We start from the raw sequence: 144179 nt of genomic DNA, 5'->3' as shown, positions 1-144179 counted from the left end.
CTGGGTGTCTCGTTTGAGATGTCAAGGTCATCACCTGCTAGTCTAGGACCAGAATCCATGCCATGCTTGTTTTTTTTTTTTTTTTTTTTTTTTGGTTCAATGTCTGTCTCCAGCAGAAACAACTTTATCTGGTATGGTACTTTTTTTTTTTTTTTTTTTAAATACTCCATGCTGCTTCTCTGGTTTCTTGTCATGATGTCTGTTTTTCTTTCTGCATGGAACCTTAGTTAGAAGTTACAAGTCATCAGCATAGGTTGGCTCCCTTTTCCTTCATAGATTTGCTATGTCTGGAAAATTACATGCACAAATTACCTATTGTTTCTTTGTTTCATGGGATTGGATATTCAAGAAACACTTCCCAAAGTTATAAATGGAGCCATTTCTACAAGGCTAATGTGTGCAAGAGCGTTCAAGCCACATGATATTTGAGCTGGAAGGGAGCTCTCTGAGAGAATTGGCTTGCTTGTTTCATAAACGAGTAACTGGAGATCATGTAACTTGTCCAAGACTCTGCAGGGAAGTTGAGGTGGCATGGTATGCAGAGACCAGTTCTGCTGACTTCTGGCTATGGAGAACAATCGTCACAGCCCTCTGGGTTTAGATACTCCATGCTGGCAAGAAATGGGTCACAATAAATGAAAATTCCAACTGGGAAGAGGAAGTTTCAAAATGATGAGGCTGAATTGAGCTTATATTCCTAGGATTTTGTTGTTTTCAGAGTCTCGCTCTATAGCCCAGGCTGGCTTAGAGTTCAAGGTTGGCCTTGAACTCACAGTGATGTCCTGCCTCACTCCCAAGTGTCGTTATTCTATGTCTCACCTATCATACCTGACTCCAATATTTTTATATATCCATATATTTTAATCATATTCACCCCTCATTACTCTGTGTTGTCTGATCCCATTGCACCTGGATCCCTTCTTCTATTCAGTGATTCCCCACCTATTTTTTTTTTCTTTTTTTATAACCCAATAAGTTTAGTTAGGGTTGCTTGCATACACATGGGTGGGGCTTTTTGTTTGTTTGTTTGTTTTTGTTTGTTTTCCCTGGAGCACGGAAAACTTAATAGTGGCTACACCATTGAGGACAATTTACTCCCTCTGGCTCAGCAGCCATTGGGACCTCATAAATAGTACCCCCATCCATGCTGAAACACTGACAGGCTAAATCTACAGCTGTGAATGTATAGTTACAATTGTGCCATGCCCGTAGCACATGTTACACTGCCCACTCTGTTCCATCCTCTCTCTGAAGTGTTTACCGAGCTCTCTGGGGTGAGATGTGATATAGATAGCCTCTTTAGATCCAGGAACTCAGTAGTCACTTTCAGCACTTTGATTTGGAACCTGTCCTGGAACTCACTCTATAGAGCAGGGTGGCCTTAAACTCATAGAGATCCATCTGCCTCTGCCTCCCAAGTTCTGGGACTAAAGGCTTGAGGCACCAATGCCCAGCTGATTTGACTCTTTATCAGCATGCTGCCCATTGCAAAAAAGAAGTCTTTCTGACCAAGTTGAAAGCTGCAGCAATCTTACTGGTATAAACACATGTGTATTTAGAGGGCAATTTGGCAACATGTTCAGTAGTGGGTGCTCCCTTCCTGCCAGTGTCTATGACTTAGCCATGAGTTTTTGTATTTATTGTTCTTGTGTTTTTGTTTTTAATCAGTTTAATCAGGCATGTATTGCTTTCTGTGGATAAGACCTCTAATCACATAAGAAATCATTGATTGCTCCCATAACAGTCATGCCACTATTGCTCCAGTGGGCAGGTCAGTATTGTAGCACACAGGGTCATTGATGGGTAGGACTAAATGACTTTTCTTCTGCAACCTGCATAGTGCTGTCTGGCACTATGAACACTAACTTGCCAACAAGAAGGAAATTTCCTGATTGTGCACAGCTTAATTTCTCTGTGTTCTGGTCCTACAACAGCATTTTGGGTGGTCTGGGCATCAAGGTGTCTTTTAAGCTCCTTGGGTCATTCTTCCACGCAGGCGAGATTGCAACACACAAGACTGCCTTGTGCATAGGAGGTTCTCAAAGGTGGTGACACATGACATGGAAGGTAGACGGGTTTGTATGGAATGTGCATGCTGAGAAGTTGTACATGCCTGGCTTCTTTATTTCCACAAGACTGGCCGTCTTATGCTGTGGTTTGGAGTAGATATAAAACCTAATACATTCAGCTCACAGTCATAGCCTTCATAGCCATAGCCTCCATAACCATCCACCAAGTTTTGAGCTGAAACTGACACCCAAGAGCCTCCTAGTTGCTGCTCCATTGTCTCCACCGTGGTGGGTGTGTCACACCTGCCTGTCACACTTCTGATGTATCTACTGTTCTTCAGAGACAGTGGCCAGAAACTGGCATCTGTGAAAAAGCAGCATGCTCACACTGACTTAGCCTTTGGTGAGCTCTGTCCAGGTCAGTAAGTTTCTGCCCAGGTCCTTCCAGCCTCTCAGGATTCAGAGATCCCAGTGGCCAGAGCACCTAAGCTGCCTGGTTTTCCTTTTGCTTCCAGGTGATTCTTGCTAAGTCCAGGGGGAAGGGAAGGGGTGTATCCAATTCTGACCTCTTAGGGGGTAGTGAAGATACATTCTTTCAGCTTGTTACAGGGACCTCTTGGCTAAGTCTTAGTGATACCATCTCTTCTCATGGTTTCTAAAGGCCAGGAGGCAGTAGCTCTCTAACTCAGTCATCTAGAAGGTTTGTTAAATTACAGTGCTGGGGGATCCCCAGGGCATCTGATTAAGTAGGTGTGGGTGGGGCCCAAGAATTTGCATCTCTAACACCTTCTCAGCAGATGCTCATGATGCTATTCAGGGTCTGGCCCTGCTATAAGAGGGAGGAAGGTCCAGTGTGGTTTAGGAAATGCTCAAAAGATGCTGAGATGGGAATTGGAAACAACCTCTCAGCCAAGAAAACTGATTATTGATTTTTTTTTTGTTACAAAAGACCTGCTAGCTGTTGTACAAGTCATGCTACTGTATGTACCATTGCTATGTGAAGCAGCTGGTTTGGTGTGGGTATGTATGGATGATTGACCAATAAAGAAATAGCCACAGTGCTGTTCCGTGGTGGTCTGTAGGGGAGCACATTTGGAGCTTTCATGGGATATGCATTTTTCATGGGCAGAGGGGATGGTCTTAGGTGGCTTTTGGGAGAAATTGAAGATGCTAGGGGGTCATTGGGCAGTATCCCAGGGGCAGCACAAAAGAGAGAAGCAAGTGTGGCATGAGGGGAAAACCAGGGCTCAGTGCTGTGGGGAACTTAATCTGGACAAGCAGAGGTTGCTATCAAAAGCCTGTCCTTGTGGCAAAGAACTTGGGCCATTCTGAAGTCAAGGGAGGTTGGTACTTGTTGAAGCAGGCGAGGAAGCAGTTGGATTTGTCAGCTCACTGTCTGCAGTTTGGAAAATAGACTAGAAAGAGCATGCACCTGCAAGCTACACAGGAAACAGTCACAGGAGGCCCTGTGAGAGTGGTGAGGCCACCAGGGACATGACCTCCACATCATCTTGTCCTTGCATCACTCCCTCTGCCTCTGCTCCATAGTTCAGACTTTTCAAGACTGTGACCACGCTGGTCCTCTTAATACAGATACTGTTTTTCAAGGAAAATGAAGTGACTGTATGTTAAGGAAACCTTGGAGCAGTTGAATCACAAAAATGCATCCATGTGAGGGGTGTTTAAAAAGGACTAGACTATCTTACATCTTTAGCCTAGCTGAAGCTGGGCAGGACCACTCTTAGTCCATTGTGTATTTGTAGAGAACTCTTAAGATTTCCTGGCATCAGTTAAGGTCACATTCCCCCTTTCAATGACCTTGAGACAGATGTAAAACCCTAAGTGGCCACATTTCCTTACCTCCCAGCCCATTCCCTTTCAGTTTTGGTTTTAGTCATGGCAGTCTCCCACGTTCATAGTACCCCATTAGTGGCACCAGTGCAGGGCAAGGAAGATCCACTGGCAACACCATAGCTGCAGACCAGATGTGCACCATGGACACTGAGGTGTGGGTTGCAATGAGGCTAATAGTTGGATAGAGATAGATGCACAGACCTGAGCTAGGGATGAGTTCTCATGGATTGCATTTGAACAGACATCAACAGCGGTGGATTTCGTGTGTGGTGCTTCTTCAGTCAGGTAATGAAAATTTGATTTGTGGTTTCTCTCAGGGCTCTTCATCTCACAGTAATTGATACATCTCTAACAAATGGTTCTTGAGAAAATCAGTTCTGACAGGCCTCATCAGCACCCAGATTGTCTAACAAGGATCCCTGCAGGTGCCACCTCCTCTGTGGCACCCTTTTCTTGCTCACACCATGGAATTCCCCTAGAAGCTCTGGGAAGGCTTCCGGAGGAGGGCATGGTGGTGGCAGGAGTCACATGGCATAGTGTGGTGGTTTGAAAGAAAATGGCCCCCAAAGGGAGTGACACTCTTAGGAGGTGTGGCCTGTTGAAGTGAGTATGGCCTTGTTGGAGGAAGTGTGTCACTGTGGGGGCGGGCTTTGGAATCTCCTTTGCTCAAGATACCACCCAGTGTGTTAGACTACTTCCTCTTATGTGCAAGCCAATATGTAGGACATCTGGCTACTTCTCTAGCACCATGCCTACCCACACTTCATCTTGTTGCACCATGATGATAATGGACTGAACTTCTGAAAATGTAAACCATCCCAACTAATTTTCCTTTATAAGAGTTGCCATGGTCATGGTGTCTCTGCACAGCAATAGAAACCCTAACTAAGACACATACACTGGTGTTCCCTGTGAGCATCAGTGTCAAGATCTTTGGATCACCTTTGTCAAGGTGGCTTTGCTGCTTCAGGTCAACAAAGTGGTGGTTTGTAGGAGGAGAGCTGGAGTATATCCCAGGGTAGAAGGGCGGAAGGTAATGGGCATGACACCTTTCCGACCCAAATGCTAGGGGCTGGGTCCTGATGGTTTGCTAATAACAATTTGTGACTCTTTGGGGGAACATGTTGCTGAAACAGTTTGGTCAATGTCTTCTGAAGACTTCACTTTTGCTGGCAAAGGCAATGTATCTTTTGATTCCATTTGATGCTTGGCTCCAAGTGAAGGTCATCATACAGTACTGTCACAGGAGTCTGTCTTGGGGCATTCAGTTCTCCCTCTTTCTCTGCTGTCAGCCTGGCTCTGTGAAACAACATTAGAGTGTCCATTGTCTTCTCCAATAGTGTCAGTGGCAGGAATCTTGTCTCCTTGGGAGCTTTATTAGGACAGGAAGAAATTTAGCCTGTTGTGGAACTCCCTCCACTGTCTCCCCCCCCACCCCCCCCACCCCCCGCTTCCTATAATAGCTGCCATGTAACTGAATGGACACATCCCTCTCAGCTTTAATGTGGTTCAATATCTGAATACACTTACTTCCTAATTCTCACCTGGTACTGCTCGTGGCCTTCCAACTTAGAGTCACCCAGCAGGACTGATCTATCTAGTTGCTATTGATTGGAAATTTGACAGCACCCAAGCTGGGTAGTTCTGGGTTGGATCTCTCATGAGATTGCTCTTACACATTAACTATGGCTGCAGATGTCTGAAAGGTGTCTTGGGCTTGGGATCTATCTGCTTCTAAGATCACTCAAATGTGTGTTGAGGGAGACCTCTTCATGCCTGCATAGGTCTTTCTATAGGGTCTGACTAGAGCAAGAGAGAGCAAGGAAGCTATAGAGTCGTTTATGGCCCAGGCTGAACATTGTCATTTCTTCTTTCTGTGCACAAGAAATGAGTCTCAGTCTGTTCACATTCAAACGGAAGGGGAATTTTGTTGAAAGTTCTGAACAGGTGCTTGGGCTAGAAAGATGGCTTGCCACCAAGCCCAACCACCTGAGTGTGGTACCTAGGATTCATTTGGTGAAAGGAGAGAACCAAGTCTTGCATGTTGTCATCTGACAGCCATATATCCACCATGATAGTACCATACAAAGTAAGACATAAAATTCTTAATTGTGAAAACATTGGTTTAAAAATACTTATTCCTATTTTGTGTGCATGAATGTTTGGTTGCATATATGTATGTGTGCCATGTGTGTGTCCAGTGTCTACAGAGGCTGGAAGAAAGCCTCTGATCTTTCAGAACAGAAGTTACAGTCATGAGATGCCATGTGGGTCCTCTTCAAGAAGCAACAGCTGATCTTAGCCACTGAGCCTTCCTTCTAGCCCCTTCTATACATTTTAAACCATTACAGAAAGTGTGGTTCCTGGGCCAGCCTAAATGAGCAAGCAGAATAGTTGAGTCCTTCCTTGCTAAGGGCTCATTTTTTATGTGGGAGCCTCACAGACTCTGTGCTTGTGGGTTAAAGGTGGGAAATGGTCAGGACATAGTCTGACAACAGTTACTGACTAGAGTGTATTTGTCTTTTGGGAGTTTAGGGACCTAGGAACGTTCCATGTTCCTTTGCAGGTTCTTTGCCTTTGCAGGTCTCACAGACCAATGATACCCTTTACATGAACCACATAATTTCCACCATCCTTTTGAAGGCATTGTCTGTTGACAGCATTTCTACTCTGGGCAGAAATGGGAGGAGAGTTGGTTTTAACTGTTGAATGATTTATAGCTCTTCCTTGCTACTGGGCCTTAGGTGAATTCCCTCTTTGAGTAATGGGTAACCAGGCTAGTCATTCTCAGCCTGTGTGGCCACTCCTGGGGATTTTTAAGTAGTGTTAACCACCCCCAATTTCCCCTCCCCACAATGAGTCTGAATCTATAAGCTAATCCCTGTAGTGGGTCCTGACGAAAGTTTAAGGAGCCTGGACCTAGTGGACTTCTCAAGTCCCTACCTGCCCCAAGCTTTCCTCTCCATAGTGGTGAATTTAGGAACATAAATGTCTGTCTTACAAATCTCAGAGAGCATATTGCTGAAGGAGTGGCTTTGTGTTCATCACAGCGGCTACAATTTCTGCCAAAGGACTGATGCTGGGGGTTCAGTGGGGAGAGATTCCAAGAGAAAACCCAAACAGTTTACCACATCTAAGCATCTGTGTACTGCTTGCTACTTTACAACATGTCTTAGCTTTTGCTTGCTACAACAGTCCAGGGAATCTGTCCAAATTCTTGCGCCTTTCTTTTCTTCTCTTTTAAATAATAACATGCACCTGCAGTATTGTTTTGGGAATATGTCAGATACTGAACCATTTCTCATCCACTTAATGTATCCCTGGAAGCTACAGGATATGAAGCAGTTGAAGAAACAAGTCTCTGTGGCATGGCTCATAACTAAACACACACACACACACACACACACACACACACACACACACTGGCGCGCGCGCGCGTGCGCCTTTTTATGCAGATTCCTTGATCTGGTGAGAGTAAGATCCTGGGTGTTAGAACTAGGTTTAGGCTGTTGATTTCATATTGTCCTCTGCCCACAAACCGTGTCCTCGACTTTTGATAGTCACCTTGTGGCACCTATAGCACACCCAGCTGGAAACCATCATTCATTGAGGAATCATCTGTGTTCCCTTTGCTTCCCACACCAGAAAACCTTGATTGCACTAGGCAGTCGGAGCTACCCAGTCCTATATTTATCTTTAATGATCACTGATGGAGTTTATTTAACTCAAGAGCTTACACGGATAACAAAAGGATTGGATGGCAATGACTTACCTGATGCTTATAGAGCAACATGTTGGTGAAATACTAAGCAGTAGACTTAAAGCACAGTCATTGGTCACACAGGCAATATGAATCAATAGCATCACTCCATACTCTCCTCTCCAAGGAACTGTTGGTACCCACAGCCTTGTACGGTGGAAGAGAATGTCTTTCTTAGAAAAATCTTTCTGTTTTGATCTTGTATTTGAGTGGCCAGAGAAAGGGATAGGGGAGAAGAAGGGCAGGAGGAGAAGGAAGAGGAGAAGGAGATATTATGTCCTAATCTCAAATTATACTTTATATCTGTTCAGTGTATTTAGATCCGTGTTCTCAGAGGAACCTTTAAAATAATATAGCTGCTTGGCACCAGCCCCAAGGGTTCTGACCTGACTGGTCAGCAATGTATTTCACAGGTCAAACTAGACTGGTGTTTTAAAAAAGTTCCCTGTTGATTTTGGTTACGGTTTGGGCTATGAACATCTAACTGGGGTAGAGTTACATCAGTCACATTTCCCTGGTCCTTGATACTATTGCCCCTATTTTCTAATATACAGATTCCTTCAAAGCTGGTTCTCAAAGAAGTGCCCTACCTTCCAGGCAGTATTCTACTGGCATGAGTAGGGGTTCTAACCCTCTCATGTCTTCTTTTTTGTCCTTTCTCTTAGCTCTCTGTGATAGCAGGGTGAGTTGTGTTTTGACATATGGGAATCTTGTCATCCAGCAAGTTAAACACTACCTGGCAGCTGTCCATGGTGTATAGAAATCTTACTTTCCTCTTGTGTTTTCTCCTCAGACACTACCTTGGGTCCCATTTTGTATTAGTGTCCATTTGCATACAGGCTGCATTTTCTCAGCAAGGGGCTCAGTGAATCAAGTGTAACCATCTTAGAAGTGGCCCATACCATGAATGGGAAACAGATGTTGAGGATCCCTCTACAGCAACAGGAAGCCCATACCCAGATATTCATAAAGGACTTTGCAGAGTCCTTTATAGTATTTGTGTTCCAAGAGCTTTTTGAAATTCTAATTCCTGGCTGTAAAAAATAGGTTAGAAAACAATTCTGAGCCACTTTCGGATCAATATTGATTTGTCGAGGCAGCCAGGTTTGAGTTGATCAGCTTAGCTAAAAGATTACCAACGGGAATTACAAATGATCATACTTGAAGTAAATTACCTCCAGGTAGCAGTCCTATAAGAAATGTAAGAGGTGGTGTTACTAGAAAATGAAAACGGAAGTCATGCCCTTCTATCTGAGGAGATCAGAATCACCTGGAAGTTCTTGGCGCAGTGGAGGTGAGAACTGTTTAGGGTTCACCATCACCTGGCTGAGGATTTCATGCCAGATAGATAATTTGAACTTCAGGCTCTTCCTCTGTAAATATGGGGCAGTAATTATTTGTACTGAAGATGAAGTAAGATGGTCCTTATAAAACATGTGTACCATGGAAAGCTTGGTGGTGGTCAGCAGGTTTTGAAGACTTTTATTTCCTTTCTGCTTACGTTATCTACATAAAGGAGGGAAGTAGGTTTCTCTCCAACAGATCTAGGGGAAATGCTCAAAATGTTCTGACTCCATGCAAGAACCTCCACATATTCCCAATATATTTATTATTAGGATTATGTATTTAGTGTTAGAATGTGGGAGATTCTGATTTGCATGCCATTGCCATCTGGTGGTGATACCCTCAAATTGCAGGGTGTTTCCCAGGACAACTTTTTTTTTTTTTTTTTAATTTCCATATGAAAAAATAATGTAATGACATCTGATGAAAGTAGAGCATTATATTTTTCAAAGCGTGCTTATGTCTTCTGTCAGATCCACTGCCATGAGAAGCCTATAGATAGATTGAATGCAAATGAGAAAGAGGTAGACAAGGCTGCTGTGTCATTGTGTCCCTCGTGATTCCTGTGGTCATAGCTGCATGTGGTGGCCCACGGCATTGCTTCTAGCACTCAGAAGGTAGAGACAGGCAGTGCTCTGAATCTGAGACCACCATAATCTCTGTAGAGAGTTATAGGCCAGCCAAAATTTGAAAAAGAGCAAGCAGGGGCATATGGGAAGGTTTGGAGGAAGGAAAGGGAAGGGAAAATGATATAATTATATTATAATCACAAAAGAGTTCTATGTTGAAATCTGTTCCCCAGTAGGAGAGCATATTCCCTTTGTAAGGGAAGTCATTGCCTTCAGCAATGTGATCAACACCTTTACAAAGAGTTCTGAAGGGGCTTTGTACCTTTTCTGCCATGATGGTGACAGAGTTAATAGAGGCCACATCTTCCAACACCTTGATCTCCTCCCGCCTCCATTTAGTATGAAGTATTTTATTCCTTTGTCTGCAGTGCTGGGGTCAGACGTGGGGCCTTGAGCATGCCGGCAAGCTCTCTACCACAGGTGAGGTACTTCATTACTGGACTATAACAGCAGCCAGGTGCACTCTTGGCCCCCTTCCATCACGGCACAACTGTGCAAGCAAATTAACTTCTGGGCAGGAAAGGGTTAATTTGGTCAGCCTTGCTAAGAGACCCTTCCATAGTGAAGCTATTTGAATCATTCACTGATCTTTCCTGTGACTTCCATTTTAATTTTCTAGTAACACTTTCTAGAAGCTTGAGCATCTTCAGTTTGGGGCATTTCAATCCACCATCAACTGATCCCGTTGTTTTGGTCCCATGCCAGGACAGCAAGCACTTCAAGGTGAACATTGGCCCCTGATGCCAGGGAGAAAAGGAAGGAAGGGGCTTGGGATCCTATTGTCTTGTTTGAGGTATGCTTCCCATGACTGGGAGACATCCCAGCAGGCCCCACTTCTGTAGCACCAGACTGGAAATTCAATCTTCAACACATAGGCCTTTGCAGGGCATTTGAGAGGCAAACTATAGCAAGTGCCTAGTTCAAAGTTTGGAAGGGAGAGTCAGAGCTGGGCGTGGCCTACCAGGTCTCTCCCATCAGGTGAAACCCTTGATGAAGGTTGGTAGAGGGTCATCAAGGGAAGCAGAAGGTAGAAGCATGTAGCCCATTTAAATCCCCAAAGCTGTACGTGGGTAATTTTAGCTATGTAATACACAGAAGGGATTGGAATTCTCTGTCTAGATGATGCCATTCACATCAGTCTTCCTAAGTGAAATGAAGCCAGCCGTGTCAGTAATTTACTACTGTGTATCTTAAAATACCAATGATTTACTGTTTCTCATACTTTTGCAATTTGGACAATGCATGGTCGGGCGCTTCTCTCTGAACTATCATGTAAGGTTATATTTGGCTGCTCTTAGCCACTGGCTGGTAGCCACTGCAACCATCACAGGCATGCAAGCACATTTTTGTGATCAGTCTATGTCTAACTTGAGCTTTTTCAGCAAGTGGTCTCAAGGTAGCTGAGTATCCTACATAGAGGTCAGCCAGCCTCTGGGGAAGAAAGCTGAGGTCATTCATTCTCTTAAGGAGCCTGAACTCAAGGTCTCAGAGCAAGCATTATTTCTACTGGAAGGAGAATAAACCCCTCTCGAGGTGGGAGGGGCAGCATGCTCATACAGTGATGGGAGGTTCCATGGCAGCCTTGTAAGGAGTCTGCCTACCACAGTAGCAGCCCTTGTCTGCTCACTAAGACAAACACATTTACTACTTTGTACCATCCTCAGACACAAAGCAGACTGTTACACCCACCAAGTATGCAGGAGATCATAAAAACACCAGTAACAGCAGGCATGGTTCAAATATCATAAGAATGACCCTGGAACACAGCTCTGGCTGTTGCCTGTCTAAGTTCCCACCTGGGCCCCTTTTTGGGGGCCACTCTTATCTCCAGGGATCATCTCATCTTCGGGGACCATGGTCTTGGGAGTAAAGCTTTCTTACTGTATTTAACCCAAACTCAATTCAAAAAGAAAAAAAAAATGGAGAAACAATCAACAAACACACAAAATAGCCTGTCAAATGAAAACAAACAAACCACAACAAAATCAAAACTATCAATTCAACTTGCACAATAAAGATGTGTTTAGGGGGAATGGTGCTGTTGATAAAGTGCCTTCCTTGCAAGCAATCCTCAGAACCCGTGTTTTGTTTTGTTTGTAAGCTGAGTGTGGTGGCACACAATCATAAATTTCAGAGCTGTGGAGGAGAGGACAGATCTCTGGGGCTCACTGGCCAGCCAGAGGAGCCTACTTGGTAAGCTCTATGCCAGTGAGAGGCCCTATCTTAACACAAAATAAAACCAAAACCCCAAAAGGTGGATACACACACACACACACACACACACACACACACACACACACACACACACACACACACCAAAAGGTGTGTTAGAGCCCTTGGTCATATATACACTTCTCCAATTGCTGAGGCTACTGCATGGTTCTTTCATTCAGTTTCCACTGATCCATTCAACCACAGCCTCACTCCCTTCAAAGACATTCTTGTTAGCTCCCATTTGCCTTAAGAGAATTGGGTACAAGAGCTCCAGTTGCAATTAACAGAGCTCACAGCTGGAGCGTCTTGTTCTGCATGGCTGTCTGCTCACCTGCAGAATCATAAGACACTTCATTTACAGTGTAGCTGGTTCTTTGAAATCCTTACAGATGTGTTGTTATCGTTTTCCCACCACACCCGACTCAGATGTATTATCTCATTTTATTTTATCTCAGTTCCATAAATGCCTTACTGGTATTTCTGCTATTGTATTCCTGCTGTTTCTGGTATTTTTAATGCCTCTGCTTTGTGTGTGTGGATGGTACATGGTAGTAATGCATTTGTCTTGTTGAGCAGGCATGGGTTGTAGGTAGACTTCTAACCAGTTCTGTTCAGTATGGTTGCTATCTTGTGGAAAGCTCTAAGTTCAGGGATGCTAAGAACTCAGTCAAGGAGTGGAAAGACCAGACCTTGGTCCTCCATTCCCCTGTGCTCTTCCATGCTTCTAGTTTGTGTTTTGTCTATGCCAATGTTGAGGGTCAAAGTGTGCAGCTGTGACCAGGAAAAGGCAATTAATTGGTGCAGCCCCCATGCTTAGCTAAACAGTGTCCTCCTTCATGAGGTTGAGATGCAATTTCAGTTAGTGGTATAAACTTTGTTTCGTTACCAGTTGAAGGAGTATGAGATATGTCCTTATCCGATCCTGGTAGTGACTTGTTTCTTGGAGAATTTAAGGCCTTAGAGGGTGGACCTGCCTTAGTTATTCTTCTCTTGCTGTGACAAAACACCATAACCAAGGCAAATCATAGAAGAAAGAGTTCATTGTGGTAGATTCAGAGGGTGAGTCCATGACCATCACAGCGGGGAGCATGGCAGCAGGCAGGCAGGCACAGTGCCAGAGCAGTAGCTGAGAGCTCACATCTGATTCACAAGCTTGAGGCAGAGAACAATCTCACTGGGCATGGCTGTTTGAAACCTCAGAGCCCACCTCCAGTAACACCTCCCACAAGGCCACACCTTCCAAACAGGCTCACCAACTGGGACCAAGCATTCAAATGCATGAGCCTACAGGGTCATTCTCATTCAAACCACCACAGTCACACAGGAAAATAATGGGGACTTGCTCAGTGACAGAAGCACTTCCTTACCTGTCCCTTTGGATCAGAGCTGGGCAGGAATGGATGATGGTTCCAGACCAACCCCATTAATAGCCTCATGGACTTGTTAGTCCAGGGCAGAACACCTCACACAATTTAATGAGGAAACTTTCTCAGCAGCAACTAATGGGCCTTCCTGCTGGGATGAAATTAGAACTGAAAGGTAAACACAGATACATCATCCAAGTAGAGTAACAGTGTTACACCATGTGGGAAGAGCTGAACATGGATTAATGATTCTTTTGCCAACGAAGCTCTACCATGGACTGTGCAGAGGGAGATGGGGGGGATAATGTATCCTGCCTGCCAGGGACTTATTCATGGCCCTTTGGATCTGAGTTACAGGGGTGTCCAGAGGACAGTGCTTAGCATGTCATTGGCAGTCAGGATAGGTAAGTGCAGGGGAAGCCGGTACTAATTCAGGGCAGTAACTGCACGAGCACTGCATTTTATGCTTGAGTGAGCCTCTGCTTCTGGACTCTAGAGGTCGAAATCAAAGCTCTTCCTTGATTAAGCACCTGTTTTAAAATGTGATAATGCTTATTGAAATCCACATTAGTACAGTTGTTGGCTGACCTTGCATTCCCTTGAACATTAGGAAAAGGTGCTTTGTGGGGCGGTATCTGCTGTATTAGTGACACAACTTATTTCTTTTATGCATGGCTTTATTTCTTCTAACAGAAAACCTATTCAGTGGGGACATCCCAGGAACCAGAGACACTGACAGACTTAGCAGTGAGACTAGAATCCCACAACAGACAAAGACAATCATTGAGACTGGACCTGGACCTCTTGCCTTTTGATGCCACACCTTTCCCATAACTCTACCTCATGGAGACACTTCCAGCCGCAATAGTTGGCATCAGTCATACTGACTTAAAATGTTTCTTTGAGCATCTAGTAAAAACTGGGACCTGATAAAATTACAGAGCGGGGTTACTTTGGAGCATACCCTGTTGTTAGTTTATATGTCCTGCGCAGCCAGGGGGCAGCTGCAGGGATCAAGCCTTGTGTTTGTTTCATGTATTCCTGGATTACAGAGCATTGTGTACACAGTTGTCTGCTGGCACCATTTGTTTGATGTGTCCAAAGTTGATGAACATCACCACCATTCCATTACCACTTTCTCTTTCAGAGGAAGGAGGAGGCTCAGGGAGATGAAGCCAACTGCCCTGGTCACATACATGTAACAAAGGCATGTGGCTCAAGGGTAGTGCTTTTGGTCTCTGGTCCTCTGTGAGCTTCTTACTCCTGGCCTCATGGGGCTTTTCCCCTATGTGAAAGGATAGCAGGGCTCATAGTAAGAACACCTCTTGATGCTCACGCTCCTCCTCTGTGAGGGAGGACAAGTGTGGGCTCTGACTGCTGCAACCACTACAATTAACAGCCACCTTGTTTGTAGCATGCATAATTTTAATGCCCAGAAAGTCTAAGAAGGCCTGAGGAGTTAAGCAGCACATTTTCAAGTGGACTCATGTAGTAGGAGGTAGTTAGAGGAGTAGAAAACAGGGATTCCAGAAATAGCTCCTAATGTACAGGGGAAAGACAGAAACAGCGTGTTTGGAAGGCTTGCAGCCTCAGCCTGACATGAGTATGAAATGAGCCTGAAGGAACTCTAGAAGACAACACAACCCTGAAGATGGAGGTTTCTGTCCTACCTGGCCCTGCAGCTTCTTAGCCCCAAATAAACACACAAACCATTATATTAATTTATAAACTGTTTGGCCAATGACTAGGGCTTCTTACTGGCTAGCTCTTTCTTAATTATTAACCCATTTCTATTAATCTAAATATTTCCATGTGTTCTTGGCTTACCCAGTAATACCCCTGCATGTTACTCCTTCTGCCTGTACATGGCATCTCCTTGGGCATTCTCTTCCCCATCCTTCTGGTCTGGGAACCCTGCCTATGCTTCCTGCCTGGCTACTGGCCAGTGTTTTATTCTTCAACAAATGGACATACCCCATCACAACCCAGTGCAGGGTTCAAGCATATGCCAAGTAACTTTTGGGGATTTGTGTCTGCTTCCTACTTGGTAAGTAGTACTTGAGGGGCATGGCAGATCTGACAAATGGAAACTGGTGACATGGAGATCAAGAGAAGAAATACCGGTGTGGGGATGAGAGCAACAATAACTGCTCTCTTTGAGGCAGGATGGGGACATCCTACTCTCTGTGTTCTTTGATAGGTTTCCATATGAGAATCTGAGACCCTGGCCTTCAGACAGCAAAAGCAGCTAACTCGAAGCCCTCCGCTTGGTGTTTCTTTCTGTCAAGTGTGTGACTGAAGGCACACACTGATTTAGGTCTCTTCGCTTCATCATTCCGTAGGCTAGTGGTCCTTAGTTCTCCCAGCTATCTCTCTTCTGGTGTCAATGCCATCCCTGCTGGGTCTGTGCTAGCTTCAAGGCCCTCTTGAAAAGCACTGAGATTGATGTCAATGTTCATCCCCCCTCCCACACCTGATAAAAATTCTTTCCTATTGAATTGGCTTCATGTCTTCATCAAAAATCAATTGCATATGTAAGGGGCTATTTCTAGACTCTCCACTCTATTCATTGATCTGTTTGTGTCTTTATTCAAGCATCACACTATCTTTACTCCTGTAGATTCCTGGTAAATCTTGATATAGATTGTGTGGGTACTGTGATTTTGTTCTTTTTTTAAATAGTGTCTTGCAATTTTTAAAAGATCCTTTGCATTTTCAGGGATATTTTAGACTCTCCTAATCAATTTCTTCCAATTAGCCTGCCAGGCCTCTAAAAGGTTCAATGGGTGTCCTGATCCATTGGGGGGAAATGGACAAGGCTCTCTCTGCTTATACTAAGGGCAACAATTGCTGACCTCTGTCACGGCTTGTGCTCAGCCTGGCCCTTTGCTTATCTTTACAATGACCCAGTTTCATTCCACAAATGGAGGACAGACACCCAGTTCAGAAAATCTGAACAGAAGCTGTTCAAGTGCAAGTAATAATTATGGAAGCTATGTGTTTGGGAATGGAACTATCTATCCCATGCCATTATATGTTGGAAGTATGTGATGTTTTTTAATTTTGAATTTATAGGAGATTATAGTTAAGAGATTACGTGAATCTCAGAAGAGACTTTGAACTTTTAGACATTGTTGAGGCTGTGATAGATAATGGAGATTTTTAAAGTTGGCCTAGATTCATTTTGCATCATATTGTTATAAGTTTATGGGAGACGGAATGGAATGTGATAGTTTGGCCCCCATGATCTCATAGGGAGTGGCACTATTAGGAGGTGTGGCTTTGTTGGAGTGGGAATGTCTTTGTTGGAGGAAGTGTGTTACTGTGGGGGCAAGCTTTGAGGTATCATATGTGCTCAAGATACCACTCAGTGAGACACACCACTTCCTGTTGCCTATAAAATGTAGGACTCTCAGCTCCTTCTCCACCACCATGTCTGCCTGCACCCTTCCATGATGATAATGGACTGAATCTCTGAACTGTAAGTGAGCTGCAATTAAATGTTTTCTTTGTTAAGAATTTTCATGATCCTGGTGTGTCTTCACAGCCAGGACCCTAACTAAGACACTCATTATGTAGCCCAGGCTGACCCTGAACCTGTGGCAGTCCTCTTCCCTCTACCTTCTGAGTGAAATTATGGGTGTATACCATCACAGCTGGCAAACATTTTATTTCTTCATTTGTGATGGATGGAGCATTCAAAACCTATTAAATAAGAACTGTGTAAATTCTACCTAAATGTTAATGACAATAACACTTGAATTGAAGATACTATGAATCTGAACAACTGGCACCAAGGGTTGTTAGTCTCACAGTATGATCCTTTAAAGTGGTCTGCAATTGTTTTCAGCATCTTCATCATGTGCTTGCTGTTTACTGAAGTTGTGGCTGATGATATAGCTGAGTGTCTCTTCTCAGCTGTGAGTTGCTTCAAAGCAGTGCTCCTTTAGGAAACACCTGTTTATTTAGAAGAGCTGTGTGTAGCTCTGGAAGGATTTGATGGGACTTGGATAAACAAGTGGTGTTTCAGAAAGGAAAAGAACAGCTCCCAATCAAATAGGACTAAGTGCCAGAACCTTTTTTTTTTTTAACCTCTTACAACACCTCCATGAGCTTGGGTATGTCTGTCAACCCCCTGAGCTGACCGTGAGGTCCAGTGAGTTAAGTGACTTGTTCAAGAGTTGTATCTGATACTCCCAATGGTCTTAGGTGACCCTGTGAATGGGTTGTTTGTCAACCCTCCTCCCCCCAAGATGGAATGAGCAAGACCCACAAAGTTGAGAACTGCTGAAAGAAACTCTATCCAGTCTGCTTTCTCAATGGCTTTTACCAATGTGGCCATGCTGACTACCTTTTAGTTGCTTGAAGTAAGACAGAAAGAAGATGTGAGATCATGGTCATGATGATCATGGACGAAGAGGCACTGGTAGGACATAGCCTACTGTTGGATATGAGGAGATGGCTGATCTGTACTGGAGATAACTTAAACCACTCACTTCTAGCTAAGGCCTTCTAAGATATGTTAGAAGATATGTTAAAAGACTAAAGATATGTCAAACATTTCAGTCTCTTAAATGGAGTTAATACTTACGTAATGTCAAACATCTTCATGTCATGCTGGGAAGTTATAAATGTAAGGAAGGAGTAGTTTCTGCCTGCCAGGAATTTATAACTTCATCTTGTCACTCAGAAGAGTGGCAACTGCCAGATTGTGGCTTTCTGTTTTCCTCACTGCCACACTGCTGCTCTTTGGTGGTTGACCTTGGACAATCTCAGTCTCTGCTTTTACACATATTAAGTAATTCATTCCTGAGTCTCCTGTCTACAGTGAGCCTTGCCTACCCCCCACCAAAAGAAATCCTTTCCCACATGTCATTCTCTTTCTTAGGCTGACATTAAACTCTCCCATTTTGGCTTTCACCACCATTGAAGTCCTCCCCCTGTTTCTAGAGCCAGTCTAGTTAGTGTTCAGCATCTTTCTCACTGGGTCTTAGGGTCCATTGAGAACTGTGATGATTTCTCATCTTCTCTTGCTTCCTTAGGAGACTGAGAAGTCTTAACTCTTGGCCAGATGGCTCCAAATCTTGCAACTAGACTATTATTAGTGGGCTTGTAAGACCTCCACAAAAGTGGCTTCTTGTTGTGTCATATATCCGGGTCATGATGTCTACGTGACTGGTGATGTTGACCCTGATCCCTTGATTAGTCATCCAGCCTCCCTCCCCAAACTCTCCCCATTGACTATTTTTACCCTTCTCTTTTCTTTGGAAGTGTGTCTCCAAGTCTAACACACCCCAAACATAACTTCCTGGAGTAGAGCGTATTATTTGGATGAACACATTTTGAGCAAAATCAATAATCAGCCTATCCACAAGACAGTCCAGTCTCACACTGTACTTAACTTCTGCTTTATTCTTTGAAAGTATTATCAAATTAATCCTGATTAGAAAATATTCAGAATCTTAATAATTCCCACTTCACTGATCTGTAAAGAGAATGGATTTCAAAAGAAATCATCAGTCTTTACTTGTCCTTTAAACTGAGATTTATAGAGCTAAATGTGACAGTATACACTTAGCCAATGAGTCCCTGTCTCTGATTGTATTTCTACTGATCATATCAGCAGAGCCTCAGGACAAGTGACTTCACCCAAACATATTTTACCTTGTGTTTTCTGCTTGCCTGTGAAGCATTATCCTAAGTCATTTAGAGAGATGTTTGTGAAAGTAGCCTTGGATTTTAATCCGTTTATTGTATTAAACCCTCTAAATGGAGCACTCTCCTCTAAGGGGTGCCAAGCCAATTATGATATATAATTAAGTAATGTCTGTTTTTTCGAAATCCGGAGTCTCCTTAGGAATTGAGTTGGTTTAGAGGCTGTCATGGATTCTGAAGGAGAACACTGTATTTGGTACGATTTGTGGATTATGCCTGTTCCCCTCAGCTATGGTTTGAGAATAGTCTGTAGTTTGTGTGTCTGTGTCCCATGGAAGTTAGCTGCATTTACAGCAGCAGAATGTCTACCTACACAGGTGCCTTGCCCCTCCTCAGCATGACATTTTAGGGGTCCCCACCACTGGTCCCCACCACAACATGAGCTCAGAGATCCAGTTAGTTAAGAGCTGATGATGACCTGAGAAAGGCACACATGACCCAGAAGAGGCCATGCAAGGGGCTTGCTTGGGCCCTGTGGGAAAGGTTTTCCTCATCCTAAGAAGACACTATCGAGCCAAAGTGGTTCCTCTGACCATGATATCTTCATGCCTGCTTCATGATTCTGTATGTGCATGAGCATGCTAATAAATACTAACCTACTGGTTATTTAGATTTCAACTAAGTCCTGCTGTACTCTCTATCTCATACTTTCTCAGCTAAGCTAGGGCTGTGGAGTATTACAAAACACCCTGGCAGGCTGATTGGGCTGGCAGCAGACAGGTCTGTCCTGTTCCTGGTTCTGTTCTCAGTGGGTCTGATGGGACAGGGAATTATTGACCTCACAGAACTCAGCCTGCTCCACTTCAGCTGGTTTCCATTTCCCTGGTAAGCCATCTGCTCCACAGAGTAAAAGCTACACCAGGGATGCTGAGCCATCAAGGCACAATGCTAAGGAACACCCACCTCTCCTTTCTTCCTGCTGCTACCTCAAAGAGGGGACTCTGAGCCAATTTCTTACCTATACTCTATCTTCCCCCTACTTCTCCTTGTATGTCTCACACACATAACATTCTTATGGTTCCTGCAGGAACCATGCCTGTTTCCAAATGGGTACACTGTCTCTACAGCCTGATTTTCCATGCCAGATCCATCTGGTCAACCTTGACTTCTCTGTGCCTCAGTGTGTATCAGCAACATGATTATAATCGAATCTCTTTGTGGCCTCTCACAAGCTAATTTGTAAGAAAACTAGTTTGTATATACAAAGTGCAGACCACTGCCTGGCATCTTGTAATATTAGTAATTAGTACTAGTAAACATTCATTCCTTTTATCCTCCTGTAACAGCCTTCTGTTATCCAAGTCAGACATCACAAGACCTTGTATTAATGTTCCCTTCTACTCTGTGGGGTCCTTCTACCAAGAGCTTATTTTCTTTCTGTGTGCATGGATTTCTAATGAGATTAATTTGCCTCCTGAGTTCTCAGCTTAGTGCATTAGTTACTTTCCTTCCTACTGTGACAAAATGGCTGACAGATGCAACTGTAAGGGAGAGATGATTTATATTGGCTCATTGTTTCAGGGGGTTCATCCATCATGGTTGAGAAGGAATTGTGCAACAGCTTAGTTCATTGCAGCAGGAGCATGAGGCTGAGGCTGCTCATATTTTGGAAGACCAAAAAGCAGAGGGGAAACACTATAGCTTTTGGCTTCTTCCCTTTTATTCTGTTCAACCCCCAGCTCATGGGAAGGTGCCTCCTACATTCAGTGTGGGTTTCCCCCCTCCAGTTAACAGTCTAAAAACACCCTCACAGATAGATCCAAAAATGTGCTTTGGTATCCTAGGTGATTCTTAACCTAGACAAATTGATAAAAGATCAATCATTACACTCAAAGAGAGCCAATTAGAAGGAATTTGAGCCAGATATACCCAGAAATGGGAAGTAGACTTACAATAGTGAAGGAAAATTACAAAAGCTCTAAGAGTCAGATAGAAGAACTTAACAAATTCTGGGATCATCCAATTAGAGACAAAATGTCACCATAGCTTGATAACTCAAATAATGTCATTGTCTTAACACCCAGGGTAATGGTTGATGGTTATAATGTGGTGGTCCTGAGCTGGGAAGGTGATGAAATGATTTCTAGTATGCTTTGTTTAACGAGGCAAGAAGGCATGTGGTATGCCTTACCATTCCCAATGAAGTGGTGAATGTTAATGTTTTGATGCTGGAAGTAATTAATCATAGTCCTGTTAGTTGTTAAAGCAATTTATTTAACATACCCACAGTTCCCAGATCCAAGTGGATAAATGAGGCATTGCTACACATGGATAGGGCAGTTAATTGTGAAACATCCACAAATCTATGAGTGCAAACCTTGCTCTATTAGATTAACAGCTCCCGAGTCTCCTCTTGTTAAATCCCAGGGAGTCCCTTGACACATGAGGATACACAGAGCCTGTTGGATGATGGATCTGAGGCAGAGACTGACACTGGTTGCTAAAGCAGCTCTTGGCTGAGCTCTATTTTTAGCTTCTTTTTCTCTTACCCCAGAGGCCCTATCCATGATTGTTTTGTTAAGTTTGGAGCAGACATATTTTGTACCAGGGGAAAGGCCTGTGGACTATTTTGCTTTGGGCTGGACTGTGGCAGGTCTGTGTTGTATTCATTGCTGATCAGGAGTGACTAACCTTAAGGAGAGTGACCCAGGGAAGAAGCTCTGTGCCTGGGATGTGATTCCCATCTCCATCTCTGTCCTGACTTGGGACATCTGAATGTATGTATGTATGTATGTATGTATGTATGTATGTGTGTGTGTGTTTGAAGGCCTGCAAAGAAAATGCTAAGTGAGAGACAGAGACAGGTCCTTTGGTTACTGGTCATCTTTCCATTAGGATGGGGAGAAGGGCAGGAGGATGCTGATCTCAGACTGACATGACCACTGTAATTGTTGCCTCTTTCTGACCCCTCACTCTGGACTACACACTGTGTGCATAGAGACAGATGCCATCAGCCCCACAAAGGTGGGAGGAAGTTGAGACTCAGAGATTGTGAATAGTGAAGTGGAGAGGGGGCTAAGATGGAAACCAAGTTCAGTCTTGGTCTTCATATGGAAAGCCATGAGAGGGATTCCAGGAGTATGTAGTACTGCTCTAAAGAAAAAAGTACCATGGACCCAATCACCTGGTCTTTGTAAAACCCTGGTTTGACTACTTTCCTGGAGGTAGCTCTTTGCCCTAGGAGCTAGAGCAATGCTGGCAGAAGGACTGGCACCTGAGACACCACTGTCCTTTTCATGTGGCCAATGTGTTCTTCACTAGGGCTATTTTTCTCTGAACGGTTGACCTTTGACAGCCTTGGGAATCAGTTTAAGCTGGAGTTCTCCTCATTTGGGATCATTAGAATTAGAGTTGTGTTTTTCCCAGGCCATACCAACAAGAGGCAGAGACAAGGACAGAGGCCTATCCTGAACTCCAGGATGCCTCTGTTCCATGTTCCTTTTTCCTAGAAATATGTTTATCCCTGCTCTTCCTGGGTCTTAGACAAGAAGCAGTTAGAGGGAAAGATGAGAGACAGGGGCCATGAGCTCCAAGGAAAAAAAGTTGTCAAACTTTCTTGAAGGACTCTGTGACAAGAGCTCAGCTTGTCTTCAGAAGAGTAGAAGCAGATATAGATGCAAACAGGGTAGGCATAGCCATGCCCCAGATATTTGATTTGGCAGCTAGTCTATGCATTCTTTTGCTGGCCACAGGTCCCAAGCATGTGAGGGGAGGTGACAGACACATTTGGACAGAATGTTTGAGAGTCCGATATGCTGCTCCTGCTGGCTCATGTAGAAATGAAGCCTACTCAACCTGTGACCCTAAGTGATCGTATGAACCAAGTCCCTGCCAATGTCTGGTATACATGTTGTGTGAAGGAGAACTCTGCCTGGCATGTTCAGCCATGGAGGCTCTGGGATTGTCTCTCCCTGTAGCACAGTCTTTCCCTGATGAATATGGTGCATTTTATAGATAGTTGTCACCATCGTGTTATCACCTCTTGTGTCTGGACCCTTGAAGCTAACACCTTCGTTCTGAACACTTGCTATGTGTCTTGCTCTGCCTGTGGAACTCTACTGACAAGGTTCTAGTAATTCCCTCTGGTAGACATAGGATGAACTTGTGGCTTGTATATAAATGTTCTCCAGATCCTGGTGCATTCATAGCTGAATTCTCCAGTGTTCAACTGAGCAATGTTCAAAGGTGGGATCTTTATAGGTGGTTGGATCATGAGTAAGTTAGTTCAGCGATGAACTCATCAGTTAATGCAACAGCTAAGCTGACTGTTTGGGCATGGGCCCTAGCTAGTACAAGTAGGTAAGTGGCAGATTGAAAGGTAGGTCTTTCCCTGCCTCTTTCCTCATCCTTTGCTTCCTGGGTTCCACAAGGTGGGCAGTTCCCTTTGCCACATGCTCCAGCCATCATGCCATTTTGCCTCATTTCAGGCTTAAAGCAATGGAGTCAACTAACCTTGGACTGAAACCATGAACAAAGATAATCCTAGTCCCTAAATTGTTCTTCTCCAGTAGTGCAAAACTGATACATTGTATAGTGACATATCATTTCCCAGAAAAACAAAATGATCTTACAAATGGTTAAGGTGTTGAACCAAGACTTGGGTTTTCTAAGTCTCTCTCCTAACTTGGCCTTCTGTGGATCCTGACTTGGGTCTGGACCTATGGGTTGTTTGTTCTTTTAAGATGGGGTATTGTGTAGTCCAGGCTGGCTTTGAACTAGTTGTAGAGCTTAGAAAGACCTTAAACTCCCAATCATCCCACTTCTACCTTCCATGTACTGAGATTCCGGGCAGGCACAGCACACCCTGCTTGGAGTTTTCATTGCTGTCATTGGCTGTATGTACTGTTTTAATACCATCCAGTGTATTGTTGCAGAGTGAGAATGAGGGATCTTGACTGTGGAAGAATGCTGGTCTGGTCAGTGGGGCAGTGGATGGAAATGCCAGAAGGATGGATAGAGCTGGCAGTTCTAACATGCACAGTTAAATATGCCATCATTTTGGAACTGCCAGGCCAGGCCTTTGGAAATGCTCTGTTGGGTCTCTTCCAGTCATCTCCAAGACTTGTTAACTTCTCATTCTCAGCCATGTTCTTGTCTTTCTTTGACTGTGTGAGGAGTGGGGCGAGGGAAGCAGGGAGAGGTCAGGGGGAGTCCTTTCTGAAACTATCTTGAGGAAATTGTGTTATTTCCTGTTTGGATGGGTCACTGGCTAAGCTGTGACTATCCTCTTCCATGGGGATGCTGGTGATTTAGCGATCTCAGGCTGCAACAGCCTAACCCTGTTGGGTTTATTGCTATTAATAATAATGTATGCAGTAAGAATCCACACAATGAGTTCTTATAATTCAAGACACTGCCCAGCATGCTCTTCAGCATTCCTTATTTAAAGTCCCCTTTAATTACTTTCTGATGCAATATCATGGATTTTTTTCCTTTCAATAAAATAATACTTTTCCTTAATCAAAAAGGATAATTACATAAGTGATTTTATTTCCCTCTTTGACATGCTTCCTGGGAAACAAGATTTATTTGGTATTTGGGAATAATAACTGTTGCCACTCAGGATCAGAGTACCTTTGCTCACTCTTCTCCTCCCCTTCACCACACACAGGTTCACTTCTTTGTTTTTGATGTAAAGATTTAAATTGTACAACATTACATTGCAGATTATTGGAAGTCATTTGTGGAAGTTGACTGTAAGTACAACTTGACTTGGCCCCGAGGTAGTGAGTCCATGGGTGGCACTGACTGAATATTTGGAGCTCTGCTTCCCTCAGTTTGGCTGGAAGTTCTCATATGTCATCTGAGAGTGTGATCCGTGGCTGTTTTGTAACAAGCCTTTTTCTGTCCCCCCAGCCACAAGACACAGAGACTTCTGATTAATTATGAAAGCTCAGCCTATAACTTAGGCTTGTTCCTAACCAACTCTTATAACTTAAATTAACCCATTTATATTCATCTACGTTCTATCATGTGCCATCACCTCTCTTCCATCTTGCAACTCTTGTCTTCTCTTCATGTTTTCTGTCTTCTCCCAGATGCCTAGATTCCTCTTCCTCTTCTCCCCAGAAATCCTGCATATATCTCCTGCCTAGCTGGCCATGCAGCTTTTTATCACACCAGTCACAGCAATATATCTTCACACAGTGTACAAATATCCCACAATACTGTTTGGAATGCCTTGAAAATGCAGAGCCGTTGCCTTCTCACAGAGATCATTTGAGGCAATCTTTCTCCAAACTCACTGTACACAGGTCCCAAGGATGTCAGAAGGTTTTGCCTCATCTGATCTAGGAAGATGAATAACAATAGCAAATACCTTGTACTGAGCATTTTATGTCAGGCACTACACTAGCAAATTTGTGTGCTTTATCATGTTTAGTCCTCTACCCAGCAGGATGTCTTATGGTCTGGGGAGTGGGCCGAGGCTCAGGTAAGTGAGGTTCATACGTTTCAACTCCCACAGTGAGTAAGGGGTAGAAATGAGGTTGACATGGATGATGGTGGCTAGAACTCACCTCTCAACTATGCTGTGTTGCTTCTTGCTGGTAATGACGATGCTAAGGACAGTGATGCCAGGTATAGTTGGAAATACCTGTGGTTGTATAAGGGTGATATAGCTCCCGTGGTCTCCAAGTTGGAAACGACCTCTATTACAAAAGGCAAATAAATATTAATTAACATATAGACCTCCTATGTACGTGTGTGCATGAATGTTCCTCAAAGAGATCCATGGAATCCCATTTATGCAGTATATTCAGCAAAAACCAGGAAAGTGACAATCCAAAGGAAAATACTTTAAGAAATTGGGCAAAGACAGGTAATTACTGACAGTGGTGTGGAGCTAGGAAAGCTTGCTCAAAGACAGGTAATTACTGACAGTGGTGTGGAGCTAGGAAAGCTTGCTTATCTGGGTTCCCAGGGTGTCACCTTCAAGACAAGAAGAGTCCAAAGTTATCTCCCTGGTGCAGAGGTGTGTGTGTGTGTGTGTGTGTGTGTGTGTGTGTGTGTACTTTGTGATTGTATATCCTCCCTCTAGGTGGGTGCATGATGGTCTCTTGCATCTGGTTCTTTTTGTCTACAGCTTCATTATCCTTCTGGTTTGGGAGTGTTGTATTTTCATATACCACATAAGTTCTGTTCCCAGTGATATTTTACAAATGGGGAAATTGAGGCAGAGTGATTTTTTTTAAGTGACTCATCTTAGATAACATAGCTGATAAATGATGAAGTCAAGGTTTGGATCTTGACAGCTGTCTTTAAACACCTCTGGGTCAGTGTATTCTGACAGTAGATGTGTTGGTTGTAGTGAACAGAAAAATTGGGGTTTGGGATCATGAAGGCTGGATCCTGGCTGAGATCAGCATCAGTGGTCAGAGAGAGAAAGCAGGGTACTCATCTTCTGTACCAGTCAGGATCGTGGTTAGAACACCATCATACTGGTTATCTGAACAGTAAGTTTAAGGCAGGTAGGACATGAAAGGCAAGAGAGGATCTGGCATGACACAGACATGCAGATACATGAAGCAGCCACTACCCTCAAAGCTGAAGGAACAAAGAGAGAAAGCAGGGGAAAGGGACTTCATCAGCGCTGTCCAGTCACTGGTTAACAAAGAAGGGCCAGCAGAGAGTCAGCGACTCTTCCCAGAGGCTGACACTGGCAAAGGAGTTCAATGAAGCTGATGCTGGAGGTGAGGAATGGAAAATGGGAGCTAGGACCAAGTCCATTGCCAAGGTGAGGAGTATTAACAGAGTCTATCAGATGAGCCCATCTCCTACCAGGCAGTCCCCCATGGTGTCCCCTATTGGCAGAAACCAGTAGGGACCCAGCTGTCACAGGAGCTGTGGTTTGCAGTATGGCAGATTTCTAGTGTTAGTATCCACAAACAGAATAGAAGGGATGGTTCATAGCTGGGAGTCAAATGGATGCTTCCTGCTGCCATTTCTTTGTTTGCAGAGTGATGAGTTTCGACAGATGGTGTTCAGGGGCTGTGTGCTCTGGCTTCTCTCACAAACACTGCCAACTCCAGCCACCCTTTCTCCTCCTATTTGGTGGTAAGCATTTTGAGGAATAATAGTCTCTTCCCCTCACTTGTTTGGTGCTGTGGATAGCTCTCCATGCATTGCATGAGATCACTATAGGCTTGGATTTTATGATGACCCAATTTTGATAACATATATGTCACTGGGTATTCAGTGGCCGCAGATGATGCAGCCAGCCCTGGCTCAGGGACTATATATAAGGATGAGGAATGACCTGGCTGTGAACCACCTAACTTTTTTATACAGATGGCATGAACCCAACAAGCAGAGAACAGTTGTGTACCTGAGAAACAGGTTCAGATGGAGTTTTAGTTCAAGCAAGGAGGGGTTTCACATCACTTCAGAGGGAGATCACTTTTTAGCAGTCTCCAATGAGTTGACTTGGAGATACAGCCACTCCTGTGGGAGCAAGCCTGGGGGGTATCCTCACCTCTAGTGAATAAGAGAGCAGCATGGATCTTTTGCTAGCAGGATGCTACTTAGTTCCTTACCCAGACCTAGGCCAGAGTGACCTTGCAGAAATCACCTCAGAGAGCTGTCATCCCTCTCTGGCTGCTGCAACATTTGTCCCTGGCTTCAAAGAAGCCCCTGGGAGTCATTTAATGACACAGCACTGATCTTGAAATTCTACAGAGCAAGATAAAGTGGCCCAGAGGAAATGGCAGTATTGCTCTAGAGGCACCTGCCCACGTCATCAAGACATGGGGACATCAGGTCAAACAGCTGAGGAAGATTCTGATGCTGAATTCGTTCAATATGGTCACACTGTTGAAATTCACTTGCCCTGATAAGAATACTGGTTTCTTATAAAAATGAAAAACCTACTGTAAAATGATCAGAACATTGTGCTTTCTGAAACTGTGGCTCTCAACCAATCCCAAGTTGATGGGGAGGGGGCACAAATTCTTTCAAATGTCTGTTTATCCCAGACCCCAGACTCTGGCTAATCTTAAATTGATTTTTCATTTTTACACACACACACACACACACACACACACACAGTACATTTCTCATAAAATTTACTCATTGGTCGATAGAAAATATAAAGCCACTGTTCCTATTTGAATAAATGATGGTGTCTTTGAATGGGGGGAAAAAAAAGGAATACTGGTTTCTATCACCAGGAGTCAGAGCCTTCTCCTTATCCTAAATTGAAGAATCAGTTATATGAATAAAAGTCCACAAACCTTATATGTACAGCTTGATGACTTATTTTTTGTTTGTTTTTCAAGACAGAATTTCTCTATGTGGCCTTGGCTGTCCTGGAAGCTGTTCTGTAGACCAAGCTGGCCTCAAACTCACAGAGATCCACTTGCCTCTTGAGTGCTGGGGTTAAAGGTGTGCATGACTTTTACAGCTGTAAATACTATGTGCCACATTAACACTGCAAGTTCTACCCTAATATAGAAGACTTCATGGCCCCTCCTAAATTCTCTTTGCCTTACCTTTCTGACTATGGATTTTTGTCTGATTTTGAGCTTGATACAAAACATTAAAAATAATGAGATGTTGTTACTATTATGCATGTTAGACATTCTGCTGATGGACAATGGTTAGATGGAGTGGTAGACTATAAAGGACATATATTCCATAAGATTATTATCTTGCCTTCATTTCAGAGCAATCACTAATTACTTTGTTCAGTGTAATTTATATTCAAGTGGTAAGTAGGACTGAAAGGGTTAAAACTTAAATATATGCCAAATTTAAATATATTGTGATAGAAATAAAAATTTGAAGTTATGAAAGGTATTTTAAATGGATGTTTTCAAGTGTTATCCTAAAATATTCTAAATGTATTAAAATTAAAAGTCAGTTATAAAACATCACATTGTAAATAAAATATCAAATTTAAATTAAAATTCTTTAAATAAGGCTAAATCACTTAATTACTTGACTATATCATTGATTTCTTTAAAAGACTTTTCATTTAAAATTTAATTTAAAATTCATACACACGTACTGTCTTTACACGATTTTGTCCCCTCTGTCTCCTTGCTCTTACTCTTCTGCCTTTTAAACATGTTTTTTATAAAAGTATGTAGAGTTCTAAAGTCCTTTTTGCCATTGTTAAGAGTCATATCACCTCAAACATGCCCAGAGCTCTCTGTCCTGTGGATTGTGATTGTGTAAGGTTGCATTCTCTGTCCTGTGGTTGTGATTGTGTAAGGTTGCATTTTTGGTCCTGTGGGTTGTGATCATGTAAGGTTGTGTTCTTTCTCCTGTGGGTTGTGATCATGTAAGGTTGTGTTCTCTCTCCTGTGGGTTGTGGTCATGTAAGGTTGCATTCTCTGTCCTGTGGATTGTGATTGTGTAAGGTTACATTCTCAGTCCTATCAGTTGTGATTGTGTAAGGTTGAATTCTCAGTCCTGTGGTTGTGATTGTGTAAGGTTGCATTTTTGGTCCTGTGGTTGTGATCATGTAAAGTTGTGTTCTCAGTCCTGTGGGTTGTGATTGTGTAAGGTTGCATATAGCTGCCCAGTTGTCCACTTCTTCTGTTCCTTCTATGAACCAGCATGATGTCAGTGGTGTTGGAAGAACCAAAAATTACAGAAGGGACAGTGCCAGAGAGTAAATATGCCACCTTTCTGGGAAACCAGAGTTTTCATTCTGCAGGAAGCTGTGGCCTTGGTGGCATCTGGGAGGAAAGACTTGATAGTCATTTCCCACCAGCAGCCTGCTTGCTGAAGCTGTGCTTGTCCTTAATGTTAACTATGCAGTCCCAAATCTTGGGACACAGTGATGTTTTGTTTTGAGCAAGAGACACAGACATGTGTTTGCCTGGAGCCTGAACCAGGTTAGCCACCCACATGAACACCCAGGTTATTGTGTGTGCTGTCCATTGTGTCTGGGGTGACTGGGTGCTCATGTGTTGCTCACTGAAGCACCCTTCAGTGGGTGTGTGACTTCGCAGGCTACTGGTTTGCAAACTGGGTGCCATTGAGCTCTAGGATTCCTCAGTGTCACACCAAGCACTAGTGGCTGTTGCCCACAGCAACTCCATCTTGATTAGTTTTATATCTTCAGTTCTATGTCTTCTTAGTGGAAAGGGGGGCTGTGAGATAGATGGCTTGGCAGGCAAAAACACTTCCTGCATGAGTCTGAGTTTGATCCCTGGGACCCACAAAAAGGTGAAGGGAGAGAACTGAGTCCACAAAGTTGTCCTCTGACCTCCCCATACATGCTGTGGCAAGGATGCATCCACACACAGGCACTCATGCATGCAGGAACACACACACACACACACTCACACACATCACATGCACACACATGCCAATAAATGAATAAATATTTTTTTTTAAAGAAAAAGAAGGAGATCTGGAATGGGCGTGGGGGCACTTACTGCTAAAAGAGAGTTTAAAGAAACCAGGATGATGTGATGCCTGGGGGAGACAGCATGGTGTGGAGTCACATGGTCTAGATTTACTCCCTTCTTTGTCACCAACACTCTGTGACACTTCAGGCTCAGGTAATTGAGCCTTGACTCTAAACTTTATCTGTAATATACTGTCATTCTTATCTACCTCTCAGGATTGAACTAAGGCTCAAGTGAGATAATATAGGATATTCTATATTATATCTAAGAAGGCTTAGCAGAGCCTAGTGTGCAGGATGTGTTTAGTGAATGGTGGTGATGGGCAATGTCCCACCATCCCTCCATGCTGTGGTTTCATCCTTGAGGCCTTCTATATGAATAACCACCAGTGGGGTTTCTCTCTGTGTTGGGATCTCTGAATTTTCTCATGTGGCATGCTAGAGTTAGGCCACCATGGCCAAACCAGTTTGAACAACAGTGAAATGGGAGGTTCTGTCATTTCAAAGGCATTGTTGCAAGAACTTGTTTTTAACTGAGAAGAAAGTTCTTATGTTTTAGTATGGTTTTAAGGAGGAAAATGATTCCATTCTCCTGCTGCACACAGCAGGAAAATGAGGTACAGACTTGGAGCACTTTGGTGAGTTAGAGAGGACACAGGAAAACCCGTAGCTTTGCGTTTTGTCACCCGTGAGTTTCTGCAGATTAACCTTGGCGTTAGGCCCTTTCTGGCTCATTCCAGTTTGTTAAGCCCTTGGTAGGTTCTAGCCCATCGTACTGGCCATCCCTCACCAGCAAGTCACATTGGTGTATCCTTTACAGAGTGCACAAAGCTGGGGGGCCAACTGTGTGAGCCTTTCATGCACCAGTCCCATGTCACCAGAAGCAAGAGGAAGTGGGGTGACAGGTCTTCCGGCCTCCCATCTTCAGATGACCTAAAGTTCTCGCTAAATTGTTCCAGTTACACCTTTGCTCTGGCTTGTAACACCCTTGTCCTTCTTGTATCTCTTCCTGGGGGCTGTTCTCCTTCACAGAATCTTAAAATCTTAGCCCCAAATTGAGCATCTCCAATGCCAGACCTTCTCCATGTCATCCTGGATAGATCATCCCTGCTCCTTCTCAAACACATCCCATGACCGCTCTGTGAGATCAGTCAGCCACTCCTTTGGAGGGAAGCACGAACTTTTTTGAAAACTTTTTTCTTTTGCACCTAAACTGTTTTTTAATTTTGATATGTGTATTGGTTAGTTTTGTGTGTCAACTTGTCATAAGTTAGAGTCATCAGAGAGGAAGGAGCCTCAGTTAAGGAAAATACACCATGAGATTCAGCTGTATGGCATACTCTCAATTAGTAATCAATGGGGAAGGCCCAGCCAATGGTGGGTGGTGCCATCCCTGGGCTGCAGGTCCTGAATTTTATAAGAAAGCAGGATGAACAAGCCATAGGAAGCAAGCCAGTAAGCAAGCAGCACCTCTATGTCAGTTACTGCCTCCAGGATCTTGCCCTGGAGTGATGAACAGCAATCTGAAAGTGTAAGCCAAATAAACCCTCTCCTCTCCAACTTGCCTTTTGGTCATGGCATTTCATCACAGCAGTAGAAACCCTAGCTAAGACAATAGGAAAGTCAGACATGTATGTGTATACTGAAGAGCCTTTTTTCTACTCTGTCCAGCAAGCCTCCACTGACTGGATCCCTCTTCCATAGGCTACCCAGAAAATGGTGACAACAGACCGACCTCTGTCTCCAGGGTTACCATGCTGAGCTTTCTCTTCATTTCTGGTATCTCCCGGTGACCTTCACCTGCCTGGGGAGTAATCTGTGGAGCTTGCTCAGGGAGCTGGTACATAACTGCATATAGTCACATTATACATTATCTTAGTATGTTGTAGCTCTAATCTTTCCCAGTGACCATTCCCATAGTACAGATCAAACTGGTGATACAATGCATTTTCAAGTTGTATCTGTGGAATTTTTCTTAACACAGAAGATATTTGTGTTTTTAAATTAAGGCTGCACTGTGTTGAGGTAATGTCTGGCTGGACCCACGTCTATCTTTGGAAAAGTGAATGGAATGAGCAAGTAATGGCTCCCTGAGCAAGAGCAGATCCTCTGGATGGAATGGCACAGGTGTGGCACGCTGAGGCCACTAAGATCATTCTAAATCCAAAGAGAATGCAAGGCTGTCCTGAGGGAACACTGTCTGCCAGTCAGTGTGGTACACACTCAGCCCCACAGAATTCATGCACCTGGCCAGGGTCTCTGTCCTTCTGGAGCATGTTTCTCTGTGATCCAAGCTTATTAAGGTCATCACATATAACTTATGCAAGGAAGTGGGTGGAGAAATGGCAAATGTATCATTTTATTTAGGTCATGTCCCTTGCAAAAAGAAAGAACAATTTGATCTCTTGTGAAGAAGATTCAAGTTTCTATAAACCTGAATTAATATGGCCCAGCCATGTTAATGGTACACATAACCTGATGTTATAGATATCCTCTCTCTCTCTCTCTCTCTCTCTGTCTCACACACACACACACACACACACACACACACACACACACACGTCTATATATCATATATATGTTAGCTAGTCTGCAATCATGAGACCCTTTTTGAGAAAAAAAAAATGAAGTGATCAGCCATGATTTGTTTTGCTGTGAGTCATTGTGATGTTTACCCAGCACTCAGAATTCAGTTTAAAAATCCTTGAATCCTTGAATCCTTGACTCACCCGATGAGGCAAGCATCTCTCAGCGATCACTGCTGCCAACTGCCCTTTTCTTCCTGTCTCTCAGTAACCCTTCCTGTCCCAATATGGAAAGTGCACACACACCCTCTGTGGAGACCACCTCATGCTAGATCTCTATTGTGGGTTATTTTAAACCATATCATCCCTTTATCAAAGCTAAGCCTAATTGCCTGGTGTTTCTCCCTATCCTCCATGCAGTTCATTCCATCTGTGGCCCCAGTGGAGAAGTAGGCACAACCTCACACAACTTAAGGCTCGAAGGTTGGAGGGATGCTGGACTGTGTCATGGACGAGACATGAAACAGAAATTGGATGCTAGCCTCCCATGGAAATGCAGGCTGTGCAACTTTGTTATTTGTGTTGGCAACAGTAGGCATGCATTTCACTCTGCAGAGGCACAATTGCTTGCTGAATATTTATTTGTTCCTAAGATTATTTAGCTCTCCTCAGGAATCCAGGAGCTCCAGCCAGCTTTTGTTCTTTGGTACAGCTGCCCCATGGGAGACATGACTGACCCCTTCTCCCTTACCGATCAGTTGAAGCTATAGCAGAAAATTAAAATAGCACCCAAGAGGACATGTGGCTAAGACAGCAGCAAGCCAAGGCTAGGACTTAGATCTTCTGATTCCAAACCCTGTTCTTTCCAACAGAAGGATTTTGCAGATTTGGGACATTTCGTTACCTGAGGAACCTATTTCCTAACATGTAGATCCTTAGGTCTCCAAATTAGAACTTTGGACCCCCACATCATGTGCTTGCAATGTGAGGTCATGGTCCAGCATGAACTTACCTGGCCTCACTGAAGACCAAATTTCTCAGTAGGGGAGGGAGGTGGTGATGTCTAATTAGTTGTGAAGGATGTCACATGCTTGTTTTCTATTTGTTTAAAAATTATGCCACATGCCTAGAGTTCTACATCCAGACTGTCAGTCAGCAGGAAGATAGAGACAGACTCTGGGCCTGGGCTTGAGCTTCTGAAACCTCAAAGCCCACCCCTGGTGACACACTTCCTCCAGCAAGGCCACATTGCCTAATAGTGCCACTCCCTGACCAAGCATTCAAACCTATGAGCCCATGTGAGCCATTCTTATTTAAATCACCACACTGAGCAAAACTAACCCGGGGAGAAAAGGGTTTAGTTAGCTTACAAGTTACAGTCCATTGTTGAGGGAAACCAAGTCAGGAACTCAAGACAGGAACCTAGAGGCAAGAACTCTGAACCACAGATCAGAGGAATGGCATTGACTGGCTTACTCACTCTGGATTATTCTGCCAGCTTTCTTATACAACAAGATCACCTGCCCAGAGGTGTGGCATTGCCCACAGTGGCTTGGGCCTTTCTATATCAATTAACAATTAAGACAGTGTTTCACACATATGCCACAGGACAATCTGATGGAGAAAATGCCTTATTTGAGGTTCACCCTGCCCAGGTGACTGATGTGTGTCATGTTGACAATAAAAGCTTACCAGGATGGGTGTTTACTGCATTCATTTTGTCAGAGGAGGAGGGAAACCTCACAGGGTGAGGAAGCCAGGGGAGACTCAGGCTCAGCTGGAGAGTGAAATTCCAAGGCTGAACAGGTGCCAGCTGGGGCTCAGGGTTTGAAGTGTAAGGATTCTGGAACTCCACAGCGCCTTATACCCCAGTTAGCAGCACAAACTTTTCTACAAACTAAGACTCATCCCAGCTGAGCTTGTCCCTAAATGTCCTCATCCCTGTTTTTACAGCAGTTTCAGCAGCAAAGTTCTGCACACACTGTCCCTGACATTTAAGCCTGAATTACCATAGACACCACCCTGGGTACCTTAGTGGCCTCCTGATTGGTCTTGTGTTCACTCTTGCTTCGTCTAGGACATTTGTCAACTCCCAGGGACTATTCAAAGGGAATTTGAAAACCTACAAATCAGGTCACATTGCTCTTTTGATTGGGCTGGTTCATAGAGCTTGAGATTGAGTTTGAATTCCTCCTGGTGACACACTTAAATCTGTCTATTTTACCTCATCCCAACCTGAATGCTGGCTTCATATCCACTTGTTTATTTCCTGAATATTCCAAACACTGTCCTCCCTCAGGGCTTTTGCTTTTGTGGAGGCTTTTCCTCTTAGCTTTCTTCACTCCTGCGAATGGTGGCTTATTCTCACCTCTCAGATTTTAGTCAAGTTGTATCTTCTCAAATAAGCCTAAAGTACTCTCTCAGCCAAGATAAGGCCTAGCTTGCTCCTGTCTGTCACCTCTTGACCCTTAGTGTGGCCTGTCTTATCTGCAGTTACTCAGCACTGACTGCATTCCTGTTAGAGTGTATGTAAGTTCCAGCACAGCAGAGACCTATTTGCTTGGCTTACTGCTCTGGCTCACTGTGATGAGGGAGGCTTTTTGTTATTATAATGAGATGCTGGAGACAAGAGGTTTGTAAGAGTCAGTGGCATGACACACAGGCCCTGATGGAGGCTCAACCTCCCAACATCACCACGTTGTACCAGACTGCCAATACTTAGAACACCGGGCACAAATTCAAGTGTTTCCCATTGCACAGCTGCATGCAATTGTCGTTTAGTGAATGGACAAGCACTGGGCTGCTTGTATAAATGGAAGCTCAGCACAAATGTGCCTGTCAAATTAACACTTTATATGGTAAATTATACCTTGCACATCGTTTAAGGTTCTATGAGAGCATGCTATTTAAAGAAAGTCAACACCTGAGAGAGTTGGGGTGCCGGCCGTGCCGACTCTGGGCTTCTCATTTGGTGGAGCAGGTTCCATGCTCACAGATTTTTTTTTTTTTTTAATTTTGCAGTATGGTGTGTACTGAAGGATCCTGTTTTCTTTTTGTTTTTTTAAACCTGTTATCATATATGTAAAAAATGTTGAGAATTTTAAGATTTTTCTGCTCTGTTTTTATAATTTATTTAACTATTTTTATGTGTATTGGTGTGAAGGTATGAGACCCTTTGGAACTGGAGTTACAGACAATTGTGAGCCACCATGTGGGAGCTGGGAATTGAACCTGGATCCTCTGGAAGAGCACCCAGTGTTCTTAACAACTGAGCCCCTATTTTCTGAAATTTTAACAATAAATTTGTAAACTCAAAAAGTAACAATTAGGGTAGGGAAGATAGATGTCCAATTAGTAAATAAAGTACCTGCTTTACAAGTGTGAGGACTGGAATTCAGGTCCCCAGCACCTATATAAAAGCCAGCTGAGCAGCCCTCTGTGACCCCGGGGTGGAAACCTAGAGCTCCTTGGCCAGCTGCCCAGTCCAGTTAGTGAGCTCTAGGTTCTCAAAGAGACAGGGGTCTCAAAAGATAAGGTAGAGAGCAATAGGAGACATCCAACATCAACCTCTGGTTTCTATGTGTACACAAATGTCATGCACTCGCACACACGTGCATATAATCACACTACACACACACAACATACACAAAACAACAGCTACAATAGTTCTTTATAAAATAACAATAAAAGAACAATAGTTCTTTATAAAATAACATATCCTTTCCTGACATTAAGGGATGATCACCATGTCTATCGTCTGACTGCATACGAATGCCCTGGCCTGTGACTTGGACAAATAACCAGGAGTTAGGTGTTTGGTGGGGGCAGCGCTGCAGGTGTGAGTTCAGGCTTTTGTCCGAGAGTGCAGGTGCCCTTGTTGTAGAGCCTCACCAGCTCTGTCACCTGGGAACCAGGGCTGCCTGGGGTCTTCAGAGAACATTTGTTCTGAGATGGACCCCTGACAGTACACGCTCAGAATGCTGACTCAGCTGTTAGCTTTGTCAACACCCAGAGCCTCTTAGCCTGGGGCACTGAATTTTATGCTAATTCACACTCTTGGGTGCCCAAAAGATGAAAAACACACGGAGATGAACTCATGCTCTGGCTGAAGTGTTTGTGCCCCAGCAGGCCAGAGTGGAGAGACTCCAGCACACCAGCATGGAGAGACTGGGATGGTTGGGGATTCGGTTCTTCTGTGTTAACCCTAAGCCATCTCAGCACAGGCCACCGTTGGTGCTGGAGAGGAGTCAAGTCACAAGACACTGTTTGTCATAGAAAATGCCATCGGGGAAGCTGGCCTCTGTAAAGTGCTGGAGACCAAGGCCAGTGACCAGAATCCTGGGATGGTGATGGTTAGCAAGTGCTGAATGTGAGCCTGGGCAAGCCTGTCTCCTTGCTCACGTCTCCCTTGTGTTCATCCCATCCATCTCCTAGCCTGGCCCTTAGCTTCTTCAAGAGCTTCTTCCTAACCTCCCCCCTTAAAGACTCCAGGAGCCAAGATGGAACAAATCCTTAGGACATGGGAAGGCCAGGGGCACAGGCCACAGCAGGGGCAGGGAGCAGATTCACAACCTGCCTGGCTTCATTGAGCTTCCAGCTGAATTCAAGATTGGATGCTCTTATGAGCAAGGCCAACCATCCAAAACTTTGGCTTCTAAAATTTTCACTTGGGGTTCCCCCCCCCCAAAAAAAGGCACTACAAATAAGGGAAGGAAATAAAATCTGAGGGAAAAAGGAACTGACTCACAATCACTCCTCTGCATGTTCTTTTATTCTCCTGTTCTCTTTCTCTCTGGATGTTCTGTTTCTGGTTTTCTTTTTGTTGTTGTTGTTGTTTTGTTTTGTTTTGTTTGCCTCTCTGTTTCTTTGTCTCCGGTTCTTGGGGGGTACAGGTACATTTGCAACAGTAATTCTTTTTACAATACAATGTGTGGCTTAAGTTTCTGGGGGTCAGCAAGGCAGATAAGATTTACACACAGAGCAATTAACTAAAACTGCTTGGAGGAACTTTTAGCATCAGTTGCTTAGGGCTATAGGTCAAAGAGGGGGTCCAAGTTTAATTTACACAAGAAACAAAACCTGGCGCCTTCTAGTGCTCTGGCCTCATTGGCAGCACAGGCCTTCAGGAAAGTTTACTTTTCCCTGAGGATGGGCAAATGGCCTGATAAAGACCTTTGTCTTTATCTTCTCTGGGAAAACAGGAGGGAGCAGTAAATCTCTGATCTAAAATCTTGAGTTAATACTACAAGAAATTTGAGAATGTTTTAGTGTGGGGTTAGTTTAGGTTATCACTTCTCTGTCTGCCAGTGAGGTGAAACCAGGGCATGGTTATTTTTTCTATCCATCTAGATAGTTATGAATCAACAACTTTGGATGTGTAGTAATTCTATGTCCTTGGATATCTGGGAATGTCTTAGATGAGATGCTTTTGCCTGGGCCCTAAACATTGATCAAATGTCTGTCAATAAAGTTAATTACAGGAAGGCAGATCTCTGCAATTGTAATGGAGAGGGACCACTAGTGGGAAACAGGTCTCATACATAACTAAAGAATGTAATCAGTAAACTAGGACCCGTTAATGGAGAACAGGTATTTACACATAGCTAGGAAGTATAATCAGTAAACTCCAAATGCATGGAATATTTTTATTTCCAGTAACTGATCAGATAGTGCTAAACTGTGGGAAGTAATTCCCAAGTTTGTTGCAGAAAGGAATAAGTTACCAGAAGAATCTACAGCAATTAACAGCCAGTTCATTTACAAGATTATAATGCTAAGTACAGCTTTTGTACTAGTTTCATCCTCCAGGAGAATCTCTAATTCTTCTGAGTTATCTAATGATAGATGGTTATACAATTACTGTGTGATCTTGCAGCTTGTAGCAGCCAACTATGAGGCTCCCTCTCAGGACTCTGGAAGGAGAGCTTGCAAGTAAGGAGCTGCCAGCTTGGGCTTTCATTAGCTCCTGGTGTATTAGTCAGTGTTCTGTAGAGAAACAGACTGTGTGTGTGTGTGAATGTGTGTGTGTGTATGTGAATGTGTGTGTGTGTATGCATACACGTGTGCACATGTATATTGACATTGGTTGTAAGGATTCAGCATACATGATTATGGTGGCTGGTGTGTCTAAAACATGCACACCAAGCAAAGAGCTAGAGATGCAGGAAGAGCTGATAACTGTAGTTGAAGTCTGACTGTGTCTAGCAGAAATCACTCCTGGTTAGTGGAAATCATTCTTTGGTTCAGCCCAGGTCTTTCAGCTGATTGGGTGAGGCAGGCCTACCCATATTAGTGAATGTAGGAAGTAATCTATTTTACTCCTGACCCACTAATTTTTCTTATAAATATTCAAAATACCCTCAGAGAAACATCCAAAATAACCAAGCCAGTGGACACTTCAAATTGTTCTTACACTTCATAAAGCCACCCCTGGATGCAGAAAGAAGGGCTTAGTGTTCCAGACAAAATGATTAGAGGATGCTTTATAGGTGGAGTTTTCCTGTGTCAGCAGCCTCTCCCAAAAAACCACTCAGAATCTTAATATAAATTGTAAGCACTTGGCCAATAGCTCAGGCTTGTTACTAGCTAACTTTTACATTTAAATTAACCCATATTTCTTACCTATGCTCTGCCATGTGGCTAGCTTCCTTTTCTCAGTATGGCGTACTCATCTTGCTTCTCTTTAGACTCTGCCCTTCTTCCTCCCAGCATTCTCAGTTTGGCTCTCCTGCCTAACCTTATCCTATTCAGCTTTTGGCCAGTCAGTTTCTTTATTAAACCAATCACAGAGACATATATTTGCACAGTGTAAAGGAATAGTCCACATTTTCTGCAAAGTTTCTTCCATTGAAGAGAGGTGGCCTGGATGGATGGTGTGTTCTTCCAGGCCCCTTGTGTAGGATTACAAGATGGAGTAGGGAATGTCATCACGGTATAGGACCCCACTTTTCCCTCATTGTGCCCCCCTTTCCTCCATTCTATCTTTAATCTTCTGTCTTGGGAGGCAGAAACCAGGCAAGGTTCATAGGTGCTGTCTGAGGAGCTCCAGCTTCACTCTAAGTCCTCAGAATAAACCACCGCCTCCATTGTGCATCCAGATCCCCATATGTTCAGAAGGACTGGACCTGTGGGCTCTTTGATAACTTGGTAAAAGTGCATTCATCATGTAGGTGTGAGTTACCAAGATCCTGCTGCACAGGGAAACCAGCCTCCTGGCTATCCACAGGCTCCCATCAATCTGCAAGACAAATGGCTGTTTTCATTTGACTTGTAGCTAAAGGAGGGGCAGTTATGCTTGCAGCTCTGTGTTCACCCTCTCCTCCTCCCCTTCCCCCTGGCCTCTGCATTCTGTTGACTTCTTCAGCTGCATTCTGTTGAAACCTTTTCTGAAGGCAGGGTCCAGAAAGAAGCTGACTATCCAGGGATATTCCATTGGCCAGTGAGACCACAGGTGCTCCCTTACTGCTCACCATCAATTTCAGAGTTGACCTGGGCTCTGGAGATCTCAGCCATTTCTCCCACTTCCTGCCAACACCCAGCCCTGAGACCCTTCTCATTTGAAAGCAGAGTCTAACTCTAACACCAAGTTATCGCCAAATTGGTTGCAATTGTCCTCTGCCTGTGACCAACACCTTACAGTATTTCAGCACTCCACAGTGTTCAATACTCAGCAGTGTAGCCCGGCAAAGTCATATCACATCCCATGTTAGATGGGTAGAAAAAGACCTGGGACTCAGTGTTCACTCTTAGTCAACACCAGGACTTGAAACAGACCCCATGTGTGGGATATCCTGTGTGGGAGAACACACAATTACAAAGTCTTCTATTTGGATGTTACTTACAGGGGACAGTGGAGATCCAGCCCTATAGGGTCTTCTCCTGATTTATACAGGCTGAATGGGAGAAAGTTTATGGAGTTGGTTAAGTCTGGCATGAACCCACAGGACCCAGATTGTCTGGATGTTGATGTTAGACAGGCTAGGAGGAATTGGGGAACCTTGTCTTAAAGCAGAAGAAGCAGAGGGAACAAGTTCCTACTAGCTCCCCTCCCCATCTGTTAGCAGTGGTAACTTCTGTCACACTCTCTGGGATAAGATTCCCAGACAGTAGGGCTAGGGAAGAAGGAGACTTACTTCCACTGTCACTTTCCCCAGATGCCCAGTTGCCGCTAGCTCAGCTAATTGGCCAGAGAGGGAATGAAAAAAAAATAGTGCAAATCTGCAAATTAATAAAACAGCCTTCAAGCAACTGCCAAAATGTGTATAAATGATGAAGTAATTAGAAGTGTGAAGAATTCTATAGTGCTCATTGCTTCCAGGATCAGCATCTGATCGCTTTAGGGGGCCAAGGGCTGGCAGGCCCTGGGGAGTGGAAATTCTTTCCATTGCATTTTGATCTCACCTCCCTAGGAGCCTGGGTTCTCTTGAAATCTTTTCAGGGTCCTGGCAGTTCTCAAAGGACAGCTAAACTCAAGCACGACAGTCTACAGCCTGTGAGCCTACACAACACATTCGATAATCTTGGAAGTCTGTGAGACCCATGGTCTTATTGAATCTTAGTCTCGGAAAATATTTTTGGAAAATATTTGTCTGAGGGAGAAACTGAGGCTCAGAGAGCAAGAGGATGTAATGTAGCTCCAGGCAGTAAACAGTAACAGCAGCTGGGCTTGAACCAAGGTCTTCTGCCAGCCTTTCCTCTCATCCATGCCTTTCCCATGTGGCCTTTGCTGTATCTTTTAGCAGCGCTAGACATTTCCATATCCCAGTTTTCCTGACTAACAGTCAATTTCAGATCTGTTTGGCCATTAGATAAGTAGTTCAAACACAGTTGTTTGTTTAATAAACTGAAGCTTTGGCACCTGTACTTATTTGTTGGTTTTTCCATCTCACTTTTATACCCAGATTGGTCTGGGGAGAAGAAATGTGGGAAACAGTCTAGAAAAGGATTTCGAGGACGCAAGCCTTATCATATACCTGGAGGGGCTGGGTAGAAACACAGTGAGCTTACAGTGTCATTGTTTGGGCTTTCTCAAGGGTAAATGCTCAAGTTCACTGACACACTAGAGGGCTTTGCTTAGGGCTGAAATGCAGCATACCAAGGGCTGGAGATTTGGAGAGCAGAACCCAGAGAGAATCATATAACGAGCTTGACGTGTGTGGCTAATTCCCAGCCGGCAGCAGAAAGCTCCTGGGAGGATGGAGTTTACACCGTTTGCAGCCAGATTGAGCAAACAACAGTGTGATTAAGTTACACACACTGGCTAGCTCCATAACCAGAACAGAAATGTACATGTTCATTTAGGGTGGAAAGTTTTCAGCATGGGCTTGCCCCTGGTCCTCAAGTCTAGCCAACACAAAAGCAAAGCAAAGAGGGGAATCAGGGGATCAGAGGCACTCAGTTTCTGTTCACGGGGGCACATCTGCTCAGAAATAATGGGGAATTTGAAAATGATGACAGGAGTGCATCACATGACATGTGGTCCTGAGTGTGTGAGTGGTAAGTGGGGTGTCCTCTGAAGCTAGTCCAGATTGGAAGCTGGGGGGACAGCAGGGTACAATCTGAGGACTCAGTGGTCTGGAATGATCCACATGCTGCCCAGCTGGACGCTGGAAGGCAAAGACTTTTCAATCTGTGCTTAGAGGTAAGCTGTGTTAACAGGGAGATCTGGAGCTTCCTCTGGTCGTGACTCCAGAAGCAGGCTCAATTCTTGTGTTCCCCAAAGAGGAGAATTCATATGGGAGACAGGAGTAGAGTAACTAGCCAAGAGTTTAATTGGGAGAGAGCAAGAAAGCAAAAACACACTTTTTAGTAAAACATCAGGCTGGGCCAAGCGGCAATGGCCTTGATCCTGACAGATGTGGGGATTGTATTTCTCTTCTGTTTTCCCCCTCCCCTGTGTCTCCTCCAGCTTGGGCATGTTGTGGAATATTAATTAGATGTGTTACATTTGTTTATGCTGTGGAACATTTGTTTAATGATGCAAAGATGTGTTACTTTTTTTTTTCAATGTTGCATTTGTTTAACTCTGTGAAGCTGTGTTACTTTGCCTGTATAAAACACCCGATTGCCCTAATAAACAGCTGATGTCCAATAGCTAGGCAGGAGAAAGGATAGGCATGGCTAACAGGCAGAGAGAATAAATAAGAGGAGAAAGCTGAGAAGACAGGATTGAGGAGCAAAAAGGAGACAGGACACCTGGGGCCAGTCACTCAGCTACACAGCAAGTCATGGAGTAAGAAGTAAAGAAAGGTAGATAAAGGAAGAGAAAAGCCCAGAGGTAAAAGGTAGACAGGATACTTTTAGTTAAGAAAAGCTGGCTAGAAACAAGTCAAGCTAAGGCTGGGCATTCATAAGAAACAAGAAGCCTCTGCGTGATTATGTAGGAGCTGGATGGCAGACCCCCAAAGAGCAAAGAGTAAAACGAAAACCAAGTGCATGGGCATTTCCAGGGAAGGAGAGTGCTTTTCTCAGAAGCCTGTTTTACCCTGAATACAGTCTGTAAGTAGGTATAAGGACACGTATAGGGGTACCCCTAATGTTGAAAAGTTCCCTAGGGGAAAAGGTGGCAGTGCTCTTTGGCTGACCCATCTACAGACAGCACCATCTTCATGTCCTGTTTTGGAGGGTTCTAGGCTGGTCCATCTATAATGACTGCCACCACCTAGTGTTCTTTATGTCTTGCCTTGAGGGGCCCATTGGCCAGTCCTTCCTAGACCTAACCTGCCTAAGAAGTTGAATATACAGAATCTACCCCAGCTTCAAGAGCCCAGGCAGCAGTTAGGGCAGAGGCAATAGCAGCCAGCCTCAAGTGTGAGTTCTGCCCAACTCATCTGTTTCTTATCGGGAAATGGTTGTGTAATGGTCATGCCCTCCACTGCTGAACACATTAGGCCTGTGAGAGGGCCTCCCCTCTTAAGGATTTTAGTGACATTAACAGTCAGGGAACAGTCACCATGTTGCCAAGGGGGACTATTTCAGACTTCTCTTATTCCATGGGAAATGGAGTCAGAGAAGCCCATCTCTCAGGGCCTTCAGCTTACCTTACCTTGATCTAGCTTGCTGGGTTTTAGAAGGCTACTGAGGTGGGTGGCAGCAAAGTGGGTCTATTTATCTAGACCAACCTTCTCCTAGTCTTCCTGGGGATCCAGGGGCAGCAGGACGTGAGGGCAACCTCTAGCTCTCCTGCCCACAGCTGCTTGTTTAGTTGTGTCCTTTCATCAGGCCATTATACACCCCACCCAATTCTTGTTGGTCTGTAGGCTGTGTTAGTTTTTTCCCACCTGGCAGTCTCACCTGGCTCTGCAGCCGCCATGCCTCTCCTTTGTCCCTTCTGGCCCAAGATGTGAATGATTCACAACTCTAAGCCTTCCAATTTACTTGCCCACTGAATTTGATTTGTGTCCCCAGAGCAGCATTTCCCGTCCATCCACAGTTACTTATGGGTAGATCCACAGTGGTGAGTATGCTGACATGCACATTGCTCAACGGAAGGCAGACAAGCTGACACTCTCCCTTTCTTTGGCTCTTACTGGAAACAAGTGTCCTCACAGTTTATTTAGTGGTACATTTTTTTGTGGTTTTTTTTTTTTTTTTTGTGCTGTTTTTGTTGATTTTACAGTTAGAAACAACCCTTAAGCATGATGCTGAAGTGCTGTATACTGTTTCTGGATGTAGGAAAGCATGCCAGTATGTGATGTCACATACTGTCAGGTTCAAAGGGAACTCCAGTTTCCCAGACTCTAAAAGGCCCTCTATACATCAGAAATGAGCTGGAGCTGGACTATAGGATTCCTGACAGTGAGATGAAAGCCAGTAAAACCAGTTCCCCTCTATTAAAAGGAGTCATTTCCCTTAACCTCTGGCTGGAGGAACAAATGGCTGCCTGGAGTTGTATATCAAAGCCCATGTTGGCCTCCAGACTCCCTCGGTCTCACAAGTACCTGTTAGACATCTCAAAACCTCCACCCTGGCCTGCTGGCTTCTCACCTCCCAGGTACCATTCGGTCCGGTCGCTCTATAAGGAGAGTTTTTCACTGTGTCCCATTTGTCTGTTTTCATTATTTCCCTCTCCCTCTCTGCCCTGTTCCTCTATTCTCTATCTCTTGCTACCTCGATATCATCACTATTCTCTCCCACTCTCCTGCTTCCCTGGCCCTGTCCACTCCTCTCTCTCTCTGTTCTGGAATCTTGCAGATGCCTCTGGCTGTTCTCTTATAGCTACAATAAAAACCTTTACCATATCATAGAGAAGTCACATTGGCAGGTTCTTTACTGCATCCCGTGGCCTTCCCCATACCTTCGACCAGACAAGAGTGTTGAATTGTTAGCGTTAATGAGAACCAGTGTGGTACATTCAGTAAAAGGAGGAGACTTATCAAATTGGTCTCTGGCTTTTGTGTGAGCACCAGCATGTCTCCTATAGGAGCAGCAAGTGAGCGTTCCCCAATTCATTGCTCAGTATGACTTTATAGAACACAACGGCCACAGCTAACAAGGTTCACCTGCAGTACTGGTTAAAAAATAATGAAGCTGAGTTTCTATCTGAGTGCCACACACAGCACACATTCAGACCCTTCTGGTGTCCCGGGCTTCCTACGAGAGCAGTTCTCTTGGCTTCCCCTGTGATACTGGTTTGTGTCCCTGCTTGCATGTCTTGTTTGCTATGTATACATCCAGACACTGTCCTCTGACACCCCTTGAATTATTATTATTAATCTCCAGCTGGACAGTAAGTCCCAGTAAAGCAGAGAACTATTGATCTACAGAGTATGCTTCCTGGAGAGGTGAACAGGGAAGATATGCAGAACCCAAGTATAGAGAGAGTGTTTGAATACAATGTGCTTGCTGATGGAGTCTTAGTCCAGTAAGGGAAACAGAGTTCTCATCAGCAAGAAGATTGTGTGTGTGTGTGTGTGTGTGTGTGTGTGTGTGTGTGTGTCTGTGTGCATGCGCACATGCATGCATGTGTCTGTCTTTCTATGTGCATGTGTCTGTCTTTCTATGTATTAGATATTTTCTGTATCTGAGAAAGGCTTTACTACTGGATCCACAGGCCATAGACTCTTATCAAAGCTTTTGTGCTGCTAAGGAGAGAACCAGATTCCAGCCATCTGCAGCAGAGCCCAGCCAGTGTGCTTTGCTATCACTTCACATGGTTTAAGCGATTCCAAATGGGGCTCAGCACCCAAAGACTGGGCATTCCTGGGAGGCAGTAGGCTGCATAGGATGACTATAGGGAATGGGCATCTATGCTTCTATATCTTCAATTAGAAGATGTCAACATTCTTCCTGGTCTTGTTGCTTAATTTCCAAGTATTTAGGTTCAGAATTTTTCTGTTTGCTGGAATCTGAATTCTAGGGTGCAATTAAAATGTCTAGACACATTTCCCAATCTTTCTTTTCCCCTGGGTCATTTCTGCATCTGCTCTGCCTTTGGGACTCCTTCAGCCTTTCCTCTCATGTTCTCTCTCTCACTGGATATCTGTGAGTTACAGTAAGCACATCTTGACTTGAATCATCTGTTAAGGACAGACTTTGAGCCTAGTTTGGTGATCTTCTATCTACCACTGTGCCTAGTACAGTTTCTAGTGTCTCACAGATCTTTATATTATTATGACAATGATGGCAGTGATTATCTATTGGTTGGATGGAGTAATTTAATGAAAGCCCTAACAAAGGTTACAAGTCTACTACATGTGGGTAAAGAAGACACGGGTGTGCCCACATCACCCTGTGCTTCCTTGTCATCCTCTGATGAGAAAGGAGTTTGATTTGTGATATAAAAGAGGATGGAAGGAAACTAACCCTTCTAGAATCTAGAGTTCCTTAGAGGCACTGGAGAATCCCTTTCCTTGGGAATCTTTAGGGGGAAAAAATGCTAGTGATCTGTCTCGACTTGTTGTTTAGAAATAGTGATTTTCTGCAAATGGACAGTTAACCCTACTTAGGCATCCTGGCCTTGGCTAAAATAGCCTGGTCTCTGGACTGTACAGCAGAAGGGTCCAGAGAGGTCCTAGGTCCTGCTTCAGGAGACATAGATAGATATCACAGCAGGTGGTGGCTCAGAGTATGTTCCAGGTATCAGTGACACTTGATAACACTGAAGGCTGGGTTCTTATCAGGGACCCCTTGCTCAATAGCTCCCCAGCTAGGCAACTGTCTTGCTAATCTCACTGAAGCACCTTGGTTTTACAGCTCAGGCAACTTAAGTAGCTTCACACTGGGAATAAAATTAAATTCCTTAAATCTTACCCTGAGTCCTTAAGGTTGTAAACCCTGTCTGATCCTCCTCTATGGTCTCCTCAGAAAGGCTAAGTCAGGGGTGTGGGGGCTGGATCTTATCTCTGATCACTGTGGAGAAATGTGAACCATGAATTTTCTTCCAGACAGTCAACTCTGTCTGCTAAGGTATAAAGAAAACAGTCAACCACATCGAGGGACCCACTGTGTGGAGGGCTTGTTTATAGATGGGTGGGGCATTAGGAAGGATTCCAGAGGGTGGAGCAGGGAGCAGGGGAACCACAGCAATTGGGTGGAGGGTAAGGGTGAGGGTGTGTTTTTTTTTCAGGTCATTGCTGTTCTTAGATAGATGGGCCCTTTTCTGTGTTTTCCATATTCTGTTTCTCTTTTAATAATTACGTTGATGAATGCCAACACCTTACTGTCAGCCCTAGGCAGTGAAGATCTGAGTGTGTAGAACAGAACTTGGCTCTGTTCCCAAGGAGGGTGTGGTACTAACACCTGGCACAGGGTGAAGTGTTGTTGCCTGGGGTGCGTGTCATTTGCCACCACATTCTGTTCTGACTTTTGTTCTTCAGGAAAACTGAGGTGTGTGCTCTCTGGCTGGATCAGACAGGTGAGGTCCATTCAAGGAGCCAGAAACCTGACTTTGTCCCTTGGCTAAGGTAGCTGGACACTGGATAGGGTAATTGGACATAGGGTAGGCTTAGACTTCTCTGAAATTCCTCAGTGTTTATGTCATTCCTTAATTAAAGGCATGGGCCACACTCTGCCTTCATTTTGACTCATGCCTCTTATCAATTCTTCTAGTGTAAGGGCCACCTGTTATCAAGAGTTAACTCCCCCGATACAGAAGAGGTATTTCCATGTATCTGGCAGGAGTTCTCTGATCTAAGCTAGTTAGGCTCCACTCCTAATTAGTGAGACAGCCACCAGGAATGACTAGGAATGAAAGTATATTGGTTTAATATCCAAATAACACTATTCCCGTTATACTCATGCACTTCAGCATTCCTGTTGTAAATTCTTAAGGCCTAAGACATGATTCATCTCTGATTTCCCTTCTGCATGATTAGATGCAGGCCAGAATAGGTCTTCCACATTTGGGAACCCTGCCTCTTCAGGGAGTGGGGATGAGGGGAGGGAAGCTTTTCACCACCCTCCTGCCCTGTCAGCTCCCCAGGCCACTTAGCTGAGTCCCTGTGGGTGGGGAGTTTTATTTGCCAAATTCCCCAGGTGACTTCAAAGAGCATGAGCTATTTGAGGGCAGGCAACCTGCTTTACTCATCCATGTTTCTCTAGAGCTCCATTGTAGCATTTGGCACAAGAGAGTTCTATGTAGCTGCCAGCACCTTCTATCACATCTCTTCACAGACGTGAACAACACTGAACAGCACCACTGGAAATTCAGCCCAGAGCTTGCCCCTTTCCAGTTTCCTCACCTGGGTGGGTATTTGTAACCCTACACATCTAGGAGTAAGGATCAGAAACAGGATTCATATCTGTTCTCTGCACATCCCAAAAAAGTGTGCCACTCTAGTCCTTCTCTATCCTTGGGTTTTCCCATACTGAATATCTCTCAGGTATATCACAATGTGCATGCATTTCCATATCCATCAGTACCGTCTGAGTCCAGATGCCATCTTCAGTCCTTTCCCCCCCCCCCCGACTGCTTTAACAGCTCCTGAGTGGGGGCTACCGGTATATTTCGCAGAGCAACCAAGTTATTCTCCACTCTCTAGTCAAGGCCACCCCTTCAAAATCCAAATGTGATCCAATGATTAAATAGGTCTTTGTTATTCTTTTCTTTTCCTGACCCACACAACTCTATGAGCTGCTGTGTTCTAGTACACTGGGTGCCAGGGTCTGGTCCACAAAGTCCCATGGTGCACTGTACAGTAACCCTGAGGTTAGGCCTCCAGGACATACAAGGCCCAAATGGTTTGGTCTACATGACCCAGTGAACCAATCTACTTTCTCAGACTTAATCACTTTTACCCTCTATCCTTGCACCCCCTCCATTAGCTTTCTTATACTTTTGAATTCTGCCTCCCCCCATCCTTGGAGACTTTGTACACCCATTCCCCCCATCTAGAACATTTTCTCCATCTTTTTGTCCCTCCTTGCCTTGTAAATTGCTGGTAGTTTTATGTGTGTGTCTATTATATACTTATATATATCAATATCATATATATATATATATATATATATATATATATATATATATAGAGAGAGAGAGAGAGAGAGAGAGAAACTCAAGTACAGTGAAGTTAAACCACAGAACTGGGAAGTGACATTGCCATAATTAGAACCCAGGAATACTGGCTCCAAGCCCTTACTCTTTTTTAAAAAATGTTTTCATACACTGTATTTTGATCATATTTCTTTCCTCGTTCAATTCCACTCCATAAGATGGAACCTATAACTGACACTACTAATGTGGCCAAGAATAGACTTGAGAGATTAGGTAGGACATGGTCAATAATAGTAGTAGAAAACCTACTATTATTAGTCTACTAAATGAACATAGCAATAAAATGACTCCTAATGATATACCCATAGATCAGCGCCTTGCTTAACCATCATCTGGAAAGCTTACAGTAGATTATCACAGAGACCCACAACTGGACAGTGTGCAGAGAGTGAGATGTTAGAGCACTCAGTCCTGAATGGGATGTCTCTGTCAAACCTCTCCTCGAGGATCAGGGATCTATGTAGTAGAGGAAGCAGAAAGATTGTAAGAGATGGATGACTCCAGGAAACAGTGTCTTCAAGACACAACAGGACTAATACCCAGATGAACTCACAGAGATAGTGGCAGCACACACAAGCTCTGCACAGGTTCAAGCCTGATGGAGTCCCAGCACTGAGATAGGGACGTGGATACAGGCTCCCACCCTTAAACAGGAAGCTGTCTGTGAATGATCCCTAAGAAAAGCTTAGTTTTCTCCAATGGAGTCCTACTGGGTGTATCAACCATACTTCAGGGCAGGCTCCATGCCCAGGAGTAATTTACCAACACAAAGCAACTCAGTGGTATTTTTGTAGTCTTTTTGTACCATTTTGTTTTGTTAAGGCATTTTTTTTTTGTCTTGTTGGTCTTTTGCTTGTTTATTGTGAGGTGTGTATGTGTGTTTCCTGAGTTTTGCTTTGTTTTGGTGTTTGTTTTTTGAAAGACAGAAAAAAAAACCATAAACTTGGGTGGGAGAATGTATGAGTGTTGTCTTCAACAATAAGGCCTTACCATCAGTTTGTAGAGAGCAACCAATAGCCTTGGCAATAGCCTTTGATATATGAAGTTTCCAGAGGGCTCTTTTGGGCAACGACTCAACAAAATGTAACCCATTTCCTACCACTGGAGGTTTTAGTTGGTGGCATAAGATGTCTGATTGGGGCATTGTCTCTCCTATTATTCTGATGGTTCCATTTAAATTCCTTTCATAAATGCATAGATTTTAGAGATATTCTACAGTAGTAGGTTCCCATATGGTTTGTCAAATGGCCTTTAGTGTTAGCTTTCCCTCCACCATTTGGCCCTTTACTAGTCTCTTCCATACCCTTTCTATTTAACCTACCTAATCTATTTCCCTCATTGTCTCTGTATAACAGTGTATTCTATTTCCCCTGCCTTGGAAGATTCTCTCCTCCCCGGGATCTTTCTAGATACCTAAACCTTGTGATTACTCAGGTTATAGAATACTGCTGAAGGCTTAAAAGCTAACATTCACATAAAAGAGAAAACATTCAGTATTTGTGTTTGTGGGGGTTGTTGTTGTTTGCTCTGAGGTTATGTCTCTCAGCATAATTGTTTGTTTGTTTGTTTGTTTGTTTGTGGCAGGGTTTCTCTGCACTGTTTTAGAGCCTGTCCTGGAACTAGCTCTGTAGACAAGGCTGACCTCAAACTCACAGATACCCCCTGCCTCTGCCTGCCGAGTGCATGCTCCACCAATACCTGGCTGGTTCCTGAGAAATCACCACACTGGTTTCCATAGTGGCTGCACAAGTTTGCATGACCAAAAGCAATGACTAAGTGTCTGCCTTTTTCTGCATCCTCGCCAGCATGTGCTGTCATTTATTTTATTCCTCTTGGCCTTTCTGAGTGAGTGTAAGATGAAATCTTGAAGTAGTTTTAACTTGCATTTCCTTATGGCTAAGGGTGTTGAACATTATTTTTAAGTGTTTCTCAGCCATTTGTTGTGTCATCTTTTGAGAATTCTTTGCTTAGTTCTGTATTCCACTTTTTAACTCAACTATTTGATTTCTTGATGTTCAGTTTTTTAGTTCTTTCTAGACACTAACCCTCTATCAGACATTTAATCGGTAAAGATTTTTCCCACTCTGTAGGCTGCTGCTTTTTAAGGGTGATGGTGTCCTTTGCCATACAGAAGCTTTTCAGTTTCATGAAGTCTCATTTATTATTTTTAGTGCCTGTGCTATTGATGTCCTATTTAGAAAGCCTTTGTTTATTCCAGTGAGTTCAAGGCTTTTCCCCACTTTCTTTTCTATGAGCTTAGAGTACCTGGTCTTAAGTTGATATTCTTGATCCATTTGGAGGTGAGTTTTGTGCAGGCTGATAAATATGGATCTATATTCTCAGTCTTCTACATGCAGACTTCCAGTTGGACCAGCACTAATTCTTGAAGATGCTATCTTTCCTCCAGTGTGTATTTTTATTTTTAACTTCATTGTCAAAATCAGGTGTTCATAGGTGTGAGGACTTATATCTGGGTCTTCAATTTGATTCTATTTATCTATTTATCATGTTTTCATGCAAGTACCACTGTGTTTATTATTATAACTCTGTGATACATCTAGAAATTGGGGGTGGTAATACCTATAACAGTTATTTTATTTATTAATCAGTATTGTATCAGAATTATCTATTCTAAATTTTATGTGTTTCCATATGAAGTTGAAAATTGGTTTTTCAATTTCTATAAATAATTGTATTGGGATTTTAATCAAGCTTTCATTGAATCTATAGATCATTTTTGGTAGGATGATCATTTTCAGTATTTTAATCCTACTAATCCATGAGCATAGGAGATCTTTCCATCTTCTGATACCTTCAATTTCTTTCTTTAAAATCTTAGCTTTTATTGCCAAAATCTTTCATTTGCTTGCTTAGAGTTAACCCAAGTGTGTGTGCATGTGTGTGTGCGTGTGTGCATGTGTGCATGCGTGCATGTGTGTTGAGGGTATTGTAAAAGGTATTTTTCCCTGATTTTTTTCTCAATCTGTAATTGTGTGTGTGTGTGTTAAAATTTTGCATTCTGCTACATTGCTGAAAGTGTTTATCCACTGAAGATATATGTACTGTGGGCAATTTTTTTTGATCTTATCTATTTGGTATTCTATATGCTTCTTATGCCTATTCATAAATTTGGTCTTTTCATGGTGTCCCAGATTTCTTGGATAGTTTATGCCTGGATTTTTTATTTTATTTTATTTATTTATTTATTTATTTTTTAGATTTAACATTTTCTTTGACTGAGCTACCTTGATTTTAACATCTGAGAGTCTTTCATACCTTGTAATGTGTTTGTGAGGCTTAACTCTGAGGTTTTTGTTTGACACCCTAAATATTTTATTTGCAGTTTTATCTCAGCTTGGGTTTTCTTTAGTGATTTTATTTCTTTGTTAAACTCCTCTTTCATGTCTTTAATCATTTTCATTATTTCATTAAGCTGTATTTTCACTGATTTCATTAAGGGATTTATTCATAGCCTCTTTAAGGTCCTTGAACATATTCATAATTGCGATTTCAAAATATTGTCTTGTGCTTCTGCCATATTGCATTTACCAAGGCCTACAGCTTCTTATAGAAGTAGATTGTCTTGCCTGGTCGTGTTTGTGCTTTTGTGTTGAGATCTAGGTGTCTGGAGTTATGGTGTTTGAGGTGTTTCTTAGTGTTGATATGTAATCTTGCCTTTGTTGGATGGGAATTCCATTCTTTGGTTGCTATTGCCCTATTTGGCCCCTAGGCAAGTGTGGTGGCTCTGGGGTCCCTGGTAGAGAGTGCTTCTGCAGGTCAGTGAGGGACAGAAAAGAATGGAGATGAGCTAGGAGGAAAAGATGATTTGGGGTCTCCAGAAAGAAATAGGGTGCCTGGGGTCCGCACCAATATGTAGAGTCCCCAGGGAATGGAGGTGGATTAGGAGAAGTTCCCACCAAAGCAGGCTGAAAAGATCACACAGAGGACAGGGAGGAGAGTGAGCAATCATCTACCTGAGTCCAAGTGGCCCCTGGATGCCTGGTAGAGAGTCCATGATTGACACAAAGAAATGGAGATGGTCTAGAAGAACCAAATCCAAGTAACTCATGTAGAGAACAGAGAACAGGATTTTGAGTCAAAATTGCAGGTCCTGCTCTGCTAGTTAGCTGTGTGGCCTGCCAGGCTACTTCGAAGTACCTGTTTTCTACGTGCAGAATGAGAAAATCCTACCTCAAGGTGCAGAGCCTGCTGGGACCATGATAGCAAAATGTTCCAGCCTGGGCAACCGAGCAATATATTTATTTCCTCACAACTCTGAGCCAGCAATGGTAGTTTTTTCCACAGCCCCAACCTTGACTTACAGGTGGCTGTCTTACTGGGTCCCCTGTGGCTATTCCTTACTCTGCCCCTTGTTGGTGGCATTATCTCTTCTTGTAAAGACAATTACCTTGCTGGATTAGGACCTCACTAACAACCCCATTTTACCTTAATTATTCTTCTAACGGTCTTGTCTCCAAATATAGTCACAATCGGAGGTACTTAGACAATCTAAGAGCTTAGATCAAAGCTTGAGACACAGTTCAGTCCCTGACAAGTGTGTTTTGTACTGTTTTAAAAGCATCTTAGGTATCATTCTGCTGCCAGTTTTAACTTTATACCCATTCTTCTATTCTTGGGCAGTGGTGGAGTTTGAGGCTCTGCTGGCAACATGTGACTGACACAGGGTGGAATCTGTCTGCTTGGCAGCTATTTCTAGAGTGGGAAAAAAAAAAGTCCTTATTTTAGATTGCTCATGGCATGGTTTACAGTCTTCAAGTTAACACTGGATGCCTTGAAGTCTTAAAAAAAATATTATGAAACGTTGCAGCCCTTGAAACATGCATGGCATATTTACCTAAGAATGTTTTACTTGATTTTTCAAAAATGGCTTATGCTTCTCAACAGTCAGCCTCTTCCCCTTACAGCTGACTAGGTGAGGCACCAGCACTTTAAAACAAATAGCAACCAACAGGTGTCTCACAGATGCCAAATGCTGTGCCCCTATCCCATAGTTTTTGTGTTTCCTGCTAGGCTTCACTTCCCCTCCTGGGAGACCTTCCCAGAGTCAGAGCAGGTTAGGAGTGAACCATGCAGAAGGAGCCAAGAGACTGGGAGAAGGAAGTACTGCTGGTTCAGGGTGCTTTAACACAGTACCTGAAGGACAGTGACTGTGGAGAGAGACCGGAGCCTTTTCAGAGAAAGCCAGTCCTGAAAGGAAGAACTGAGAAGCAAGCGACACATTGGTTCCATGGAGTATACGCAGCTGCCATTGCCTGGGTACCTGCACATGCCTGGGTACCACACACAGTCCTCACTGCACTTTCAGCTTTCATACCACCCTGGAAGTTGGCTTCATGGTCCCCTTCCTACCAAATGGAAGCTGAGGCTCAGAGATGCAGGACAGCCTCCCCAGATGCTAGAACAGGAAAAGGCAGAACCAGGACTAAGACCCTCTGCTCATCTGTGGACCTCACAGGGGAAGGAAGGTGCTCAGGGCACAATCTGGAGATTCTGTGAAGTATCTAGGTAGACAGGGAGAGAATAGCTAGCTCCTCCATCTGGAGAGAGCGCCTGGGCACCCAGACCTGAAATGACCCGGTTGTTCCAGAAACCTGAGGAATGGAGCAGGCAGCTCAGCCCAGCCTGTGGGTAAAAGTGAGCAGCCTTGACGAAAGGGAAGTAATTCCCCAAGGGCTCCTGTCAAGCTCAATGGATGCCAATGGGAATGAACCAGAGAAACAGAACCCTTTAAACCTGAGCCAGACTAGTTCTCTTCCAAGACAGGAATCTGTCATCTCCCCTTTTCATACACAGCCTGTCCTCTAAGGAGACTCCTCTCTGTGGCCGTCCCTCTGGTGGCTTTGTGAGCATAGTGTTTTGTCAAGGGGATAGTGAGGGAAAGTGAGAAAGGCTGAACTCTTCATGTTCAACTACTTCCTCTATTACTTTTTTGGAGGAAGGCTCTTACTATGTAACCCAGGCTAGCTTCAGATCGGTGATGCTCTTCCCTTAAAAGCAATGGGATTAAGTAAGCGCATATCCCACCAAAAAACAGCATTTACTAAAATTATTATCCGATGGGGGGCCACTCTGGAGAGATTTTTTAATGAGAAGTCCTGTTTATGACACTTAAAATCACAAATCCCCCTCCATTCCTGACCCCCTAAGGCCCGAAGCTGCTCTTTCCAAATAGTATCAACCGCTCCTCGGTTCACTCTCCTCTACCTTTTTCTTTTTTCTCCTTCCTTCCTTTCTCATACCCTCCCCCCACCTACCCACCCCTGCTATCCCTCTCATTTTCACTCTGTAGCCCTGAAACCTGGAGCATACAATGTAGGCTGGCTTCTTAATCTCACAGCTGTCACCAACCTCCACTGGGATTTGGACTGACTTATCTTTCTTGAGTCCATTTCCCATCTGTGAAGAGATTCATAAAGATCTGTAGTCCACAAGGTGCCATGCTGTTACACAGATTAGAGTTGAGCTTTACAAATTATATGGTTATGTCTTTTAAAAATAGCACTCATATGTTCTCAATTTCAACTGAATCCTTTGATGTGTTTATTTGGTTTTTTAGCTATATTCAGTGTTGTGCTGCTGTCTCTTTTAGCTTAAAAATAACTGAGATTTTCGATGTGAAGTGATTTTATTTTGAAAATGAAAATTGCTACGGCACTTGTCATAGCTCAATCTGTTATTAGAAAAAAATAGGGATTTTCTCAGTAATGTGTAAAAATAATCTAAGTGTTACATAAAAATAAGATTCAGTGTTCTCATTGGCATGGTCCATAGTATCTGTTGTAGTGTGTGTGTGTATGCGTGTTTCCTATAAAATTTTGTTATTTTAAACTGTTGTACTATCTGAGCACCCTTCAGATGTAATGCTATATAAAAATTCCTTTTCTTTATGCAAAAAAAGATATAGAGTTGGCTCTGCAAACATAACAGTATGTACTGAAGACCACTAGACCACTAATGGTTTTAGCAGAAGGCAAGAGATATACAATTGTAATAAGCAAATGGTAACCATTGTAGAAGTGCAAGCAGAATCCTAATTAATGGATTTAGTAATTATTTTCTTCACTGTACAGCTGCAGTGACTTGTCTGCAGAAACATATTATTGGATATTCGGGAAGAGGAAATTTACTTGAAGACTCTGAAAGCCTACGCACTTAGCACCAAGCCCAAGAATTCTACCCCAGGGAATTTTAAGAAATAGGGTTTGGGTGACTGCTCAATTGATCATTCTAAATTAAACTACAGAGTACTGGCTTAGAAAAACTTGGCTGGTGTACGGGTTGCTGGCTTTCTGTGTCTTATTTTTATATAATGGCCACACTAAGATATAATAAGTAAAATATTCCAAGAAATTGCCTAAACCCAAGGCTTGCCAAAGCAACAACCAAGTTTCTTCAGGAGCAGCTTCACTCCCAAATATAAACCCTGGGCAGTACCCTAAACAACACATGGATATCATTTAATTAATCTTTACTTACCAGGAGTTCAATGACATGAGCCATAGATTTGGCCTGTGGTCTGGCTGAGCAGGGAAAAAGGTAATGGGCTCAGGCTTTACAGTGGTCCAAGTCTGGTGGTTAATACCATTCAGGAGACTGGGGGAGGGGAGGAGTCTTTGATAACCAGTCTCAAACTTGAACCTTCAGGGAGAGACTAAAAGCTGGCAGTACCCAGTCACCTCAGTAGCTACCTTTGCATTCTTGGGATAAGAAAGAGGGTGTGTGTGTGTGTATATATATATATATATACACACATTCAAGTATCTGGTGTGTGTTTGTATGTATCTGTGTGCATACATGCGAGTATCTGATGTGTATACATACATGTATGTATCTGGTGTGTGGATGTGTATGAGTTCATACATGCATGTATCTGGTGTGGGAGTGCATACATGTGTATGTGTGTATGAGTACATACATGTATGTATCTGGTGTGTGGATGTGTATGAGTTCATACATGCATGTATCTGGTGTGGGAGTGCATACATGTGTATGTGTGTATGAGTACATACATGCATGTATCTGGTGTGTAAGTGTGTATATGTGTGCATACATGCATGTATCTAGTGTGTGTGTGTGAGTGCATACATGTATATATCTGGTATGTGAGTGTGTGTGTAAGTACATACATGTATATATCTGGTATGGGTGAGTGCATACATGCATGTATCTGGTGTGTGAGTGTGTGTGTGGGGGGGAGAGAACATAATGCATGTATCTGGTATGTGAGTGTGAGTACATACATGCATGAATCTGGGGTGTGGTATGGAATCCAAAGCTTCATTATTCTAAGCAGAAGCTCTCCCACCAAGTCCTGTTTTATGTTATGTATGTCTTGGTGAAGGGGGAGTCAGAACTCACTCACATTCCATCATCCTTCCTGCTTTAAGCCCCCTCAATCAGCAGTTTTTAAAGTCTGTTCCTGGACAGGAGTATTGATCTCCCCTAGGAACTTGGGGATGCAGATTCTTGGGTATCACCCCAAGGTCACTGAACTAGGAGCCTTAGCAGGCCCAGCCAGCTATGTGTTAACAGGTTAAGGGCCCAGTGCTCCAGGAAATGGCTCCTGTGTGCAGGGTACACATCCAAGGACCATATCTGGGTCCTTGCTCAAGTCACAGCAGCTGACCTGGGAGGAAGCTTGGGCTCAACACTTAGCTCATTTACAACACATGGTGTGGATGGTCTTGCAGACTGATGAGCTGTCATATTCTCTGCTGTCCTTAACACAGACACACAGCCAAGACCATCCTCCCCCACAGTCAGGACCTCTGCCTCCTGCACACTGAAGTTACATGTGTGTGCCACTATGCTTGGTGACTTACAAGGAAGATCAAACCTAGCTCCTCAGGCTTGCCCAGCAAGCACCTTGCTGACTGAGCCATCTCCCTAGCCACTGAAGTTTTCCTCAATCTCCTCCCATCCCTTATTGCTCAGGGCAACTCAGAACAACACCTCCTGCCTTCCAGTGGGGTTTGGAGAAAATGAGTATGGGTGGGGGGGATGCTGCTTTTCTCCTCAGAGAGGCTGGGTGCTGGGGAAGGAAACTGTAATACACCAATCCTGCCATCTTAGCACCCCTATCTTACTGGCCCCAGAGGGAAGTTGGTGGGGGGGGATGGTGACAGCATCATCCCATCTAGTACCACCTCCTGCTTTAACTGACCACACTGTACTCTGGGCTAAGACTCTGACTCTTCCCTTTCTGAAGAATGAAAATCTCATTCCCTGTGATCATTTCCCCCCAGTTTTCCCCACAGCTGAGAGTTAATATTGATTAGACCTCAGTTATCATGTAGAGGGGGGGGGCAATGCCTAACCAGCCAGAGATCAGCATGTCTACACCACATCTGCTTCCGCCCAGGAGGATTGACACCGAGATTTGGGATTTCTGCATATTGAAGGGGAGACCTTGCTTAGATAACTTTCCCATGTGGTGTGAAGAGGGAGGAAGAAGACAGCAACTGATAGTGTTGAGTAATGCCCATAGTGGGTTGCCTTGGTAACAGCCTGTTCTGGAAACAACACCTGGGGATGTTGGGGAAGATAGGACAGCTACCATTAGTTGATCTTGTAGGAGGGGCATGGAGGTGGGAGGAGGAAAGATGGCTGTCAGATTGGAAAAACTGAATGGCAAAGATATTTGGGAACAAAGTCATACTGTCTAACACTTGTGGCGTGCCAGTTGACTGCTCAGTTTAGTAGCCTGGCATTGGGAGAGTAGACCCCAGCATTCCCGGGGTTGATGCACACTACTCCCATAATGTCATCATCTACCCCACTCTCTGGAAGGCTCCAGTATCTTACTTGTCTTTCTCCTGAAGCTCAGGATATAATCTTAAATTGCCAGAAACATCAACCCCAAATAACCCTAATGGTGCTCAACCTTTCATAACCAGGGCATAGATTTTTATAGTTAGAACTAAAGTGGAAACTATAGATTCATTCAGGAAAGGAACCCTGGTGGGTCAGCTGAACTCAGGTCTTACCAAGGTTAGGACAAAAGGAAGGGTAGGCATGTTTGAAGGGGGTGGCATGTCAGAGGAAGAAAAAGAACAGAAGGTACCCTGGAACCTGGCTTTGTTTCCACAATGTGTACCCTTTCCCACGTTTACTTTCTGTCTTCTTCTGTGGCCTTTGTGAGGAATGGGGGCCAGAGTGTGGATTCATGGTGGGAACCTGTCTCTAGGGATGTTGTGGGGGGAAGAAGAGAGATTTGGAAGCTGGGAAAGAACGGGATGCAGAGGGGTGGGAGGTAGACATGGCTAAGGACACTCTTCAGGTAGGTAAGGGAGCTCGGTGCCAGGTATTAAAGCAATGTGATTAAAGGGAGGTAAAGAGTGGCCCTAGGAATTTCCCATATACCATGCCTAAGAGAGATGTACTGCTCGATTGGAGTTGGAGGAGAGCTGGAAACATACTTGTGATGGATTGTGTGTGATTATTAAATACTATGTCTAGCCTGTTACCTGTGGCTGTGGTTGCCAGTTACCTCTCTCTTTGAAATCTGACTGTTGTCCCAGTTTCTCAAATGGGTACAGCAGGAGATGGGCAGTGTCTTGTCAAAGGCATGGGCACTGACCATTCACAAGTTGGTCATGTCCTTTAGAACACAGTTTGACAGGACAGCCCCTAGAACTTTGGTGGGGTTGGGGCGGGGAGGGGGTGGCTCTGCAGTTGTCATAGCAGGGAATGGGACATCAGGAATGAAAATCCGGCGCAGGCTGATGAGTGCAGACTCCTGGGAGTTTAGTGCCAGGCACTTCATTGTCAGCATATTTAAGACACAGTACAATTTGGGAAAGAGTTTCCAGACAGCAACCAGAACATGTGACCATGAGGGTGGTTTCTATAGCTAAAGGACCTAGAATGTAGTGTCTGTCCATCTAATCCATGTCTGACCAATAGCATAGAGGTCATAGGCCATAAAGTACATGTGACATCTCCCTTAAGGATAGATAGTGGTCTAGGAAGGGAGAGTCTGGGATAATCATTCTGGGGAATTTGGTTGAGGTCTGTCTCCACAGATGGCAAAAAGGTCACCAGGTCATTAATGAAATCCACTCCCAGCTTTCTGGGCGAGTAAACAGGTATTTTATCTCCTCTATTAAGAAGAGGCCCCTGTGTGTTTAACATTCCTGGTTTCCCTGGTGATCTGTGGGAGCAAAGGAAGGACCTATGTGCCCCCAATAGAAACGGGGCCATTTAATTCACTTAGTAGTTGAGTAGTTAGGTTCTAGTACTTAAGTGCCAGCGACTGCTCTGTCACTTTCCAGCTGTATAGACTTCAACAATATGCTCAGCCAGTCTATGCCTCAGTTTCTCTATTTGTAAGGAGATGAAACCGTAGAGGGTAGATTTATACGAAGACTGTCAGCAGGCCCTCCATTGGCCTCTATCCCCACGGTTTCCAGATCTCCTTCTCAAAGGACAGAAAGGGTTGATGTCTCTTGTTGAAGCGCTCGTAAAGCAGAATCCAATAGTATTGGTCCAACCAAATCAATCAGCCTCTTGACCCATGCTGACCTTATCTCTGGCCTCATTTATCCACCTATGGCTCTCAGGATCCATCTCACCAGCCTTCTCTCTTCCTCCAACAGCAGACTCACTTCTCAAGGTCATGATACTGACACCCTGCCCCCAAGTGCATCCACCGCTCAGCCCCCATTCGCTTTGCAAGTCTGGACTTCTTAAATGTCACTTCTTCAGGAAGTTTGCCATTGTTCCCCAAAGTGACTGGTCTTCTTGTTACCCCCACTCTCAGCATTGTGTGGTTTCCAGTCAGCATGGCATCACAGTTGAGCTCTAGCCCATCTTTTTGTCACATCAGCCTCTTCACCTCTGAACTGTAAGTTTCATAGGGTCTAAAGACTGTGCCTGCTTTATTTGCACCTGAATCCCCGCTGCCTGGAACATAGAGGTGGTAAATAAATATTGCATGGAAATATTAAATATTAAATAGTACTATGGGCAAGTGCTTTGGATGGTGGAGAGCTGCTTTGCAAATACATTTTTATTTTACTTTTATTGCTATCTATAGGGTTACCAAAACAACAAAAGAACTGTCCACAGCAGCTGAGACTTCTGGAAGAATTGAACAAAACAATTTTTACTGAGGGTTTACTCAGAATAGTTCATGAACTATGTGGTTTCTCATGCTGGGGCTGCGCCTGGAGAAGGGAGATAGAAAAGTGAGTCTGAGGGGACCTTGTGTCTTCAGTCTTAGAAACAGCCTGGTTTTAGCATCCTGAGTTTGTCAGTGTATGACCTGATAGACAGAGAAGAAAGGACAAAGAGGGAACTGCACACAGTGGCTCCACTTTCTAGGTCTGGCTTTGCTCGAGTGGACTTCTAACCTGCCTGTTTGAAAACCTGCCTGCAGGTGATGCCCAAGAGAGTGTACAGTTACTGGGTTTCCTACTAACGATCTCCTCTGATCCATGACACTCATGTTCTGTGCTCCGCCCCTGTCTCTGTTCCCACAGGACCCCGCCATTGGCCACTCTTCTGCCTCAGTTCTTAGGCACTGTCCTGTTATGATCTCCAAGTCCAGCCTCGCATTTGCTGTTCAACCATCAGCCGCTCTCTCACACTGTTCCCCTTAGGCCTCCTGCTCTTATCCTGTGCTACTGACTGTGGCTCCCCTGTGGCAAATCACACCCTCCGAGACAGATGTTCCTTCCGAAATCACTACCCTGAGCCCTTCTCCCAAGCATTTTCGTTCTCTGGACCTAGCCCCATGACTATCTTCATTTTCATTGAGTCTTCACCTTTTAATGTGGCTGGAACTGTATACAGCTAGGGACTTCAGGGTCAAGTAGCTGCTACACTTTTCTTAAGATTCTCAGTCTGATGGGAGGAAACACTGTTGAGAAAGAGAAATTATGGGCTGGCTGTCACAGGTGCGTGCACTGTAAACAAGAATGAAGCATTAATCCGGAAGGTGTCGTTTCCCCTGAAAAGGTGACACCAAGCACAGAGTCACATGTGGATGGTTTTTCACATTCTAGGAATGTGGGAGCTAGGGATGATTGCTCCAGCCGGTGAGGCCATGCTGTGCAGTTCACAGACAGGTTAGAGTTGAGGAGGACACAGATACAAGTGTAAGTGGGAGTGCTGTGACCCCTAGGAAGCTCAAGCAAAAAAAACAACACTGTTACAGTGGGAAAGTGAGAAGAATAGATGTCATTTGGAAATAAAGCAGAAAGGAGGAGGGTGGGAGGGGGGCGCAGCAGGAGATGGCAGAGAGCTAGAGGTTCATTGAAGGATCCCATTGTGCCTAGTGTTTCCATTACAAGGAAGCAGAAAGAAGCAGTCTTCTACTCTGCTGCAGCCATGGTGACAAGACGTGGCATAAGCATACTTGACATTGAGAAATGCCCCAGCCTGGTGGCTGCCTGGGTCACAGCCCTGTGAAGGGTCACACAGGCAAGCCTTAGGGGTAGAACTTTAAGCCAGGAGAGGCCCTAGGCAGTCTGTCTCAACCTAGGGGCTGCAACCCAATTTGACAAAGCTTTATCTCCAAAAATATTTAAGACTTATAACAGTAGCAAAATTACAGTTATGAAGCAGCAATGAAAATAATTTTATGGTTGGAGGTCACCACCACATACGAAATTATATTAAAGGGTTGTTGCATTAGGAAGGTTGAGAACGACTGGTCTAGGCACAGCCACTGAGGTGTGCCTGCCTTTGTTCCCAGGCACCTTTGCTGCCCACTTGAAGGAGTAGGGGGATGTTTGGCCCCTAAGGGCCAGGAGAATGTGAATCTCCATGTCCATGCATATATGAAATCCTAGTTTGCTATTTTAGCTTCAGAACTAGAAACAGCTTGCATCACTAGCAAAAAGGAAAGTATTTTCTTAGTGGTAAAATAAACCCTGCTTCTGAGGCAGCCCTCTTTCAACCAGAAGCTCACTCGGGTCTCTGTCCCCTCTGTATTCCCAGTGGGCAGAATTATACTCAGCTCGCCAGAGGTGGAACATGACCAGTTCTGGAGAGGAAGCTTCTCACAGTTCTTTGACTACATACTACCACCTGCTTCCTTCATGGTCTGGGGGCAGCGCTGGCCACGATGCAGAAGCCCACTGCTGTGCCTTCTCCTTCAGGCCCCAAGTTGCCTGATCTCATGGCACTGGTGAGAGAGAAACTTGGGAGTAGGGTCTCTATCCAGCCCTACCTAACTCACCCAACCTTCCTGGTGCATGGAGGCTCCAGATCATACCAAAACAGCAGAGCCTGGCTGGGGCTGGTTTTTAAGACTTGTTAGCTCCCAAAGTTCTTTACCAGGAACAGGTAGATAAGAAAGGCAAAGAGAATGTTGGTTCTACTTGTTACCTTCATGCCCACTGCTGGCCAAGCTTTGCATTGCACTAGCTGGGACACCAGCCTGGCCCTGTGTGCCAGTTCCTTCTTGTACTCTTAGCTAAGTCCCTCCATCGTATGCAGGGAGCCCAGGTCCTGATCCAGGGGAAACTGTACAGATTAGTGCTGCAGCACATGGATCCTGCCGTTGTTAGCTCTGTCAAGGTTCCAGCATCTTCTGCAATGAGCACTTTGTCAGGGTGCAGCAGAGGTTTCTAAGAGGTGAGGATGGTGATATGCACAAGTGCTAGCGACAGTTGGGTAACACAGGAAGGGAGCCGGCTACTCTGGATATGGAGATGGGGCTTCCATAGCCTTTCCTCCCGATGCCAACCCTCCCTTACTGATCTCCGTTCTCTCTCCCTGGTTACTCCTCTTTAACACTCGGCACACACACTGCTTTGTATCACCAGGACTCTGAGTGGGTGGGTTTCTGTGGCTGTGTGTAGCCTAAGACTGTACACACCTCTCAGTCATTCGCTGTCTTGGTTACACCCAAGAGGATAGAGAGGCTTTTTCTATTTTACTCTCCTCAGACTAAAATGATATGGAGCTAACTGTAACCATCAGATCCTGGCCCCACCCCAGGTGCCAGTGCAGCATTGGGCACCAGCCCCAGACATCCTCTTTGGGGATAGAGCCAATATCCTGGCAATGATAGTCATCCAAAGGCTAAGGGGTACCTGGATTGGGCTGCTCTCCACACAGGCAGCTGTGTATGTAGAGTTGGGTCCTGCCACATTAGTGACCTGGTGTCCTTAGAATTAAAGAATTCCCTCTTGGAGGTTAGAGCCAGCTTCCTAAGACAAGGTAGCCTTGAATGTGTCAAGGGTCTTCTCCAGGGTTACATGAATAGCAGACAGCTGATGAGGGGTGGAGGAGATGAGTGCAGTCGGGGCAGGGTACTCTAGGGATGCAGCTTTTGTGTGTCCTCCCCCAGGCTAGGGTGGTCTTTTGTGGTAAACCAGTCTTGAATCACCACTTGTCCTCTGGTTCACCACTTCTAGACTTTGCTCTGATATCCGTGCCCCGACTGAAATGAAGAGATGCCCAAGTGTTTGTGTCTCCCCAGAGAAAATCACATAATACCCAGGGAGAGAGTCCTTCCTCTTCTCTGAGCCTCAGTTTCCCCACCCAGCCCCATAGTTAATCAGACTGCCTTTCCTACACGAGATGCAAGCAAACATGAGGCTTTCCCAGGCCTTACCTGATTGGCATCCCGGACTCGGTCCCTTTAAATTTCATAGACTGCTGACTCCCCACTAGTCACACTCTGCCTATTACCCAGCTAATGCATGCACACAGCTGCCCCTGCTCTTCCTGATCAGCCTAATCATTTACAGGGGTGCACTCAGAGGCCAAATGAGGGCAGCAGGAAGAGTTTCTCTTCCCAGCAATTGCATCTGCCCATGACAGTTTGAGTAAAAAGCAACAATTCCTAGGCCATTCATGGATGTCACCATTGAGTAAATCTGGGGGCTGGAAGCCAGGAGGCGTGGATTCTAGTCCTATATTACCTATGAACTCCCCACAGTAATGGTCTTATCTCTGGGGAAGGGAAACAACCACTTGCCAATGGCGAATTTTCCCAGGAAACATGTACACAACTCAGTCTATCAAACCTCAAACCTCCCACCATACCTCATACCGGGCTCTAGGGTCCATGTTACCCTTTCTCATGACTTGCACATATCTCAGAACCCCTTTAATTGCAAGGCCCTTCATATGGCAAAAAGTGAATGGCAGCCCATGTGCCCACCATTGAGCATACTTTGAGCCTCTACTGGGAGGGGGCTGAAGGGAGGAGCCTAAGCGATCTTCAGATTATGTTACCCACACTTGTCTCCGAGCACACACTGAGGTGCCCAGCTGGGGTGGCTTCCATAGGAAAGAGTACATGCTGGCTGTGTCCTACACACTGCACCCTGCCACCATACACCCAACACCCACTCCCCTGCCCTTCTCGGTTAGCATCACCTTCATAGAAAAGGTTTTAAAGCTGGAGTCAAAACCATGTGCCAGAGAAAGCTGAACAGAAGAGGTGCTACTGTGCACTTTTTCATGTTGCCTCTCACTAGATCAGAAGACACCAAGGAACACCAGGGGTCTCTTGGAGCAATATGATTTTTGAACAGCACTCTACATACACAAGTCTCTCGGTCCTGATGGTCAGGACTCCTTGGGAGGCCATTGGTCCTTAATGCACATGGTGTAGGGAAGACAGAAGTGACCAGCATCAGAGGAGGAACACCCAGAGGGAGGAAACAAGGTGAACACAGAGTGAGTAGTGACCTGATGACCGTACTTGCTTCCTAGGAGAAAGCTGAGGGACAGTATCCGTGTGACCCTGGTTTCCCACCAGCAGGCATGGTTTTTCTCAATTCATTGGTTTTTAGAGAAAGGTGAAAATTTAGCCTTTAATTGCTATAAAATACAGGTGATTCCTACTAATTCCTGGCTCACCACAAATGAAGAGAAAGGATTGGTGGTTAATGTCAGTCATGGACACAGACTGGAGTGAAAGGAGCGCACAGATCCATTTGCTTTTTCTGATCTAAAATTGAGCTAACGCTGACTCTTGCGGTTACTTGGCTTTTGTACATCTTGCCCTGGGCTCTGGGTAAGGAGGATGTGATCCTAATGGAGGTCTCCAGAGTTCCGTAGGAAAGATGAGGTGTAAACTCTGGGCCTTCCCAGGCTTGTATGTTCCATGTGGATTCACAGAAAGTAAGCTCTCAGCAACAGCAATGAAACCCCAAGGAATTGTGGAGGCATCTGGATGTCCTGGCTTCTGTTTAGGACACAGCCCAGCAAAGCCAGCCACAGACAGACCTCACCTAGCTACCAAAGTCACCATTGTGCTGGTAAGTTCTTAAAGAAGCTATCATCTTCAGCTAGACATAGTGGCATTCACCTGTAATTCCAGCACTCAGAGGCAGATGTCAGAGGATCATGATTTCAAGGACAGCTTGGGCCATATAACAAGACCCCATGTTACACTCCCCCCTCACACCATCACAAAAGAAAGGAGGGTCTCTGTGAGTTCAAAGTCAGCCTGGTCTACATAGTGAGTTCCAGGACAGCCAGATCTATACATACTGTCTCAAAAAAAAAAAAAAAGCCAAAACAATAATAATAATAATAATTAATAAGAAACAAAGTCTGTAGACTCCAATTCTTTTGTGGAAAGTGATCCCACAGGTCAGGTGTTCTTTAGGCAAACTATTTCACTAAAACCCTCTGTTGCTTTGTTCTTAACTCCTACTCAGAGAGGAGGACAGCAGGAGCCATCTCCTTTTTGGGGATCCCCATGAGCATGCTCTTAAGGAAACTCCATAAGGGAACTGCAACCCATGATAGATGGTATGGCTGTATCCCAGGGACACTGAGTGTCTGCAATTAGAGTGGATTCATAGACTTGACCATCTCCATTGACAAGAAAGCTGGAGCTGGGCACCCATAGATGTGGCTCAGCTACTCATGGTTCTCGCAAGCTCCGCTGATCATCTGCCACTTGTAGTGTGCTGGGGTTTGGTCCTCTGGCTTTACTGCACATGTTTCTCATGGCTGCCTTTACCTCAACACTGATTCCTCTACAACTGTGTTCACAGATGGGGGGGGGTGTCTCTTATTCCTGGGGGTGGGTGTAAGGCATACGGTTTTTCTGCCCGCCACCTGCTCTTGTCCCGCCACCATGCCAGCCCCAAATAACACACAGAGACTCTGTATTTGATACAATACTGTTGGCCTGGTTACTTGTTTCTTATTGGCTAGCTCTGTCTTTAATTATTAACCCATTTTTGCTGATCTATGTATTTTCACATGGCCTTCTCTTACCGGGGAGGCGGCTGGCGTCCAGCTTTCTCCAGACTCTCCATCTTGACTCCCTTTCTACTTCCTATTTCCTCCTTGTCTCCTAGTCCCTCCTATCTTCCTTTCCTATTGGCCAACAGTGCTTTATTATTAACCAGTATGAGAAACATATACAGAATGACATCTCCCATCAGGTGGGGGTTCCCAGGTCCCACCCAGAAAGCTTTCTTTTAAAGCTTATTGTTCAGGAATTGATACCGTGGTCACCCAATGTCAATTTCTGCCCACAGAGAATCTAATTACAACTTTTCCAGATTCAGGGTTTCCAAGTGGCTTTAGGTTTGAGATGTACAGTTGCCATCTAGGATTTTAGAGGCTGTATGAGGTTGCCTCAGCAACTAGGGAGTGTCATTTGCATGTGGTGGGTTAGAGCAGGGTTAAACCTTAGGTGCAGGGCTGCCTAGCTGGCTCAGTGGGTAAAGGCACTTGGTGCATATATTGCTCTGACAGTCTAAGTTCAAACTCCAGATCGCACATAAGGGTGGAAGGAGAGAGCTGATCCCGCAAAGTCATCTGACTTTCACATGTGTGCCATGGCACAATTGTGCCAGCAGTCACGTGACATCGTGCACACATACACACAGTAGTAATAATTGCCTCACAGAACAAGGAAGGGAGCTGTAGACCCTGTTCAGAAAGCATGAGAGACACTGAGTCAGGCACAGGGTGACTTCCTAATGCTAATCTGCCTCTGTTGAAACTTCCCAGCAGACCAGCAGCTCAGCAGAGCTGACTGAATGTCGAGGCCAGTGTTTGGAGATACTGCTGAATATTACTGGCATGCAGTGGGCAGAGGGCAGTGCTCAGGACCCCTGCTGACAACAACCTGGCCTCAAATGTCCACAGTACTAAGACTAAAAAACCGAGGGTAGAGACAGCATCTCTGTGGCTGAACCAGATGTGGCTTTTCCTCATAGGGAGGGGGCACTAGTGATCTGGATAGGTTGCCAGTGTCAGCTAAAGGTGACACCAGGCAGGGCCTCTGAGTGGCCAGCTCACTTGGAGGAAGTCTGGCCTCAAAAATATTTTTGGCTCTTTGTAGAAATGGCTTACTAATCTTCACTCAAAAACCTTGGAGTCAGTCAGGCCCACGTGTGGCATAAATGGCTTCACCTGAAACGGTGCAGTCTACAGCCTGTCTGACTGGAACTTCAGCCCCATCTGAGAACTGACTACAGGGAAGAAGGGGAAGCAGAAGCTGTGAAATGTCAATGCCTCACAGGAGGTTCTTTTCCTGCTGAAGTCAACAGTGTGAGATTTGGGAGGCGCTGAGCAGAGGGGTGAGTCTAAATTTAGGCTTTCCAAAGACAATTTGTACACCAGAGTCCCGGGAATTCCAGAAAGGGACAGGTGGTACATAGCACCTCACCTCTGGTCTGGCCCAATCTGCTAAAAAATCTACCTAGTGGGAGAATACTTCACTGGAGTTCTGGGAAGCTGTCTGCAAGAAACCGGGCAAAAGCTGGGGTCCCACTGTTGGGAGGCCTGGGATAGAGGTTTTTATTTCTGTGTTTATTGTGTGGTGTTTGTTGTGAACTGTGGGAGCCCATGCTGCCCTTGGGGGAGCTACTGCATTCTCTTGCTGCCTGTCATCTGAGCGCAGCTGAATAGGTTGACCTTTCTGTGTTGTACAGTGAATGCCAAGTCCTTGGTTTGAAATCATATCTGGACTTGTGAGAAGCTCTGAGCTACCACATCCTCATAGGGATGACCAGTCTTTGCAGCTGTGGTGGAGTAGTCCACCACAAAGCAACACATCTAAGTGCTGTCTGCCCCTCTCTGGGGGTGAATAGCCCTGCTTCTTGGCCTATTATGCCAGAAGCAACAAGAGTGGATGCTTCATAGCAAACTGCCAATGGAAAATATCATGGGGTTTGCCATTAGATATTACAGAGGAACTAGAGGAAGAAACATAAAGAATGAAGCAGTTTAGGAAGAGATGAGTGACAGGAAACTCAGGCGGGACTACTTGGATGAAGGCCATCTGCATACGGTGTTGAAATTCCAAGAGGCAATATTAGAGTGGCAGATGATACTGAGAGGGTCAAAGTTCACATGCAGGACTATGGACTTGTCTGCATGGTTGGGTCTCATGGTAAGAAGAGCTGACTGAGCACTTTGCACTCGCATGCACACAGGGAGAAGTGGTCCACTATCCAGGCAATGTGCTGAAAAATCTGAAAGGCACAGTCAAAGAAGCCAGGGGAGAATTCAAAAGGGTCTATTTATATACCCAGGAGGGGAAACAACGTTTCCGGAATGGCGCCTTCCCTGGGAGACATGTTTCCTATGTGCTTTAGCTTTAGTGTCTTGGGAAGAACACAGGGAAAGAAACAGGACACACAAGGAAGGAAGTCAGTCCCTCCCTCGCAGTAAGGGACAGGAAGAGAAACGAATTTAAAAATAAATGAAGCCCTTCTTAATTATTCACAGATTATCTGCATTGCAGCCCTGATTGCCAACAAGTTCTCCTTTGAGCTGTTTGTGAAGTCGGAGGGCCCCTTCCAATCTGTTTACCACCCAGTGGCAGCTGGAAAGGGGAGGAGGCTTGGGCATCTCTCCTGGTAGAAAGACGTGTGTGATTAGCTCCCTCTGCAGTACCCCTGGGGACCGACTGAGGCCCATTGATAGGACTGCAGGAAGCTCCAGCTCAGGTGGTATCATCTGACTTGGCTGCTGGAGTTGGAATAGAACCAAGACTCCCCCCCCCCTCACACACACACACACACACACACACACACACTCTCTCTCTCTCTCTCTCTCACTCACTTTGTTTGTGTGTGTGTGTGTGTGTAGGGTGGTCCCTGAGTTAAGTGTCTAGGAGGACTTTACTACACACAGACTGTGACATTGTGTGTGGCTAAGTGGCTGAGGCACCTGCATACCAATGAAGGACATTCCTTTAGCCAAGGGTTAGTCTCTGTGCTGGCACTACTGAGCCAATGAACTCAAAGTCTCAGGCATTCACCTGAGAAGGTGAGAACTTGGATCAGAAGCAGCCTCAGAGGGCATGCTCTTGGCATTTGGAGACAGGTGTCAGTCACTAATGGAGTTGTTCAGTAGAATACTTAGAAGCCTGGCCCTACTCATTAAAGTTGACTCCTAGTCACATGAGCTAAGAAGGACAGTACTGTCTGTAACTAAGGACAATGGGACTTGTCTACTCAGACTGTTTGCAAGTCTGAAGTTTTGTTAAATCTATGTTTGTTTTGCCTTTGGGCCCAATGAACGCTTCAGAGGGGAATGGTTGTAAATTTGACAGGCTGTCAGAAGAGTCCGTCTGCTGACATCTGTAGAACTAAGCACTTAATATATTCCAGAGCCTTGGCCAATTTCCTTGTTGAAAAGCCCCCAGAGGGCACAGGGCAGGCAGTAGTGGCACAACCAAGGAGATGGCTCCTTCCATAATGTTCTTGCCACACAAGCATAAGAACGTGTGTTCAGCTCTCCAGCACCCATATAAAAGCCTGTAACCCCAGAGCTGGGGGAACAGAGACAGTGTTCTTGTGGCTTACTGGCTAGCCACTCTAACCAAAGCAGGGAGGTCCAGGATCAATAAGAGGCCATGTCTCAGGGAATAAGGTGGGGACGTTATTGAAGACAGCACCTGGGTTCAACTTCTGGCCCCCACATGCACAGATGTGTGCTCACATGTTCAGCCTTCAATGGGGATCTGATTATTCGCTAGTCTGATCATCTGCATCACACACACACACACACACACACACACACACACACACACACACACACACGAGCTATAATTTCAGAGTATCAACTTCATGGTTGTTTTGCTTCATTTATTTGTATAGTCTTGCAGAGTTCAGATGGGAAATTTTACTCATGGGGTCCTGCACTGTGTTAGAGATAGATGACATGGGAATTAAGAATTAAGGAGACTGGCTAGATTAACCTCTACACTAGATACAAAGTTCTATTTTGTGTGCCTATGAACTTTGTATACTTGGGAACCATGTCACACTCTTGAAGTCACTATGTTGCCTTACTTCCTGAGTTCTGAGTTGACCTGGCTAGGGTGTATAAGGTTTCTTCTTACCACCTAATATTCTATACCTGCGATTTGAATTCATAACCATCAGAGGGGAGCCATCAAGTGCAGATGTGGCCAACTGCTTTAAACAGTTAGGTCCTTAGTGTTCCTGTCATAAAGATCAGCCAGCCCTGATATAGCATTGGCTTTGGGGCAGACAGCCCTTTTTCTGTGTGTGGCAAGAAGGTTTTCTTATAGCCCTTCCTGTATCTGTGTTTCTGCCACCTATGTGTAAAGGAAAGAATACAAATGCTATTAAATCTCAATCCAAGGAGAAATTTATCTTAAAACTCTTGAAATATCCAAAGGCATTTGCAAAATAAGGAAGGGACTCTCGTGGGAAAATAAGATTTAGCCCTCATCTAAAATAAGATTGAGCCCTCATCTTCGTCGAATCTCAGCCTTCCCAGCTAGTGCTCGCTGATGCGTGTATGTCTGGAAAGCATAACAGATGAATCTTGCAAAGGTCAAAAGGGATGACACCCCCCACCCCGTCTGCACATGTTAGCCCTGGGGAAACAGGCACTGACTGACATAAAAGCTCTCCATCTGAAGGGCTTATCAAATCAACCCGTCCTTTCTGCCAGGGCTCTGCTGCACACAGCATGAGGGTGGCTGAGCAGGCGAGGCTGGAATCCCCTGAGCAAGCAGCGATTCAGCTGGCTGGACAGATCAAGTAACACTTGGGCTAGTTAACAAAAGACGCCAGTGGGAAGGTGTTGGAAACCAGAATGTGGAAATTTACCCAACATTGTTTCTTTGACAGGAAAGGGGACTCTGTCTGAAAGATACTGCATTCCTGCGGCCCTACAGCATCCAGTGGAGCAGTCTCAGTCAAGGTGGCCTGGATGATTGGGTGAAAGAGGATATGCCCCCATCTGAAGCCTCTGGAGGGTCCTGGCCCAGCCTTGGGACAGCAGGTGTAACTGCAGAGCTTGTGAGCGAGCTTGGCTCTTTCTAGATCTTCACTCCCAAGACTGGTTGGGGTTTGGGTCTCTAAAGGGAACTTGTCGAAAGATAAGCTGGAAGAAATGAAAAAAAAAGCCCCTAGAAGCTTCTAGAAACCATTAACTGGATCCCCTCTTACTGCTCAGAGCCCAGAAGGAGGCTGTGATCCGATTAAGCTTTGGACCCACTTAAGAAAAGCAACACAGCTCAGCAAGCAGCTCTGCACTTGAGCCAGACAGGAGGATTCAAAGGAGAGAGTTGCTGCATATTTTACTCTGAGATCCGTGAAGATAGAAGATAAGGACACTGGCTTTCCCTTTTAATCATGCCAGATCTGGAAGAAGCATGAATCATTTTAAGCATCTAGGAGGGTTCTTGAAGTATGGGAGTTGGTTGCCAACCCTCCCGGTGCACGTAAGCAACATTGCAGCATCCAGCACTTCAGTGAGCAAGGACTTGCAGCCCTCCCTGTCCCCTGGCAGCAGTGACCTCACCAGGAGCAAAAGCACCTCTCAGTTGTGAGAGCTGACAGAATGAGGTGTGTGGGGGAAGCCATTAGCTGGAACTTGTCCTTTCCTGACTGCCTCTGCATCCCCCAGCCAGCCCCAGACCACTGAGTCAACGATGGCAGAGAAAGGTGACTGCATCGCCAGTGTCTACGGGTATGACCTTGGTGGGCGCTTCATTGACTTCCAACCCTTAGGCTTTGGGGTCAATGGGCTGGTGCTGTCGGCTATGGACAGCAGGGCTTGCCGGAAGGTAGCTGTGAAGAAGATTGCTCTGAGTGATGCCCGAAGCATGAAGCATGCCCTCCGAGAAATCAAAATCATCCGGCGCCTGGACCATGACAATATTGTCAAGGTGTATGAGGTACTAGGACCCAAGGGTAGCGATCTGCAGGGCGAGCTCTTCAAGTTCAGTGTGGCCTACATTGTCCAAGAGTACATGGAGACTGACCTGGCACGCTTGCTGGAGCAGGGCACACTGACCGAGGAGCATGCCAAGCTGTTCATGTACCAGCTGCTCCGTGGGCTCAAGTACATCCACTCTGCTAATGTGTTGCATAGGGACCTGAAGCCCGCCAACATTTTTATCAGCACTGAGGACCTCGTGCTCAAGATTGGGGATTTCGGTTTGGCAAGAATCGTGGATCAGCATTACTCACATAAGGTATGTCTGCCCAGAGAGGCTGCTGCTGCTGACCTGTGGGATCCTCAAGGATGCACACAGTGTTCCAGAGGGTTTGTCTTTCTCCATTGTAATCAGGAGGTTGGTGTTAGTTAGGGGTAGGCCGAAGGTGCAAGAAAAATACATGGCTTGAAAAGTTGGTGGGATGGAGGGATCTAGTCATGTCTGTAGCCAGTAACTATGGGCTGTACAAGTGAAAGGTCAGACTAGACAATATCTAAACTTTCTTTTAGCCCTGAGCTCTATGGCTTTAATATTGTGTGGTTGATGAATTTTTCTATTGTGTCCACTGATCCTGTATGTCGGCATCACCATCTCTCCTTCCTGTACTGGCTGCTCAGGAGACGGCAGCAGGCTCTCCTTGCTAAGAGCATTATGGTCTTGTTTGTCTCACCTGTTCCTCTCACCAGGGCTGGCCTATTCCATCCGTCAGTGAAGAGAAAGCAATCTGGGGACAGTCTAACTTGATAAACTAATGCTCGCTACAGATCAGCTAATGTCTCCCCTCTTAGGTTCTTCCCCATGGAGGGAAGTCATGCTTGAGGATGGTTCTGTTAAAATTCCTCATGGTGCATCACAGAATCATCCCAGCTGCACCGATAGTGACACGTGTCACCAGGATTTGTTTCCAAGACCCAGGCCTCCTCCTTCCCGACCTGCTGTGTCTTTGGAACAGCAAGGTCTCTTCTGCCAGACATATTGCCACTGTAGGATGCCTGAGAGTCTCATCATGAGCCTGTGCCCAGGTGCCCAGAAACAAAGCCAGTCTCCCAGCAAAATCTTTATACTTTTTTTTTTTTTTTTAAAGAATAGAACATCCCATAGGAAGCAGGTGCCCTGTGAAATGTTACTAGCCAAGGGTGTGAGTGAGCCATGGAAGATGAGGGTGGCTCTGACCTTGACCATGGTTTGGCTCTATCTGTAAGGACCTCCCTGTTCCTCTCCTCTGCTCTGCGGGAAGGCATCACAGGCAAGAGATTCCAACTCCCTGCCCACCCTCACTGGTTGGAACTTGGACTCCTGCCCCAATTTCAGACCCCACATCAGTCTCACTGCCTCTGGCTTCAATGCCACAGGTTGCTTTGCTACCTTAACCATGGGCTTGCCCTCCATAGCTGTTCCTGCAGCCTTGTCATCTATTAAGATTGATAACTGAGTCTGTAGGCAAGGAACAATATAGCCCCTTCTGTCTTCTGAATACTACAGGCTGACTGTTCCCTTTCCTCCTTCTAATCGGCCATGATGTCAAATCATTGAACCAATAGTTTCAACCCAAACTGGTTCTTTTGGGGTTAACGAAATCCAGAGAATCTGCAATATTTCAATCTGGCAGGCACAAAACCTTCTCTTTTAAATTTTTATTTTTATGTGTATGGGTGTTTGTGTGCATATACATCTGTGTACCATGTGTGTGACTGGTGTCTGAGGAGGCCATAAGAGAGCATCAGATCCCCTGGAACTGGAGTTAACAGATGGTTGTAAGCTGCTGTGTGGGTGCTGAGACTTGAACCCAGGTCCTCTGAAACTGAGCTATTTCTTCTCCAACCCCCAACAACCCTCTTAATTACAATAGACTGGTACTCTTGGGAGCCATCATCTGATGAGGTGGTTTAGTGGAATGTCTCAAGGAAGGAGTGTGGAGATGCATGTGTCACCTACAGTACAGTCAAGAAGATGGCTTCCTGGGGTGATTCGCCACACTGCAGTTTTGTTTTGTTTTGTTGAAACAGGCTCCACCTGTAGCCCAGGATGGTCTGAAGCTCAGTTCTCATGTCTTGGTCTCCTTGGTGCTGGGATTACAGGTGTGTCCTATCAATCCCAATTGTTGAAACAAGTCTTTGGATGCAGCATGGTATGAACAACCCCACAGTGTGAGGAGTTGAGATGGGCTCCCTGTTGATGGTACCAGCTCACTCACCCCTGGAGCCTCAGTTTTCCCACTTTTGATAGAGCCGAAGCACAGTGCAGGAGGCTGGGGCTGGAGAAGGATGATGGGGCTCACATGGCTCTGCTCATCCTGTTCCTGCCACTTCTCATCTTGGGACTTTCATTCTCTCCACACAAAGGAGTTTATATGTTCTCACTTCATCTCTTTAAGGGAGAGGGAAGAGAGCGAGCGAGCACTATATGAGGTTAAAAACCATCATTGTTAACCTGATATGTGTTCACATCGACCTGGTACCCCTAGGTCTGTCGGGCGCCACCCACTGCTGCCTTTTGTCCTTATCCATTTTCTGCTTTTAGCTTGCTGCCCTCCTCTCCCTCTAGAGATGATGAAAGGCCTCATGCTCTCTGCTTTTATTTATTCAATGTGCATTTAAGTCAGTTCTCACTTAATCCTCATAATACGGTGAGGCTCTTAGGGCAAATGGTCCATTTGACTACCCAGAGAAGTGGCTTTATGAGAGCATGAGACTCCCAGGGCTGAATGGCAGGTGAGGCTCTTCCTGAAATGTGCTGGATTCTGTGTGGCAACTGCCTCTGAGTGTTCTGCTCCTTCCTCTCTTCTAGCACTGACTCTTCTCCACTCTACCTTGTGGCTGTTTCTGTCTGGGTCTGTTCTATCCCTGGCAGAGTCCCATGCTTTTTGAGGTCTGTTTCTTGTTCATAACGGAATCTTACCAATTCCTGAGATCTGGACCTCAGTTGATTTTGCTGATTGTACTGGTCAGAGGGAAGGACAGTGATCTTCTGGAACCTCATAGATAGGATATTTCATAGTTGGAAAGTCTAAAAAGGAACCCTGTACTCTTCAGATGATAGCTGGGGTCAGATGTATGCATCTGTGCTTGCCGGTGTGCCTGGAGGAGGTTGTCTGTCTACAAGCTATATGTGTAAATGGAGTACTTAATTGGTCTAAATGAGAAAAACCTGGGGTCAGATATGGAGGAAAATACTGAGATCCTATAGGAGGAGGAGCAAGTCACAGCCACCTTTACCTCATTAGTTTCCCATTGGAAAAGAGAGCGAATTCCTGTTTCTTCCCACTTATATTCTCTCTCCACTCAGCTGTCTCACTTCCTATCAGTCTATACAGACCTTCAGATCTCTATTGGTTAGCTAGTGGCAAGCTCCATCCTCTGATCTTCAGACAGGCTGTATTTGTACAAGCAAGATATCACCACACATATACTCTGTACTCTCAGCCTCTCTTGAAGAGGGCCATTACTTACCCAGACTTATCTTTTCCACCTCCTGATCCAACCCAGTGCCAGAGAGGTCCAGATAGAGTCCTCTCATCTATCTATGCATGACCCACCTAGCAGTGTGTAGCAGTCTGGTCCTCACCCTTCCATCTTTATCCTGGGTAGATAGTCTCTTTTCTTCACCCAGCATCCTTCATCTACTACAGGCCTTCCTAGGGCACGTACCTACTTTGCTGATCTAGAGGAGATGCCAAAGGAAATGGCCATCTCTTCTTTAATGAGAAACTACACTAAAAGGGTTCCAAGGCACACTGGTTTATACCATTTCTAGGGAATCTTCCCCTGGCCCAGGGTGCAGTAAAGTCTGTGCAACACAAAGGCAGGAGATGGCAGGGGCAACAGTGAAGAAAACATTCTTGGTTCTTCCTCAGCCTAAAAAACACTGGTACCGGTGTTGCTGAATTAGTGATGTTTGCATCACTGTGACCAAACTTACTGAAGCAAAATTTCATTCTGATTTAAGCTTTTAGTGGGTCTCTTTCAGTCCATCATGGTGGGATGACATGAATGGTAGAGTTCATAGCTACAGGATGGGAGGGTAGCTCCTCAACACTGTGGAGCAGGAACAAGACAGAGGTGAGCCATGAGCCAGGGGCAGTAAAACCTTTAAACACCCACACCCTGTGTTCTCTTGCCATGATAAAATACCCTGACAAAAAGAAACTTAGCAGAGGAATAGTTTTAGTTCACAACCCCGGGTCACAGGCATGCTAGCAGGGAGGTCAAGGCTGTAGTAACTTAAAACAGCTTAATAACATCCAGATTCTAAAGCAGAGGGAATGAGCCAACAGGCTCACTGGAATGTTTGTGCTCAACTTAGTGTGTGTCGACCACCCCCCACCCCACACCATTCACTCTCCCTGGGATTTATCATATTAGGAGATGATGTCAAAAGAAAAAAAAATGCTTAAGACTTCACTGAGCCCTGTGTAAATTCTAGGAAATGTTATCTCACTGGAAAGCAGACAAGACTCAATTCACTCTGTAACTGGAGGTTTCTTTCCCACCCACCCGTTCCTGAATAACCACTCTGAGGCTTAAGTATTATTACAAACTATTCTGCCTATTAGCTCAGGCTTATTATTAACTAGCTCTTTCAACTTAACTTAACCCATTTATATTAATCTATGTATTTCCACGTGGTTCATAGCTGTTACCAGTCTGTAGACATGTTGTCCCTTGGGCAGTTGGATGGTGCATCCCTTGACTCTGCCTTCTTTTTCCCTGTATCTCTGCCTGGGTTTCCCATCTAGCTATATTCTGCTTTGCCATACGCCAAAACAGCCTTATTCATCAACCAAAAAATACATCACACAGAAGGGCATCCCACGTCACCACTCATTAATAGCTTTGTTGTCTGATTGAATGTGCCCTTCCAGGAAGGACCACCCAGAGCCTTCCAACCTGCCAGAAAATCCTCCCAGGGCCTTCTAGAAGACTGTTTGCAGACCCAGTTTCCATGGGCTGCAGGTGGAAAATGCCCAGGCAAGAAAATGAACAGACTCATGAAAATTTGGGCAGTAAAAAGTTTTCCATTTTTGGCAGATTTCCCAAGCAAGTGTACCCTTCCTGCTAGGCTGTCGCTTTCAGCTCCAAAGCCCTAGCCACTTCCTAGTCCCCGGTCTTCTCACCCCTTTCTTGACCTCCCAGTCTCCTTACAATTTCTCAAGAACCAGCTAGCTTGGTGGGGTCCCTTAAGGGCGGTTACAAGCCAGCAGCACCAGCTGTGCCTGGTAACCACTTAGGGAGGCCGATGCTTGACTCTCATCTCAGAGGCTCAGGTCCAGCCATCTGTGTGTTCAGGGGCCCCAGGAGAATCTCATGCTCCTGACTTTGTAAGAGCCTTTGAACTAAAAAGGGAGGTGCCTTGCCTGTGGGTGGAAGTGGTGTTCCATAATGCTCAGCCCCTCGGGTCTTACACCAATGCCAGGAAGACCATGTGGGTGAACTTGAGGCATGTACCTTGATCATGGTGGAGTTGTGGGATTCTCACAGCACAGTTATGGAGAGTTCCTCAATTACATTTCCTTGGAAATGCCTGCTCCCCATGGTACCATTTGACCATTTGGCCAGAAGTTATGAAAACTGGGAACCTAAACAAAAGGAGCCCTGGAGCCCTGCTTGTCTCTGCTTGTTTTTCAACAGTTAAGAGATATAAACCATGATTTTTTTTTTTTTTTTTTTTAAACACGAACTTTTCTTTCTGGTGTAAACTACCAAAGATGTTATTTAAAAAACAAAGCACTGGTTTCACAGTTGGATAGGCTCAGCAAATTGATGTAGTTTGTTTAAAGTTGTGGTTCATCTGTGGCCCCAGAGGAGTTCATGAGGCTAAGCAGAGACTGCAGCCTGGGAACCCTGCCAGGGACAACTCGAAGCGGATCTGCCTTCATGGCATTAGTTAGTGTTACCTTACCTCCTGTCCTATCTGGCCTACCTGCCTTTGATACCCAGAAAGTGTCCTCCTTCCAACATAAACCCTTGAAATGGAACCTAGGAGGAAGTATGGTCGCTTCTGTGGCTTAGAAGACAGTCTTTGCGATTAGGGGAACACACTTTGGGTTTCACTGCTTGCTTATATCCTAGATGGTCTCTACTGCAAAAACAGTGCAGAGTGGGGGACACCTGCCCAGGAACCCACAACAGGACTAGGGTCCATCATCCTGGTATGGTGAAGGACCCAGACACTCACAGAGGCCATGGGAAAATGGACTTGTAGAAGAACACCAGGCTGACGGACCAGCCAGCAGGGAAGGTCACTTTCTTCTTAAGCTGTTAAACATGTTATTCCAAACCAGTAGAGCAGAAAAGATGTATTTAAAAGACTATGGAATATCCCTTTTTAAAGAGGAAAAATATAACCTAAGGGATTAAAACAGAGGCTGCCCTGAAGAGAGTCTGAACACTCAGAATGGGAAAGTTAATTTTCTTGGCTCTCAGGGCCTCCTTGCTCCCCTCCCGCTGTAGGTAGCCTAGCAATAGGTACCTCAGCTTCTTGGCATCCTTCTCTGCTTGCTACACCCAGGCCCTCCTATATAACAATTGCCTCACCTCAAGCAGCACCCAATCAGGACTAAAGGTCCTTCCTGAAGATGTTGTGCTTGCCAGCAATTCACCTCTGGCAACCATGAAGGAGTTGAACAAGGGAGTAAGGGACCAGGTATTTACCAACCAGTCTACTATCTCATGCTAAAATGGTACACAGCTTCCATACATTGCTGATGCCTCCTCCAATCCAAGTTCAGCTTCTTGAGTGTGCCTGGGGTGGATTCTGCCCAGGAGAAAACAGCTGATTAAATGGCACAAGGGGATCCATGGCTCCTTCCTCTGGCCTCCCTTCTGTAAACACCCACCTGGTATCCACCTCTCACTCTGAGCTGCCCACTGCTATGGTAAGCACAAAAGGCTGAGTCCAAGAACACTCAGCCTACTGAGGATGTTGGAGTGTTCCATGGAATACAGGCTGGCAGGTGGCAGATTCTTTCCTCCTCTTCCTTCTTGTTTTTTGAGACAGGGTTTCTCTGTGTAACAGTCCTAGCTGTTGTGTAACTCATTTTATAGATCAGGTTGGCCTTGAACTCACAGAAATCTGCCTGCCTCTGCCTCCTGAGTGCTGGAATTAAAGGTGTACACCATCCCTACCCAGCTGGCAAATTATTTATTACTGAAATAAAGTATCTTTATTTTACTCTCATTTAAAAAGTTTGTGTTCCCTGGATTCAACAAGTTTTTGTCAGTAGAATGCCCTCTCTCTTTGCTTTCTATCACTGTATACAAAGAGATAAGATGTTTTTCCTTTATGCCATTAGTATGTCATATGTCTTTTTCCCTGTGGTCACTTTCAAGGTTTTCTTTTGCTGTCTAACTTTCAGTAGCTAAAACATGGTCTTAAAGACACTGTTAGAAAGCAGAAGGTTCCGAGGGTGGGAACCATTTTGCTGTGACCTTCAGGGTTCCCTTCTAAATCAGGATCATAGGGCTCTGAGCTGGATACCCGCATTCATCTTGAGCATAATTTGCACTCACCCACCTCACCTAGTGCCACGTCACCAACTTGTCATCTTGCCCCAGGAAATGCCATAAGCAGTGACAGCTCTGGTCCCACACACTGCTCCCTCACTCCCACACAAACTGTCATTTACACCCTTACGGATCCGCTCAAAAATCCAAGTCATGTAGCTGTCCAGGAGAGTTAGTCACTCCCTCCTCCTGCCCACAGCTCTGACCTACACTGTTGAGTAGCCTATGTACCTTGACCCAGGGGGCCCTTGGATCAGGTACACATCTCATTCATGTCAGTTTTCCTGGCATTTAGCACAGTATCTGACCCATAAAACATGCTCTGCAAATGCTGGTTGACTAATGGACAAGCCATGCCTCTACTCTTTCTTAACCAGAATGTGGGTCTCCAGAGCCTCAGGATGAAGCTTAACTTACCCTAGGACAGCTTTCAAATATTTACCATTCCCTGTCCTGTCCCTTGGTGTTAAATGACGCAGCCCTCAAGTTATTTATACTAGTCGCTACCACTTGGCAGATGGGGACACTGAGGCCCGACAATCACCCAGGTAGTCTGTGGCAGAGCTGGACTTCCAAGCCCAGCAGAGGCTGACTGCAGGGACATGTGTTCAGTCCCTGTCCTACTGTTGATTGTTTTCGGCTGACTGCACTCCAGGGCCCTACCTACGCTCCTGCTCTTGATGATCTCTCCCTGTCAGAACCTTCTGTGAAGTCCATTTTAAGAATAGACTGTATATGATCTCATCAGCACAGTGTGAGATCGCTGCTCTGTAAATGGCACACCACTCCTGCGGGTTCTTGGCCAGTGTGTCACCATAACGGCCCACACATCAGGCTGTTAGCCAGTTAGTTTGTTGGTTCCATAGTCTCTATTTTAAATTTGTGTGGTTAGATTTTTGTTTTTGTTTCTTGTTGTCTGGTTCGGGGTTTGTTTTTAAGCTCAAGTATAAGTTGTGACCTTGGTTTCGGTAGAGTTCATCATCTTGGCTCAGGCAAATATTCCAACAGGAAGAGATCTTTTTGTACCTTTGCTCTATCATACAGCCTTGCCCTTTACAGCTTCATAAATATATTTAAGGGCCTGCCTCTTAGGACATCACCTGTGTCACTAGTTAAAATGTGCATAAAGAAATCAGGCCAAAGGCCCAGCCTCATGGCCACTGGACACCTCTGACCTGTGAGCCACCCAACCAGTTACCATTTACATAATTACGTAGTCATTTAACCCACATTTTTAAAAAATTGCCCACAAGGATGTTGTAAAAGCTGTAGCTAAAGGAAGTGTAGTCCCTTTACTGAGACTCAGGGCACTGTTCTCAGAGCCCTCACATTCTACCTCAGCACCATTTAAGCTCATTCTGAAGTAAAATGAAGCTGTGATGCTTCAATCCCCACATACACAGAATATGGGTATTGGTAGACATTGCTACTTTAAGAAAATGTGATATGTGGAAATCTAAACTTTACAAAATCATGTTGATCCCCACAATAGCCACAGAGAAAAACTTAAAAGGTAGCACAGTGACCAGCAAGATGGCTTAGTGGGTAAAAGTTCTTGTCACAAGTTGGACCATGGTTGGATCCTGAAGCCCAGGTAAAAGTGAGAACACGTCCCACAAAGTTGTCTTCTGTTCCATAGAAGCACCATGGCATGGATACCACAGGCATACACACTAATCATCTTAAAAAGCAACACACAGGCCAGGTGGTGGTAACATACACCTTTAATCCCAGTATTCAGGAGGCAGAAGCAGATGGATCTCTGTGAGTCTGAGGACAACCTGGTCTACAGGGAGAGTTTCAAAACAGCCAGAGCTACACATGGAGACCCTGTCTTGGGGGTGGGGAGCAATAAATAGAACTGTATATGGATAGGATCATAGCAGCTGAGTAAAGACATGTACATTAAAAATAGACTACAAGAGCTGGAGAGATGGCTGAAGAGTACTGGCTGATTTTCCAGAGGACCCAAGTTTGGTTCCCAACACCCAGTGTTGGGCAACCTCTCCACATGCCCTGCTACCTGTATGCACATGGCACACACATACCAAAAAAAAAAAAAAATTTTAAATGATTTTTAAAATGGACTACAAAAAATGACAACTGATGTGTAATATTCCTTAGTTTTGTTATACTTTTAAAATTCCCCAAATCATGGAATGTGGATGTGCATGGTTTTATGAGAGTTTTTCCAGTGAGAGTTCAGGAAATTTGACACCGATGTAAGTTCACTAAACTCTATTATAAAATAAACTGTTTGATGTGAATCCTTCAGTTACCAAAAGAGAATAGCCATGTACACCTGCCTTTGGCCCAGGAGTCTGGGAAAACTGACCCTCACAACTGTGCCCTGCTCTGAGCTGTTCAGTGGGTATGTATAAACCTTACCTCCCCACCCACCTGGAGTGGCAGTCCTGCTTCAGCCTCTGAGGGAACTATGAACAGGGTGCTATAGCACAAATAATATAAACCCAAATAGATATTGGGGTTCAAGCTGAAGATTAGAGAAGCAAAGCAGCCAAGCCACCAGAGAGCTCTTTCTTCTACCAATGCTGACCTCAATGTGGCTGGCGACTAATTCCAGATCTGAGACCCTGAGCTCCTGTTTTATATGCCTCTCTAGTGCTGGGATTAAAGGTGTGAACCACCACCACCCAGCTTCTATGGCTACCTAGTGTGGCTGCTGGGATTAAAGGTATGCACCACCACTGCCTGGAAGCTATGGCTGTGGCTGGCTTTGCATTCTGATCTCCAGGCAAGCTTTATTAGATCGTAAATAAAATGTCACCACAGGGAGCACTGCCCCCAACCCCTGTCAGACAGAATCTTTTGGATGGAGTAAGGTGTTAACAGGTGAGCCTGCCTGTGGCTGGCTTCATCCCCAAACTCCATCCCCCTTACTAGACTGAGTAAGACACCAAATGATGTGTGAAGTGCTCAGCCTTCTCAGGCATATGGAAAGTACCCAATAAATAGTGGCTGCTGTTTAATGGTGACTTTTAATTGGGTCTTAGATACCAGACTTTCTATCACTTATAGGTGTGTGTGCACGTGCGCACACGCGCGCACGCCTGTGCGCAATGCCCCATTGCTCTTCCAAGCTCAAAGGCATGAAGAAGAGTGGGAACACCTTTGTGTGAACCTGTCTCAGTGGGTTGATGAAGAGGTACTGGGCTTTCGAGATCAAGTGTGCAGGGAGTTCCTCAATAAGAGGCCTTAAATATTGACACTTTTGCAATTTGGTAAAGGCTGGGTCTAATTTGAAGGCTACACATGGAACGGTAGCCAGAATCCTTAATAATGGGTAGACTTTGGGCCAGCTGATGAGAATGGACTCTGGAAGTGACCAGTTGAGTAGGTAATGGCTCTAGGCTCTGTCACACTGCTTGTCTTCATTCTCCCCACTGGAAACTTACTGAGGCACAGACCTTGGCAACATGGATTCCCTCAGAGGGGCCCAGCACTCCCTACTCTTGACATGTAGCTAGGTGCTAGAAAGCCACCTGTTATCATAGGACTATGCTTTAGATTTGTTTTTAAACTCTTTAAAACATGGGTACTGTTACCCATTTAATGTGGACAAGTGGATGGCTTTTAGGATCATTCATGTATCTGTTGGTAGAATTGATTTTAGAATATTTAATTGCTCCCCCCAAATAACAGCAGTCCCCCAGTCGCCACCTCCTTCCCCAAGCTCCCATCACTACCTACTCTAAGCAGCTATGCCTCTGTATGTTTATCCATAGATTTGACCTTGCTGGATTATTTCACGTAGCCATGTAATATATGACCTTTTGACCTCTTGAGTCTGACTGCTCACATTCATCACAGTGCACTCCCAGATTTATTCAGTGACAAAGGCAGATAATGAGAACTTTGTTTTTATTTATTATCTATTAATAATCTGTAGCAGAGATTCTCATAATCCATTCATTGATGGACATCTGGGTTCTTTCTGTTGGGGAATGCCGCCATGGGCATGATTTATAAGTGGCATTACTGGGTCGTGTATTTTTGTCTGAGAAACCACCATTGTGACATTTTGCCCCATAGACAAGGTGTGAGGGTTTGTTCTCTCCATGACCTCAAACTTCATTTTTCCCTAGTGTTCCAGTATGAGGAGGTTTTCATCCATGATGCTGAGCCTCCCTTTGTGTGTAATCTTCATGTGCATACAAGCCATCTACATGTCTTTCTGTCCCTTGAGATCTTGGCCTATTTTAATTGGGTTATGTTATTCTTAATTTTTACTTTGGAGTCTTCATGTGTTCTAAATCCAAGTTCTCTGACTTGTTGCTTTACTTTCTTGGTACTGTCTTTAGAAGTACAAAGTTTTCAGGATGGGCATCTAGCTTGGTGACAAAGCACTCTGACCATGGCATGCTCAGGTTCTGGGTTTTACCTTTAGTGTCACAAGGGAAAAAAGAGGTTTTCATTTCAGCGATGCCTATCTTGTCTTGTTTTGTTACTTTGTGATGTCTTAACCAGGAAACCATTGCCAGTCCTGTGTGCTTCCCACTCTCAGACTATGTTTAGGGAGGACATCTGGTTTAAAGTGTGGCTCCAGACAGTGACCTTCTGCTCCAAGCTCTGTATAGGTAGCATACCACTGTCTCTGTGACAGGTGTCTATGGCCTCCAGTGAGTCCTCCTAGACACACAGCAGGTCAGAACTCTAACAAGAGAATGACATCTACCAATAGGAAAATGCTAGCCAATAAGGACTCTTATGCTCAGAAAAGGAAATGAGGCAGGAGGAGGAGGTGGAAAGAGATGCCAACATGGAGGCCATCTTGCACAGCTTCTCGCCCTCCAAAATGTAACTTGTCTGAGGTAATAGCAGAGTCAACTTTGTGGAGCCCAGCAATGGACAGCAAAGTAAAAATTTTGTTGGACTTTGGCTTTTAAGTTCCAGTTGGTTTCTAGTCTGAACATTCATAGTCCAAGCTGCCAAATGTAATTTAAGGTTCCCTGTTCCTACCTGTGGGCTTGCGCCATAATAAACTAAAATTCAGAAAGTCCTGCAAGTGAAGGAAGTCATTCAGTCATAGAAAATTAAATTCTGTTCCCTGGGTGTTATGTACTAAGGACGGAAATTGAATGAGAACATTTGAAAGGTATTTCTAGCAACAAGGTTTGAGAAAAAGCTTTTTCTGCTTAACCCTTGGGTGGCCAGAACTTAGCCCCACTCCCTAAACACCCACTAAAGGTTTGCCCACCATGTGTTCTTTGTGGTATTACACTTTTGAACAATAGCTGATTTCAGATGTGGCTCCAGTTAAACAGATTAGGTCTATATGATTTGTACTTTAACCACATTGCTAAATGTGGGGTGTGTGTTTGTGTTATAGAACCATGACTGGCTTTGTGAACAGGCCATCAGTGCCCTCTAAATCCGATACTTGAAGGTCTGTGAAGTTTCCCTCCATCCAGCTTGGGCCCTCTTGCTTGGCTCATCTGCTCTGGGAAAATGACTTTCCTAAAGTCTCTGTATGATATTTGCCTGTATGGGGCACTTGGGAACCCTGGATGGCTGGAAGAGATGGGAGCAGGGTTTAGTTGAGACTGCAGATTCTGGGCTGTGGGACCAAGGAGCAAGACCTGGTGAGCTCAGGTCTACATGTAGCATGCAGATGGAGACACCTTTGCTAAAACACATATTCTCCAGATAGGGGCATATCTCCTAATACCCCCATATTAGTGCCTGTATCCATTCCTAGCTCTCCCCTCTCTCTCCTCCCCCCCCCACCCACACACCTACGCCCAAAACCTCTAGATTTAGTGGCTAGTGACTTACACTTTGGAGATACTTACAATGTAAATTTTACTTTCATATGAAAGGGAAGGTTGCAGCCCAATAAAGAACCCTCAGGTATTGGCCAGCAGGTAGGGGTCATATTTTTCAAGAAACCTTTTTCTTCTTGCTATAGAGATTATATAGCACTTGGCTTGTCCTTTATAATCTAGATCATGAGTATTTCACCTGGAGTATCCCTGCAGGGCCACACTCACCCCTTGTGGCCTCCTCTGTCCTTGGCCTGGTGATGTATATGAAATCTTCAAGACAGCCCACTGTACACAAAGGGGAGAGTTCCCTTGGTTTTGCTGGGGAGACCCCTGGGCGTTTAATGCCAAAGCAGCTGAGAGGGCATGTGCCCCAGTCCCATTGCTTAGGAACTCTCTCCAGCCTGCCTAAAGGCAAACAGCAACAACTGCATAGGATTATAGCACTACTGCAGCGTGCCCTGGACCGTGCCTGGAAGGGTAGGCAATAAGCCTGAGCTCTTTGAAGATCTTACATTTGATGGGAAACAGCCAGGGACATGTGGAAGAAAGAATTGAAGGAGGAAGATGAGCTAGGAGGTGGGCTTCAGGGACTTGGCGCAAAGACCCCTGATTCTACCTGTTCTAACTCTGGGTAGGGATGGCTGGAATCCAAGTCTTAAACTCATGAATGAAGACAAAACCTCCAGTCAGGAAAAGGTTAAAATGCTCTACACAGGCTGACAAGATTTAGGTGGCTTGCTCAAGCTTAACAGTGTTTGTTAGGATCCCACATAAAAGAGAACTGACTCCCCAAAGTTGTCCTCTGACCTGTAAGACATCACATAAAATGCAAGAAAAAAACAAGTCACGTTCCTCTCCCTGTCTCTGTCTCTCTCTCACACTCACACACACACACACACACACACACACAAATAAATGTTTCTTTTATAAAATGCCCTAAACAGAGCATAGCACGTCTACACACAAAGGGACACAGTGCAGAGCCAGTGTGTCCTACTTACACTTATACACTCGTCTTTATCACACTTTATTATCCACTTGTCAGATCTAGCAATGGGGAACAGCAGATACACTCTGAACAGAGAAAAATGGCAGCAGATTGTCTGGCAGGTAAGGAGACACAGAATAGAGGAGCAGATGAATCTCTGCTCCCCCTTCCCCCCCAGGCTGAGGAGACAGAGAATACAGGCCCAGCTCCCAAGCTGATAAGACAGGGGATATGGGCCCTGCTGTCAGAGCAATTCAGAGCTGGGCTAAGATCTAGATAATAGCCAAAACTCCAAATCTTGCCCCCCCCTCCAGGAGGTAGTAAATTATGTCCAGTGTATTTAAAGAAGCCAGTTGAGTGTGCTGTGATGTCCACAGACTTTGGCAAATGCCCCTCACCCATCATTTCCATTTGGTTCCAGTGACATTCCTGTAGTACAGGAAGGGCCCATGTTATTGAACCCATTTTATGGATGAGAAAAAAATGAGACCGCAAATGGCTGACACTTTCCTAGTTTTAGAGAACTCAAGAGTGGTGATCTGAGCTTGACTCCAGAGCTTCTGTCTTGAAGTACAAAGCTCTTACCTCAAGACATTTCCAAACATAGAACCTGGCATGCTGGGTCTGCATGGGGCCACCCAGGTTACAGCAGGGACGAGGCTTCCCACCTCTACCAGTGCCCAGGATGCAGGATCTCCGAGGAACCCCTCACCAGGCAGGGGTTAAGCTTCCTTCACCATCCATCCAGGCACCCAGCATCTGCAGGCCACCCACTCTAATGACCAAACATGTCCCTCTCCTTCACTTCACAAGCCCCCTCTCCCCAGCTGGGGTTGTGGGCTCCCAGTGTCCCACTGAGAACCCTCTGGTGTGCCTGTAGATGACACACTCCTAACAGAGGCAAGTGTCTCTTTTACACTGTGTCTTCTCCATCCAACACAAGCCTACATTAAGTGTCTCATAGCAGGTTGACCTGAAGATAAGAAATTGTGTTTTCCTTTCTTCCTGTTGCTCCTTCCAATCCAGGGCAGATGAGCTCCAGTAAGACAAGAGTCTAGACTACAGTCCTAGCAGACAGTGTGGGCAGATAGCTCGTGGGAGTGAGTGTCAATATGCCCCCCCCGACACACACACACTAGAATATGCCCTAGCTGTGAAAATGAATAAACTACAACCCTCATCAACTGCACATCTATTATGGTTGGAGCTACGTTGACACTGTTGTGTAGTTAGCCCAGAGATGGACATTCTGTAGAACCATCAGTGGCAGGACTCAAGATCTGAGCAACAGAGCCGCATGAACACAACCAACCATCTGTCTTGTAAACCCCTCCTCTTAGCTCCCCCTTTCCCCTAAATGACCAGCATAGCTTCCTTTGTGGAGCCAAATCCTTGCAGGTACCTTGCCCTTGCATGGCCCAGGTGGAGAATGAAACCTCTGTTCTCATAATAGAAGGCCAGAATGTGATTTTCTTATTGTTCCTCTCAAAGTGATGTCAGGGTTTAGGCCCTTAATAAAGGAATCTAAGGGACCCAAGGAGGAAGGGGGCCAACCAGGGAGAATGGTCTAGTGTCCAAAATCTCTCCAACCTTCTGGTGTTGGGAGGGACAACCTTCTGGTGTTGGGAGGGAGGAATTCCCTTTCAAGATCATGATAGCTAACATCTCTGAGGTAATGCCCACCCCTCAGTCTCTCTTTTGAGGAAATCCTCCAAGGTGACCAGATCTCCAGATAATTTGTGTTCACATGTAAGCCCCCAGGCCCTGCTGTGGCTGACTTCAAAGAAAGTTCTAGAATACATCTCCATATTCCTTTCTAGCTTAGAAAGCCTCACACAGTTTCTGTGTACTCTTCACATGCTCCTCTCTCCCTCTCCCTCTCCTTTTTACTCACCATAGAGTTACCTTCCATACTGGGAGAGCTCCCCTAACCAGGCAAAAGCATACTTCATATTTACTTACCCTGTATCTGATAACGTTATCTTTCAAATGTATAAGATCCTTCCAATAGCTAGTTTTGAACATGAGACATGTTCTCAAATAACAACCATACTGAAGTATCACCCATGCTGGAGAAAAAGACCGCATTATCTTTTCAATTATCTTCCAAGCACTATTTTAAATTCTGTCTGTCAGAAATTATATTATAAAATTCCCATAGAAAAGATAATTAAAAATTATGCGGCACACATTTGCTACCTGCAGCTTGCCAAGCAGCTAATTAGTAGAAATGTGATTTTCATGAATTCTGTGATGTTTGCAGTATCTGCCAACTTTTTTTGTAATTTGTAACTTATCATTACTTCCTTGATTCAAAACAAACATTCATTTTCATACCTAATTTTATATTCATAATTTGGTATTTTTTAAAAGATTCCCAAACTTGGTTCCACCTGACCCTTTCTTTCTCTTCAGTGACAGCCCCATCTGCCCTCGCTCATCGGCCTTAACACCTCCCTGGATTGATAGAGACTGAATGAATGTACTCTCTGCCCAGACCGAGATAAGCTCTCTAAAAGCATGCCCGACTCAGACCACCACAGACAGTCCTTACCACCAGGAACAGTAAGTCACAGTTAGCAGAGCCATGGGAAGTACAGTGGTAATTCCCCAAAGCCACCTGGGCAGCCTCCGCGCTTGGGGGCTTCCCCAGGAGGACAGTGGCTCTGCCAGGACCATGTGCTTTCTGGCCAATAAAATTCCAGCACATACTCTGTTTACCAAAGTAAAAAGACCCTTCTCATGGCCAAGGTCAGACAAGGTTACCAAGCCAAGAGTTGAGCTTGGGCCCTGACAGGACTCACAATGAAGAGGGCCTGGAGTTAGTACTGGACCTTTCTGTGACAAGTCCATAGCAGCATGCCTTCCCTTCTTCTGAGTGGTTCCCTCAGTCACCTGCCTTACCACACCTTGCTCAGCCTCCAGTAACAACCCTGTCATTCCTGCTTCCCTTCCCTCTGTGGTGTGTGCAAGTAGCTAATATTTGTAATGTCAATCCCCAGCTGCTTCCATGTACTCACCCCAGGCACACCAAGCGAGTATTTGGGTCCCTGAATGCAGGAGATCTAGGGCTAAGTGAAGGAGGCAGGAGGAGTCTTCTGTTCACTTGGAGGTGGGTTCAGTGGGGGTTGTGCTATTAGTCATCTAATGGGAGACAATCAGTGTGGTTCCTGCAGTAAAGGAGGCATTCAGAAGACCATAGCCAGCCTACATTTCTCATAGTCTATCCTGAGAACTTTATAAATGTGTCTATTGTTGCTCACCAGTCCCAATGGTGTTTAGCCTAATGCCTTTATTGCCTCTGGTGCCTGTGATTGTCTGTTATGGTTTGAGCATTAAATGTCCTCCATAAGTTCACAGGTTGCAACTTGGCTTTTGACCTGTGGCACTGGGTACTGGAGCCTAACTGGGAATAAGAAGGTCACTACAAGCAAGCCCACAAAGGGACCCTGGCCTCTTCCTGGTCTTTCTGCTTCCTGGCTGCAGTGAAGTGAGCAGCCTCTGCCACAAGCTCTCTCCACCACGATGGCCACCTCCCTTCAGGCCCAAAGCAACAAATCTAAGCAAACTTGAACTATGACCCTTCTTCCCCCAAATCAAATGTCCTTCCTTTCCTTTCAGTAACAAAAGTGAAAATTGTTTAGGATGTAAACTCACAATAAGAAATGTTTCGTTAACAAAGAGCAGTAACCTCTAGGTGAGATTCCTAAACTAGGACAGCCAGATAACCGGATTCAGGGTGAGCAGACTCTGTCTACCATGCTTAGCAAGCAGTGGCTTCCTGTTGTGACAGGGTCCTCCCTGCAACCCTTCCTCCCTTGTCCCTCTGCCTTCCTGTGCAAGCCCATGACATAGGTACAGCAGGAGACACAGCCCAGAGGTGCCCCGAGCAGCCTGAGGGTTCCTTCACTCTTTTAGAGACCTCCACTTAGGTGAAACCAGATGGATCCATGGCTTCATTGGAGAAAGGAATTTCAAGATGAGCCAGTATGGAGCAGCTAGGATTGGTTAAAAGGCATAGTTAACAGATGTGCTCAGAAAAAGAAACACACCTGGGTGCTTGGGTTCCGGCTTCTCAGAATCAAGGCTCAGTGTCCAAGTGGTAACCATATACAAGAGTATATAATGGTTACTAAGGGACCCTCACCTCCTCTCTCCCTCTTCCCCTTTTCAATGATCAAAACTACAAGGTGGTCCTAGAAGGGCTGGGTGATTATGGTTTTAGGAGATTAAATCAGAAGTCACTAGGATTACACAAGGGCACACGTCCTTGTGCTATATATTGTTGTGCTTTCTGGTGAGAAGCAGAAACTGCATGCAGGTTTGCAGCTAGAAAGGGAGAAAGGCGTTAAGTGCAGTTGTTGTTAATTGTGTTGAACTTCTTATTCTCTGCTGGTGAGACTTCAACCAGATTCTGGGGTGAGAGATTCCTTTCTGTTCCCATGTTCACATATTAGTCCCAATCTTCCTGGCCTGCTTCAGGGACCTCTGACAACTTGCTTATGGCAGCTCTCCCTACCCCCAACAGTCTCTGTATAATTAAGTTCCCAGGGCCCTCTTGGACCCTGGGAGCAAATGTCCTACCCTCCAGATCAAAGTTCTGATCCTAGGTAACAGAAACAAGACAAAGATATGTTTCCCCACACCAGGTGCACTGACTCCATCAGTTACCTCAGTGAGGGGTACCCTCAAATCCCAGAGTCTTCTGAGAAGGATCAGGTGTGGGGAAATTCACTTCACTTTGTTCTGAGTTCATAGCTGGGGCGCGGTGGGGATATGGTAGGCAAGCTAGGGAACAGCCATGGAGGCTGTGTTGTCAGTATCTCTAGTGTCAGACTGTCTTTGGACAGCCAGCCCCCAAGGAATGACAGGTAGATGGATTAATTACGAATGCTTGGCCTTTAGCTTAAGTTTGTTCCCCACTAGCTCTTATAACCTAACCTGCTTCTATTAATCTATGTTCTGTCTGTCACAGGGCTTTTTACCTCCCCTCCATTCTGTATGTCCTACTCTCTGTCTCAATGGTGTCTCTTGCCTGCTTAGATTCATTCCCGAGTGCTCTCCTGCCTAGCTATTGGCTATTCAGCTTTTTATTAAACCAATCACAGTGACGCATCTTCACACAGTGCAAACAAATGTCCCTAAAACAAGGCTGGGTTTGGGGAGGCATGTTTGTTGTTTATTGGTGATGATGGTGGGGGGGGTGTGGGTGTGTGTGTGTGTGTGTGTGTGTGTGTGTGTGTGTGTGTGTGTGTGTAGGTCAACATTGAGTGTCTTCTTCTATCTAACCCCACCTTATTTTTTTGAGAGGATCTCTTAGTGATTCTGGAGCTTGCTGATTGGCTAGCTGGGCAGCAAGCTCTGGGAGTCCTTCTGCCCTAATCCTCAATACAGTGATTACAATGAGAGACTCTCAATGTTGCTACTGTAACCTTGACACATGGCCTCAACTGCCCCTTCTGCAGAGCAAGGGCAACAGATGGAGAGACGAAAGAACAGCCCAGCACAGTCAGCACCTGCCAACATCTCATCATCATTATTCTGACCACTCAGTGCTTTAAGATTAGTATCTTCTGTCTTTCCGAGTTTGGGGATGATGTTTGGTGAAAGTCAGAGCCTGACAACAGGGTTGGCTGAAGACAGGACCCGCAGCCCAGAGGACTCAGTTAGCACGCCGTAGTACCCCAGTCCACTGAAATGGTAATCTACATCAACACTCCACAGTGACTGGACTTCTAGGTCTACACTTGGACAGAGATGCTGCCTGTGTCTTGGGGGTTTCAACTTCTGAATAGCTCCTTTTTAACTGGTGATCGATTCCTGGCATTTCCTTTGGTTTGGGCATATTATTAAGCAAGAATTTCAGACAGGCAATCTTGAGAATAGCAATCATTCCCTTAGCTTAACATTTGTATTCATTCCATTCACTCAAAGGTAAAGTGAGCAACTACCCTGTGTAGGGTGTGCTGACAAGAAATAAAACAGCTACTGTCTACCTTTGGGGGTCTCTACCTGCTTCCCCTACTGCCCTGAAGGATCAGGCTGCTATGGAACACCAGGGTCTACCAGCTGCATCAGATTAGGGGATCTACAGTAATTTCTATAGTTAGAAGTGGGAAAAAGTGATGATAAAAAGATGATAGAGGCCTACACTAGCCTCAAACTTGTCATCCTCCTGCCTCAGCCTCCTGAATGCTGGGATCCTCAGGAAACGAGCTCTGTCAGCTGCTGCTACCAATCCTTTGTGCTGAGCAAGTGCCCGATGCAACTTCCCTCCTCCCCCATAAGATGTTCCCAGAGCTTAATAATTGCATGAAAATAAGGGACCTGAGTGGAAGACTTTGCAGGTGGGAAGCAAGCTTGCTGCTTCCTTTGGGTTAGAAGACAAGGTGAGACTTGCTCTTAGGAGGTCAGGTTAGCTGATGTTCTCCCAGGTGGCCATGGGAATCCCATGATAAACTGATCTCTGCTCACAGGCACTGTGGTGAGAGCTGCTGTCCTAGACCATTTGCCACATCTCCTTCCCCTGTTTTGTTTTGTTTCTCCTTTCCCATGCTTATCTCCATGAACACATCATATGTGTGACTGCTCAACTGTAATGTACACTCCTATTACAGAGACTTCGTTTTCTTCCCTGCTGGCATCATGTCTCCCACTCTGCAAATTATTGCTGAATTTGACCTTGGCTATATCATTCAGCTCCCTGGACTCTCTCCGGTCATTTTGATAATTAAATGCTGCAATAAGAAAGCAACCCTGGGCACGGTGCCTGGCACACCCAAAGTTCTCAATCAATGCTGGCTGTCGTTCGATGGATTATTTTCTAGACTGTTATCTCCCCAGGATCAGCTGTGTGGAAAAAGCTCTGTAGCTGCTCAGGGACTTGTTTCACCCTGAGCAGAGCTAGAAATAGAAAACTGTGCTAATTAGGGTCTGTGCAATCGCTGCTTACCTTTCCAAAGCCAGTGAACTGGAAATCTCCAAGAGAGACCCTCCTTCTCAAATTGACTGCACATTGGAGTCACAGGGAACTCTTAACAATTATTGATGACTAGATCCCACCCCAGAGATTCTGATGCCATTGATGTAGCAGGTGGCCTAAACAACAGCTTTTTTTTTTCCCAATTCCCCAGTTACTTCTAACCTGTAGCAGGTTTGAGAGTTACTGTTCCATAGACTTCTCACAGTCAGTGAGACAAATGTCTATTTATGGCCTGACAGTTATTGGATCTTCCTAAAAAGAAACATTTTCTGGAAGACTGACTCATTAAAAATTCATTGCTGTGGTCTAGCAGGCTTACTCCCTTAAGAGATTGCTGTTGAAGCAGGCTCAAGCTGGATTGTGTGTAAGCACAGTTCTTAGTCCGCAGGCCAGCCTGAGCTACATGGCAAGACCCTGCCTCGAAAAAGTAAGGGGAGCTGACTTGGGACTAATGTAGTCCCAAGGATGCTAACAGAAAAGCTGGGAGCCTCCAGCAGCCTCAAGCAAGTGGGGAAACTGATGCTAGAAAAGCCAAACCAAACTTAACGCTCCACCCAAACTCTGACTGTCTCTAAACAATCCCAGCCATTGGCCCCACAGGCAGTGGCCAATTGGCAACATTGGACTGCTTATTTAACTAATATATTTTTGAACAAACAAAACGTTTTGTACAGTCTTTGAACTGTAGTGGAACTCAGAATTCTTCATTTGGGCCTCATGAAGAAAAGGCCCACAGCTGTTATCCAGTCAGTAAACTCTGGTTGAATTAAAAGACAACCACAGTTCAGTGAAGTACTTTCTATAGAGCTCCCACGGCCACACTCCCACAGCCATGCCATTTAAAAGCAAGAAGTACGTTATGCTAAATGAATCAAGCCACACACACAAAGGGACAAATCCTGTGTGGTTCCACTTAATAAGAGGACTCTAGAGGCATCAGGCTCACAGATGGGTAGAGGAAGCGTGGTCCTGGAGGGAGGGGTGGATGGAGGGAAAGTGAATGGGCAATTGCTATTTAATGGGGACAGAGTTTCAGTTGGAAAGAACCCTGGAGATGAACAATGGTGGTTTAACAACTTTGTGAATGTTTTAATACTGCTGAACTCCACCCCTTAAAAATAGTTGAGATGGTGAATTCTATGGTATGTATATATAACACACAGCAATTCAAATTCATCTTTTACAGTGTACTTACATAATGTAATACCAGGGGGTGTGCTGACACATGTGTCTAATCCCAGCACTCAGGAGGTTAAAAACAAGCCACAAGACCTTGTCTCCAAAAGAAGTGGGGACCTGGGGGAGAGATGGCTCGGTGGGCAAGAGCAGTTAGAAAAACCCTGGTTCTCATATGTGACTGTACATTGGAATCCATCAACAATTGATGTCTAAGTCTCACCTGAAGGTTCCCACATCACTGATGTGGCAGGTGGTCTGAAGAGCAAGATTAAAAGCTTTCCATATGTCTAACCTGTAGCAGGTTTGTGAGCCACAAGCAAGAGGACCTAATTTCAGATCCCAGCACCCTAGAAAGAAGCCTGGTGTGGCCACATGTGTGCTTGCTTGATCTGAGGCAGTGAGGGAATGAAGAAATGGCAGGCATATGGACACAGAAATAACTGAGGTCAGGTGAACCAGGCTCTCTAGTAGAAAAACTGCTGCACCCTGGGAGTGCAACGTGTTCGTTATATAGAACAGAGAAGCACAGTATTGCACAAGGCATTGAACAAGGAGATGGGGTTGGTACATGCAGAAAAACAGGGGGCTGTTTGTACTATACAGCTGAACCAAGGAGGCAGGTGTAGCTAACCACAGTAGGAGAGTCTCTATAGGGAGCAGCCTTTAGGCCCTAAACATCTGCAGGGGGTTAGGGAGGCAGCGCAGGGCTGCAATGGCAGACCTTTTCTGCACACACTGTCAACATTCACATGGAACAGAAGCCTCACCCCAAAACAGGGTGGCAGGCTTTGCCATTTTCCCATGGGACTGAGGCTAGGGTCCTGGCCATGACCATCTCAGCAACACACATTCACTCACTGGTCTCCTACCTCAGCTCTAATCGCTGTTTTTATGCTGTATATGTGTATATTTGTAATATATTTAATCTAGGTCCCACATTTGAATGAAAATATGCAATACTGTGTTATTCTTCCCTCCCTTTAGACCTCCTTCATAGTTTTCCTATGCCTTCATGCCATATAGATGTATATTTAAATCTGGGTTCCACATAGAAGGTAAACTGTATCTATATCTTCCTGTCACTCCTTATTTCATTTTATATGATGATCTCTAGCCCATCTATTTTGCTGAAAATGACATGATTTATTCGTGTGTGTGTGAGAGAGAGAGAGAGACAGACAAAGCACGCACAAGTGGGAGCAGTTGTCATTCCTCAAGTATTACCTATTCTGTTGTTTTGTTTTGCTGTAGAGACAGGGGTTTCTTACTGGCCTAGGTCACTGTATAGGCTAAGTTCTTTGGCCAAAGAGCTGGGAGGATGCACCTGTCTCCAGCCTCCCCAGTTCTGGGAATACAACTGTATGGCACCACAGTTTTTATGTGGGTTCAGGAAATTAGATTTGTGTCCTCACATTATGTCTTCATGCCCTGGCATCAAGCACCACACCATCTGAGCAGTCTCTCCAGCACTAATTTGATTCTCCTATATGGCTGAGTTTATCACATTCTCTTTATCACTTTGTCTGTTGATGGGCATCTAGACTGGTTCCATCTAGGCTGGCATCTTGGCAGTCCTGAATAGTGCAGCCATAAACCTGATATGCAAGTGTCTCCAGTATCCTGACTCAGATCTGCTCAGATATATTCCTATCTGAATGTGCTGTCACTCCTCAAAAGGTTTCTAATGTGTTTCAGATGTACGTTAGCACAAATAAGAGTCACACCTTCAGAAGGGGAAAGCTATGGAAAAGGAGGCCATATAGTTCTGCTTAAGCAGGGCCCCTGGGAGCATGCTGTTCTTCTAAACGATCTTTTGATGAGTACCCACAGCAAAGACTTAACCTTTGAAATAGGTCTGGCTGCCTGTAAGCAAAGCCCATCACCAGTTCCTAGACAAACCAGGGTATCAGAGACCAAGAGTGCTCTCTGCCTAAACAACACATCTGTCACTCCCTCCAGGGCTAAGGGAACTTTCCAAAAGAAGGAGCAGAACGAATGTAAGAGCCAGAGTGGGAGGGTTGCTATGACATCTTGTTTTCTGCATATGACACGGTCACGACACATGAACTCACTGGGGTTACCTACCCAAGGTCTGCACAAGATAGGGCCTGACAACACTCTTTCACGTATATGGGATCAGGGCTCATGTTTTCAGTTAATAGAGGGGTGGAGATGGGGCACTAGCAAATTGTCCATGCTCCAGTAAATAACTCAACACATGCTCATTCAAGCAACCCTAATTAAGCCCAGTGGGTCATTAAAAAATAGTAACAACAAAAAGTAGGAAAAGGACCTTGGGAAAAAAGAGGGGGATAGGGAGTAAAACGAGCAAAATATATATGAGTATATGACGTTATCTGCAGATTAAAAAACAAAGGAAGCAGGGGTGTGGAGAGGAGGCAGCAAGATAGATCAGTGAGTCTAGGTGCTTGCTGTTAAGTCTAGTTACTTGAATTCAGTCTCTGGAACCTACATGGTAGAAAGTTGTTTTAAAGAGAGAGCATCAGGAGATTTGCTGGCCCAAGAGCCCCAGGCAGCATCTGGATCAACTTGTAGAGTTGAGAAATGGAACCTGCATTTAGTCAGTCAAGGTCTCCAGGTGATTTGAGTGTACCCCAGAGCCTGAGAGCCATGCTTCAGGACATCCACTAAAAGCACAGAATTGGCACAAACCTTCTGGGGCTGTCCATTCTGTGTTTGGATTCTCTGCCTGTCCTAAGAGCCCGGTGCCCACGTGGTCAGTGTATAAGGGCAGTGGAGCCCCTCCTCAGATTACAAGCTGGGGTAAATCCTAGCTGTGCCACTTGCAGCCTGTGTAACTTGTCCTTTCTGTGGCTGTTTCCTTCCTGGGAATGCTGTTAGGAGAGACGCTACCTCAAATGACATTGCAAGGACAGTGAGTTGACCCATATAAAGCAGTTAGAACAGGAGTTGATGGAGTTGGATCCCTGTTAGCTAGTGTTACCAGGTCATAGATGTCACACTGAGCTCCAGTCCCCTGTGCACCTCAGAGACAAGCAGCTCCTCAGATGGCAGCCTTGCTATGTGTGAGTGTGACTCAGTGTGTCTTGTAGGCTACATGTGCCCATCTCATCATGCCTTTGGGCCAGGCTTTTGATTTCCCCAACCCATCCACGAGGATGGCTACTGTGAACCCAAGACGTACATCTACTCCATGTCCATACCTGCCACCATCCACTGCCCACCACTCCTATCCAGAGAGGCTGAACTTCCCTCAGACCTCTCTGGCCTGCTTCACCCCTGAAGTAGGCTGTTGTCTGTGGTGTTGCCTTGGTGGTGCAGGTCTCCAGAGCAGGTCCCTGAGTATAGGTACCAACCAGGTAGGACCTGGTCTGGCTGTTTCACCTCTAAGAAGAGTCACATCCAAAGGCTGGGGGTGGGGAGTGGCTGGGGAGATGCCTTGGTGGATAAACTGCTTGCTGGGCAAGAATTAAGACCTGAATTCAGATGCCCAGCACTTGTGTAAAGAAAAGTCAGGTATAGTGGCATGCAACTGTAAGGCCAGGCAGGCTCATGGCCAGGTGACCTTACAGAGAGGGGGAGAGGGCCTGGGGGAAGATTCTTGAACTAATTATTATAGAACACTGACATGGGACTAGGTACAGCAAATGTCCCATGTCCATATTAACCACGGTTATTTGCTGGTCATCTTTTTCATATTAACCTGATACTCTATATATCCTCCACTGGGAACTGACCCATGTTGGGTTCCCAGAATACATTCTGGAAACTTTTAATTAAGAAAGAAAAGCCATTAGAACCCCTTACATCCTGGCCTGGGAATGGTGGCCACATTCAACATCCACTCAGAAGGAGAGGAGAAACCACCCTTCCTACCCTACTCCACACTCGCACACACGCACGTGTGCACCACACACACACACACACACGAACACACAGTGGGGGTGGCTGAGGTTTGTTTGTAGAGAAGGTAGTCTTCCTCATATCTGCAAGGGATTAGTGGCCATCTAGTCATTAAAGGGTTTGTTAGGCTAGAGCGCGAGAGACATGGAGGGGCAAGTAGACCTGGTACCCACCTGCCCAGTGTAGCTTGCTGGTGTAGTGACAGCCCCTGCTGCTAGAGTGATATGGATCTAGGCTATTCTAAGTCCCCACACAGGCAGCATGGAGGGTTACCCCTTGCTCCCCATGGGAAGGGAACACTCAGAGCTTTAATTATATCTTCTTCTGTCTATATCAACTGAGGCCATGATTACATTCTGTACAGGGCAGTTGCTGCTAGCTTACTTCCCAAACCCTTTTAAGCTGTTGAAAGCCAAACCTTCTATGGATTCATAGGGACAGCAAAATAGTGTGGTGGGAATAGCTGCAGAAGGACAGACTGTATCCAGCCAGCACCGCTGCTCCCCCACTGTGCCTCCAGAGTCCTTCTTGGCCACCAAAGGAAGAGAGAGCAGCAGGTGAGACCGTTGGAAGCATCACCAGCCCTGTGCACTCTGAGAGGGGATTAGGAAGTGTGCCTGAGTATGAGCTGCTTGTCTTCTCAGAGCAGTGATGCTTCAGTCTCAAAGCAGCCTGGTCTCAGCCTGTGCCCACTTGTGCACTCTGCGAGAGCCTATCAGCCTTCTCGGTGCACACACCCTGTCCAAGGAGACAACTCTGAGACCTGAGGACAGGCAGAAAGGCCAATGGAAGACCCTCCCTCTCGCTGATCGTTGAGCCCTGCTAACAAATCAAATCCAGTACTTACCTATTGTGGGACTTCTCCTAGAAAATTAACCCTAACCCCACCCACTCAAAGACTCGCTTTTGGATTTAAATCACCAGTGTATTATCATGAACCACTCCCCACCCCCACCCCAGGGTTCCACCAATCAGCTTTCTAGGGTTTACCCAACCAGGATTCCCTGGCCCTGGTGTTCAACCCCTAGACCCAGGAGTGGAGCCCCCTGTTTGTCCCAGGCCTTCTCTTGATACAGGGCTTAGCAGAAGATGCAGTGACTTCCCAAATTACCCAATGCCCAGTAGCTTCTTAATACACCCTTCATTTATCTCGTGTGTGTGTGTGTGTGTGTGTGTGTGTGTGTGTGTGTGTGTGTGTGTGTGTGTGTGTAAAGGCCTTAGAGGACCAGCATCCATGAGGAAATAACTGTAGTTGTCATTGAGTTGTTAGTTTTCATTGAAAAGTAAGGAAAAGTCCAAAATTGTGGCCTACAAGCAGCTTTGTGGTGATTTAGAAGGAAGTTCTGTGTCCTCATTTTTCCCAGTCCTAGACTTTACAGTGAGATAGATTATTTCCAGAACATTCTATTTGATACAAGACTGCTTATTGACTTGTTAGTGAAGTTTCTCAAGCCACCTCTGTCAATCCCACTCTCTGGCTAGAAAATAACCATTCTTCCTCTGTAACCCAGCCACAGAGAAGTAAAGAACTGCTGTGAACACTTCGTCTTGTCCCTGTGATTTTTACAGTCACAGAAAGCTACTGTACACATGGCAAGTGTAAGCCTCTGATGCCCCTATCTAAGTGAAGAGACTCAGAAGGCTAGAAAGTTGGTTCTACTTATACAGGATTATATTTGGACTAAATCCAGGAGATGGCTGGTACCTGGTACATAGTTGTAATCTCAGCACTCAGGAGACAGAAGCAGAACCTATGGCTGCTTCTCAGGTTCAGCCACCAGACAAATACAATTCCAGTGTTTTATAATAACAGTTGATTGTGGCAATGAAATTGAGCATGACTTCTATTGACGTGTCTCCTTACCAGGGTGGGAAGATTTGGTGTTATCAAGGGTTATGGAAAACCATTCCTTACAAAACAATGATGCCCTGAATACCCTCCGTCCACAAAGAAGAATCCCAGGGCCTCATAAGGTCCCCACACCTATGACCAAGAAAAAAGGAACAAGGACGGGAGGGATTGTGAAAGGAGTCCCAGTCCTCTCTGGGAGGGGAAGCCGAGAGGGATGGAGGGACAGCATCTGCAGATCTCCAGCTGGTAATGTAGGGGGCTTTATCTTCTAGGGTTATCTGTCAGAAGGGTTGGTGACAAAGTGGTACCGCTCTCCACGACTGCTCCTGTCCCCCAACAACTACACAAAAGCCATCGATATGTGGGCAGCTGGCTGCATCCTAGCTGAGATGCTCACGGGGAAAATGCTCTTCGCTGGTAAGTTGCTAACCAAGGCCTCATGCTTCCTCCTCAGTGTTTTGTTCAGACTGTATACAAAACACTCACCGAGCCCCAAACATGCTAAAATTACTTCTTTGCTTTTTGTGATACTTCCTGTAGACATAGTATTATAATTCCATACCAAAAAAAAATTATAAAATCTCAAATTAGCCTTGTGAGCACAGGACTTTTGCAACTGACTAGCCACTTTGCTATGGTCTGAGGCCACCACCTCAGGGTAGTACATGAAGAAACAGGGCTAAGGGGAAATGGTCTGTGGGCGTTGTTCTCCTATGAGAGCTCCCTCACCCTTGCACCTTGTGAGGGTATAGCAGGAATGCACCATTTATGAGAAACCAGCCCTTAACTGAATCTGACAATGCCTTTATTTGGGACTTCTCAGCCTCCCGAACTTCAAGAAATAAATGTTTATAAGCCATTTGATCTAGGTGTTTTGTTGTAGCAGCTCAAGTGAACTAAAACATGCTTATTCTCCAGCATCTTCAAACTACGTGCTAAAAACACCTACTCAATGTTTTCAAGCTCTCCCTCCTCGCTCTCTGATACTCTGTCCCTCATCCTGGAGCCCTGTCAAGTATCCCATTGCTTCCCTAATCTGTCAAGACTTTCTTCACCTTGACACAAAATAAAGAAGAAACCCTTGTCTGCTTGAAAATTTCCCACTCAAGCCTTACTTGTGTTGTGTCCCCCCATGACGGCTTTGCTAATACGCCAGGCGGTCATCCATCCCTCATAGTGCTCCCATAGCGCTCCATCCTCATCCCTGTTCCCAATCCTTGCCTGGAGGAGCATTTGCTGTCTCCACTTACACTTCTCCAGCCTCTCCTTCACCCCTCTAGGTATTAGTTGTTTTGCATTGCTGTGACAAACACCTGATACAAACAATCTAAAAGGAAGGTAGGCTTAACTTTGACTGTGTTTTAGAGGTGTCACTGGTGCTATTCAGCTGTTTATAATCTTTCAGACCCGTGGCAAGGCAGAGATGTCACGGTGGAAAAGGAATGTGGGAGAAAGGTGCAGAGAGATCCAGAAATAAATTGTGTCCTTCAAATGCATACCCACAGTAAGCTACTTCCTCCTGATATCACCCACTTCCTGCTCCAGCTCATCATGTATGAAGCTGCTGAAGACTCAATGGCCTCTAGTGACCATGAAAGCTCTGTGCACCCCCAACCATAGGCCTGGCCCTTCTTAATCCAGCAGAGCCCATTTTTACCCTCACCCTGTCATGCTGGTTAGTAGTAACTGTGCCCTGGGTTGACAGCTTCCACCTCCCTCTCTGGACCAGGTCTCCATCTACTATTCCTCCGTCTTAGATCCCTCCAACCTCCCATAGTTCCTACCTGTTAGCACAAAATGATGCTCTTGATGGCTTTCAGGATTCTAAACCAGCCCTGGTCCCTCTAGCTAGGGTATTGGAGAGCCAAGCAATGCATAGCTGATCTCCATTTGCTCAGACAGACAGTGGCAGCCAGAGTTTCATTATGAGGGGAGTAGGAAAGCCAACAGCTAGTGAGGTTGTCTCTGGCCCCAAAAACATCAGAAGAGAAGGAAGAGAGGTCACAGCAGCACCCTGCTCCCAGTTTTCAATGGCTCCTTAGTAAACTCAGTATGCTAATGTAGCTCACCCAAGTGGCATCTATCACCAAAGATCACTAGGTTATCATTAGGGCATCCATCTTCCACATGGATTTATGCCACTGGCTTCTCTGAGAAATCCACACTCCCCAGCTCTAGAAAGTAGTGGAAACCAGGGTTTATCAAACATTTGCCATGAGCTGCACCCCTGGTGCAGGTGCCAACAGGATGGCTTCCTTTAACCAGTCATTCAGAGTGTCTGAAGTCATCCTCCTCCTACAAGGTGTTGCAAGAGATGATGATCAGCCAGGTCTGCTTGACTCCCAGGTTCCTGCCCTTTGCCCACTGCATAGCTCATGAGACCCCACTCATTGCCTCTGGTATGACAGTTACTCCCTCAGTAGGAGCTCACAAATGAGAAGGAATAGTTCCCCACCAGCCCAATCCTTACTGAGGAAGTGATTCCAAAGCCGGGGCTCTGTGTGATTGGTCTCTGTGTCACAAAGGAGAGGAGTTGGGGTGTAAAGAGCAAGGTGACAGCATCTGTCTTTGACTTGATCATCGCTGACCTTCTGTTCCCCTGGAAAAGGATCTATGATACTCATCCAGAGAGGACAGCCTGCATGAGGCTCCTGGATGACTCTCTTTGAGCTTGGAACAAAGAGAGGACAAAGGCATCTGTTTAAGAGAATCCCAAAAGCTGTAGGCCCTTCAATATACATAGTGCTCTGTATATGCACTAGGCACTAGGATACCTCCTCCTAAGCCATCGGCTTCTGGAAGAGTGAAATTCTGCAGAAGACAGAAGCACTTCTTGTGCAAGTAGGTAGCTGGAGAGGCCTTCCAGGGGAGATGGGTATGACTGAGAGTTCAGCCTGTCATGAGTAGAAAGAACCTGAGAAGAGGTGATGCAGAGCAGAACGGCCTGGCAGCGAGGAGAATCCGCACATTCGGCATAGACAAGTCACCTGTCCTAGTTAGCATTCTATTGCTGTGAAGCAACACCATGACTAAGGCAACTTGAAAGCATTAACTGGGGGCTTGCTTAGTTTCAGAGGGCAAGTCCATGGTCATCATGGTGGGGAGCAGACAGGCATGGTGCTGGAGCAGTAGCTGAGACCTTTACATCCTGATCTGCAGGAAGCAGGTAGAGACACTGACTCTAGTGTGGCCTTGTGAGCCCTCAAAGCCCACCCCCAGTGACACACCTCCAACAAGGCCACACCTCCTACTCGTTTCCAAAACAGTTCCACTTCCTGGTGACTAAATACTCAAACTTGAAAGGATGGACCATGGGGGCCATTCTCATTCAAATCACCACCACACTCAATCCATAACTATTGAATGAATGAATGCTTGTCTCTGTCCTGCCCTACCACTTCTCCAGACCTGGCAGAGAACTGCTCCTGAGGATTTTCTGAATGGAGCCCTCCTGTGGGAGCTCCAGGCTCTTCCTAGCTTTATAATTGCTCCTTCCTTCCCCAGCCTAGCAGAAAATGTGCAAAGCAGTAGCCCAGCTGCCCCCATCTTAGCATCAGCTTACTTGGTCCACATGAGATGCTAGAAGAGACAAGCCTCAGACAGAACTAGTGACAAGCCTGTATGGTACTCCTAATTACTGACTGTGACAGGACACTCTACAGAAACACCTCAAGGCAGCAGAAGTTTGTGTTGGCTTATAGTGTCATGACAGGGAACACTTGGTGGCTGAAGTGGCCTGGTCAGTGGCAGAGGGAACTTTATTGCACAGCTCTTTCACGTCTCAGTGGTGGACAGAAAGCAGGAAACCCAGGTCAGAAGCAGGGCTCTTAACCACAAGCACTTACGCCCACTGGCCTAATCACCAACCAAATAGTCCCTACATCACAAAAGCCCATAATCTCCCAAAATTACACTCTCCACCAGGGTCCAAGTGTTCAAATACATAAGTCCTTGAAGGCCATTTCATGTTGAACCATAAGCAAATGCTTTTTACATTAACAAAGCCAACCCCCAAATACAGCAAGCATTCTGTTCTGCAATGACCACAGGGCTAATTTAGCAATAGAGTGACTATTAGAACCCAAGTCCCTCAGCTCTGAGCCTAGTGCTGCCTGCTGTCCCACAGTGTCACCTCTCTAGCCAGCTGGAGCTTCTCTGGGGCGTCCACATGTGCAGCCATCCAGACAAACAACTTATCCGTGCTGCATTTGTCTCCCCCAGGGGCTCATGAGCTGGAGCAGATGCAGCTCATCCTAGAGACCATCCCTGTGGTCCGGGAGGAAGACAAGGAGGAGCTGCTCAAGGTGATGCCGACCTTTGTCAACAGCACCTGGGAGGTGAAGCGGCCACTACGCAAGTTGCTCCCTGATGTCAACAGTGAAGGTACCCAAACCTGCATTGGGGCACCATCCCAAGAGGCTGACTCTGGCTTCACCTTTTGGGGCAGGGGCAAAGGCAGGTGGGCCTCCATCCAAAGAACAGGGTATGGGATTCAGACATCAAGCACCTGGCAACTGGTGTTTTTCCTAGCTACATGTTCAAAAAGTTTCAAATTTTAGAACACTTGGGTGTTTAGATTTGGGGGTTAGGAGTCCAAAACCAGTAAGGGATATATAAATATTAAAACATACACATACAAAATACCTGAAATTCAAATGAACATTCAGGTGGCAAACACTGAGAATAAATGACAGTCAACCTGTGCTTTTAGACTGCAGATTCCTGGCCTCGTGGCAGCCCCTGAGTCTGTCACTAGTGGGCTTCATGCTCTACTCTCCTCTGTACATCCACACACACAGCAGTTTCTCCCATGGGCTCTTGCCCTTCTCCAGAAGTCCTCAACCCAGTTGATGGGAGTACTGTCTGTGCTGTCCCAGCTGTCTCCAGGAGGATCCCAATGGAATTGAGTGTCTGTCTCAAGAATAACCCTTAATTGTCCCCAGTCCCTGTATTTAGAGTAGTCCAGTGTTGAGACTGTGACCTCAACTTCCATTGCCCAGCTGTGAAACCTTCAATGCATCACCTTACCCTTCTGCAGCTTTAGTTGCAAAACCACGAAACCACTTTTTGTAGACACACAGTTAAAAGGGGGCTGGCACCTTGCTAACTCTTCTCAGCTTGACGGGAGCAGCACATAACCTTTATGACTGGCTTTGCTCCCTACAGCCATCGACTTTCTGGAGAAGATCTTGACCTTTAACCCCATGGACCGCTTAACAGCTGAGATGGGGTTGCAGCACCCCTACATGAGCCCTTATTCATGTCCCGAGGATGAGCCCACCTCACAACACCCCTTCCGCATTGAAGACGAGATCGATGACATCGTGTTGATGGCTGCCAGTCAGAGCCAGCTCTCCAACTGGGACAGGTGCGTTTTCAAGTCTGGCATTCAGAGCCATGCCCACCCCCCTTATGCTCTCACATCCCTTTTGCCTCTGATCCTCCGTGACCTCTGTTTCCCGGATTGTACATTGCATTGGGCACTTTTCCCAGCTTAGTTCCTACCTTTCTCCTGTGCCCAGACCTTCCCAATGAGCCAGCTTGGTGTTGCCCATGTGAGTCAGAGACTTCCACTCTGCAGACCAAAGCCCCCAGCTTTCCTTGATATTCTAAGACCACTAAACATAAGGCTCAGTGCACACAGGGGCAGGTGTTGCTGAGTGTCTACTGTAGTATTTCCTGAACACCAAACAGGCTGGAGTTTTTCTAGTGAATGCCAGGCAGCCACTCTGCCACTGAACTACATCATCTGTCAAGATTTTGCTCTTGGAAGGCCAAATATGACAATGTAACGCAAGAAAAGAGTGCAGAATTCACTGGCACAAAACAGTTCTCACTTTGCACTTGACTCACACCTCCTTTGAGTGCCCTTGGAAGAGGCTGTGTTATGATTATTGACCATGAGAAAGCCACAGCCTAGAGAGGGTGAAGCACTGGCACCATGTTACACAGCAAACCCATGCAGGGCCGGCCGGCCCCAAACTGTACCCGTGCCCCACACTACTAAGAGCTTTGCTGCTTAGCTTCATGTGGCTTCGGGATCCTTGACAGGTGCCTGGTATTGGAGAGTAGATTTTTTTAAAAACCATTCCTACAGGAGTAGTATGATTTCATAGTTCCTTTCCTGTCCTGACTTTCTCAGATGAGGCACCAGGGCACCGCCATCTGACACTGCATCAGTACTGCTCAGTTTAGAAAAGGCAGAGGAGGGGTGCTTAGCTGCATCAACTCCATGGGGGGCTAGCCAGGAACCTGGCTGCCATGGGAGTGTGACAGCTGGTTATATAAGTGGCAGATAGGCAATTTCTCTTTTTCAGTCGTTTGACAGATGATAGGTTTCAAACTGAGGGGGTGCAAAGAGGGGGCAGGGCACTGTTATTTGGGGCAGGGATTGGTAGCTTCTTGTTGTTGACAAATAGCAATTTATTGACTCTTCTGCCAGCCTCATGCTAGGGCTGCTCTAGACTGTGGTTCTTAGATTTGTGCCCCCCCCCCTTCCATGCCACAGAATTCAGAGCACACAATGTTGGCTTGGGACAAGGAATCACTAAGGTCACGGCTAGTCAGTTCAGGGTAGTACCAAGCCAGGCACTCTTGCTCACGGCCTTCCCCATCACACCTGCACAAGGGACCAGGATGATAAAGTCCATGCCACAGCTGCAGTGGCCTTCACATCTGTAGCGTGCTAATTTTCTCATCTCTAAGGCTGTGGCAATAACACTAAGTCCCCTCAGGATTGCTGCAAAGGCAATAGGGAATTAGGGTCAACAGTTGGGGTATAATGTATGAATGCTAGTGCTTCCCAGCTCTTCCTAGAAACCCCTGCAATTTCAAGGCCATTCAGGGAAAGGGCAATGCTGCATCCTGAGAGCCATGCCTACCTTAATGGTATCCTTAGGAGGTGGGAAACTCAACTCACCCTACCTTTCTCTAGCCATATCCAGATTACCCCATAGTCTGTGGGCTGCAGCTATCTGGCTTTGTCTGATCTAATTGTCCTATGTGAGCACCAGGCCTCTGGCTCAGGGAGCAGCTGGCCAGGAGCTGCCACCATGTCCATGTTCCCTACCAGAGCACCTGGCAGAAGAAAGGGTTTTAGCTAGACCTGACAGCCAGTCGTCTGCCTGCCCATCTGCCCTTCGTTTGCTCTTGGCTATCCGATTCCAATGTCCTTGGCTACAGGGCAGTCATAGGAGGGCAGAATTCCAAGGGATCTTTGGCCTCCCCTGATGGTGTCTGTGATCTTTCTGCAGGCCCCATCTGCTCTGCTTGGACGTGAGGTGCTACAGAGCACCAGTCCAGATCCATCATGGCAGAAGTTATCACCTGGCTACATCTTAGAATCCGTGGGGAAAATCTTACAAAAATGCCCCCAGCAGGGCCAGCTAGACCTACTGAACCAGAGCATCGGTAGTGGGCAGCAAGGGATACCTAGTACTTATTTTTAATCCTCCTGCGTGAATTCAAACCTGAACCAGGGTTAGGAAGCACCCATTTAGGTCCTGCCCCTCAAAATGTGATCCAAAGATCAGCAACAGAATGCCTGCTAGAAATCCAGAATCCAGGCCCCATGCAGAGGCAGGCAAGGATCAGGCCGTTTGGTTCCCCATCCCTCCTGGGTTGTAACATCACATCTCCATTTGCACTCTTGCAGGTATCCTGTGAGCCTGTCATCAGATCTGGAGTGGAGGCCTGATCGGTGCCAGGATGCTAGCGAGGTGCAGCGCGACCCACGTGCTGGCTCTGCATCACTGGCCGAGGATGTTCAGGTGGACCCACGCAAAGACTCACAAAGCAGCTCCGAGCGCTTCCTGGAACAATCGCACTCCTCAATGGAGCGTGCCTTCGAGGCCGACTATGGGCGCTCCTGTGACTACAAGGTCGGCTCCCCATCCTACCTAGATAAGCTGCTGTGGCGCGACAACAAGCCCCACCACTACTCAGAACCCAAGCTCATCCTGGACCTCTCACACTGGAAGCAGGCAGCCAGCACGGCCCCCATGGCTGCAGTAGCAGCAGACCCAATGTCATGTGAGGACGAACCAGCCAGCCTCTTCCTAGAGATCGCTCAGTGGGTCAAGAGCACGCAAAGTGGCCCTGAGCGAGTCAGTCCTCCCCCTGATGTGCCAGAGCACCGCCTCTCTGCCTCGCCCCCAGGACACCCAACACCCGTCGATGGGGGTGCCAGTCCCCAGTTCGACTTAGATGTGTTCATCTCGCGTGCTCTAAAGCTCTGCACCAAACCTGAGGACCTACCGGAAAACAAACTGGGTGATCTCAATGGTGCGTGCATCTCTGAGCACCCTGGCGACCTCGTCCAGACAGAGGCCTTCTCCAAAGAAAGGTGGTGAGCACAGAAGGAGCGCGGGAGAACTTCCGGAGCAAGCTGCCACCACCCAGAAAGCCAGACCACTTCCTTGCTCCCCTAGCACTTCCTTCAGCCCCTCTCTGCTGCATTGGGGTTAGCAGAACACCTGAGGATCCAGGGAGCGAGAGGAATGTTTATTTCTTAAACTGCCTTAATAACTAGCCTTTAACCTCTGGGAGCGGTATTGAATGGAGCCTGACTGGGGGCTATCACTTTCCCATCGAAGGGGAAGCCTGTGTTTTATAAATGACAGTATGCAGGGAAGAAAGGGATCTCCGACAGCAGTCTACAGACCTACCAGGGTCAAGAGGGCAGAAGCAGCTTGCAGATATATTTTCCAAGCCATGTGACCCACCTAGGCTCAAATGGCCATTTGGGCCCAGAGAAGCGGTGTCTGACTTAGGACCACAGGCCAAGTGAATGTCAGGGTATAAGTCTGAATCCCAGCCCCCCCCCCAACAAGTGTCTGACCACAGTATAATGTCTTCCTCTGCTAGGGTCATTCTGGCTTTTTGGTCAGCAAACTTGGTCCCGAGTGCTCCTTGCTGTCCCTTACCATCTGTCCCATCCATTCCTTTAATTTAGAACGTTTCCTGTATTCTGCAACTAGTGTCTCCTAACCACCAGACATTTTTATGACTTCCTCAAGTGCTTAAGCATCCTCACCTGCCACAGCATCCCTGTATTTACCCAAACTCAGCACAGTCTGAATTGTCACTTCAGATCAGAGCAGTTCAGGGTCTCTGGTGAGTTCAGTGATCTGCCAGGCCTGTGCCATGCAACTTCTTGCAGCATGTCCTATGCACTTTCTCAACAGCTCAGCCTGTGTTCCCCAGTGGATGTCTTTGAAGACATCAATCCCAAGAATCTCTCTTCTCTAACCCCCCACATCTCACCCCCACCCACATACACACACAGCTCCTCTCCAAACCTACTTCAGAACCAAATGTTCTTGGCACAGATTACTCATTTGTAGGAAAAGCAGTAAGGTATTTTCCATAGAAACAAATGAGTTAGGAGGGAAGGCTCCACAGAGGCCCATCATCCTTCATTAATGCTGCCCTTGATCCTGAGCATTCGCTCAGTGAAAGCCAAGAGTGGACCCTAAAGGAATTGACTGGGCTAAAAATCTAACACAGAAAGATAAGTTAGGTGTTTGAAGAGGGTACCAACCGCCAGCGTCCTGAAGAGGCAGATATCACCCTGGAGAGCCCATGACAAAGAATTCAAAGTAACCATGCCCTCATAGCTTAAGTTAAGATGAACTTGAAGTCCAGAAGCATGGAGTGGGGACACCAACAATCCACAGTCTGTCCCTGAATACTCTGCCATTGGTATCTATCCCTCTCCTACCCCCCCCCCCCGCCCCTGCCAACATCCCAAAGACACCCAGGAAGTCTAGCTGGTCTGTTGAGAGAGCTCTTTGGAATGTTTTCAACCTCACATTGCAGCACCTTAAATCTAACTATGATATGTATATTAACTCCTACAAGGCATTAGAAACTTATATTTTAAAACAGAATCAATCATACTGACCAGTTTTGAGTGGAAAATATGTAAATATGAAGTGTTTAGGTTTTACTTTTTCTTTTAAGAAAATGTGATGCACACCACTCCTCATGTGCCATTTGTCCTCAGAGGGAAAGCTTTACTTCTTGAGTACGGGACATGCTGCTGACTGGCCACGAGTTCACAGAGAATTGTTATAATTATTCATGTTCTTAAAATAATCTGTTACATATTGTTAAACTTGATCAGGATGAGCCAAATAAACTTTTATTGGAACATAATTCATCACGAATTGTCATATTAATTAACATCTTATCTGATCCTGTCTTTTACCATGGTTGAGTCATGAGAGCCTCATTGGCTTCTCCCTGCACCATAAAGGCCAATGTTTGGAGGGGTGAGGATGGGTTAGGAGTCTGGAAGGAGAGAATCTATACCCATGTCATCAGGAAGCAACTTCAGAATTAACTGTTGCAGCCTGGTGTCCACATTGTGGATTTCTACTATCTTGGTGTCAACTCCAAACGTCTGATGGGGGCTGGTACTTCCTTATTGTCAGAGAAGGGGTCTCGACATCATGAAATTGCAGAGAACAACCCGTCTCAAATAGCCACTCCCCTCACAGGTACTTGAGGTTGCCTCTTATCTGAAGCAGACTGCTTTGTAATAGCTATGTCAAAGGATGAACCCTAGCTTCAACCATTGCTCAATAAGATAGACCATAGTTTCAAGTTTTTGTTTCCGTTTGACTAGGAAGGCTCTTTGGTTAGAACACTCTGCTGTTGAAATGCATCTATGCCAAGATGAGCAGGCTTGTGAGCTGTTTATCAGAGTCTCTAAATCATGTGCCCAGTGTACAGCAGTACATCTTACCTGCTGTTTCAGTTAGCACTCACTGTCAGCTAAAGATAGTTACTGGAAGAGTCCAGAAACCAGCAGTTCATTAGTCTTACATTCCACACAATTCTGAAGTACAATGAAGGCTCACATAGTTCCAACTGCCTCAACTGGGACCTAAATCATTCTTTGTCAAGTGTATGTACTTTACTGATCCTCTTGGCCACTTTTGGAACTGTCTTGGTCATGACAGTCACTGTTATCCTAGTGTTTGTGTATGAGACTGGGTATTACACACAGCTTCCAGCAACCACTAGGGATGTCTTCCAAGTGAAGATGGCCCACAGTCAGGACAGAGACCTTGTTGAAGTTTTCTATGTCCAGTTTGAAGCCTTAGCTGTTAAAATGTTTTAGAATGCAATAGGGATATAAATTGGAGGGAAATGAGCAGCCCAAACATCAACAAAGAGCTAAGAGAAGGGGGACAGGACCCCAAAAGGAGTATGTCACCATGAGACCCAGCCATATAAGAGTAACACTTCCTAAATGAGCCCCAGGGGCACTGTAATGTGAGAGACAAACTCACCTACATACCACAGGGTCTTACTGAAACACAACTACATACTTGTAATTCAGGTATGGGGGTTTTGTTTGTTTTGGCTTAAGTTCTGTGCCCAAGGTAAATGTCCCTCTCTCCTCCAAACTCATCTAAGCTGTAGTTTGGTCTGCCTGTCCTCAGCAGCAGAGCCAAGAAGTTGCAGTGCAGTACATACCACATGGCCTGCAAGCCTGAGGCATTCTCTATCTGACCCTGTGCAAAAGTTTGCTGAGCCCTAGAACAAGATGACTCGGGGTCTCCTCAACCTTCTAGTCATGGTTTACTAACCACACATTCACATTCCCAACCCAGGTCAGTTTACTACTTATCTTCCAATTATATCGGAGGTCATGGTCCTTTAGCTAAATACTACTTCGTGTAGTTTAGTATTTCCTCAGCAAGTTTATTAGTAAATCCTTTATAGCATCAATTTTGTTGCCTCCAAGTTTCTCCTGCACTAAAATCAGACTTTTAGCTGGAATGGTTAGAACAGGCAACTGGGAAGCCAGTGTGAAAGCTGGGATTCTTTTGAACCAGCAAGCTTCATTCACGTGGAGAGGGATAAGGGTCACACATCTTCTCACTATGGTTGACAGTGTATATCAAACATCTCCCCTCAAGACACACCACCTGCCTCTCTTCGTTATTTAACAAATACAGATGTAACAGTAGATGGGGATTTACAGCTAATCCACTCTGACCCCTCAGTTTGCAGAGGAGTAAATTGAAACCTAGAGACTGAAGTGGTGGGTTAGGATCCAGCAGAGCTGGAACTAGAATCTGCATACACTTTTACGGATCCATATCATCCCATAACTGGAACAGCAGACAGAACACAAAGGTGAGGATCTGGGTCACAAAAGACCACTCTCTTTACCTCATTACCTCTAGCTGCCTGGATCCCCAGGACAGCTGGTCCTAGAAGTGGTTAGATGCTTCTCCAGATAATCTCTGCCCAACTTGGAGCCAGGTCTGTTCAGAAGGGAGTGGAGAAGTGAGGGAGAGAGAAACAGAGACACTTGGGTGCTAGCCTAGTCAGATTTCCTTCAGAAGCGAACTGAGGTAAAGACTCGAGTACAGGAGTTGTGGGAAGGAGCTCAGGAAACACTGACCAGGTAACGGAAAGCAACAGAAAGGAGGAAGAAGCAATGGAGGGCACAAGTTCCTACCCCAGGCAGCTGCCATTGCATCTTGCAGAGGTGTAGGGATTCTGGGAGGCAAAGTCTTGGCTCAATAGCTGATGGGACTCCAGCCAGCCTGAGCTTGGCAAACATGGCTCTGGTAGGCCTTGCCCTTCTCTCCATTCCCTCTGCCTTGCTAAAAAAAATTACATTCTGAAGGCTAGCTACTGAAGTCTATTCCCTTATTAGTCTACTTCCTCCTCCTGAGCCTGACTACCAAGGTCTAGCTATAAACGTACTGAAGTCCAGCAATCAAAATCCCCTTGTGGTTGCCCTAATTAACATACCCAATTAAAATTAAGCACCCCATCATAACATGGGGCTTTCCCCTTTTGCTTTTATAAACTGCCATTTTCCTATGGGCCACATCTGTCTCCTCTCTATCCAGAGGCAGTCCTTTGTCCCTCTCTCCCTTGTTCCCTCCCCTTTCTCCTTTGTCCCCCATCTCCTGTCTTTGTCTCTTATTCCCTGCCCTCTGTCCCTCTGGGACAAATCAATCTCCTTTGTGTTGAGAACTTGGTCTTGGAGGTCCTGAGCTGATACTCATCCTTCCAATAGCAAAGTAGAAAACCTTGGGATTCTTAACTGATGACTCTTCACCTTAGATAGAGCACTTCCTCAGTAAATCTGGCCTCCACTGCAACTAAACAGATTCCAACTGGCCACAGGCAAGAGGACACAGGTGCAGGCAAGTGGAAGCTAATATAGCATGCACAGGAGGGTGAGGGCCAAATGCTTACAGTGTCAACAGTGGGAATCAGCATGAAGCAGGTCCAGGACACAGAGAACACCTAGTGCTGGCAATGCACTCCCTGTCCTGGCTAGGATTTCTCAAGTCTCTGCTTTCTGTCCTACAAGGATAAAAACTGGACTTCAGAAGTAAGGAGCTGAAGGGGGAGAGATGGCTCAGTGATTAAGAAGGAGCTGGGAGATAGTTCAGCCCTTCAGTGTTAGCATGAGAACCTGAGTTCCAGCCTCAGCATCCAGTGAACAGCAGAGCACACAGTTTATCTATGATCCCCACACTGGGGTGGGAGGAAGAGACAGGCAGATCCCCAGAGATCATTGGCCAGTCAACCTTGTCAAATAGATGAGTTACAGAATCAGTGAGAGATCCTCACTGAACAAGGTGCAGAGAGATGGAGGAAGACACCCAATAGTGACCTTTGGCCTATGTGTGCATGTTCACACAGACAGAGTTCCACATGCACAAATCACTCCCCCATATGAACACAAATAAGCATCACACACACACACACACTCCTCCACATGAACACAAACATACAGCACACACATACACACTCCTCCACATGAACACATACATACAGCATACACATGTACACTCCCCCACATGAACACAAATATACAGCTCCCCCCCCCATGAACACAAAGAAGTGTAGTGATGAAAGTGTTCCTCTGGGCTACCCCAAAAGTTCTCTTTTCTTTTTTGATTTGTTCATCTTTGTTGCTATTGTTGAAACAAGATCTCACTGTGGAGCCCTGGTAGGCTGGAACTCAGACATGTGCAAGCCTCTACATCCAGAGTGCTAAAGGTGAGCATCGCCAGGCTTTTCTTTGCTGACCTCCTAGACACATCAAGTTTATCATCAGTATCCTGTCTGTAGTCTCAGTAACCTGAGGTCAGTGATCCAAAAATCACTGTTGGGAAGTGTTAGGGTCTCTGTCCCAGCCAGCAGGTCTCAGTTTGAATGAATCAGCTGTACATTCTTGCTGGATGGTGAAGATAATAAGATTTAAAACACCACAAGGCTGTTAAAACACCACAAGGAATGGGCCCCCTTCAGGAAAAGGTGATGACGGTCTCCATGGCAGTTCCATTTAGCCAAGGACTCAGAAGAGACAGTGATGGGAAATTTATCAGCCCCAAACCCTAACAAACAGTGCTGTCAGCACCACTGACCCTGCAAGGTATCACACTAGGCATTTTGGGAAGCAGGGAAGATCTACCACCAACAATCGTATGGTTTTGGTGGGTACATGTGGGAAACAAGCTCTATGAGGTCGTTCTTATTGTCAGCACAAGTTGCACCTGAATCTACTGCTGTTTCAGCCACTGACTGGGACTCTGCAATCACTGCTCCACTACTCAGGCCAAGGCTCAATGGGACTTCTGCATCCCACCAGAACCACCCCTGTCTCTGCAGCCAAATGTAGTTTTCAACAGTCTGGGCTAAAAACCTATTAACTCAGAGAGGTAGAGAAGCAACCAGCTAACCTTCCTTCTTAGCTGGCAACCCAGCAAAATGAATGACTCTTCCTTCCACCATCCCAAACTAAAAACAATGGCTCCATCACAAACTAAAAACAATGGCCAAACTCCAAGTCCCTCCTTACTACTTTCTGTGCATTTCTCCATTTTGTGGACTCCCTCCAACTCTCTATGTCTACTTCCTGTCAACTAGGTGCTGACTCCACCTCCTGACCCAAGGTTTTATTTAATTTGATGAAAACTTGGGACCCACAGTGCAATCAAATATCCCACAACAAAGGTCAAAGTGGAAGACCTTCAAAGTTCCCCCATGGTGAGCACTTAGAGGTCCAGTTCCAGCTCCCATACTGATTTCTTATTGCTGGCATTCCTAGATAATACCTCTCTTGCTATCTCTCCTTTAGCTGAGTGACTGGGTCAGGAAGACCTCCTTTAGGCTAATGATTTACTCCAAGGACTTAAAGTGCTTAGAAAAGCTGGACCATTCATGATTATGGTTTGCTACAGTGGGCAGACACAGATCTGAAGTCACAAGGGAGAAGGCACATCAGCCACCACCAAGCTCCCAGGTGTCCCCTTCCTAGGACAGTCACCTGTGGATTTGTTTAATGGTCCCAGCTATGATGTAGGATGACCCATATTAATGTATTTACCAGGGTATCCCACCTGAGCCTTGGGACCCAAGATCTTTATGGGGCATGATCATGGAGTGCCCAGGACACTCACCCTAGCTTCTTGATCTGCCTCCTCCCCTGAGATCAAACCTGACTGGGAGGATCACAGAATTCTTATCAAGAGCACAGAGGTTATCTCAGGAGCCACCCAAAGACCAGTCCTCCTCCATACTATACTTTGTTAGTTGCTTTGAGCAACCACCAAGCCTGAGTTACCCTTTACTGCAAAGTGACATAGAACACATTTGTGTCTCCTGCAATTCCAAAGTTATGTGGGGCTTTTACCTCATATGGAAAATACATTAAATTATTAGGGAGCCTATTTGGCCCCATGTGCCTACATACTTTTAAGCATATATTGCATTATTAAAATATAATAACACAAAGCACACATGCTGAGACAAAGCAATTCTGAGATTCCTTTTCTTATTAACTTGTGCCTGTTTATAAAAGCTGAACCAGTTGATGGATTACAAGCTACTCTGTGCTCATTTTGTTAGCATGCTCATTACCCCTGGGACAACTGCTTCCAGCTACCCCAAAGCTGTTCTGGCAATAGAGTTGAAGGCTTCAAGGTTTGAGGCTAATGGGATCCCTGGCTGTGAAGTCCTGCGTGTGGACCATCTGAAGAAAAGGTAAGAGCTATTCATCTCTGAGTGATGTATCCCAGACACATCATCAGCTGTATCCCAGCCCCAACCCTCAGATGATGTCAAGAGAGGAGCATGTAGAAGAGATTAGATATAATACTTCAGGACTGGAAATAGAAAGGCAAAGGTGTGACTTCTCACCAACAAGCTTCCACAGGTGTGACTAAAAGATGTAATGGTTTGTTTGAAATAATGGTCAGTTTATCTGAGCCACAATGATGTGGGAATTACTATGGGTTGCAGCATGTAAACCCTGCCCTGCTGTATTGGTCAGGATTTCTCATAGAAAGAAACACAATCAAAGTAAGTGTGTGTGTGTGTGTGTGTGTGTGTGTGTGTGGTGCACATATGTATGTGATATGTATAGGAGGCAAGGGTGCAGAGGCTGGAGGTCAGAGGACAACCTTGTAGACTTGGTGCCCGCCTTCCCACTTTAGATGAGCTCTGAGGGTTGAATTCAGGGCACCAGTCTTATTTAATTTAGGGAATTACGGAGGCTGGTACAGCTTACATCTCCAGGGCATGGTGCAGGCTAGAAACCTGGAACCACTGATGTTGAGCACTATGTAGGAAGGCCCTCTGCTGGCAGAAGGAAGGCATTATTGCATTCTATGGAAGCTTTGATACAGAGGCCCAACCACAATGTTGAAAATAACCAACTTCACCGGAAGTCCAATAACCAAAACATGAATATGTTACAAAAATACTCTCACATCAACATCTAGAACATTAGACCAAGTATCTGAGCATCACTTTCCCATTCAAAAACAAAATCTGATCACAAGACACTAGCCTTAGGAGTATCTTCCCAATTTAAAATACTTGTTTTACCTGGAAATACACCACCTTCATACCCCCACAGAAAAGTCTTACATTCAGGACCATGGTGTGCCATCACCGTTCATCCCTGCCACACTTAAAGTAGCCAGCTTAGGGTTCACTCCTGATCAAACTGATACATTACGTCCGTATTTGGGGTATAGATAAAAGATTCAGATGTGTGCATGCAGGGGGAGGGGTGTTCAGTCTTTGTTGTTGCATGAACTGAACTGAGAGAGCAGGGCTCTAGGGAAATTTTGATAAGGCCCACATCTGGACAATAGAGCCATGTGAAGCTGCCTGGGGAAGCAACAAATGCTGGGTAAAGGAAAATGGCCACACAACCTCCTCCATAGCTCCACCTGGGCCAGACAGTCCTCCATTTTAAGAGGCATGCCTTCAGCTTAGCTCAGACAAATGGTCTTTTTCTTCAGCTTTCTTTAGCCTGGGAAAAGAACTCAGAAACCAGAGCCAGGAGGTGGTCATTACAAGTCACTTTCCATCAGTCTGTTAAGGGCTTACCCCTTAACAAAGTTGAGTCACAGCAGCCCTTAAATTAAAAATACTACCACAGAGCCAGGAGTGGTGGCTCATGCCTTTAATCCTAGCACTCAGGAGACAGAGGCAGATGAACCTCTGTGAGTTCAAATCCAGCCTGGCCTACATAGTGAGTTCCAAGACAGAGCTAAATAGAGAGACCTTGTCTCAAAAACAAACAAAAAAATTAATAATAATGATACCACCATCACCACCTAACAGTTTATTTACCACCTGCAAGGACTTTAAAATAAAATTAGGAGTGTTAAAGGTTAAAAAGATCCCCTTACCCAGGCTTGGAGAGGCACGGTGACAGATGCAAGGTCCCATAGGAAACTGGTAGCTCCTAAGTCATGACCTTTGTGTCCTTTTTTCTTACAGTGTGATGCTTGGTCGTAGGGACATTGACTGTGGTTGGCTATCCAAAAGCCAAGCTTTGTACCCTTTCTCTTGCCTCTCCCCTTCATTAGAAGCTGAAAAGTGGTTTTCTTCCGCTTTCCATAACATGTGACCCAGCTTAGCAAGATAAAAAAGGAAACTTTTCAACACTCAGTTAAAAGGCCCTTGCCAGAAGAAAACCTTTTAGCGCCTGCTTTCCTAGTTTAATTGAGTACATATGGTGTACTGGAACTGCAGCAGCCTTCTTGTGATCATGAGGCAACAGCCCAAAGGATAGTAAACTAAAGAGACCGAGGGAATGGAGAAGACACGAGAAGAGCACAAGTCAATCATGACTGCATAAACGTTGCTTCATAAACACAGCCTTTTTTGTTAAGGGGACAAAAAATATCCTTATATTAAAGTCAGTCTTCATTGGTTTCTTTCACTGGCATCTAGAGGAATCCCAGCAAACTCAGGGCTAATTTGAAAGTTCCCGATTCCTTCGCTATCTTCTTCTGCAACCTTGGCCCCAATGCAGTCTAGGTTACCTATAAAAATCCCTCTTATTACAAGTGCAAAAGTTTCAAAACACAGTATGTTAGATATTTTCTGATGTTGCAATAAAGTCCCATGACCAGAAACAACTCATAGACAAGTTTATTTTGGCTATCGGGTTCATGTGGATGGCTCCATAATGGTGGGGGAGTCATGGCAGACTTAGAATGAAGCCCACTACCCAGTCACATACATCCTCCAGCAAGTGCAGCCCAAAGGTTTTATGTTCCCAACAGCACCAAAAACTAGGGACGAAGAGATCAAATATATGAGCCTACTGGGAGGTGGGAGGACGTTTCTCATTCCAGCTACCATATACAATGGATGTCTGAGCCTTGTAAATGTTGTCAACCACATGCTACACCTCACCTCCTTCTGCCACCAGCAACTCTTCCAGCCACGTTGTCCTCAACACAGGGCTTTCTAGATATCCCATCTCCCTAGGTTATTTTGGGAGGTCTCTACTTGATTAGCCCACTCAAGAACAATGTCGGCGTTTGGAGAGAGTGTTTAGCAGTTAAGAACACTCGTTGCTCTTTCAGAAGACCCAGGTTCTGTTTGCAGCTCCCACATAGCGGCTCATAACCATCCGTCACTCTAGTTTCAGGATATCTGATGCCCTCCTCTGAACTCTGCAGGCACCAGACACACATGTTGTGCACACACATGCGTGCAGTCAAATGCTTATAATAAAAAATAAAATATTATAATAAAAAATAAATTATTCCAAAGGAATTCAAACAAAAACCAATCCAACTTGGATTCCAAGTTTCCCTCCTTCACTGTAATGTCTGCTAACATTTTCTGAACAGAGGTTTCAGAATAGCCTCAGTGAAGTAGGGACATCATACAGGTCTACCCAGAGGGCTTGAAAAATCACCCTTACCATTCTCCCACACCATGGGTTAGAACTAGATCTACAATATTAAGAAATTAAGGCCTTTCTCTACCTGCCTGCCTTCTTTGTGTACCTTGTATGTGCCTGGAACTAGAGTTACAGATGGTTTCAAGCCACCCTGTGGGTTCTAGTAATCAAACCTGATTTCCTAAAGAGTAGCAATGGCCCTTAACCACTGAGCCATCCCTCTAGCTCCTGCCTGTCTTCTCATCAACACCCCCCATTTTGAAATACTTTCCAGTGGAAGCTCCCAGACTCATCATCCAATCTCCAACAACCACTGGCCACACCTGACTACTAGGCATGTACAGTGCATCTAGCATCTAGTCTATATGTAAAGATGTATCATTTAAGGAAGGACACACACTTTCCTCCACATTTCTAGATTTTATGGCTAGAGCTTTAGCTATTAAACCTAGAAGACAAATTAACAGGAGAAAGTTTATGAGCTTCTGAAGCATATAACCTTGGGGGGGGGGCTGATGATTAACTCAATTTGTCATTCTCCTTCATCTTTTGCTGTTCATTTGCCTTCAGCTCAAAATCATCATTATGCCAGAGTACCATTTGTGATCCCATTGCCTGTAAGTATAAGACACATACCAGAATGTTATGGTTGGAATGAGAAATGCCCCATCTTGGTCAGTGTTCTGGTACTATGAAGAGACACCATGACCAAGGCAACTCTTATAAGAGAAAGCTTTTAACTAGGTGCTTGCTTTATAGTTTCTGAAGTTTAGTCCATTATCATTGTAGTGGGGAACATGGTGGCAGGCAGGTCTGGTACTGGAGAAGTAACTGAGAGCTACAAATTGATCCATAGGTAGTGGTGTGGGTTTTCTCCTTTTATTCTTTGCCTCTTTTGGAAGGGGAGGCACCAGCTCCCAAATAAATCACACACAGAGGCTTAGCTTGGCTTGTTTCTAGCCAGCTTTTCTTAAATTATCTTGTCTACATTTTGCCTCTGGGCTTTTGCCTTTCTCTTCTGTAAATCTTACTTTCACTCCTACTCTGTCCTTGCTCCTTCCTCACTATTGGTTATTCTGTTCTTTATTAGACCATCAGGTGTTTTAGACAGGAAAAAAAGTCACAGCTTCACAGAGTTAAACAAATGTAACATAAAAGAATGCAACACATCTTTGCATCATTAAACAAATGTTCCACAGCACAAACACATGTAACACATCTGAAAATAATATTCTACAACACATGAGCAGAGAGAGAAAGCGCGCTTTTGAAACTTCCAACAAGTGGCACACTTCCTCCAACAAGATTACACCTCCCAATCCTAATTCTTTCAAGTAGTGGCAGTCCCTGGTGACCAAGCAATCAAAAATGGTTTAAGAGGGGCATTCTTATTCAAACCACCACACCCCCACAGGCTCGTGTGTCTGAATACTACCTTACTAGTTACTAACAGATGGTACTGCTTTGAGAGATGGTAAGACCTTTGGGAGATGGGGCTTTGTTGGAGAACTGGGTTGTTGAGCAAAGGGATCTTGAATGTTCTAGACCAACCCAATGTCCCGTCCAAGCTCTCTGCTTCCTGATCCACCACGATGTTAGGAACAAACCACACAATAAGCATCTGCAGCCACAGATGGAGCTGCCTGCCACAGTCGCTTTCTCACCATGATGCATGGATCGCTTCCCCTGACCTAGGGGCCCAAACAAACTTCCCCTCCCTTAGCTGCTTCTTTTATGTGTTTGGCCAGAGAAAAGTAAAAAGAAATACACCAAATGCCTTAAACTGTTCACAAACACACTAAACAAACAAACAAAAAAAAAGTGTTTACTAGACAGATACAGCAGTGTCTGTCAAAGGCAGAGGGTAAGAAGTGGGAGGGGCTGCTCCCAGAGAAGCTGTCCTTAGACTCCTAGAAAGTGGGCAACCAAGGCTCGAAACTCATGTCCCTGTGCAAAGGGGCTGTTGTCTCCTGTTTTGACCCAGCTGCTTTGTTCCCACTCAGAGCCTTGAACCTGAACAACATCCTTCTGCTTCATCTGAGTTTAGTACAATCCACCACTAAGGTCCCTAGGACAAAGTATGGAATCAAGATGACCCTCGTACCAGATTACAGGTGATTTATTTTATCTCCAGTGGTGCCAGGCATTGCATTTTATATCGGAGCCGCATGGTTCTCAGCTGTGGTTTATTTATTAGACTTGATACTGATTGCTGATACCCTGAGCATGCAGAGGAAATTTCAGCCTGGTTCTAAAAGTAGAAGCTGCTGTCAAGTACATTACCTGATTTAATGTGGAGTCAGCAGGGGTGCTCACCACCACGCTCATGTACCTTGTCCTAACTTGCAAAATGAGGTAAAGATGAACTCACATTTATGAAGAGCTACATATTGGCTCTTTCCTGTAGGGTTGTGCAAATATAACTACATCCTCGCTCAGACAGCCAAGGCTACAATTCTTGTGAAGATGGCAGATGTCCCTCCAAATGCAGTGATTTGAACTCTGCAAAGATCTGTTACTCTTCCCTGCCTCACCCAAAGTCCAGGCTGTCCTAGAGTGCCAACCTCTACCCACCACATTAACTCCATTGAGATCACATACAACCAGCTCAGGGAGTGATGGCCTCCGCACAAGTTTTAGTGACATGGGCAGTCAATGTGAGGATTTGCAATAGTCCTCTAAGGACAGAGATGGTGAGAAGTGGAAGGACCAATGACAGATCCCCGAAAGAACAAGGAGTGGAGTTGGACTGAGAACGAAGAGGTGACTTTCCACAGAGGATGGCCTTCCTGGGAAAAGCTGTTTATTTTGTTGTCATTGTGTTGTTTTGTTTTTCCAGGACAGAGAATCACACACAAAAGAGGATGAACTAGTTCAGGCCAGGAAGTTGAATCTAAGGGCAGGTGGTGATGGGAAGAGCCTTGCCTAACAGTAGTACCTCATCAGTACCACAACTCTGAGAATATTCATTCTGTAGATATTGCCTCCCTGGGTTGGCCTGACAAGAATCAAAACAAAAACCACAGGAACCCTTCTGAAAGTAGTGAGTAAAGTCCTGAGCGAATGTATATAGTTGACATGAACACAGCCAAGGAAGCCAATGCCTCAGACCCATGTGAGGGGCAAAGCCTTCCTCTAAGTCCAAGTAAACAGTACAATGACTGTGGTGGTAAATTGTTGGTGATTTATTAAAGGCACTGGAGATCAAATTAGCAAAGCAGCCATGCTAATTAGCTGTTGAAGCCAGGTACACACCTTTAATTCCAGGACTCAGGATTAAGAGGAAGACAGATCTGTTAGTTCAAGGCCACACTGACTACATGAAATTGATCCAGTCCTAAAAGAACCTGGGATTACAGGCCATTAATCCCAGCACTAGGGAGGTGGAGACAGGAGAATATGGCTGGGTAGAGAAATGACTATGAGGAGGAGACAAAAATTCAGAGCCTTTTACCCCTGAGGATTTGTAGAGACAGGATTGCCATTTCAGCAATCTATTGGCTTTGTTTCTCTGATCTTCAGCTTGAACCCCAATATCTATCTCTAGGTCTTTTATTTATCGTGCTACAAATGGCACATGATCTTAAATGATCTTCTGATCATTTACCATTAATAGATACCAACATCTGACAAAAGCCAACTGTAGACAACCAAGAAATTTCTGTACTTGGCTTCCACACTCTTCCTATTTATTCCTATATAGATCTTATTGCTCTATCATTAATGCTGAGCTCTCAAAGTCCCTTTGGCTCATGAACTGTCTTTGGTATAAACAAACCCTGCTAAGTTTATTTGTGGCATTTCTTCCAACACCCCACCTTTCCTGCTATAGTTTGGCTCTTTTCTGTGTCCCTCAGAAGTCCATGTGGTAAAGACTTGTTCCCCAGAATGGTGCTACTAAGAGACAGAAATGGAGTTGTTGAAAGGTGGGGCTTCATGGGGGAGGGGGGAAGGCATTGGGAAATTAACCCATAAAAGGGATCTTAGGTCCCTTGCTCCCTCCTCCTTCCTTCCTTTTCATGAAGTGAGTATCACCCTTCTAGCCAGCATGTGCTCTATCATGCACCCCTGCCTTGCTACAACCCCAAAAAGAATCAAGCCAATTGATCATGGGCTTAAATCCTCATAACTGTAATTATCTCAGGTTATAGTAGCAGAGATCTGACTGACATATTACCTAACTTTCAGCTGTAGCCGATTCCTTCTCCAATGAATCCTGAAGTTATGGGGGGGGGGGCACCTCACTGTGCCCTCAGTGCATCTGGCTACCCCATCCGTCTTTCCTCAGCTCAGGCTCTGAAAGGTTGAGAGGCCATAAGAACCTAATGTTATGGCTGCATTGGCTGAAGAGATTTAATGATGAGCCTTTTGCTGTGCCTCCCAGAGACACTCATACATTACCCTAGTCATGTCGCTTTTCCCTCTTCCTACTGCTTCAAAGCTTTCTTCTCTCAGAGGGTGAGATGGGGACTCTGTCTCTTCAGGCAATGGACTCCTAACTGCATGTTCCCTACTAGGTATCCAAGCAAGCTCGGGCCTGCCTCCCTGTCTTTGCCAGAGTGCCTGCTGAGTAGTAGGCTGGTTCTTGGCTTTTCTAGAAAGAAAATCTATTGACTTGAGGAGGCTTGCTAGGGCTGGAGGATTAGGCTCCTTGCAGCTGAAGTTCTGTGAATGGAGCCAGCAGTGAGGTTGATTGCCCCACAGCCCACAGCTGTTCTGCCTACTCTGGCCACCTGCACACTGCTCAGCTTTGAAATCTCAACACCTCCTGGCCAGAGCAGAACCCAACAGAGAACTGCTGGCTGTTAACACCTCTGGCTCCTTGCTGGGAAACTTGAAAGTTGCTTGGTATAATTTCTGTTTTTCCTTCTCTTTTCACCCCTTTATGCTGGCTACAGACCAAAATCAATCACCACCTTGCCTTCCACACAGCAACTTGTCCCACCTGCTTCTGGGGTTGGGGGTGGGGCATGACCACACATACACATCCTCTACATGGCTTTTCACTTGTACAGACCAACAGAACTATGGATCCAGCCATTTGTATTCATGGCCTGAAATCCAGAAATTGACTTTTGATTGGGATATGGGTGGGGTTAGCTAATATCAGAATCAAGCTCCAAATCTCAGTAGTACCCACAGATATTGACTAACTTGCAGGCACAGCCTGCTTACCCAAGAAACAGCCCCTTCCCTTCTGATAGTCAGGCTACTAACAAAGCAATCTGGATGGTTACCAGTATCTTTGTGTGTGCTGTCTGCTCAAAAAACACCGCTCTCATCTTAAAGGGAGTAAGACAAAGTTTGTTCAGGACCCATTTTAAATGGCCACAGCCTGGGAACACAGATTCAGGGTTACCACAAATTCCATGTTCAGGAAGTTTTACAGTTTTACAGAACAAAGAATGTCAGAGCTCAAGGCAAGTTTAAAATACACTGGTGGGTACGGCAGTTGTTAGGCAAAGCAAGATGGGGGAAGGTGTTCTGTTTTATTTCTCTTTTGATCCAAAACACTATTCTGGTGACATTCTTAGCTTGAGGGTTGATGGAAGTTAGTGGTCTGCTAAGGTTAATAGATTCTAAAATGTTTCTATCTACCAGTCACAAGACATTAGTTCAGACACGGAGGTGGACAAGGAGTGGCTGTTCTGGAATCTAGAGCAACCTGAGATAAAGTAGTGAGTGCCTCTTGAACAAGTAAAATCCCAGCTTCCCCACAGTGCTGAAAGTCTAATGTCAACCAAAATGGTGCTGGGTTTTCTAGGCCCAGGGGAAGGGGCAAAATGTCCTCAGGAGAAATGAAGGAGGAGGGCAGGAAGGGGTGATCAAAGAAGAAAATGAGAGGAGGAAAGGAAGCAGCACAGAGAGCCAAGATTTATGTCTAGAGCAGCAGCATCAGGAATCCCACAGACCTCATCAGGTCAGCGATCTGTACTAGCCTTACACACTACTCCACTTGTTTTGTGCGTATTTGCCCCGTGAGGTTTAGTCCTAATGAGTATCTCTAACCATGGGCACACATGTGCATGTGTATGTACGTGTACACACACACACACACACACACACACACACACACACACACACAGAGAGAGAGAGAGAGAGAGAGAGAGAGAGAGAGAGAGAGAGAGAGAGAGGAGGCCAAGAGCAGCCATGTATTCATGGGAAAACTAGAGGCTCTGGGAAACAGACAAATGAGGCTCTGCAAGTTGGAACTAGGTGCCCACAAAAAACATCTATGTGGGCCATTGCTCTATCTAGCACTTTCTCCAGCAGCTGATCCTCTGCTTTGCCAGGGATGCTTGGGGGACAACCATCCACTCACGACTCCCACACTCACTGTGTTTGCACGACCCTAGCATATAGAGCCAAACTTCCACCCATATAAAGGAAAAGAAGGGACACAAGTAAGAACAGATTGAGTTTGGGAGTAAGAGAAGCTGGTTTTTGAAAAGCCACACTCCACTTAATGGCTTGAATTCCATGCTTAGGCCTCTTTATTCTACAGACAGTAAGAACTGAGAACATCTGGGATCCATGACACCGCTGTCGACTCAGCAAGTGTTGATCTAAAACCATCCCCATCACTCACAGCTTAGGTCATGTCACCCAATTCTTGTGCCTCCAGGAATTAAAAATTCCTTCAATTATTTCCTCAGTGTGCTAATTTGGAGCATGAGTCTATTATACCCTGGAGCTTGGCCAAGGGCTAGGGAAATTCAGATCACCATGATAGCCTTGGCCCATAGAGAAGACTTTAGCTTGTGCAAAATGGGTATTCCCTTGTGACCTCCATAGCTGAGAAAAGCAGGAAAATTCCAGATGAGAACCCTCAAGGCCAAAAGCTAAGCTTCTCTCCATGATAATGATGGTGGTCCAGAAGTTCGGAGAAACTGTGTGAGGTGTAAGAGGGCTGTGCCTTTTCTGTGGCTCTGCTATAGACACCCTCCTTCACAAGTGGTTTTCTGCCTTTTAGATGGTTGAGCCTATGAAGGCACTGATCGGCTGGTGAGACCTGAGCAGGAAAAAGGATGCTGGGTCATTGCACACCAAGGACTTAAGAGAGAAGCCCCACCACCTAGGACATTCTTGGCCACTATGGATTTTCTTTTCTGATGGGCAAAGTCCCCAACAGCTGCTTCTGCCTTGGGAGAGTTGAAACAAATTTTCTTTGCCCCTCCTCCATCCTTTCCTCCCTCTGCTCAATAACTGTTAATCATCTACTATACACCGGGCACCATGAGAATACAGCAATGGCAGAAACTGTAATTGCTCCACCTTCAAGAAGCTTACAGTGAATTACAGTACACCCCACTTTTTTCACCTCATTGTACATCTAGAAGATGATGGAATTTGCATCACATATATCACATATCGTGACAAATAAGGAGGTCACTTTGGCTATCGAGGACCAGCTCAGATCCTTTGCTTGACCCAAGATCCCCACTGACCAGTCCCAAGGAAGAAAGGATCAACAGTACAGAAAGCCATTTGCAGCAGCACACTGACTAGGGAAACCCAGTTACAGGGCTGGCTCCAAGCCGACTTCTAATTGAGTCCATGGGTTTAAGATGACCAGGATACCACAACCTGTAAGTACAAGATCCTGAGGAACAAGAACAGTCGTGCTTTAAACCATGACAAACAAAAACCAAACCCCCGAACAAACAAAAACAAGACAGCAAATTCACATCACTCCTGCAATGAAGAAGTTTGGCTCTGTGTTCCCATCCCGAGTAAAGTAGACTTGCCATGGATTTGATCCACAGCTATATCAACCAGCTCTGAACAGATGAGCTCAAAAAGTAATCTCATCCTTAACAATTTGCTTTTGACCCAGCTTGCTTCTCGGCACCAAGGCAAAGGGCTTCCAGCAAGTGTTCAACACTCATCCAAGCCCAGACCCAGTAGTCAAATGATTTGACACCTGAAAGGTCAGGCGAGACCAAGGAGATGGGCTCTCCTCTGTTTCTCAGTAACAAAAATCTGAGGCCCATTCCACACAATTCTTCAAAGACACCAAGTTAGGTGAACCCTCAAGCTCACCAGTGACCAATCAGTTATGCACCCAGGTCTATTGTTTGCTTCTCTTGCCCAAGATCCCTTATTACAATAGGCCACCTGCTCACACACTGTGTGCTAGCTCTGCTTTCTGGGAAGAATGCAGGTGTTCTAATACACAGGAAGTATTTGGCTGAAACACATGCCAATCCAGGAAAATCACCTCCAGATTTTACACTGTAGTAATGCTGTGGGTTTGATTTGCTTCATAACCTAGTCTCAATTCAAACCATTCACAGATCTTAAAGGGCCCACAAGGGCTGCTGTAACCAAGCTTGTAAACCTGGGGGCTTCAAACAACCAAAACATGTTCTCAAGCAGTTCCAGGGGTCAGAAATGTGAGATCAAGACGTTAAAGCAGCCCTGCTCCCGTGGGATGCTGAGTAGGATCTTTCCTAGTTTCCTGGCTTCCGTGGCAGCTGGCAACCCTTAGCATTCCTGGGCCTACAGCTGTCACACTGGGGAGAATGCTCACAGTAGAAAGTGTTTATTCTTATTGAAATTCTGAGCCACATTTGTCATGGGAAGTTGATTTTTCCCAGCAGTCCTAGTGAAAAATTAACTTACAATGACATCACTTATCTGGCTCAATTTAACTCCGCCTTTCTAAAAGTGCTGAGAGCATTTTATTAACGTCAGGGACTTAAATGGTGGAGTACTTCTCCTTGCCATCTACGGCAGTCAGCCATCTACTGCTTTAAATCTTAAGCGATGTCACACAACGATCTCCCGATTAGATGACTTGAGCTGATGTTATCACCTCATACTTAAGTGGAATGACCTCACACCTCATATATAACCAGGCTGGTAGTCACCTCATGGGTTCCAACAATTTTTTTTTTTTTTTACTATACTACAAATTTCATTACTATAACCATGTACATGTGTGCGTGTATATTCATGCACACAGGAAGATGAGAGGATAAGCTTGGGTGTTATTCTTCAGGAACTATCCACCTTTTTTCTTTCTTTCTTTTTTTTTTTTTTTTTTTTTTTTTTTTTTTTTTTGAGCCAGAGTCTCTCACTAGTGTAGAAGGCTTTTTCTTTCGGGTCACCAATGAAATCATGACACAGTGATTAGTTATGGATGCTCAGCCTGGCCAATCTTAACCTAAATTAACCTATTCTCTTTGTCTACGGTTTGTCGTGGGGCTTTTTACCTTCTTTCTTTCTGTGTCTCTTACTTTGATTGCTTCTGGCGGTGGCCACTGGCTGGCTGACGGCTGCCTGGCTCCTGGCCTGAGACGTCTCCTTTGTTCCCTCCTCCTCCTCCTCACTTTCTCTCTCAAGCCCAGCTTTCTCCTCCTATTTATTCTCTCTACCCATCAACCCTGCCTTTCCTTTCTCCTGGCTCGCTATTGGCTGTTCAGACTTTCATTAGCCCAATCAGATGACTTAGGCAGGCAAAGTGAAACAGATGCAACACATCTTTACATAATTAAACTCACATCCTTACATCGTTAAACAAATGCAGCATAAACAAAAGTAACACACCTTTAAACAGTTACAGTAATAGTCTGTAGAATAAACAAATGTAACCTATCTTTGCATAGTTAAAATAATATACCACAACACACCAGCTTAGAAGTCATCAGGTAGACAAGAAAGGATGGACATTATTGTTGTTTGTTGCATCTACGGGCAATGAAACACACACTGCAAAACTCAACAAAACCCACATGGAGTTTATTAGGAAAAGAGAGCAAAGGGAGGGGTAGGTGTTGGCCATCTGGGAACAGAGACGAAAAGGGCAAACAGGTGGGAGGCGCTCACTTAAAAGGGAAAGCACACGGGTACAGAATCCCTACACAGCCACACAATATAAGGCCCTTTGAGTTGTCTAAATATCTTGCCTGGATGCCAGTGTACATGCCATGCTGGTTGTCAGAGGATGGGGTCAGCATAATGCCAGGATATCAACAAGCATGCCCCAAGGGTCCACCTGTCTCTGCCTCCCCAGCTGTGGGATTACAAGCACACGCTACCACATCTGGCTTTCTTAGAGTGGGCATTTACTATTCACTTTCACTGTTGTCATAAGAAATTCACAGGTGAAAATAACAAACCAAGAAGGCAGATTCTATTAGGCATGTGGAAGGGGGGGAGGACAGTAATGGGGTGAATACTATCAAAGTCCTTTATGTGAATGTACATTAGTTGCTTTCATATCACTGTGACCAAAATGTACCTGGCAGAAACAAGGGAGGGAAATTTTGACTCAGTTTCAGAGGATTCCAGTTCACCATGGCAGAGAAGGCATGACACAGGAGCAACATATGACACCAGGCAAGTGTGGCAGCCTCTGCAACCCCAGTGTTTAGCTAGGTGGTGGAGACTAGCAGAACTCGCTCGCTTTGGATTTGAATGAGAACCCTTGCCTTACATAAAGTAGTGAGCAATAAAGCAAGCCACTCATCACTCTCCTGCCTTCTCATGCACAGGCACACATGTGTTCACATACCCATAGGAAATGCAAACATACAGGCAAACACTATACACCATGCGTGCACAGAGAGAAAGAGGGAGGGAGAGAGAAAGAGACAGAGAGAGGGGGGAATTACTTATAAAACATTAAACCTTATCAGGTTAAAAAAAAAAAAAAGTCAGGGGGAGGAGTAAGGGAATGGACAGGCACCAACCCCAGCCATCCTTGACTGCCTATAATGCTGTTTACTGCAAGGGCAGAACACTAAGAGCTGCTGGATCCAAGCTGCAACCAGGAAGGCATGAAGCTGGGAACAAATTTCAACACCCTGGGATGAGGATATCAAAGCAAAATAAAATTTCATCACAAAAGCCTGACTTTAAAGACGTTGACAGCTTCAGTCCCTGAAGTACGGTGTATAGACTCATTGTAAGAAAATAAGGCTTTGATTCTCATTACTTTTCATTGGTCTGCGGTTGAAAACATCCTTAATTGGTATGTGAATACAATTAGCCCATTTTGTACATAAGTAAATTGCAGGCAGGAGACATTCAGTTACTTGCCCAAGAACACAGGGCTCAGGAAGATGTAGCTGGGATGCAAGCCTCATCCCTTAACCCTTAACAGTCTACAGCCTCTTGATCTCATAGACCCTTCCCTAGAATGTGGGAGAAAGAAGTGGTCATGGCAGAGATACTGGTGACAGTCTGCTGCTGTGGTGAGGTGCTGGTCATGTTGGGCAAATTCAGGGCTGCAGGAAATCTCCAGGGGCCACTAAAATATGCTGTTAAGATATGATGGTTGTCTCAGAAGGGATCAATCAAAAACCCCAGGGTTTGAGTATGGCCATTTAAGCAAAGGTTTGGGCGAACTCACCGTCTGGATGTGAATGTAACACAGGCCACACAAGGACTGTGCTGTGTCACTGAGCCACTGTGCCTGAGCTCCTGACCTAAAGAAGGAGTGAAGCAATAAATGGCTATGCTTTTAAGCTACTGTGTGATGGTTTGTCGCAGGGCAATAGAAAATGAACCCACTGTCCCTTGCAGGAGCCACATTTTCACTTTCTACAATCGTCTTAAGTTCTATTTTACAAATCCTGACACAAAGGCAATCTATGATGCCTCAAACTGCTTCTGGTGGGGGAGGGGGATTTGTGAACAGTTCTCATCTTTTTGCTTTGAGTTGGAGAATGTTGTTAAAAATGTTTTCTGAGCAGAACACAGTTGGCCTTTCTTGAGCCCTCTCATCAATCTGATTAGCAAGCAATTTGTTTTTTATTTGTCTCCCTGGATTGTAAATAGTTTCCGATCTCTAGTGCCATTTTCCAGAGGGACTTGTGACACCAAATAGCCAAACAGTGTCAGGTTTGGTTATTGGTTTCCTCATGTGAGGAATCTCTAATGCATCGAATCTATGCAATCCTCCATCACAAGGTATAGCAGGATTAAACGTGTGTGCCACCACTGGCCCTCTGCATCTGGTCTGCTGGGATTTATTACTTATGCTTCTGCCTTTGGGAGCTGATGACCATCGGGGCTCATCAGAAGTCTCTTCATCCTTTGGAGACACTGGGTTTGGAGGAAGATAAAGCAACTAGCTGTCTTTATGTTCTCTTTTAGGGTGGGGAGAACTGGGCACACAAGATATGACCTGAGCTCCTCCTGAAGGTGCAGTTATAAGAATAGGTCAGGCGGTCAGTGGGTCCTTCCCCAGCCTCCACTTCATTCTCTGCTTTTGCCAGGAGGGGTTATATCCCCTGGGATACAGGGGAATCTGGGTTAAGCTCCAAATTCCCTTCCTGATGGCTAGAAAAAAATGTTGAGAAACCATGTAACCCAAGTCATTCTAACTAGAATGTTTCTCAGGACCTTGTTGAGAATGCCTGAGGTCTGGGAGTTGAATGTTCATCAAGGCTCACATGTTCAAACTTACCATCTTGTAGCACTATTGGGAGGTAAAGCCTACAGGAAGGATGGTGGATGATTGCTGAGGTCAGTTGTTCAAGAGGAGTATTAGGACCCTGGTCTCTCCTGTATCTCTCGATGCTTTCTGGTCACATTGAGGTAAGCCCCCTTTGCTCCACACTCTCCCTCACTGAAGGCTGCAAAGCCACAGACCAACCAACTATGGGCTGAAATCCCAACATCATCAGCAAAATAAAACTTTAAGAGCTGGCCCTGCCCTTTGCCAGCTTTTGCACTCAGGTGAGCTGGTCCCACCCCTCTCCAGGGCAGTTGGGGAGAGCACCCTGGTGGTGTGGGTGCAGGAGAGCTGGCCACAAAGGTGTGAGAAAAGGAGAGTCTTGCCCTTTGCCAGTTGCTGCAGGTGGGAAAGCTGGCCCCGCCTCTCACCTGGGCCAATCAGGAAAACATGGGTGCCGGCAAATGGGCAACTCAACTACCACCCAGGCCCAGGCCCAGATCCACCTAAGAACAGCTGGAGCATGCGAAGGGGCAGAGCCAAAGCAGCAGGGTCTCCATACCCAGGGCAACAACAGGATGTCTGATAGGAGTCCCAGTGAGGGTCCAGTATCTATAGTGAGCAGAAGCCAGAGGCCTTGAACTGTACCAATGACTCATTGCAATGAACTTTTGCAAGCAAAACTGTTAGGGCAAAGGGATACACTGGGTGACACACTGCAGCTTCCAGGGTGAGTTTTGTTTTCTTTTTAAATTTTTTATTATTTTTATTTTTTGTTATCTTTGGTCAGGGAGGTTGCAAAGATATATGACTGATACAGTGGGGATTTGAGTGGGGTTGGAGTTCATGATGTGAAAGTCATAAATACTTGTATGGTTTGACTTACAATCAGGAACACTGAGCTTTTCCAAGACAGTTGAGGAAGGAACATGAGCCCTGAGTGCTTCTATTCCCTTCTGCATGTTCTCCTTGTAGTGATCCTGGATTTGGCTGAGAGTGGCTCTATCTCTGGTTTTCTTGAATATGAGGCATGTCTCAAAGCTTCAAGATGGACTATAGGAGACATGAGAGGTTAGCTAGACCACAGTGTCACCTTGGCTGAGAAAAAATGGCCTAGATCATAGCATTTAGTGACTATTTCAGCCCCCAATTCCCTGGCAACACACTAGGAACATATGACATTCACCAGGGGATATACCAGGACACAAGGGATGGTAGCAGTCTGGAAGGAAAGGAGGGAGAGAGTACAGATTGGTGTGGACTGAATCAGAACAAGATGACAAACTGAAAAAAAAAAAAAAAAACTCCTGGGAGAAACCCGGCTACGAGTGTTATGTAGGATGATTGATGGTAACATTGAAAAATGGTTGAGAAATAACACAAGGAAGAACAATGGGAAAGTAGAACACTAGAGAGTGGACACCCATTCTCCCTGCAGGGGAGGCCACAGGGGAGAGAGGAAGGATTTATCAAATAGTTTAGAATATTGACCAATAAGGGAATAGGTAAGTGTTGGGTTATAAGTGCCCAGCACAATAAACCAGTAAACAAAATGCATATCAAGGCACACCACATGTTATAACAGCAAGACCAAGAAGATTATCCCAAGAACTTCTAGGGAGAGAGAACAATCAATATGCCACTGTGAAGAGGTTGAAATATTATCAGAAACAGCCTGGCACCAGGTGTCTCAGCTACCCTACTGGACCCAAGGACACAAGGGACTTTCTGCTCCAAATTCTGGGAGAAAACAGTTTCCAGCATTAAATTCTACCCCCAGACATCACTGAATGTGAGGTGGGGCTTGCCTATTGTGCACAGGCCCTACCTTGGACTCTGGCATCACAAAACTTGTGCATGATGGTCCATGCCTGAAGTCCCAGCACTCAGCAAAAGGAGACAGGAAGAGCAGAAGCTCAAGGTCATCCTCAGCACATGGCAAATTTGAGGCCAGTCTGGGCTACATGACATTCTGTCTCCAAAATTAAAAAGAAAAACAACACATTTCAGGATTTTACACTGACCCCTTCAGTTTCCCTCACTAACGCTGTCTTGCTTTACCAGTTCATAACAGGGTTCACTCTGGTGTTTACAGCTGGTTTCTTTTTATCACTGGGCACTGCTCCATTGTACGGTAATGCCATGGTTTCCTTACTTTTCTCAACTCTGTAAGAAACTACCCAACTCTTTTCCAGAGCAACTGTGCCTCTGGCCATTCCTGCCAGTATCTGAGGTCAGAGTACAGGATTAAAGTCATCCCACAGCTCTTAGTGATACCTCACTGTTTACATTTGCAGACTCATAATGATACACAGGTGGTGGTTAGATCCTTGGATTCCTAAAAGTCTGATCATGAAGAGTGGAGGTACTGGTGATGCCAAGGTCAAAATATTGTCAAATGTAGGTGGAACAGCAGAAAGGTCACTGTGGAAAAAGGGGCCTAAGAACTAAGAGATCAAATTATTGAGGGACAAAATGTTTGCAAATTCCAAAGAAACAACAGGATTTTATTAGTAACTCATGAACCAGGCAGCATCTAACCTTCAAACCCCAAAGTTGCCTGCTCAGATGAACTGAGAACAGGAGGAGGAAACATGTCACAGATGGGACCTTTCAAGACTGCCTTCTTTTTATCAATGTAGGTAAAAAGTCACCGACTCAGTGACATTTGTCTGACATTTCCTGGTTTTATGAGAGGTCAGAATTTACAAATAAGTTAGGAGTCAGTATGATGACATGGAACCCCAGTCTAAGTGACTTCATTTGGGGCCTGCTGTCTTTAACAATTCTACTTGCAAGTCGTGAATGCCATTGCCAACAGGAACATTGATTGGCCTTGTTAGAGTCTTAGACTGAGGTCTCAGGGAAGCATGCAGTGAAGAAAAAAAAATATCTGTGTTGTGGAATATTATTTTAACTGAGGCAAAGATGTGTTACATTTATTTATACTGTGGAACATTAACTGTGTAAAGGTGTGTTACTTTTGTTTATGCTGCTTAACAATGTAAGGATGTGAGTTTAATTCTGTAAAGATATGTTGTATCTGTTGCACCTTGCATGCTAAGGCCCCTGACTGGTCTAATAAGATGCTGAATGACCCATGGCTAGGCAGAGAAAGGAGGATGAGAGAACAGGGGACATTCCTGCCCTGGGCAAGAAACAAGGCAGCTGCTGTAAGCCCAACATGAGAAGAGGTGAAAATAAGACATACAGAAAGACAGAAAAGTAAAAAGACCCAAGGCAAAAGGTAGAGAATGGAAAAATAGGTTAATTTAAGAGAGCTAGCCAGAAACGTGCCTAAACTAGGCTAAATATTCAAAACTAGTAAGTCTCTCATGATATGGGATCTGGTTGGTGACTGAGTAAGGGAGATAGCCCCATGAGTGAAGGGCTTGTCTGGCAAGACCAGTATTCAATTCTAAGAAGCCAGGAGTGGTGGAAAGAGTGTGTATCCCAGTGCTAGGGAGCAAAGACAGGCAGCTCCTGCACCTTCCGGGCAGACTTAGCTAGTCTAGGCTACTAAGAGTGCTACTCTCAAAAATCAAAGGATGTCATCCACATCCAACTGACCTCTGGCCTCTACATACATGTGCATATATGTGCACAAACACATACACACACAGAGGGAGATAGAGAAGGGATGGAAGTGGAAGGAAGTCACCTTTGTCTTAAATAGCTTAGATGACCTTAAAAACAAGGAGACCAGGAAGTAACTAAAAATCCTGAAACCATGCACTTCCCACTAAGTGATTTTCATTAAGCACCTTGAGGTATCTCAAGGAGGAAAATCATTGTCTGCAGTAACTGATTTGTGGACAACTAAATATTTACATACAAAAGCAGAAAGCTTTTGTACCTCACTCCACATACAAAAATTAGCTTGGGGTTGGTGAACTGGGTCAGTGGGTGAAGTTACCTGCCTCCAAGCCTGACAACCTTAGAGACTCCACACTGTGGAGGAAAAGAACTGACTCCCACAGGCTGCCCTTGACATCCACAGGCACTCACAAACACACGGGCAAACACATGTAGTAAAAATTATTTATAAAAAGTTAACTTTAAATGGATCAAAGGCCAAAATATAAGAAATAAAACTAAAGTCTTAGAAGAAAAGCCAAAGATCAATGTTTTCACAGCCTTGATTTTAGCAGTGCTGACTTAGACAATGACAGCAAAATCACAAGCAATCAAATTAAAAAAAGATGTATAAATTGAATTTAGTCAACATTCAAAACATTTGCACATCCAAAGGCATTATCATAATTATTAAAAAAAAGTAGCCCACAGAAGGGAAAAAATATTTGCAATTCTTATATATGTCTAATAGGGTTCTAGTGCCAGAATATATAAATAACTTCTAATTCAATAGCAAAAAACACTTGACATCATCACTTTAAGACTATAAAAGAATTTGAGGAAAGACCCCTCTAAAGAAGACATACAGATGACCAAATGGCCAAGAAACACATCAAAAGATGCTCAAAATCATCAAGCAGGGGAATGCAGATCAAAATCACCATGAGATGCCTCTTCACACACGCTATAGTTAACACAACACATTCTTAGAATGTAGTGTCTAGGAGATGACTCAGTAAGTTGTTTGACACAGACTGAGGGTCTGCAGTCAGATCCCCAGCACCCATGTAAAACCCCATGCACAGCAGTGGAACCCTACTAACCCACAGCTGGGGAAGCAGTGGCAACTGGGCCCTGGGCTCGTTTGTCCAGGTACAGTGAGAGACCCTGTGCCAGAAATTAAGATGTCAAGTAATAAAAGATATCCAGTGTTGACCTGTGGTCATTACTCCCGCGCCCGCGTGCGCGCGCACGCACACACACACACACACACACACACACACACACACAGAGTGCAATGCACACACACACACACAGAGTGCAATGTGCGTGCACCAACTCCTTTCTTGCTTTGAGAATTCCAGGGATGTTGGATTCCTAAACCTTTTAGGGCTGGAAGAATGGTTCTTCAAAGGTGGAAGATAGGGATGCTGCTGCCCTCTGCCGGCCACTCACTGAACAGCTGTAACTTTATCCCTCTGACCTAGGCCCTAGGCCAGTACTACTTGCTGGTCTGTGATCATCAAAGCTAGATAGACTGTGTATGCTGGCTGGGCAGGTCTGGAGGCTTTCAGAGGCTGAGGTGCCCCAGCTGTGAGGGCAGGAACTCTTTGCTTCCCTTTCTCACACTCAGGTCCTGCACCTTCTACCCTATATGACCCTGCAGACACTTGCCCTCTCTTCTCACAGCTTGAAAGTCAAGTTCACTGCTTATGCCCATTAAGATGTTTATTTATGTAAGTGTGATCACACATGATTGGTCTTTTTGTTTTCGTTTTATTTCTCTTAGCATAATGCCTTCACCAATACCCTTTTAAAAACAAGTCTTGAAGTACCGGGGGTGGGGAGGGATTGTTTTGTGTGTTTGTTTTGGTTTTGGTTTTGGTTTTTGTTGTTTTGAGATGAGGCTCACTGTATAGGTTAGGCTGGCTTTAACTGAGAGATCTTCCTGTCTTAGCCTCCAGAACGATAGGATCACAAGCCTGTGCCACCATGCCCTACTCCTTTTATTGTTGGTTGGTTTAGCTGTGCTGTGGATTAACCCAAGGTTAATGATAGGAAAGAGTTCTAGCCAGAGTCACTCAAAGAGTACTGTAAGATGCCTAAAACTTATCTGCAAAAGGACTGAACATGTAGACCTGTGATGCATGTTGGTCATATAGATTTTCAAGACACCACCCCCCCCACCAGGAAGAGTCAAGGCCATGAGCAACCACATGCTTTCAAACCAAGCTGGGCATCAGACATGACTAGGGAGTCTCCACAGGCAAGTCATAGGTTCCTACACCCTATCTCTGATTATTCCTTCTGGATGTTGAAGATTAAGCCCTTTTCACCACCCCTCTGAGTGGTTTCTGAATAACCAAGATTGGACCAAAGACACTGTGTCATACACCCAGCTGTGGTGGCCCAGAGGCATGGAGGGCCATCTGCACCTGGTGGAAACAGAATAGAATTTCTGTCTGTGTGATGTCAGGAGACAGGGCTCAGAGGAGACATTCTGGTTTTTAGTAGACATGCATAGCAACAGAACGCTAAGAGGCTGTGAATGAACATTCTGCCTATAACACACACCTGAGCACTCTCTGCCCTCCCTCCAACCCAGTCAGCTGACCTGAGCACTCTCTGCCCTCCCTCCAACCCAGTCAGCTGACCTGAGCACTCTATCCTTCCCACACCCAGCCATTCCAGCAGCACCTGCTGTCCTCAAGGCCTGGACAAGAAAGTGGGTGGGTTCTTCCTCACTTCACAATGGGTTTCCATGTAAGCCTCCTTGCCCCACTCCCCTCTCTGCCATTCAATCCCTACTCTCTTTCTGGTTGCAGCTTCCCACTTCCGAAGACTGGACCAGTTCAATGCAAAGTCTCATGACTTGGGAAAGCTTCCCTTTCCTGTTCACCTTCTATTTGGTTCTGGGCCTAAGGGTATACGTGTGCACCTGTGCCTATTGTGTGTGGGTATGAGTGTGTTCACCTGTGCATGCACACAGGAAGGCCAGAGATCAACATCAGGTTCCTTCATCACTTTTTTTTTTTTTTTAAGATGAGGTTTTTCACCAAACCTGGAGTTAGCCATTTCAGCAAGACCAGCTGTTCAGCAAACTCTCAGGATCTGCCTATCTCTGCACCAACCAACCTCCCAGGACTGGTTTTACTCTTCTTTCAAGTAAAACCTGGGGATCCTGATCATGCAGCAAGCATTTTACTCACTGGGTCATATTTCAGCCCCTGTGTGATTTTGTTCTGTTCTGTTTAAACAGTCCCACTATGTAGCCTAGGCTGGCCTGGAACTCAGTCCTCTTACTTCTGCCTCCCAAAGGCTGGGATTGTAGGTGGGCCACCACACATAACAAAACCCTTCTCTCTTTCCTCTTTCCTCCTTACTCCCTCACTCTTGGCCTTCTTGATTTATTTATTAGACCAGATACGCAAATACAGTGTGTCTTTTATGCTCCTATTTCCCGTCCCCATTCTGAAGGTTCAACCAAGTCCTTCACACTTATTAGACAGGTACTGTAGCACTGAGCTGTATTCTCTGCCCAGGACATCTCCATTTAGACTATCCATACATAAAGAGCTGAACAGTCAGTCTCCTGTGTCTGGTACCTTCTGTAAGAGACACAGAAATCTAGGTTCCAATTCAGGTATCCCACTGTCTTAGTTAGGGTTTCTGTTGCTGTGAAAAGATACCAATGTAATCAAAATGGCTTGGTTATATAGGGAAGAGAAGCTGGGGGAAGGGGCCCAGTCCAGTGCAGGGGCTGGAGAGATTAGGGTAGGGGGTGGGGTAAACCAACCAGAATGCTGGAGATACTGAGAGAGGTCAGCTGGCAGCATCTTCTTTGCTGTGTTAACAGACACCTCAGTTAGCCATTTGTATTTGGTTTGAGAACTAACAATTATCAAGTTGCAAGCACCTTAAAGAGTAGGAGAGAGAAGGGAAAAGAGAGAAGACTAAAAAAGACCCCTGGCTAAATTGTTCAGAGACAATATGTGTGCATATGTGAATGCTTTCTCTCTCTCTCTCTCTCATACACACACACATACACACACACACACACACACACACAGAGAGAGAGAGAGAGAGAGAGAGAGAATATACATGTGTAGGCATGTGGCATGTGTTTCTCTGTATATGTGAAGACCAGAAGCAGATAAATACTGGATATCTCCCTTTACTACTCTCCACTTTAATTTTGAGACAGGGTCACTCACTCCCTGAGCTTCGAGCTCATTGATTCATCCAAGCCAGCTGGCCAGCAACCTCAGGGACCCTTGTCTCTTAGCTTTCCCAGCACTGGATTACAGGTGTGCACCATCAAGCTTTTAACGTGAGTCCTAGGAACCCAGAGTCAGGGTTCCATAGCAAGAACGTTACACCACATGTAAGCAGGAATTCCATCCTAGCCAAGCCTTCCCTTGCAGCAGTTGTTACAGGGCCTCACACTTCTCATGCCCTGTGTCATTGATCACTGCCATCAGAGCCAGGGGAAAGGAGACAAACCACAGAAAGAAACCGGGTTTGTCCATTGGTTTGTTGTTCGATTATTTCATTTTACTGTGGAGTGGGGACTTGAACCCGGGCTCTAGCATATACTAGGCAAACACTCCATTACTGAGCAATATCCCCAGAATGCTGGTTATTTTTGAATAATCATTTTGTGCCTGACTATGGAAAATGCAGACTGTCACTTGCTAAAAGACTAGTATGAACTCCTTGGGCTTTGCAAGGGGAAGAAGTAGGCTCCACATTCAGCTCTTGTACAGGCTGTCAGACACTGGCCACACCATGGACCTCACCTCCAGAGACACCCAGAAGCACAAGGCATGAGAAGGTTCTCCTTAGAAACAGAGGCCCATCTTTGTCCTTCCAGCTCCCATTCTACAGCCCATGAAGTAAAATCACACAGCTTGTTGGAAATAGTCTCACATCGATGCTGGAAAACCAGATGTTACAGGCTTGGATTCCTCAGACAAAATGTAAGTTTTTGATAAAGAAGTCTAAATCAGATTTAATAATAATAAAAGCCCTGTATAATCCAAAAGGCTAATCCAACTGTTAGTTTTCTTGAGTTAGTCAACATTGGGTCCAGGTTGAAACACAGGTCTTTCAAGATGTAACAGCCTTACCTGTTTATATCCCAGCCATGATAATAGAATCTTCCCTCTATGTTTACTCAGAAATCACAGGAGGAAGCAATGCATATAAACAATAAACTAAACAAGTAAAGTGTGTATAATACAAGACATTCTTTTGTCATCATTATATAAGATATAAAATTTTTATTAAGAAATTAGATTTGTTCACTGAAGTTGTAATTGAACTCTCTGGCTTTTGATCAATTCAGTCCACCACTCTGCACATTGCATGCTGGTCAGAAAAATCAAAGATCCCTGGGTTTATTCCTCATTAGGGGTTAGAGGCAGTAAACAAAAAACCTCTCTGGAAAACTTTAATCAAAGCATATTAAAAATTTCCTTTTCTCTGAATGCTGTTAATCATCATTTTTGAGTTAAATTTGACCCTGGTGTTAGAGCTGTCCCAGGGAAGGATGGCAGGTTTTGCACAATTTCCAGATGTTACTCTTCCTACCATGATAATGTCTCGAGTATAACTAAATTATACAAAGCAGATAGTTATTTGTGTAGGGTGTTGTTTAGCCAGAAGAGTAACTGTGTGAAATAACCAGTCATTCCCAAGTTTACTTGTGAGCACTTGTAATATTTGTGTGGGCATAGGGGGGGGGTGAAACAGGGTTCCACTACTCAGTTCTCCTGTACTAGAACTCACTATGTAGATCAGGCTTATTTTTACCTCCAGAGTGCTGGAATTAAGAGGTGTATGCCAACACACCTGGCTTTTTTCTTTCTATTAGATTAGTTGCTTTTCAGTTGGGTTCTACACTCAAGCTGTATTTCATGCTTTCCTTTTGGCATCTTGGATAATTAGACTCTAGTAATGAATGGCTACCAAGTAAAGAACACAGTTTACACAGACTTTCTCGTCTGAGCATTAGAGTCTTATGTGGAGGCTTTCACCCCATGTTTCAGAGGGGAAAACTGAGGCTCTGGAAGGACAATCTTCCTAGGAAGGCTCAGTTAGTTTGTCTTCTAGACAAGCAGGGGGAGTTCGGTTCTCAGGTACCCACCTAAATAGCTGGGTGTAGTGTGTCTGTCACCCCAGGACTAGGAAAGTAGAGACAACAGGTTACATGGTTGCTGAGCCTAGCCTAAACAGTGAGGTTCAGTGAGAGACCCTTAGAATATTCTATAAGGTGGCTCTTGACAGAGGAAGACACCTAAAGTTGACATCTGGCCTCACATGTCACAGGGAAAGGGGAAGGAGAGGTGGGATGGGTGGAGAGGGAGAATATGAATCAGCTAGTTATTTCGTGAAAACAGAGAGCCATGCCTTTGGCCATAGCACGCTTTCACATGAATGACACCATTTGAGGACAGGGCTTCTCCCCATCTATCTGCTGCCACTCTGGGCAGCCATGCTGGAAAGCTTAGGGCTTCTCGCACCCCATTTTTGGTGTGGCCACTAGGAGTGCAGCACAAAAGAAAATGGCATTCTGGCTGTCAGATCTATGCTTCTGAAAAGCATTTTCTTCTTGCAGGGGGACACTGAGCCATGATCAGGTTAACATTTACAAACTGCTGCAGGAAACTCGTTAGCTAGAAAAGAACATGACTACAGCAATCACTCTACAAAGGAAGGCAAGGTGTTAATTATTGACAAGAGACTGCCCACAGATACAAACAGAATTGTTAAGAGAGCTTTTGGGAATACTGAGTTAAAATGAACAGAGCCCCAGAGCAGAGAAAGGTATTTCATCTCTTGCGAGCATTCATAGGCCTCCCACAAGGGCTCAGTGAGAATAAACAACTTGTTATTCTCATTCACTTATGATTATGATGTTTGTTAAAATGGTAGAATCTGAGGTGAGGAAAGCATGAGTTCCGTTCTGAGAACCCAGGTGAAAGGGCTGGTATCTGTGCATGCTTGTAAACCCCATGCTGAGTGAAGCTAGGTAGACACCAGAGGTTTGCTTTTTCCAGCCAGCCTGGCCTTCTGGGTAGGCTCCAGGCCAATGAGAAAATCCAAATCAATAAACAAGGTGGATGGCTTCAGAGATATCACAACTCCAGGCTATTCTCTGGCCTCCTCCATTCACCCACAGACACATATGGAACCACATACATATGAATACACCCTACACACACACACACACACACACACACCAGACATCACACACAGCCATGCACCCACCCAAACATACACACACATATCATGTATACACTTGCACACAACCACCTACACAAACACACACACACAGAGGTACATGCATAGTTAAGGTGCCCCATTTTTTTCATTCAGCAAATCCAATT

The 144179-nt window shown here is 45.2% G+C and overlaps 1 protein-coding gene across 1 annotated transcript; it reads left to right on the top strand.

Annotated features, from left to right (window-relative positions):
* The first annotated feature begins 72923 nt into the window (after positions 1–72923).
* Positions 72924–110605, top strand: Mapk4 (mitogen-activated protein kinase 4). The gene is made up of 5 exons (XM_051201255.1): positions 72924–73686; positions 101875–102019; positions 105824–105985; positions 106769–106970; positions 109257–110605. The coding sequence occupies exons 1-5, from the start codon at positions 73141–73143 to the stop codon at positions 109951–109953; spliced, it is 1752 nt and encodes a 583-aa protein (XP_051057212.1). The 5' UTR covers positions 72924–73140; the 3' UTR covers positions 109954–110605.
* Positions 110606–144179: the final 33574 nt, after the last annotated feature.

Source organism: Phodopus roborovskii, unplaced genomic scaffold (assembly GCF_943737965.1).
Source record: "Phodopus roborovskii unplaced genomic scaffold, PHOROB, whole genome shotgun sequence".
In the NCBI taxonomy this organism is placed as follows: domain Eukaryota; kingdom Metazoa; phylum Chordata; class Mammalia; order Rodentia; family Cricetidae; genus Phodopus; species Phodopus roborovskii.
Note: the sequence above shows the minus strand (reverse complement) of the source record. Positions and strands in the feature narration are given on the sequence as shown.

Bases quoted from the DNA above. Each gene is read 5' to 3' on its own strand.
- Mapk4 (XM_051201255.1), top strand. From the start codon at position 73,141: ATGGCAGAGAAAGGTGACTGCATCGCCAGTGTCTACGGGTATGACCTT. The intron at 102,020-105,823 runs GTAAGTTGCTAA...TGTCTCCCCCAG, and splicing joins GGGGAAAATGCTCTTCGCTG to GGGCTCATGAGCTGGAGCAG. The intron at 106,971-109,256 runs GTGCGTTTTCAA...GCACTCTTGCAG, and splicing joins CAGCTCTCCAACTGGGACAG to GTATCCTGTGAGCCTGTCAT.